This window comes from Telopea speciosissima, chromosome 5 (assembly GCF_018873765.1).
Source record: "Telopea speciosissima isolate NSW1024214 ecotype Mountain lineage chromosome 5, Tspe_v1, whole genome shotgun sequence".
Taxonomy (NCBI): domain Eukaryota; kingdom Viridiplantae; phylum Streptophyta; class Magnoliopsida; order Proteales; family Proteaceae; genus Telopea; species Telopea speciosissima.
The window spans coordinates 68,202,534-68,346,712 of record NC_057920.1 but is presented as its reverse complement, the minus strand read 5'-3'; the positions used below and the strand labels follow the sequence as shown (position 1 = coordinate 68,346,712).

Here is a 144,179-nt window from a genome sequence, read left to right as displayed (position 1 = left end):
CCGATAATCCAAGAAGGTTGGCTATTAAACCGGACAGACCGGGGTGCCAAACACCTTCTCCTGATTGTACCCTTACATGTACCTGTTCTATGGTTTGACCAAGTACAGACTCACCAATTATTTTAGTTTTAAGAACAATAGTCTCCAAGGATATAAACACATACGATAGACCATCTCACCAACAATGGTTACTATTACACAAGACGTTGCAACTCGTTGTCACCAATGTAGTGAGGTGAGAAGTTGCAAGTTAGAACCTTCCCCTGATTACCTCTTGTCTAATTAAAAGCTTGTGCATCTGGTCTTGCTACGGGGGAGGTGCTGCATCATTGTAATGTTCCAGAGGATCAGGGATGTGCTCGTTGTGGTGAATTGAAGACAATTTCACACATCTTGCTGGACTGATTTTGTCAAAGCTGTTTGGTTCGGTAGTTGTATGGGTTATCATAGTTCGTTATCTAATAATGGTGATATCACTTCTTTTCTTCTGGAGAGGAAAGCTTTCTATTATGTTGGTAAGGAGCATGGGCGATACATGTCTTCGTTAGCCTCTTTCATTCTTTGGCATTTATGGCTAGCAAGATGTGATCTTATCTTTGGGCATCGAAGGAAATCGCCTGATGAGGTTATACTTGGTGCAACTAAGGCTTTTGAGGAGTTTCAAGGTTCAATCATACCGGCTTCTGTTTCTATTTCTGTTGCTGTTAACGTTTCTTATTTTGGGAATCGTTTAGATGTATTGGCCGGTATGTTAGTTAATCAAATTCTGGTTAATTGTGATGCAAGTCTTCTTGTAGCAGACAACAAGGGAGGGCTTGGATTTGTATTTCGATCTTCAACAGGAGTTCCACTACTTGCTGTCTCCATACTTACTGTTTTCAATAGTATAATAATTGTGAGACCTTGGCTATCCGTTTGGCTATGGTGGAAGCGGTTAACAGTGGATACAATGATTTGTTGGTTGCATCTGATCATAAAGATATCATCAATCATCTACAATAGGGTGGAGGTTCCATTGCACGTACTGGAGGTTAAGCCAATCTTGGATGATATTATTCATTTGTCATCCAATTTTTCTTTTAGTAATTTTACATATGTTCCAAAGGGAGAAAAATAGCTTTGCTGACTCCCTGGGAAGAAGGGCTCTGTCGATTACGTGTATGACAGAATGGTCTATTTCCGCTCCATGGATTGGGGAGTTTGTTTCTTCTGCATCTATGTGTACTACACGATGATTAAATAAAGTTGTTGTTTTTACCAAAAAATCCTCATTTAAAAATAATGTTATATTAAAAAGGCCAAAAAAAAAAAAAAAAAAAAAAAGGTGTTCCAATTCACTATGTTTTTTCCCCCACCAACCATAGTTACAGATTTACCCTACACAAAAGTATACGAGCCATGCACATTGAGGCATGGACGGTGTGACTTATCTTCAACAGCTCTCATATTTCCCAACTCTCAAACTGTGCTCTCATCTTCAACAGGTCTCATGTAGCCAAACTCTCAAAACATGTTGTGTAACTCATATAGATTAGGATCCACTTAGTTGGATCAGACTAGACTTCTCTCTCATACATACATTGTAATCTAGGAATGCAAGTTTGGCCCTGACGGCCCGAACCCACCCTGAGCCCGAACAGGGCCTGGGTTGAAATACCTTGACCCTGAGGATGGGTTAGGGTCAGGAATTTCTGACCCTGAGTCAGGATCGGGCTGGGTCAGGGTTGAGGCCTTAGCTGAGCCCGGCCCGACCCAACCCAACCCAACCCAACCTTGTCTTCTATTTCTTGTTTTTATTCTTGTTCTTTCTTCTTTCTTCTTCTTCCCAGCCGGGCAAGCCTATGCATCTTCCTTTCCCAGCCTAACCAGCCCATTCATCTCCATTTCCCAGCTTGGCCAGCCCATACATCTCCATTCCCCCATGGCTAGGGCCAATTAGGGTCAGCCTGGCCCGGCCTGAGGGCAGGTCGGGGTTGGATTTTTCTTGCCCTGTGTCAGGCCCAGCTGAGGGGACTCAGGGTTGGGCTGGGGTTTTAATAGGCCCGGCCCAACCCATCCCTGTTGCAGCTCTGTTTTCTATCCACTCATGGTTTCTAGCCTCGTGACTTTGGGAAATTAAGAAAAAACTCTTTGTTTTTTTATTTACTTTTTTTATAATTTGCGATTGGTTCTAGTCAGCTCTCTTGTCATGGCGCATAAGCTGATATGAGGGCAAATGGTGATTCCATCTCCGACGGGGAGTTGGCAGATCTCGATCCTTGGATCGACAACAAGGGTCTTGTTGAGCTCCATCACGAAATCTCTGTAATACAAATACCTTACACTTACGGAAAAGAGCATCTGACAGAGCTACCACCAATCCGTCCCAGCGGATATTCTCATAACCAATCACACCTCTGACATTAACCGAATCTATCAACCTCTTGTGATAGTTCAGATAGTTGTCCTTGTCTACATCCACAAAGATGAAATCGAATGTCCCATTCCAGCCTTTTGAATACTCAGGCAAACCCAATTCAAAATTCTCCCGGTTGACGTCCATGGTCATCAGAGTTTTTTTTTTCAAAAAGGGATAAATCTCTTTTTGAGAGTCATCCTTTTATAAAATTAATGTTTGGTTTTGAATTTTCTTTGTAATTTCCATTGTTGGGGAGAGCAAGAGATGGGGTGGACGGGGGTTAGGTAGCATGGGGGTGGCGACAAGGGGAGGACGGGGCGGGATTGCAGGGAGTTGAGACGATGGTGATCACGGCAACCAGGGTGAGACTACGGGAGCAGGGTTGATCAGAGGGGTAAATTTGGAAATATAATCATTTTGGAATAAAATTAACTTAAAGAGGCACCCCAAACATCCCTTTTCAAAAAACGGGTATCCTAAGCATCTTTTTCACAAACTTAAGGCACCTCAGATGTAATTTACCAAAAACAATATGATAAAAATGTTTCCATGTTCAAGCTGTAAAATACACAAGAATATATACACCCCATCGTACAACAGAGATCTTCTCTACTAGGTTCACCCGTAGAAGGAAGAACCGGCCCCCATTAATCACACCACCTAACCAAACCATGGATATAGCTCATGGATTAATTTGGGACTCTTTTCTACCTTTAATGACATATATAATAGACGGTCAATTTCACAGCAACCACAATACTGAAACTTGCTCTAGAATGAACTACAATATGATGGTCAACATGCAAGGGAATCTGCAATAATATAAATAAGAAATTGCTTCTACATTTGACCAGAAAGAAGAAAGACACGGATGGAGCACCTAGAAATGATGATCTCCATATCTGCAACCCATGGAATTAGTCAGTACGCAGAGCAACTACCTTAGCAACCACCAAAAAACAGGCATGCTTTTCAAGACCCAAAACGGATCACAATGCATGATATATCATCTTTACTCTTCCTTGCCAATGCCTCCATGGTCAAACGCTTAGCTGCTGCTTGAGGATCTCTCACAGATTTTACCAAATCAACAGCCTCTTGGTTCTTCATGACCTGGACAAAGATCCAAAATTTAGCAAATTTCATTTCATGTGTCAAAGTTTTCAAGGACCCTCTGGGAATGGTATTCTTATAATCTTGTCTCACCAAGATAAGTGTAGCGGAACAATGGAACAAAAACTGGATGAATGGGGGAGGGGGGAGGGGGGAGGGGGGGGGGAACTATGAGAAGAATCTCACAATGCCTTGAGAACCATGCTGTTGCTTGACAGTCCATCTGTCTGGTTGATTTGTATGGTAAAAAGGTAATGGAAGATGAACAACTTATTAATTTATTAGCACGACAATGAAAATGTGGTTGCAGTCTACATACGTACAAGGATCAGGTATGGGTATGCGTCAAGAAGTCAGGTTCCACCTGAACTTCAAAACTTAAGGACATGGTGACATGTGTCGGAAAATGGGTATGGGTCAGGTGACTTGGCTGAATGTGTCCCCCCCCCCCTTCCCCTTCATCCAAACAAAAAAAAAAAGAAAAAGAAGAGGGCAATATGTTGAAGGGGGCTAATGTAACATAAGAATTGGGGCTAATCTTTCTTCTTCACAGCCATGCCATGTGCACACGGGTAGTCCAGGGTACAGTAACACAGGTTGAGTCCATCGGTCAGGGCCTTAGGTCCGAATTACTTTGGGGTACAGAGTAAAAAGAGGTCATGGTTCATCCCTCATCTTAGATTGGAGTACTGTTGTTCCTGATATATATATATATATATATATATATATATATATATGTATGAATACTGAATACTAATGGCACATACAGCCAGATGGTATGGTGCAAATCATAAAGTTGGTATGAATGTTGCAACCTTATAGTCAGTTGTCCAACTGGTTCTTGGGGTCTGGCAGCCACAGCCCAGTCCAATGGTCTGCAATGATGCCGTCAAGGATATGCACCTCAGTAGAAACATAACAATTTCAATCCCCTATAACAGTGTTCTCTCAAAATCCATTCACAATATTAGTAGCCATAGTTGTCAAGGCGGCAAGGCAACCCAAGGCGGTGGAGAGGTGCCTAAGCGCTTAGGCGACCAAGGCGCCCTCAAGTGTTATTTTTTTATTTCCCCCCTTTTCTAAAATTGTTTAGTGTGCTACAATATATACCTTATATCATCAAAAATCAACATTAAGCCTCCTCAAGTCATCACAAATCAACACTAAGTCACCTCAAATCATGAAAAATCAACATTAAGCCAGATCAAGTCATCAAAAATATGATCTTATCTGTAAGTAATTAAATTGCTCTCGATTTAGCGAGATGTTCTTGTTCTCTAAGAAGTTTGACGAGTCAAATGATTTCAGTTTTAAATGAGACTTTTTGTATTAGTTAGAGCACAAAACCAGCTTTCCAACAAATCCAAAAGTGCTTAAGTCTGATTTATAATGAAGAAGTTATGGTCCGGTCAAACCTTATTTGATCTGAGGGAATGCTTTCAAAATAGCTCTAAATAAAAATATTTTTTTCTATATTGAAACAAATAAATATTTTACCACACTTTTGGTCTTTAGCAATGTTTTACCATATTAAGATTTATAGAATTTTTAAATTTGAAAAAAACCCCAACATTTGAAATTTTCACCTAGCGCCGAAAATCCATGTTTTTGTTCTTGAACTGGGGGGGGGGGGGGGTTGACTTTTTATCATTTTGGAATTTGATTTTTTAAATATTTTTATTGGATTCAAATAGGGGGTATTTGCGTATTTATGAATAATATCTTAAGTAAATGAAATTACAAATATAAAACCATTTACTTAAATGATATTTGGCATAAATAAGGGTCAATACCGGAACCCAGTACCAATAAAAACTAGTGCAAGGAGCCCTACAATAAGGCGGCTGTCGCCTAGGCCCCAACAAAACCGCTTCGACGCCTTGACAACTAAGTGAGTAGCTAGAAATTTCATTGATAGCCTGAAATTTGTTGAAGTAAATCGAGCTCATAGGGAGAAGAGGATATCTCGATTAGAATATTCCATTTTTCTAGTTGAGATTCCCCTCCTTATGAGTCTCTCCTATTTAAGTTTATGTTTTTCGTAGAGTTTCCTAGTCCTAATTGGAGGCTCTAGTTCTAGTTCTAATTTCTTTTCTGTTTTCCTATTGTAATTTGGAATTCCCTCAATTTAATCTGTTAACTATAAATATAAACAAGGTGAGGGAGACTGTCAAGTTCGCCAGTTCTCTTCTCCATCTTCTTCTTCTCCACTTTCTCGGTTCTGGTTTTCTATTAGTGTGCTTCGTTACATGGTATCAGAGCACAACCTTTAATTGGTTGTTCCTCTGCGATTCTGGTTTTAAGGTTTTTTATTTAAATCTTTCTTAAAGGGGTGCAACACCCTATGCTGCATATTACTACAATTTAAACCCTAGATGAAGTGTTCAATTGAAAACTAGGGTTCTCTTACATACCTGGATGCAATATCTGTTGGAGACTTTCCTTCTCAAGCTGCGGTACTCTTTGAAGAGTACCTGCAACTTCTTCTTGAAGAATACACTATCTCTGCGATTACTTCTTGAAGATTTTTGATATTTTAGATCCAGTCAGTGGATTATTGTTGAAGATTGAAAGTTGATCTCCAACGAATCTCTGTTCTTAGTCCTACAGTAACCTCGTCAAAGTTTTTCTTCTCCAATCGATCCAATTTTTCAAGTGAGTTTTTGGATTCTATTTTCCTTCTCCCAGAATAACACTCAGCAGTCTAATTCTTGCTGTTTTGGGTTGGTAAACTCTTGGGATTAATATTCCACACTGCCGGTAGTGTTTTTTCTGCTAATTTGGGTTCATAAACCCTAATCCGATACTGCCAAGAGTGCCACTGCTGTTCTGGTTATTACTACTGCCTTGTTTAGGGTATTTTTAAGCCCTAAAATACTGCTGTTCTGGTTATTGGCTCTGCCGATAGCACTGCTACTGATTTAGGTTATCACAATCTAACTTTGCTATTGCTGCTGCTGCTTTTGGGCTATTTCAATTCTAATCTGGTTCTATCTAAGAGCCGATTAATATATTGTTGTTGCTGTTACCCTAATCTGGTTTGATGCCTGATCCCAAACTACCAATGGACAATGTCCAAGTTCAGATAACTACTATTAAACTCTCCGGAGTATCAAATTATTTATTGTGGGCCTAGACAATCCAAGCTTACATACATGCCAAGGGCAAACTAAAATACATTACAGATGATCCTCTTAATCGTGATCCTAAGGAACCTACCACAATCATAGCTCATGATGAGTGGATGCGTGAAAATTCTATTATCAAGATATGGTTATGGAACAATGTTGAACCTCCTATTGCCTCCAATGTGATGTTTCACACACTTGCTAAGGATGTCTGGAATGACTTGCACGAAAACTTCTTCTCTCAAGAAAGGAATATCTCCCGTATGTATGATTTCTATGAGAAACTTTTTACTTTCTAACAGGGAGATAAAACTTTGAATGAATATTTTGCCAGTTATAAGGGCATAGTTGAAGAATTCCAGATACATCAGCCTCTGACTACCATTCAGCAATACACCTCTTTCAGCCCAAACCCCTTTAAATTCTTTGACATGTGGACCTCCCACCCTCTTTATCTCCCTACCATTCTTCAAGCTTGGAACTCCCCCGTCCATTGCCATTCCCTCCCTCTCATCGCCTTTGCTCGTAAGCTTAGACTCATCAAATCTGGGCTCAAATCCTGGAACTCTGCCACCTTTGGCAATCTCCCTTCCAGAGTCTCTTCTTGCCGTTCTGATCTGGCCTCGGTGCAACCCCGGCTCCAGCAGGATCCGCTCAACCCTTTGCTAGCTGAGGATGAAAGAAAGCTCACCGATGAGCTCTCCTCCTTCTCCTCGCTTGAAGAAAGCTTCCTTCGCCAGAAAACTCGCATCAAATGGCTTGAGCTTGGCGACTCCAACACGGCTTTCTTCCATTGTTCTTTGAAAGCCAGATTGAACTCCAACTCCATCACCCTGCTCATCGCTCGGGATGGCTCCCCTCTTTCCTCCGTCCATGACATTAAGGCTAAGGCGGCCTCTTTCTTCATCTCCCCCCCCCCCGCTCTCCCATACCTCCTGGCCTCATCAACAAATTTGTCCCCTCCTCCCTGACTAGCTCTCTTCTTGCCATCCCCTCTGATGATGAGATTACCAAGGCTATCTTGTCCAACAAGACCAACAAGGCCCCTGGCCCTGATGGATTCAGCATGGGGTTCTTCCTTAGCTGTTCGGATCACATCAAGGCCGATCTCATCAAAACCATCCGCAGCTTTTTCTTTAATCCAAGCCAGCTTGCCCAGGTCAATCAGACTTTCCTCTGCCTCATCCCTAAAAAAGATGGAGCTACCTCTCTTCCTGATTTTAGACCTATCTCCCTCTGCAACCTCCTCTATAATTCATTGCCAAAATTCTTGCTAACAGAATCCAGCTTGTCATTCACTCCTTGGTCAGCCCCAATCAATCTACCTTCATCGCTGGCAGGAGCATTGTGGATAACATTATCCTTTGCTCTGAAATTGTTCGTGGCTTTGACCGAAAAGCTCACTCTCCTGCTGCCCTAATGAAGATTGATCTCCACAAAGCTTTTGACTCCCTTAGATGGGACTTCATCTGCAATGTGCTCTCTCAGATGGGCTTTCCCCCTCCTTTCATTCGCTGGATTTTTGCCTGCATTTCCACCCCCTCCTCGGTTATTGTCAACGGCTCCCCCACCGGTTTCTTCCATTCCAAAACTGGAATTCGTCAAGGGTGCTCTCTCTCCCCCTTCCTCTTCTCCCTGGCTTTGGAAGTCCTTTCTAGAAGCATCCAAGCCAAAACAGACCTTCATCTTATCTCCCCCCTCCCCAAGTGCAAACAGCTCAACCTCACCCACCTAGCCTTTGTGGACGATCTTATGATCTTTTCCAAAGCCTCCCCCTCCTCCATCTCTTCCATCATGTCCTCCCTTCACCTCTTCGAGAGTCTTTTTGGACTCCACATTAACCTCCTTAAATCCAAACTCTTCCTCTCTAGAGTCTCGGATTTTGAGAAAGACTCCCTTCTCCGTCTCACTGGTTTCTCTCTGGGCTCCCTCCCAGTGAAATACCTTGGCCTCCCTCTCATCCCTGCCAGGCTCTCCAGCCACCACTGCACCCCCATGCTTGACATGATCCGCAAGCGTCTCCAACTCTGGAAGGGTAGGCTTCTCTCCTACGCGGGCAGGCTTGAATGCATTAGATCCGTGCTCCAATCCTCTTACATTTATTGGTGCGGCATCTTTGTCATTCCTAAAGCCACCACCAAAGCTATGGAGTCCCTTTTTGCTGCTTTCCTCTGGAAAGGGAAGGAGTCCTCTAGATTCCTCCACCCGATCAGCTGGAAATCCATCTGCCTTCCCAAATTCGAGGGAGGTCTTGGCATTCGCGACTCCAACACTGCGGGAATTCTGACGCTTATTTGGAAAATTCCACTAAGCATGACTCCATTTGGGTTCAATGGGTCTACTGTCACCTCCTTAAAAATGACTCCATCTAGACTGTCTCCATCCCAAAAGATTCCTCCTGGATCTGGCGCAAAATTCTCCACCTTCGGCCTCTGGCTCTCTCAGCCATTTCCTCCACCATCAGTGATGGTTCTTCCACCTCCTTATGGCTCGATCCCTGGCACCCCTTTGGAGTCCTTTGGACCTAGAGAAATCTACTCTTTTAGGATACCAAAATCCGCCCCTCTTTCTTCCATCATCTCTCACGGCAATTGGTCCCTCCCCTCCCCCTTACCCCTCCCTCTCCCTAATCTAGGCCTCCCTCCCCCCCCCTTCCCCCTTCCCCCTTCCCCCCTGGTCTTGCGGATAAGGTCTGTTGGCTTCCCTCCAACAATGGCATCTTTAGCTTTACATCAGCCTGAAACCTAGTTAGGCACCATGCCCCTTCTGTCCTTTGGCACAAGCTTGTCTGGTTCAAAGGCCACATCCCCCGTCACAACTTCCTTGCCTGGAGAACCCTGAGCCTTTGCCTCCCAACTCAAGCCTTCCTATCCCACCGAAGAATTCCTGCCCCCCCCCTCTTGCATTTTCTGTTGGAATGGCTTTGAGGACATTGACCACCTTTTTTTCGCCTGCCCTTTCACTTCCCACCATCTGGGAAAAAGCCTTATCGTTCATTTGGCCTCGCAGTAGGAGGATTCTTCCATTCGCCCGAGAGTAGCTTTGGATGGTCATGACTTTCACAGGCGGCACCACCTGCGACACCATCGGCAAGCTTGTGTTCGGCGCTACCCTCTACCACATTTGGATGGAGAGGAACCTTAGGAGATGGACTTCCAACTCTTGTTCTTTTGACCTGATTTGGAAAGCCATCTCTTGGGAGGTTTCCTCTAAGCTCAGTCTTCTACCCCTCAAGGCCTTTTTGGACTCCCCAAGGAACAGGCATATTGTTGTTTCCTGGGGCCTAGATAACGCTCTGCTGCGCCCCTTTCTTTCCCCCTTGTATTTTCCCCTCCCCCCGCTTTTCCCTTTCGCCCACCTCGGGCTTTGGTAATATATTTTTTTATTCACCAAAAAAAAAAAAAAAAAAAAAACAAAGAATTGAGTTCCATGTTGCAAAATTCCTAGCTGGATTACATCCTGACTACCAATTTGTGAAGAGTTAGTTGCTCACAGGGGAGAAGGTTCCTTCTCTCAATGAAGTTATTTCTCGTATTAATCGTCTGGCTAATCCATCCAAACCTGACAATACATCCAAGGACAACTCAGCATTTGTTGCAAATCATGGACAAGGACGTAGTTGTGGCCAATTTAAAGGTCGTGGCACTGGTGGACGAGGTATAGGTCATCAAATCATTGACAAATCTTCCCTCCAATTCTCTTACTGTGGAAAACCAAATCATATAGTAGATACTTATTGGGCCAAACATGGTGAAATAGCTTTCCAGACAATCCCTTGGTGAAAATGTCAGCAAACTGATCAGTAGACTTCACAAAGGGAACACAAATCACCCCCTCTTCTAATTTTTCCTTGATGAAATGCCTATCCACTTCAACATGCTTAGTACGATCATGCTGTACCGGATTGTGTGCAATGCTGATTGCAGCCTTGTTGTCACAGTACAACATCATAGGAAGGTGAATAGGAACACCAAGGTCTTGTAGCAAGCCTTTCAGCCAAAGTAACTCATAAATGCCTTAGGCCATAGCACGAAATTCTGCTTCAGCACTAGAATGAGCCACCACATTCTGCTTCTTGCTACGCCAAGTGACAAGATTGCCACCAACAAAAGAACAATACCCAGAGATAGACTTGCGATCTGTAGAACCAGCCCAATCAGCATCAGTATACGCCTCTATCCATAGGTGACCATGAGGAGACAGGAGAATCCCTTTTCCAAGAGCTGACTTCAAGTAGTGAAGAATGTGAAGAACAACTTCCATATGAGAAGAGTAGGGATCATGCATAAACTGACTCACAGTACTCACAACAACAACAATGTCAAGACATGTGTGTGAGAGATAAATCAGCTTCCCCACTAGTCTTTGGTACCGGCCTTTATCAATAGGTTCACCCTCCTTTTCATTGAGACAAACATTAGCATTCATATGAATATCTGAAGGGTGACATCCTAACAAACCGGTTTCAGCCATTAAATCCAGGACATACTTCCTTTGAGAGAGAAAGATGCCTTTAGAAGATCTGGCAACCTCAATCCCAAGAAAGTACCGTAGCTTTCTTAGATCTTTAATCTCAAACTCCTGCCCCAGAAAGGTCTTCAAATGGCTAATCTCATCACCATCATTCCCAGTAACAACAATGCCATCAACGTAGACTATAAGAACAGTGAGTTTTCCACCAACCCTCTTTATAAAGAGAGTGTGATCAGCATTACTCTGCTTATAGCCTACAGAAACCATGGCCTTGTGAAATCTGCCAAACTACGCTCGAGGCAATTGCTTCAGCCCATAAAGTGCATGCTTCAATTTACACACTTTACCTTTATTACTATCACAAGAAAACCCTAGTGAAATATCCATATACACCTTCTCAGCAAGTTCTCCATTGAGGAAGGCATTCTTCACATCTAGCTGTTGTAGATCCCATCCAAGATTAACTGCACAAGATAGCAAAACTCGAACGGTATTCAGCTTTGCAACAGGAGCAAAGGTCTCCTGATAATCAATGCCATATGTTTGAGTAAAGCCCTTTGCGACCAGGCATGCCTTATATCGATCCACAGTCCCATTAACCTTCTGTTTGACCACGAACACCCATTTACATCCCACTGGTTTTTTCCCTTGAGGTAGAGCTACAAGATCCCAAGTATTGTTTTTTCTCAGTATTCTCATTTCTTCAAACATTACTGCGTTCCACTTTCCATCTGCATAACCTTCCTGCCAATTTTTAGGAATGGAAACAGAAGAAAGAGAGGACGCAAATGCACGAAAGGATGGAGAAAGAGAACTATAAGAAACAAAACGAGAAATGGGATGTTGAGTGCAAGTCCTAGTACCTTTGCGATGAGCAATAGGTAGGTCGAAGGAAGAAGTCTTACCAAGAGAAGGAGGATCTGGATCTTAAGTTTGCAATTGGATAGGTATTGGTGCCACAGTGGATTGAAGTTGCCCTGTTTTGGAACATCTTTTTTTTTAGGTGAGAATGTTGGAGTTGTCAATTCTCTTCTGAAATTCACTAATGGTTCTCTGGACTGGAGTCAGCTCCCCCTAAATAGGAACATCACCACCATTATTTTCCATGATCTCCCCCTATAAAGGATTCTCTTGAGATGAAGGGACAACAGCCAAAGGAGGCTGGGCAGCATCTAAAAAAGGAGGAAACTCAAGGGGAGGAACCATATCTTCACTAGAACTCTCCCCCTAAAGGCGTGGTGAAGAATAATATGGAAGGTTTTTATGAAAACTGACATACATACTGACCAAAGTACGACGGGAAGGAGGATGGTAACACTTATAACCTTTCTGGGTTGGATAATAACCCAAAAAAATACACCGTAACCCACGGGGTTCAAGTTTGCCAGGAGATTTAGTATCCTGAGCATAGCACACACAGCCAAACACCTTGGGAGAAACCACTAAGGAGGAATTCCCAAGTAAAATCTCAGCCGGACTACAAGAGTCAAGAACTCGAGAAGGCAACCGATTAATGAGATAGGTTGCAGTGAGAATAGCATCCCCCCAATATTGGGATGGAACATTACGAGCAAACATCAATGCTCTGGCCACTTCTAATAAGTGGTGGTTCTTCCTTTCAGCTACACCGTTTTGGGGTGGGGTATCTACAGAACTAGTTTGGTGAATAAGCACATGATCAGCAAAATATTTTTGAAAAAGATTTTCTGTATACTCGGTCCCATTATCACTTCTCAAAATTTTGAGAGTAGCCTAGAACAGAGTTTGGACCATTTTATGAAAATGCTGAAAACACGAAAAATACCTGATTTTTTTTGTGCATAAGATAAACCCATGTGTTTCTAGAATGACAGTCAATAAAGGAAACAACCCAACGATTACCAAAAAGAGAAGTCTGACCACTAGGCCCCCAAACATCAGAATGCACCAAATGGAAAAGTGAAGAACTCCTTTTATTTGAAATAGGATAAGTTGAACGTGTCTGTTTGGCCAGAACACACACCTCACAAAAAAAGTCATCTTTATTACATTCTTTGACCAAAGTAGAAAATAAACGTGCTAAAATTCCTAATGGAGGGTGACCTAATCTAGAGTGCCATTGGTAAAGTTCAAAAGAGAACATAGAGTTCTAGTGTACGGAGAAGGTAATGGTGGTGGAGTAAGATGACCATCATCAAGCAATACAATCCACCGTGCACTTTACCCAATCCAATCATCCTCCTAGAGACCAGATCCTGAAAAACACAATGGGAAGGAAAAAAGTTACTTTGCAGTTAAGATCACGGGTAATACTACTAATGGAAAGGAGGTTAGTAGTAAAATTAGGAATGTGCAAAACAGAAGACCAAGTAAGAGAGGAAGTGCAGTTGATGATTCCTTTTCTAGAGATGGAGGAAAGGGAACCATCAGCTACCTTGACTTTGTCTTTCCCAAATGTGGGCGAATAACGATGGAAAAAGCTAGAGGAATCAGTCATGTGATCTGTAGCTCCAGAATCTATGATCCAAGGATGGGAAGCTACGGAAGTACAATGACCACCAAATGAGATACCAGACCGGACAAAGTTTGAACCTGAAGGAGCAGAGGAATTGGCAGGAGCTGATGTAGTAGAAGCAGCAGCAACAAAAGACTGTAGCACACGTAGGAATGCCAGTAGATCATCCTGGGATAGACCACTGTCAGTAGTAGGGGCTGTGGTAAGCCTTGTTCTTTGTTTTTTTCTTGGCAACCCGTTTGGCCTCAAAATCAGCTGGTTTCCCGTGAAGCTCCCAGCATTTCTCTTTGGTGTGGTGAGGCTTGTGACAGTGCTCACAAGTAACAGTCTCTGTAGAATCACCAAGAGAAACATGTCCAACAGGTGCAGGAGTAGCCTGGGCAGCAGTCTAGAGGGCTGATTTGTCAGTGACAGGAGGGTGGAGCATAGCAGCCCGACGGTTCTCTTCAGAGGAGACTAAAGCTTAGGACTGTTCAAGTATGGGAAAAGGGGAATGACCTAACACTTGAACACGAATCTAGTCATACTCCGTATTCAAACCAGCCAAAAAATCATAAACTCGGGTCTTGTCCAGATTCTACTTATGCAGTAATATTGGCAGTTGTAGTGGGGCGGAAATCAGAAAAATGATCCAATTGTTGCTAGAGACTGCGCAAGGTAGCATAATACTTAGAGACAAACAAATCCCCTTGAGTAGTATGATCGGCCTTCTTCCGGAGTTTATACACTTGTGCATCATTACCAAGCTGTCCATAAGTTACCTTGCAAGCAGACCAGATTTGATGGGTTGTATCAAGAAGGAAACCACTTGCAAGGTCTGATTGCATGGAGCTAATCAAATAAGACATGAGGATACCATTATTGGAGATCCATCTGGTCAGAAGAGGACTAGGAGCAATTGGCATAGTAGTAGTACCATCAATATGCCCAATAAGTCCACGGCCAGCAATGGCAAAGTATGCCGAGCGAGACCAAATCAGATAATTACTCCCATCCAGTTTGATAGGATTAGGGAGAAGGTCACGGTTGTCATTCCTACCAAACCCATCAGCAGCAGAAGTGCCAGTAAAGACTTCAGAGTCACTCATAATGCAGCAAAGAAACCCAGTAAGCACTTCAAGAGAAGAGCCAAAAATTGGTGGAGAGACTTGTTTAATGGTGATAATAACTATCCCCAAAAATCAGCAGCAGCACAGAAGCCAAACCCCTAGATCGATTTTATCAGGGTTTTGAAAAAAACCCTGTTTTTGGTGAGATCGATATAGGGGGGAATAGTGCCAAAACCTTGATGGATGGAGCTGCAATTGAGATCGAGTGTGCCTGTAGGAGTGGAGAGTCACCCTTCCAAAAACCAGCTTCAACAGAGAGCAACAACACAAGGATCAATATTTTTCAAGTTTTCGAAAAAACCAGAATTTAGAAAAAAAAATCGATCAAGGAGAATGGATAGAAGCTTGCGCAATAATCTTCTGTAGTTCTTGCACTTCAAAAGTGAATCGAGTCCTTGTTTTGTAGAGAGGATCAATCCAAAAAAAAAAACTTGAAGGCTACAAATATCGCAGACAAGGAGCAATCCTCTATCGAGCAGAATTTTTTTTATATCATGAATGAGGTAATGGAGGGCAGCATCTGGATCTTTAGATCACCTCATCAGTGCTGCCCTTGTGGGAGAATGAAGAACAAAAAAAGAGAGAGGGAAGAAGAAATCGAGAATGAAAGATAAAGGAGAAATCGAGAATGAAAGAGAAGTGAGGGCCCTAGTTTGAAACCTGCTCTGATACCATGTTAGCAGATCTGAAATAGAGAATGTTGCTTGTATGATCAATATGACCAAACAAGCATTATATTTACAATAAAAGAGATTACAGCCTAATGTCTAAAAATACCCCTAGCTTAGCCGACTTAACTAGGAGGTACATAAACATAAAATTACAACTGTAGAAAGACCAAAATACCCCCACGATATTCTGGTGTACATTATTCAACACTATCATCAACATTTGTCTACCCTTTTCTTTTTCTTTTTCTTTTTCTTTTTCTCCCTTCTTCCCTATCAGAGCAGCCAATAAGTGGTTTATAGGCCTTGTCCTTGTAACTTATTTTCCTTTCCATCTCTGTCAAACCAAACTGTTATTCACTTTAGTTTAAACACCATCCTTCCTAACCCATGCAAGAAGAATAGCTACTTTCAGAAATTTTAAAGTACAGACAGCATGTTGGAATTATGGGTGACAATTTACTAGGCTGTGCCTTGGCCTACTAAGCTTTTGTCAAGAGTACACAGCTTGTATATATTTGCTGCAAGATTCTCCTATGTAAGATGCATTTAGCTTAGTTGCTTCTTGATATGCACATTAAGATGTTTAGTGTTCAAATCCAACCATAAAAAAAAAAAAATTAAATTTTTTTAAGAGATGTAGCTTGTAAATAATAAAATAAATTATACGTTCTTAAATTAGCAATTTAATACCATATGTATATCATAACATTCCTCATTAATATAGGTGTTTGTATACAAGTAATTTCATATGTATATAGCAAACATATTATACATTATATACAATGAATATTGTGCAAGGCCAAGAGCGTTCAAGACAAGGTCCCGTGGTGTATGCTCTTTGCTGATGACATCGTTTTGGTGGATGAGACAAAGGCAGGGATTACCGCTAAGTTAGAGCTATGGAGATCAACCTTGGAAACAAGAGGCTGTAAGATTAGTAGAACAAAGACAGAGTACATGAAGTGTAATTTTAGTCATTCTATGATAGATACTGACATAGCGCGAACTGGAGGGAAAGAGAGATACCGCAAAGTTACTATTTTCGATATATGGGGTCGATCATAAATAAAGAAGGTGACTTAGAGGATGAGGTCTCACAGAGAATTAATGTGGGAGGGATGAAGTGGAAAGGCACGTCCAGAGTACTGTGTGACCGACGTATCTTTGTGTAGCAAAGATGAGGATGTTGAGATGGATGTGCGGAAAAACTAGGAAAGCTAAAGTAAGGAATGAGCATATTAGAAGTGATTTGGGAGTTGCCCCAGTTAATGACAAGCTCCGAGAGAGTAGTTTGAGGTGGAATGGTCATGTTCAACAGAGGCCTAGGGACGCCTCAATAAGGAGGAGTGATATGATACTGATTGAAGGAACTAAAAGAGCAAGGGGCAGGCCTAAAATGAGTATAGGGGAGGTTGTGAGGAAGGACATGCATAGTCTAGGCCTTGTACCAAGTATGACCTCGGATAGTGTCTATTGGAGGGCAAGGATCCATGTAGCGGACCCCATTTATCTCAGATTCTCCTGACTTGCTGGGCTGTGCCTCTTTCCTCCTACTTTCGTCTTTCATCTTTCATCTTTCATCTTTCCTCTTTCTTTCATTTATCATTTTCCATTTTTTCATTTCTCATCTTATTTTCCATCTCTCTTTTCTCCATCTCTTCTTTATCTTTTTATGTAGACCTCAATTTGCCCTACTTTGTTTTATTTGGATCCATGTAGCCGACCCCATTAAGTTCGGATAAGGCTGAGATTGTTGTTGTTGCTGTTGAATATTATGCCAGGCCAAAAGCTTAAAATGTGATGCCCAAGCTCCGGGTTAACTTCATTGGTCTTGGACTCGGGGAACAGGCTGGCCTAAGCTAAAATCCACCCGGCCCAGACACACCCACACAAGCTAGTGCCCACCATATTTCGAGAACTCACGAGATATCAGCGAGATCTCAACGAGTTTCTCGATTTTTTGAGAAACCGAGATGAGATGGAATACAATACAAAATCATACAAGATCTCAGCGAGATCTCGGATCTCGGGTTGAGATCTCGAGTTGACCCATGGAAATAACCCATCTACAATGTATTTACTTACCTAACTCAACAGAACTCGACATATCTCGGCGAGATCTCGGATCTCGGGTTGACCCATGGAAATGACCCATCTACAATGTATTTACTTACCTAACTCGACAGAACTCTTATATGCTTGCTGTGGAGCACTATATGCAACATTATAGCAACACTATGTCATGGGAAGACTATGTGACACTAGCGGGGACTGAATACTTGATTCAAAGTCATTTTATGTGATGATAGTTGTAACACTGTTAAACAGTTTGATGTATTACTTTAACATTTCTTTTTTAAGCAGTTTAGTTATTAATTGAATGTTTTGCTTTCTTTCTATTACTAAATTATGTGTAGAGTAGGTATTTTAGTACGTCATAGCCTACCAACCTATGGTTCGAATTGAAACTCATATTTGGACTTTGTTTTTGCAAAATCTGATAGTGTCATTGTGTTTAAATGACCTAAAATGGGCTGAATACCAAGTTTCAGACCCAAACTAGGTCTAAAACCCACTGAGATGAGGCTTCGAGTCTGGAAAAAAAAATGCACCAACTCGGCAAGATCTCGACTCGACTCGGTTTTTCCAAGGGCCGAGTTGATACCGAGACCCGAGTTTTAGTACCTTGGTGCCCCCATTTGGTACCCCTATGTCAACTTCATGTGTTAGATGCATTCTCTAACACCATAAAATAGACAAAGCTTCATTTGTTATTAATCTCTGTATCATTTTTCTTTTTTGGGTATACTTTCATCTCTGTATTTCAACTATTAAAATATACCCAACCAACCAACCAACAAACTCAGCCTTATCCCAACTTAATGGGTTCGGCTAACTATTAAAATATATCATTCATAAAAAAATTATATGAGTTAGCCTTGTCTTGTTGTATACTTGTATAGAAGCATGAACACAATTACTTTAGAAATACATCATAAGAGAAGGAGCTGTCATTTGGTGACATGGTTAAAAACTTGGGCTGTCAACGAGAACTTCAATCCAAATCTGAGGGCAGGCACTTGGTGCAGAAATGCTGAAGGTGAGGACCAACTATAATCAATCCTCTTGGGATCTCGTGAAACCAGGCTTCAACCAGGTTAAGACCCAATAGTTAGGATAACTATATTCAACTATGCATTCTCTAACACCATAAAATAGCGATGGCTATGTTTGATTTAGATTTATCTAGGTCTTTTCTAATCTAGGTAGTCCCAATTTTAATATCTATTTTCTTTTCCTTTTATTATTATTATACACATTTTTTTTTCAATTTGAACAGTTTTCTAAGATTTATCAAACAATCTACACAAAGACTGGTTGACTGATTTTATAAAACCAAATTTTGTTCATGAAAGTAGACGAAGCTTGGGTTCAGAGACAAAGGATACAAATTACAACTAACTACTTAGGAAGGTGAATTCTCTGTTTGACCATCAGCCTGTCGGTAGACCTTCCTAGCATATTTCCCCCCCCCCCGCTAGATCATAATAAATAAATTGAATGAAAAAGAAAGTTACAGAATTAACATCCAGGCATACCCGCACGGATATGCCAAGGAGAAAATATAACTCTCAATTGGAGCATCTAATCAGGTGGGACTGAATCTTGAATGAGTTTTGGATTTACACTAAAAATTTTGATTCATGTTTTTTCCCCCAAACAAATAAATGAGCCTAGAAAGGGACCAGCATTACACTTTCCCTTGGCAAGTGGACCAAAATTTACAATGACAGTCTTCAGCTAGGCCAGATGTATTTTGCATTGAAATGATAGTAAGAGACCATAATCCAAACATTTCTGTGTTTTTTACTCGTAAGGGAAAATCAGGAAAGAAAAATAGAAGCAGCATAAAATGAAGAAATATGACTAGAAGGGCAAGGAAAGAAAAAGAAAGGAGCCACAATAAGAAACAATCAAAGTTGATGTTGGTATTGTCAATCAGATAGGGGAAAAGAACAAACCTTCCATAAGCCATCACTTGCCAATATAACGAACTCTATAGTTGAAACAATAGGTACATGTCTTATGTCAGGCTCTGAGCTCAAATGGGCCTTAAGGCTTTGATCCCCAAATGCCCGTGCAACTGCAAGTTGGCCATTCACCCTGGGCACATCTCCTGAAATAAATATTGACATTTAAAATATTAATAGAACTTATAGCCTTTCAACATGAGAAGCTAATACATAGTCAATGAGATTCTCTAAAATGATTGGTCATTTGTAAAAGTTTAAAAGTCAAATAAAATAAGTGTACCAGGAAGAATAGTCACAAAACCACCCTGCTTCTCAATCCTTCTTCGTTCACTGTGTGGTTCATGATCCACAGTGAGCTGATTTGCAGAGCCCCTTTCACACAAGACAGATCTGGAGTCCCCAATGTTTGCCACCCAAAAATCTTTACCATCAATAACAATTGCAGTAACTGCTGTCGAGCCACCAGGACCCAACCGTGTTGAGTTTTCCAGAATGAATTTATCAGTTGAGCAGTAAGCATTCTTTATTGCTTTCTCAGGGTCTTTCCAAAAATTTGGCTGCATTATAAATAGGGAAAGAGTGTGAATAACTGCGATCTTGCACAGTGTCTGTAGGACTGAAGGTGAGGAAAAAAACATAAAATAAAAGGCTAAACCATGTCTATGAGATCAATAAAGTAAATGAAGGCCTGTCAGGCTTCAGTCTACTCTCAAGGGGTAGCTTGCTATATTGGCAATCCAAAAGAACCCTATTACAACGTAGAGAACTAAATAGAAAATAGAGAATACTGAAGAGGAGAGATGAGAGAGATAGAAAGAGAAACAAAAATAATGGAAAAGAAGTAACCCGGCGATAGAATCAGTGTAACTTCTATCGCTGGAGTTGAGTTTATTTATAATCCAATAATATAAACATACATAGAGTAGGAAAGGGAAAAGAATAAATCAACTAGGACTCCAAACACTAATCCTAGTAATGCTAAACTACTATTTAGGAAACAAAACTCTGCTAAGCTAGGAAACATATTCTTGGTGGGACATTCCCCCAAGTCGAGAATCCTCAACACTTTAACACTCCCCCTCAAGCTGAAGTATACATATCAAAGGCTCCAGGTTCCATCTTGGACCAACAGGAACAGATATTAAAGGCAGCACCAGTCTTGAATAGCAGTTGTAGACGGCAGTGAACACGGAGAGAGAAAGAGAGACAAACATCATTTAGGTAGCAATATCAACTCAAGCACACAAATCATCTGCAACATTAGTAGATAATAACCATCATGTCGAACAAATCCAATCAACAAGCAGCAAAATAGGCAGTAGTGAACACAGAACACAGTGCACTATATCATAGCAGCAACAATAATATCAAAGGCACTTCTCAAAGAAGGCAGGTAGCATAGTACTAAAACTCGCAAGATCTCGATTTTTCCCAGGGTCGAGACGAGATGGAATACGAAACGAGAAAGTGCAATATCTCGACCCAAACTCCTTTATATGAGTGCCAAATCTCAAGATCTCAGTGGGAAATCTTGATATATAGACACCTATCTATGCAAACCTTGGGATACAAACACTTAATTATGCCATAAACCAGGACAGACACTTATTTATGCCTAATATCATTTAAGTAAATGATTTTGCATTTGTATTTCATTTACTTAAGATGTTATTCATAAATAAGAAAATACCCCCAAGTTAAATCTGATTTATATTGAAGGAGTTATGTACCAGTCAAACTTAATTTGGTGTGTGCGAATGCTGTCAAAATCGCTCTGAATGAAAATATATTTTTGGACATCAAAACAAATGAATATTTTACAACACTTTTGGTTTTTAACAATGTTTTACCATATTAAGATTTATGGAATTTTTAGATTTGAGAAAAACCCCAACATTAGAAAGTTGAAAATTGCACCTACCACCGAAAATTCAATTTTTGTTCTTGAACTGGGGGTTGACTTTTTTTTCCTTTTGGAATTTTATTTTTTAACTATTTTTATTGGATTCAAGTAGGAGGGTTATTTGCTTATTTATGAATAATATCTTAACTAAATGAAATACAAATACAAAAACATTTACTTCAATGGTATTGGGCATAAATAAGTGTTTGTTCTGTGTCTGTCCTGGCTTCCCACTAAGTGAAACTCCTATTTGGACTTTGTTTTTGCAAAATCTGATGGTACCATTGTGTTTAAATGGCTTAAAATAGGCTGAGTACTAAGTTTTAGATCCAAACTAGGTCTAAAACCCACCGAAACCAGGTTTTAAGTTGAAAAAATAAATGCACCAACTCGACCGAGATCTCAAGATATCTCGAGTCAACTCGGTTTTTCCCAGGTTCGAAACCTGGTCGAGTTCCGAGTCTATGGCAGGTAGTAAGTAGTAATCTTTTCAACGAAAGATAAAAATGCAGCATCCAACAGCTACATCATAAGTTGCAAGTAGTAGGTAGTAATCTTCCCAAAGAAAAATAGAAGTGCAGCATCAAACAACTATACCAATGGCAACAGGTAGTAGGTAGTGATCTACTCAAACAAGGCAAATATTGAGCCTCAAACAAAGGTTTTTATCAAAATTCGATGAACGATGAAAAAGAATGCAGGTGGGAGGGTCGGTCTAGGGAGGAGTCAGGAAAGAAGATTGGTTGGCAGTAGGGACTTGGTTCGTTCTTTGGTTATTCTCAACCATATTTTGGCCATCTTACATGGAGCTGAATTTTGTTTTTTTCGGTGTTTTCGTTGGAACACGCGGGCGTACTCCTTACTTCTGGGGACATTGATCCAAAGCTCGAGTACGGTCCATCCGCTGTTTTTCTTCTCTACCATGAAGAATCAATTGATTAATGTAGGCATCACTTTTTCCTTTGTCCTTCCCACCAATTTTTGCCCTATCACTAGTGGTTACTCCCGATCTGAAGCACCCCTTTTCCATTTGTTAAGAGTTGTCGATTAGAGTTTACAGGTTTCTGGGGATATTTTAGTCTTATTTGTGTTTCTAGTTTATTCGATTGTCTTAGGGGTATTTTGGGGAGTTCATATGTAATTTTTTTGCTGCTGATATTATAAATAAGATTGCCCTCCCCACGATTTGATCTTAACCAAATCGTAAGAGAGGTTACCCTCTCAATCGATCTTTCTTCTCTTCTCTTACTCTACTTTCTTCTCCTTCTTTCTTCATTGCTGCTGATCAGACTTAGGGTTCTATGTCGTTACAATGTATCAGAGCACGAAATCTGATCAACAGTTCTCTCCTTTTGTTGCTGGTTTGAAGGCTTCTCCTTCCTCTTGCGCTCTTGTCGTGGCCACAGCAACCAGATGTTGTACCTCCTTGTCTGAACCCTAGTCGTACCAGAATGAAGGACTAGGGTTCCCTGATATGCTGAAGATTATTTGTGCTGGTGCCTGATGCAGAATGAATTTCTGTTGATTGAAGTGATGCCTGCCTCCATCTGAGAAATCGATTTCTCTATATCCTGTTTAAATTGATTTTCTTTTTCTCCTGGGATTTCTTTCTTCCACATTGGTTGCTGGTTTGGGGGTTCATTCCTCATTATTTGATGATTGTCTACACCAGAAATTGATCACAAATTGGGCTGTTCAGCCTTATTCCTCAAGATTATCGATTTTATCCTGATGGGACAAAGGACCAGGCATAGCGAGAATGAGCCAGTGAGGTCGCGCAGCTGGCCAAGCGTCGCATGCTCCCCCTGTTCGTAGAAAGGACCAAGTTGTGAATAACGTACTGAGCTGGGCGCCAGGTCGCACCCTTGCCCGCATCACTAGGGCGCAACAAGCTCGCATATAAACGACAACAGTCTGGCCATAGCCAGGCATATGAGGAACGACCTCTATAACTTACATAAACAACACCAAGTTAGCACGGACCATCATGGTCTGAGATTCTCGCCCACGTCACGCCTAATCAGGCGCGTGGGAAGTAACGGATAAACACTATCCCACGATTCACTCCGCAACGGTCTCACTCCACTCCGAGATTCTAGCTTACCTATTTGGGCACGACTCTACCTCTCAACCACCTTAAGTAAGGGAGGTAACGCTAAACTGATCTATCTGAATTCTCTTTGGATTGACTGCTGCTCAGAGATCTAACTTAAGCATCGGAGTGAGATCACCGGCACGCTCAATCCTCCCTACTGATTCTTCTCTTGCAGGCAGAGCTCGCTCCAGCAGGATTTCTGACGCAACAGTTTGGCGCTGTCTGTGGGAACGACATTCTCAAAGCCTCAAAACCTCTACCAAACAACCAATCCGAGATCATGGCCGGAGAACAAAACGTCGTTCGACCCAACACTCAAGTTCCACCAGTCATGGAGAACCCGGTGACACGCCGGGTGACGAAGAATACTCGCGGTGGGGGACAGACAGGAAAGCAAACCCTGCGGCGAACTAATATGGGACCCTCCGGAACCCAGCTCCCGGCGGCAGGCCTACCACGCAAGATCAGGGCCAGTCTAGCCGCAGCACCAGGGCACTGCCACCTCCACCGCCATTGCCTCAGGGATTCACCCCTACGGTGGTAGATCCTAATGCGCCTGCCAATGTGGGCCAGATCCAAGACCTATGGCAACAGGTACTTCACCAGAACGAGTTCCTTAGGGACGTGGTTAGAGAATTGCAGGCATTAAGAGCGGCCAACCTAGCGGCTGCTGCTATCGCAGGCCTTCTACACAAACCCTACCCCCAGCCCCTATGCTGGTACTCCCAAGGAACACGCTGGAGAACCCGAGGCCCGCAATAGATGGCACGCGAGCAACAGGGAGCAGGGTTGGGTCCTCGCACCCATCCAGAAGAGAACTGCCCCCTCTAGGGATCATTCGCACCAGGAACCTGCCTACTAGGAGTAGACCCTCACGAGGGGGGGAGCAGTTGGTGTCCACCGGCCGGAGGACTTATGGCAGGACTGAGAGAAGTCGCTCCAAAGCCTCAGACACACGCACTGAGCAGGTTGACCAGCAAAGGTCACCCAGGCATGATCTCGGAGACGAGTTGAACGGGCGTCGCGCCCGGGCTGACGCCGTCCCCAACCAGATCGCAGAAAGCGAGCTTGACCGTAAGCTCCGCGAGATGAATACCAAGATTGAGGCCCTAGAAAAGGGCAGTGTCCCTGAGGAGAGTTTCAGACCCGGCCAGCATCCCTTCACGGCTGAGATCATGAGGGCTGAGCTCCCTAAGGGCTTCAAGCCTCCTACCTTTGAAGCCTACGATGGGAAAGGCGACCCCAACGACCACATCAGCTATTTCAACGCCATGATGACGGTATATGGCGGGTCTAATGTGATGTCGTGCCGCTCATTCCCCACCTCTTTAAAGGAGCCGGCAGCACTATGGTTCGCAAAGTTGAAGCCCAACTCGATCGGAAGCTTCACCGAGTTGGCCAAGGCGTTCGTGAGCCGTTTCCAGAGCAGTGTGAAGCAAAAGAAAACTGCTGCCAACCTGCTGGCTGTCAAGCAACAACCTGATGAGTCCATCAGGGACTACATCACGCGCTTCAATGGGGGAGGCCCTAGAGATAAAGGACCTGGATGATGCCATGTCCTTCAACGCCCTGCACAACGGCGTCACCAACCACGATTTGGTGAAGTCGCTCGCCCTGGGCCCAATCACCACCATGCCGCAGCTGCTAGATCGCTGCTACCAGTACGCTAACATGTTTGACATCATAAAGGCACGAAAGGCGGTGGATACAAAGGCTCCAGAGAAAAAGAGAGCGAGCGAGAAGGATGAGAAGAAAGACACCAAGAGGGCGAGGTCAGACCGAGACCAGAGCCCAGACTACACCCCGCTTAACACCACCAGGACCATGATCCTAATGGAGGTTTATGATCGGGGCTTGCTGCAATGGCCCAGGCCGACGTTCTCTAGGCCAGAGGACAGAAACAAGAATAAGTACTGCAAGTTCCACAAGGATGTTGGACACGACACCAAGGATTGCAGACAACTAAAGAGAGAGATCGAGGACGTGATACAGAAAGGCCATCTGAGGCGTTATGTCAAGGAAGATGGGAAAGATAACTCCAGGGGTCGCGAAGCCGCGAGGAGCGACCCCAGAAGAGAAGACAGAGCCCGAAGAGGAGATGATGGAGGTCGCCGTGATGGGCGGCGCGACGATCGCAGGGAAGTCAGGAGGAACGACAATGAAGCAAACACCTCCACAGCACCTGCCATTCTCACCATCCTGGCAGGTCCAGGGCAAGAATCGTCACTCAAGGCCAAGGCAAAGGCGCGTTTGTGGCAGTAGCTGAGGTGCCCGAAAAGAAGGCGCGAACTAAGCCCGTGATCACGTTCTCTGATGAGGACATGGAAGGGCTAAGCTGGCCACACGACGATGCTGTCGTGGTTCAGGTAGTGATAGCCAATCGATCTGTTCACAGGATCCTGGTGGACACAAGGGCGTCAGTGGACATGCTGTCCTATGATGCCTATCTACAGTTCGGGTTCGAGCCAGGCACATTGAAGCCTAAGTCTGCACCCTTATATGGGTTCTCAGGTGCACCAGCCCTGATCGAGGGGCTAGTAGAGCTCCTAATGACTGTGGGACTGCCCCTTGTCAAAAGACCGTCAAGGTGAATTTTATGGTGGTACGGGTCGCGACAGCCTACAATGTCATTCTGGGCAGACCTAGCTTGAATGAGCTGGGGGCAGTAGTCTCCACCAAGCATTTGAAGGTTATGTTCGCCACTCCTAATGGCATAGGGGAGTATCAGACAGAGCAGAAAAAAGCCCGAGAGTGCCATGCCGCTTTCCCGAAGCAGATCAAGGGCAATTGTAGGGGAACTGCCTACACTGTAGAGGTCGTGGATAACCGCGAAGGCGACGAACATTACCAGCGGGGCGAGCATGTAGAAGAGCTCGTTGAGGTCCCACTGGATGAGCAGGATCCCACAAGAATTGTGAAGATCGGGTCCTAGTTGAAGCCAAAGGAAGCCGAGGAGCTCACCTCATTCCTCCAGAAGAATAAGGACGTGTTTGCCTGGTCAGTGGCCAACATGCCAAGCATACCACGTCACGTTGCAGAACACGCCGTGCACGTGGACCCAACGAGAAAGCCAGTGCAGCAAAAAAGGAGGACGTTCGCTCCAGAAAGGCAGGTCGCCATGAAGGAAGAAATAGAGAAATTAAAGGCATCCGGTTTCATCAGGGAAGAGCAGTTCCCAACATGGCTCGCTAACGTGGTGATGGTCCCCAAGCCAAATGGAAAATGGAGGATGTGTGTAGACTACACCGACCTCAATAAAGCGTGCCCCAAGGACGAGTACCCATTGCCAAGAATTGACCTCCTGATAGACGCCACAGCTGGGCATGAGAGGCTAAGCTTCATGGACGCATATTTAGGGTATAATCAGATCCTGATGAAAGAAGGGGATGAGTTATACACAACATTCCGCTCGGACCAAGAAAACTTTTGTTATTAGGACATGCCCTTTGGCCTGAGAAATGCTGGAGTGACTTATCAGAAGATGGTGAACAAGCTGTTCAAAGCTCAGATTGGCAGAAACATGGAGGTGTACGTGGACGATATGCTGGTGAAAAGCATACGGGCTGAGGACCATTTGGCTGATCTGGACGAGGCATTCTAGGTGCTGCGAGCTCATCAGATGAAATTAAATCCAGCTAAGTGCACCTTTAGGGTCAGCTCAGGTAAGTTCCTGGGCTACATGGTGTCCCAGAGAGGGATCGAGGCTAACCCAGCCAAGATCAAGGCAATCTAAGATATGAGCCCGCTAAGGACCTTTTGCGAGGTGCAGAGGCTGAACGGGAGAATTGCAGAGTTAGCACGATTCGTGTCGCGATCTGGAGACAAGTGTCTACCGTTCTTCAAAACTTTGAAGAACTTGAGACACATTAAAGGCTTCATGTGGACGAAGGAATGTCAAAGGGCCTTCGAGGACCTAAAGGCGTACTTGACCAACCCGCCGCTGCTGGCGCGATCAGTTCCCGAAAAGGAGCTGCTACTGTACCTAGCCACCTCACCAGTAGCAGTGAGCACAACCCTGGTGAGAGAAGAGAACAGGGTGCAGAAGCCGGTGTACTACGTAAGCCACGTACTACTAGATGCCGAAACCCGCTACCCCCAGATAGAGAAGCTCGCGTTCGCTCTGGTGAAAGCAGCCCGCAAGTTGAGGCCGTACTTCCAGGCCTACCCCATAGCAGTTATTACTGATCAACCGCTAAAGAAAGTGCTCCACAAGCCCGATGTATCTGGAAGACTAACCGCATGGGCAGTAGAGCTGAGCGACTACCAAATCTAGTACAGACCTAGGACGGCCATAAAAGGCCAGGCTCTGGCTGATTTTGTGGTTGAGTATACGCAGAGTAACAGCATGCAGAACCAGGACGACCCGATGGAGATAGAGGTCAGTTCAGAGCCATCCTGGACCATGTTCGTAGACGGGTCAAGCAATGCTGAAGTTCGGGGAACAGGCTTCATCCTAACGAGCCCAGAAGGCTTCAAGATTCAGTTCGCCCTGCGCTTCAACTTTCCAGCGTCCAATAACGAAGCAGAGTACGAGGCGCTAATAGCAGGCCTGAGAACGGCCAAAGCCATTCAGGTCAAAAGGTTGGCAGTACGGGCTGATTCACAGCTGGTCGTGAATCAAGTCAACGGGCACCATGAAGCAAAAGACGACAGAATGGCAGCCTACTTGGAGGCAGCCTAGAGGTTAGTGGGCTCGTTCTACGGGTTCGAGATGAGCAGGGTGCCCCGAAACGAGAACGCAGATGCGCTCTCGCGCCTGTCAACAGAGGCGCTGGCTCAGCTCGACGGTTCAGTATACAACGAGTAGCTATCTACGCCCTCTCACCAAGTCCTAAAGGTCGCGCCGATCGAGGTCGAGCCCAGTTGGATGGACCCGATTGTCGCATACCTAAGGGACGACATTCTGCCCGAAGACAATATCAAGGCACGTAAGGTTCGAGGTTGTGCAACTCGATACACGCTGGTGGAGGGCGAATTATACAAGAGGTCGGTATAAGGCCCGTTGTTAAAGTGTCTGACCCCTACACATGCCCTAAACGCCCTGACCGAAGTTCACCAAGGCATATGTAGCAGCCACATGGGGGGCGCCACCTAGCTTATAAAGTGCTAAGAGCAGGGTTCTACCGGCCAAACATGCAGAAGGAAGCTATCCAGTACTTAAGGAAGTGCGAGCAGTGTCAGAAGTTCGCATCCATACCACGACAACCTGCCACAGAGCTAGCGTCCATACTCAGCCCTATCCCATTTGCGATGTGGGGAATGGACATCCTTGGTAACTTCACCCCGGCTTCAGGGGGAAGGAAGTACCTAGTGGTCGCAGTGGATTACTTCACCAAATGGGTAGAAGCAGAACCAGTAGCAAAGATCACGCGACCACAAATGCAGAAGTTCTTCAGGGACAGGGTTATCTAAAGGTTTGGGCTACCAAAAATATTGGTGACAGACAACGGGCTACAATTCAACAACCCACAGTTCAGGGCTTTCTGGGCACAATATGATATAGAGCTCAAAACGACCTCGGTAGCTTATCCACAAGCAAACGGCCAAGCGAAAGTCACCAATCGCACCTTGCTGGCAGGGATATAAAGAAGTTTAACCGAGGCGAAAGCAAAGTGGGTAAATGAGCTCCCCACCGTTTTATGGTCGTACCGAACCACAGTTCGAACGCCCACGGGAGAGAGCCCGTTTCGGCTAGCCTATGGGACTGAAGCTCTAGCATCAGTCGAGGAGGTAGTAGGCTCAATCAGGAGCCTCAATTTCAACGAAAGGAAGTACCAGGACGGGCTGAGGGCCAACCTGGACTTCCTTGATGAAGTCAGAGAGGACGCGTTGATGAGAAACGTGGCCTATCAACAGAGAAAGGCCCGCTACTACAATTCTAAGGTCAAGGAGAGGACATTCAGAGCTGGAGACTTATTACGGAAAGTGAGCGCCTCTCAACCACAGCACCAAGGAAAGTTGGACGCGAACTGGGAAGGACCCTACGTGGTCTCCAAGCAGATAAGGCCAGGCACATACCGCTTGAAGACCCCGGGGGGCAACAAGATACCACAGCCTTGGAACTCCGAGAATTTGAAAAAATTTTACCAGTAAGGTGGTTGTAAAAGCTGTTTACAATTAATAAAGTTCGCGTTGGCAAGTTTATGATTGTGCAAAAATAGACCGTCCCTGAGGGATGGCATGAAAGACCAATCCATGGGACTGGCACGAAAGACAGGCCTCTAAGGTCGGCACGAAAGACCAACCTTCGGGATGGCATGAAAGACCAGTCCACGAAAGACCAACCTCTAAGATCGGCACGAAAGACCGGCCTCTAAGGTCGGCATGAAAGACCAACCTCCGAGTTGGCATGAAAGCTCAGCCCAGTCCATAGGACTGGCACGAACGCCCAACGCAAAGTGCTGGCACAAAAGACCGACCCTTGAGGTCGGCATAAGAAACACTCCGTTAGCAATCCGAGAGGTCCAGAAAATAAAGGGCGAAAAGCCTCGCATGAACTCAAGTGAAAGAGAGATTCTTTTATTAATATTTCAAAGCATAAAGTACAAGTACATGGGGAGATTACGATATCCAAGAACAGTTACAAAGATCGATTCATGATCCAGGTTCCTACAGTATGGGTTCCCCTTCACTGTAGGAGAAAACGTGACAAACTAAAGCCCACCAACAACACAAGTTCGAGGTAGGCCGTCTAAGTGCTCCCGAGCAGAAGAAGGCTGATGAAGCACAACCACTAGGGGTCGCGAAGTGTGAAACAGGAGTAGCAATAACAACATCGGATAGACCGATACTGAGCTCGGCATTCATGATGCAATACCACCTGTTCCAGAACGACCCCGAGAATCAAGAGCAGACTGCTTTGCCAAATGGGCTTCAGCCTCAGAGCACTAAAGCACCAAAATAGCCCTGTTTCTACTCCTCTGCCTCCGCAAGGACCGAAGAGTTTGAAGAGCACAAGCGTATCATTGGTTTGGGTTCTCCAGCACACTGATGGTTCCACATCATCACCATCCGAATCCTTTAACAGTTGCATCGGGAGGAAGCAGCCTCCTCAAGATTCTCCACCTCTCTGATGTAACGTTCCTACTCCTAAGAGTTGGCAACGGGACGCTACACACAGAGGAACCCTCACAACCAGTCACCCAAAAGACACTGTGTCAATTGAGGATTGAAGCTGTAAGGGTCAAAGTCGATTGAAGCCGAAAGAAACACCAACAAGAAGAACAAGCCTCCTGGAACTTGCAGCCTCTGTATCTGAAAAAGCGCCGGCATCGTGAGCACTGGAGAAGGTATAAACCTCCAAGAGAAAAGCAGAGCAACGACGAAGATAAGGAACCCATAGATCTGTGAGAAGCAAAGGTACATAGAACAAAGGGCATAACCCTCATTTAAAGAACCGAGCGATGGCTCGAGATCAAGAAAGCCTCCCAATGGACAACCACCCACGTTAAGGGGGAGTTACATCCAAGACCACGTGCCCTAACTTTATTAGCCCCATATGTCCCCGTGAACCGAAAAGGGCGCAGTTACAAGGACGACGATTCGGCTTCCGTGCCAACGCCATTACGCCCAGGGCCACGTACTCGTATCTCATTGGCTCTTCGCCTCTCCAAGAAACCTAAATAGTGTCGTTACCGAAGCAGCAATTCAACTTTAACGCCAGTTCCATTAATGGCAAGGGCATCGCATGTCGGCCAAAAGAAAAACAATAAATGCCTGCGTGGGGAATCCACAAGAAATCTCTGGGAAAGACCCAAAGTCATGATGACGCTTACGTCACATGGAAAAGCAAACGTCACAAACAACAGACGCGGGAGGCCAACTTCCAAAGTTGGCAGGAAAGCCCAGTCCACATGGTTGGCCTGAAAGCACGACCTCAAAGGTCGGCTCGAGAGTCCAATCTCGAGAACAGGCGATCTAAACAAAGTGAGGGACAAAGAAGAAAGAACGTGCTCCGATACTTAAGAAAAATATCTTTCATTGATGACGGGCTGAGTATTTACACAGTACACAAAAAAAAAAAAGAGAAGAAAGATAGCACAGCAAAAAGAAAATAAATCTACAGGGGAAGGGACTCACCCCGTGCTGAGATCAGCCCGTGCCTAACCAACAGAGCCTCATTTGTCAGCTCGCGCACGTCGAAGGCCGCGCCCTGCGCAACGAGTTCTAGAGACCGCTGGTCATATGAGCTCAACATGGGGACCTTGTTCACGTGCTTCAGCCGCACCCACTCCGACTTCGCTTTGAAGGGGTTGCCCTTGATGCGCGCGAAGAAGAAACGGTCTTTCCACTTTTTTGCGGACTGGGGCATATGGCTTATGAACTCTTTGGGCTTCTGTGGCTCCTTCGTACCACGCAGAGCCACATAGAACCACTCATCGGTGGTCTACTTCAGGTGGTAAAAATAAACAAAAAGCACCCACGAGGCCTTACGGCAGAGCTGGGCGAAGAATAGGAAAAAACCAAAAAGTTGCTTCCAGGAATTCGCTACCAACTGACTGGAGGCAATGGTGTAGTGACGCAACGTGTCCAAAATGAACCGGTGGACAGGAAAGCGGGGGCCGCACTGGAACGCGACCTCGTACAAGCACACGGTGCTAGGCTATGGAGTGTTCCCTCTCTCGGCTCTGGAGGGTAACTATGTCTCCACCTCTTGGGGGAACCCATACTGGGCCCTAAGAGCAACTAACGAGCGCTCATTAATGGTGCTCTCGAAAGCAGCCACGCTGGTGGGTCTAACCTAAACTCCCACCTCCTCATCATGAGCGCTGCCGCCTTCGACAGTGCGCTCCTCTAAGCCCTTAGTCGAGGCTTGCGCTCCTCCACTAGATTAGGCAGAAGAGGCCTGGGCCAAGCGGCCAGCTTGAACAACAAACTTCTTGGACCCAAAGTGTACAGATCACTCCTCTTGGGTCCTCTCAGAACTCACTTCGAGGTCAGAACCCCCACTCATTCCAGCAACCTCGCCTGAGACCCTATCGGACTCGGCCTTGGAAGAAGAAGATGGCATGGAGGCAGAAACTTACTGGCAGTGAAGTAGCAGGAGTTGTGTGACAAAAAACACGGCCCGAGCAGAATACGCAGCACGAGCTCGCAGGGAAGAGTTTGAGTGAAGAAACTTGAAAGTAGCCGGAGAGAATGGTGGTCACCGGAGCAAAATACAGTGGCAGGAAGCAGCAACAAGAGGAAGCAGAGAGCAAGAAACTCAAACTCGCAGAGTATCAATAAAAAGTTACAATGGGGACGAAGCCCCAATTTATAGAAGAAGAGGAAGCGCCCTCGAATCCAATGGCCAGGAGGCAAGTCCATCGTAGGGCCGAGAATAGCCGACGTTGGACCTGCTCGAGATGTAATAAAGGCGTAAGTCACGTGGCCAAACCGTAGCGGGTAGCTTAGCGCGATAGGGATCGACCGACGGTAGGCTTAGCCCAGGCCTGATAATGCCTACGGCCATGCGTCCGTTCGAATGTGGAACGTCAAGCTTCGCCAAGCCAGAACGACGAGGGCTCGGATCGAGGTGTCTTAATGGCCTAGGCCACGTGTTAACCGATGGCTGGAACGTCATGTCACACCCAGCCATCAATATGTCAGGCTTACGCGTGCAAGATCAGATGCCAAAGAATTTGAATCGATTTAACTCCCCACAACGCCAACGTCGAGGGGAGTGGGGGGCTCGTGATGGGACAAAGGACCAGGCATAGCGAGAATGAGCCAGTGAGGTCGCAAGTCTAGGACGAGGTCGCGCAGCTGGCCAAGCGCGAACTGGCATGCTCCCCCTGTTCGTAGAAAGGACCAAGTTGTGAATAACGTACTGAGCTAGGCGCCAGGTCGCACCCTAGCCCGCTCCACTAGGGCACAACACGCTCGCCTATAAACGACAACAGTCTGGCCATAGCCAGGCAAATGAGGAACGACCTCTATAACTTACATAAACAACACCAAGTTAGCACGGACCATCATGGTCCAAGATTCTCGCCCACGTCATGCCTAATCAGGAGCGTGGGAAGTAACGGATAAACACTATCCCACGATTTACTCCGCAACGGTCTCACTCCACTCCGAGATTCTAGCTTACCTATTTGGGCACGACTCTACCCCTCAACCACCTTAAGTAAGGGAGGTAATGCTAAACTGATCTATCTGAATTCTCTTTGGATTGACTGTTGCTCAGAGATCTAACTTAAGCATCGGAGTGAGATCACCGGCACGCCCGGTCCTCTCTACTAATTCTTGTCTTGCAGGCAGAGCTCGCTCCAACAGGATTTCTGACACAACATATCCTAATCTGGGTTTGGGCTGAAATCGATTTTGCCTGGTCTTCCTTATTTGTTGGTTGTCTCTGTTACTCTACTTCTCCAAGGCATTTGACATTATTTATTTTGATTTCATGGTTGACTCTAAGCCTCCTACGGACAACTTTAATGTTCAGATTACTTCCATCAAGTTGAATGGTGCCTCCAACTACCTTCTTTGGTCTCAAGCCTTTGAAGTTTATGTTACTGCTCGCCGGAAGATGTCTTATCTTACTATGACACCACCAGATCCTACTGATGACAAATATGAAGATTGGAAGGCTGAAAATGCAACCCTTCTTTGTTGGCTTTGGAATAGTATGGAACCCTCTATAGCCTCTAATGTTATGTTTCATAAAATTGCCAAGGGCGTTTGGGAAGAACTCAAGCAGAGCTACTCTCAAGATACCAATCTATCACGGATTTATGATTTATATGAGAAATTTTTCTCTTTCAAGCAAGAAGGAAAGTCTCTTGGCGAATATTACAGTTCATTGAAGGGTACGTGGGAGGAACTCAATGTATACCAGCCCATCTCTACTGATGCTTCTGTGATTAAATCCCAACGTTCTGAGTTCTTGGTTGCTAAGTTCCTCTCTGGATTGGATTCTAATCTTCAACCCGTCAAAAGCCAATTATTGGTTGGTGAGAAGATCCCGTCGATGAATGAAGCAAATTATCGAATCCAGAGAGTTGTTTCCCCTTCAGTGGTGAAATCTGATCCAGCTCCTGCCTCAAAGGATAATTCAGCCCTCTTTACTTCTACTGGAGGGCGTGGTCGTGGTGGTGGTACCTCTTCTCGAGGTCGTGGTTCTGGAGCTGGTCGTGGTCGTGGTCGTGGGGCTGGTTCTGGTGGTCGTGGTGCTGGTTGAAACCCTGCTGGTTCATCCTTTGGTGATGGTGGCTCTCGATGGTGCTCCCATTGTGGTCGTCCTAACCACACTATTGACAAATGTTGGCTGAAACATGGCAAACCACAATGGGCACAAGAGCAATTTGCAAACACTGCAATCTCTGATGGAGCGGCTGATTTTGTGCATCCTCCTGACACTATTCATGGGTCTTCCACTAATGGTGGTGGTCCTTCTGATGATCTGGTTTCTCAACTGTTACAACGAGTTCAGCAACTTGAGGCATCCTCTCTTCTACATCTACAGCTATTCTTGCTCACTCAGGTGCTACTGCATGTTTCGCCTCCCCATCCTCTCCGTGGGTCATTGACTCCAGTGCCTTTGCTCACATGACTGGTAAGCCCAATTTATTTTCATCTTTTACACAGTCTACTACCCCATCTCGGATTTCTATTGCCGATGGATCTTTTATCCCTCTTACTGGTCATGCGGATATCCCCTTATCTTCTGATCTTTCTTTGTCTAATGTCCTTCATGTACCCAAGCTGCCTCTTAACCTTTTATCTGCTAGTCAATTAACTAAGTCTTTAAATTGTTCTATAACCTTTCATCCTTCTCATTGTGTCTTTCAGGATCTTGCAACAAAGACGACGATTGGTGGCGGGCATGAGAAGGGTGACTTCTATTATTTTGATTTGGCATCCACTTCCACAGCAGTGGTTGCTACTTCTTCTAGCGTATCTCCTTTACATTGGCACTATCGGCTAGGACATCCTTCCTTATCCAAGCTGCACCATCTGGTTCCTAGCTGCAAATCTGTCCCCCGCATTGAGTGTGAAGCTTGTGAGCTTGGCAAGCATAATCGTATTGTTTTTCCTTCAAGTCCAGAGTCTAGGAAAACTTCTTTGTTTCAGTTAGTTCATTCAGATATTTGGGGTCCATGTAGGGTAAAGAGTCGGTTAGGTTTTTATTATTTTGTTAGCTTTATTTATGATCATTCTCGTATGACATGGCTGTACCTCTTGAAGGATTGATCTGAATTTGTTTCTACTTTCAAACAGTTTTATAATGAAATTCGTATTCAATTTGATGTTCATTTAAAAATTCTGTGTACGGACAATACCCTAGAGATAATTCAACGTGAGGTATCCTCCTTTTGTTCTGACAATGGCATCCTTCACCAAACTAGTTACTCTTGCACACCATAACAAAATGGTGTGGCAGAGCGCAAAAACCGCCATTTGTTAGACATTACTCGGTCCTTGATGTTTCATATGAATGTCCCTAAACTTTATTGGGCTGATGCAGTGTTGACTGCTTGTTTCTTGATTAACCGTATGCCTTCCTCTGTTCTTAATAATAAAATTCCATTTAATGTTGTTTTTCCTGATCGGGCTGTTTTCCCTCTCCCCCCCCCCCCCTCGTGTTTTTGGATGCTAATGTTTTGTTCATGTGCTTCAACCTGGTCTTGATAAATTGTCTTTTAGAGCTATCAAGTGTTTGTTTCTTGGTTATTCTCGTACCCAGAAGGGTTATAAGTGTTTTGATCCCGTCTCTCGCCAATAGTTTGTTTGCGCTAATGTCACCTTCTTCGAAAACACTCCTTATTTTGCTAGTCCTCCCATTGTTGATATTAGTGATGTTGGTCGTGTTATTGCTGAGACTGTCCCTCCTCCCATTCTGTTAGTTGCACATCCTGGTTCAAAGCAGATGCAAGTCTACCTGCATCGTACCCCACAGCAGAATCCGTCACTGCCACCTCAACCTATTGTGGCTGCCCCTCCACCGCCACCAGCTGACTCCTTGCCTACAGATCCCACTTTAGATGTTGATGATCTACCTATTGCAAAGAGGAAAGGTATTCGCACTTGCACTCAACATCCTCTTTACCCGTTGGCCAATTATGTTTCTGTTTCTCATCTCCCACCCCATTATCATGCTTTTGCTGCTGCATTATACTCTACTTTTATTTCCACCTCTTATATGCTTGCATTATCCCACCCTAGGTGGAAACATGCTATGGATGTGGAGATGGATGCCTTGATCTCTCGTTAGACTTGGTCATTAGTTGATCTGCCGCCTGGTAAAGATCTTGTTAAGTGTCGTTGGGTGTACACGGTTAAGTACAATCCAGATGGCACTGTGGAGCGGCTCAAGGCCCGTTTGGTTGCCAAGGGGTTTACACAGACCTATGGGGTCGACTATTTCGAGACCTTTTCTCCTGTTGCGAGATTGAATTTTGTCCGTATTTTGCTTTCTTTGGCGGTCAATCTTGATTGGCCTCTCTTTCAGATGGATGTGAAGAACGCCTTCTTATATGGTGATCTACAGGAGGAAGTATACATGGAGCAACCTCTTGGTTATGTTGCTCAGGGGGAGGATAGTATCCGGCTTTGTCGTCTTCATAAGGCAATTTATGGAGTGAAACAGTCTCCCCGTGCCTGGTTTGACAAATTCAGCAGTGTTGTGGCTGGTTGTGGGTTCTCTCAGTGCTATTCTGATCACTCTATCTTTGTTAGACGTCAGGGGTCTAACGTGGTCATCTTAGCAGTCTATGTCGATGACATTATTGTTATTGGTAATGACACTTCTGGGATTGCACAGGTGAAAACGTATTTGCATGATAGCTTCCAGATCAAGGATTTGGGTAGCCTCAGGTACTTTCTTGGTGTTGAGGTAGTTCGCAATTCTCGAGGTCTTAGCCTGCCAAGTATGTTCTTGATTTACTTGATGAGACAGGAATATTGGGTTGCAAACCTATTGATACTCCTATGGATCCCCATGTCAAGTTTGGTGCTTCAGATGATAAGGACTTTAGTGACCCACATCAGTATTGACGCCAGGTCGGTAAACTTATCTATCTTATAGTTACTCATCCCGATATCTCCTTTGTTGTGGATGTTGTTAGTCAATTCATGAAGACACCTACACAAGTACATTCGGATGCTGCTTGTTGCATTTTACGCTACCTCAAGGGTGCTCCAGGTAAGGGGCTGGTTTATTATCGCCATGGTCATACCCGCATTGTTGGATTCTCTGATGCTGATTGGGCAAGTTCTGATGGCGATAGAAGATCGATTACTGGCTTTTTTTTTTTTTTTTTTTTTTGGGTGAATAAGAAATTCATTACCAAAGAGAAAAAATTATAGGGCCTCCGAAGAGTAGCAACAAAACAAAAAATAGAGGCCGAAGCATCAGCTATGAGAAACAAGAGAGACAGAGGAGAGACCCCAGGAGACAACAATGAGTCCGTTCCTTGGGGTGTTAGTACAAGAAGAGGGAGGAGCAGACGATAATTTCGCCTTAATTTCAAACGAAATGGAATCCAAAATCTGCTGATAAGACCTAGAGTTGGAGGTCCATTTCCTAATATTGCACTCCATCCAAATATGGTTGAGAGTTGCACAAAAAGCAAGCTTTCCAACTGTATCATAAATAGAGGAGCCGGCGAAGGTCATATCAATCCAAATCCATTCCCGAGAGAAAGGGAGAATTCTTCTAAGAGCTGGCCAGCATTTGCATAGGATGCCTTTCCAAATAGCTACCGCAGGAGGGCATTCAAAGAAGAGATGGCCAGTGTCTTCCACATTGTTCCGACAGAGACAGCAAGATGGGGTCACAGCAATCTGGCGATGACGAAGGAATGCTTGGAAGGCAATTAGTGAAGATCCTCCAAGCCGTGAAGCAGTGCCTAGGAATGTGATGCTTGAACCAAAGAAGCTTTCTCCAAAGGACCTTTGAGACGGATAAGCTCCCAAGCAAATTTTGAGAAGGAGCTTGAATTGCCAGTTTTCCAAGTAACACAGTCGCCTCTTCTCAAAAGACTTCTTAGGATAGAAGGAAGATCATTCCAAATGAGGTTAAGCTCTGGAGAGGAGGTAACAAGAGGGGTCCAGCCATTCGGATCTAATATGTCCGCCACCAAGGAGAGCCTGTGGAGACCTAAAGCATAAATGGTTCGGAGAATAATTGAGTGGAGGAGAATCCCCTTTGGTTGCCAGTGGTCCAACCAAAGGAAGAGAGACCATCCCCAATATGAGAATGGCATGAAGCACCAGGTGACGGGATCCTAAGATCTTGCGCCAAACCCAAGAAGAATCAACTGAAGCTGAAGCCGTCCAGATGGAATCCTGACGTAGAAGGCCCGAGTAAATCCAATCTACCCAGATGCTTTTCTTTTTTTAGAAACAATCTTCCAGATTAGCTTAATGATACCAGCCGAGTTCACTTCTCTGATTCTTCTAATGCCCAAGCCACCTTCCTTCTTAGGCAAGCACACAGCAACCCAGCTTAAAGGATGCAGAAATCTTGAAGAATCATTACCCTTCCAAAGAAAGGAAGCCAATAGAGATTCCAAAGAGATCGACTACTGGTTATTATACCTTTTTTGGAGGTAATTTGGTTACTTGGAAGAGCAAGAAACAAACCACTGTTGTTCGTTCCAGTACTGAGGCTAAGTACAGAGCTATGGCTCATACCGCTGCAAAATTGATGGGGGTTCGTTCTTTTGCTCGTGAACTTGGTTATTCCAATGATCAGCCCATGGAGATGTACTGTGATAATCAAGCTGCCATTTATATTGCCAACAGCCTTGTTTTCCATGAACGGACCAAGCACATTGAGGTTGGCTGTCATTTTGTTCGAGATGCAGTTTAGAAGAAGCTAATTACTACCAAGGTTCAAGATCTCGCGATATATTGGTATCTCGGGCTGGCTGAGATATCCGAAATGTACCGAAATATGGTATTTTTTCTGCCATATTTCGGCAGTACATTTCGGTGAGTTTTTCGCCATATTAAGGCCTGATACTTCATGTATACCCTTATTTAAGCTAAATAAACACATTTAAACCTTCAAATTACAAAAAAGTGAACTCAAAATGGTGTTTTGGGTTTGCCCCCTTGATTGACAGTATACGATCGGACCCTGATGTAAAAATAGTTAAATACACATTGTATAATAAGTACTCAAAGACATAATAACAAATTGAAACAAAGTAATGAATCAAAATTAAAGTCAAATGTGCATTAAAAATACCTAATAATAATTGCTATGCCTTCCTGGATCCACCCACTTATGCTCCGCTGGAGTCGACGTCCATTGTCCTCTGTCTGAAGGACATACGTGGACAACGGTATAGTTTTGGAGAAGAAACGAGTGTAGTCATCCACAATTACCATGTAAATGGAGTCATCAACATATTGAAGGTAACCTATCCTAGGATATTGGTGACCAATCTGTGACTGTGAAGAACCATGACTACCCACTAATCCAGTATGATGTGATGTCGGTGCTGGGCCTGCTGGCAGCATGTATGGCTGGTGAGTTAGGTAGCTAGTGTATGAAAAGATGTCGTCTACAAAAGATGATCGAGTAGGACCAGTACGTCCCTGGGGCTGGTACTGGGACTGGGAGTCATAGTCCCCAACGAACTGCACATATCCATATCCACCTTGAGGTTGTGATGTAGTATAATCCGATGACGATGGAGTAATATGTGCGTCAAAAGATGGGGCATGCCAATGCCCACTCGATCCTCCCTCCCTATCACCCATACTCAATCCGCCAACAGAGCTAGATAACTCATCAATATCCATATAATCAACAGCCTGTGTCTACCGACCCCTACGCTCCCTGGTGTATGATAAGGGGGTACGTGAGGGTGCAGGTGTGGCCTCATGTGCACCGTGGTCCGTATCTTGTGTGGCATGATCAAATTGTGTTTCTCCGGTGAATTGGACTGGCTCTACAGGCGCCGTCTGCTGGTCTACCACATAACGCTCTTGCATTCCATCTATTGAGATGTGTTACCCGATATTATAAGGGTATTTTTGGTTTTTTATTTATGCTTTATTTATGTACTTTTGAACAAGGGTAGGATTGTAATTTGGGCTGTGACACTGTTCACGTGAACAGTATCGTGAATAGTATCGTGAACAATGTTTCCCTTTGTAATCTCTTTTATTATTATTATTATAAATAGAGAGCTTACTTGATCTCATTGATCATTCAAGCCATTCACGAAATTCCTGTTTTGTTAACGTGGCATCAGAGCCAAATACACTCTTATCTAGGTTTTCAAAACCCACCTCCCTCCCTTCGATTTTTTTCTCCTTCCCTTCTTCTTTCTTCCTTTCTTTTGGTTCTTCTTCTCCCATTAGGGCAGCACTACTGAAGTAATCGTAATGATCTAGCTGCTGCCCCAATATACCTCCTTTGTTATGCCTCTTTTTTGGATCGAGTGGAGCTGAAGCACTGCCTGCGATTTGAAGATTTCTATTTTTTTTGGAGATCAGGCCTCTACATCTGTTTCAGCTGCATCTTCTATTGTGGGATCTTTATGTGATATTGTTCTCAGTCCCTATTCACTTCATCAAATTGGTTGAAGACCCCAGCCCCTTATCGATCTCTCTTCTCAGGGTTTTTTTCAAAACCCTGACATTAATCGATCTTGGGGTTGGGCTGCTGGTTCCTGCTGCATCTGATTGGCACCCTTGCTGCCTTCATTCGACATCATTCCCAGCCTACATATCTGAGATTTTTCACTCCAATACAGTCCTTTTCTATTGGGGGTCGATTCCAGAATTTTTTTGGAAATTTTTTGGCTGTTTGCTGCTTCATTGAAGATTGGTTACCTGCTGCAATGACTGGTTCAGATTCTTCTTCGGCCTCTTCTGGCATTGATGGCCAGCCCTGGACTGATTTTCTTTCCCTTGCTACTCCAATCAAACTTGATGGCTCTAACTACCTGAAGTGGTCTCGGTCTACCTATTTTACAGTAGCTGGTCGTGGCCTCACTGGCCATCTTCTTGGGACAACAACTAAACCAGTGAAGAGGGTTCTCAGCTCAACAAGTGGTTATCGAATGATGCGATGGTGATTTCCTACTTGATCCATTCTATGCAAGAGGATATCTCAGACAATTTTCTTCTACTGGACACTGCCCATACTATCTGGAATGGTGCCAAAGAGACTTATGGTCGTACGGGGAATGATGCACAGGTCTATGAGATTAGAAAGAAGGCTAATGCCACTACCCAACAGGAGCTCTCTGTCTCCAAATACTATGCTGCCCTCAAGAACATGTGGCAGCAATTGGATCATTACTCCGACTATCGCCCTCTCATCAGCATCGATCTGGCTGCCTATTGCAAACACGTTGACAAAATACGTGTATGATTTTTTGGCTGACTAAATATGGAGTTTGATCCTATTCGGGTGCAAGTACTTGGGCAGTCCCCTTTTCCATCCCTAGAGCAGACCTTTGCAAGTTGCTTCCAGTACTCCTTCTCTTACCACTACTGATGGTGGTACTGCTGTCCCTAAAGGTCCTGTCAAGTGTGAACACTGCAACAGGCTCTATCATACTAAGGCTCAATGCTGGAAGCTCCAAGGGAAGCCTGCTGATTTTGAGGAAAAGAAAGCCCGTGGGAAGTTTAAGCCCAAGGCTCATATGGCTGATTCTCCTACTACTGCTGCTGCTGCCCCTTCATCTGATATTGGGCTTACTCAGGATGAGCTTCTAGCTTTCCGTCGCATGCTACAGGCCTCTTCCGCTGCCTCCACTACGGCATCTACACCAGCCCCCTCCTGGTTCTAATTTTGCCTCGGTACTCCACGAGAGTCTGTGTGCATCACTGTATCCATCCTTGGATTATAGATTCCGGTGCCACGACCACATGACTAGCTCCTCCCATGTATTTCATCTTTATTCTCCATCTTCCGCAAAGACAGTGTTTGAGTAGCTAATGGTTCCCTTTCTCCTATTAATGGGAAGGGTTCCATATGTCGCTCACCTACCCTTTCATTAAAATCTGTTTTGCATGTTCCGTCCTTTTCTACCAACCTTCTCTCTATTAGTAGTCTAACTAGAGATCTGAACTAAACCGACTTTTTCCCTTCTCATTGTGTCATACAGATCCGGAGACGGGCGCACGATTGGGGGTGGTAAGATGCGAGGTGGTCTCTACTTACTTGACCGGTCAGCCTTCTACTTTGCATTCGGCTTCCTCTCTGACTCATCATTTACATCCACCTCGTCCCCTGACCTTCATCTCTGGCACTGCCGACTTGGTCATCCATCCCTTAGTACTTTGTCTCTTTTGTTTCCGAGCTTGATTAAGCATTGTAATAGGAATGAGTTTTTATGTGAGGCTTGTGTTTTGGCCAAATAGACTCGTTCTAGTTATTCTTCATTAAATAAAAGAAGTGAGTTTCCTTTTGCTTTGGTTCATTCTGATCTGTGGGGCCCTGCCCGTTGTACTTCCCTTTCTGGTCATCGATGGTTTGTCTCGTTTATTGATTGTTATACTCGTGTCACTTGGGTGTACATGATGAACCATAAAAGTGAGGTCTTCCACTGTTTTCAGTTATTTCATCGTATGGTTTAGACCCAATTCAATGCCACCTTGCGCATTTTACGCAGTGATAATGGCAGAGAGTACATGGAGGGTCAGTTCCAACTTTATTTGGCTGCACATGGTATTGTCCATCAGACCAACTGTGTTGACACACCTGCCCAGAATGGGTTTGCTGAAAGGAAAAATAGACATCTCCTTGAGGTAGCCCGGGCCATTATGTTTGCACGGCAGGTTCCTTCTCACCACTGGGGTGATGCCATTCTTACCGCTGCTTCTCTCATCAACCGTGTGCCTACCCGTGTCCTTGATGGTCGTTCCCTTGTTGATCTCCTCCAGGGTTCCTCCTCCTTTGTGGTTCCCCCCAAAGTTTTTGGTTGTGTTTGCTATGTCCGCAATCATCATCCTCATGGGAAATTTGATCCACGGAGCATTCGGTGTATTTTTCTGGGCTATTTTGCGACCCAGAAAGGATACAAGTGTTACCATCCACCTTCTCGTCGTACTTTTGTCTCCATGGATATTGTCTTCCATAAGTCCTTGTCATATTATTCCCAGACACTTCTTCAGGGGGAGCAGGATCAGGGTTTTGAAGATGTGTCTGCTATTCTTCCGGCTTCTATTTAGGGGGAGCCCTCTGTAACTTCAGCTCCTATAGTGGCTCCTATTCAGGGGGAGCGTAGACCAGTCAGTCCAATCCCTGTTGATAAGGTATATACCAGGGAGCGCACAGGACAAGTTGAGACTACCACCAGCACCATACCACCTCCACAATCATCTGCACTTGATCCAGATCCAGACCCTACTACATCATCTGGTAAGGATCCTTCCCTTGACTTACATATCGTTGTTCGTAAAGGCGTTAGGTCATGCACCCAACACCCCATCTCCAATGTTGTTTCCTATGATGCTTTATCTCCTTCCTATCGTGCATTTGTTTCTTCTCTTTCCTCTGTTTCTATTCCTCAGAAATGGCAGGAGGCGATTGCAGATCCAAAGTAGAAAACAGCCATGATGGAAGAAATGATGGCCTTACTTAAAAATGAGACATGGGAGCTAGTTGTTCTTCCTTTGGGTAAGAAACCAGTCGGGTGCAAATGGGTATTTGTTGTCAAGCAGAAGCCAGATGGAACAGTGGATAGATATAAAGCCAGGCTTGTGGCCAGAGGCTTCACTCAAACTTATGGGATCGACTACCAAAAGACATTTTCCCCTGTTGCGAAGTTGAACACTGTCCGGGTCTTACTGTCTTGTGCTATCAACTTTGGCTGGGACCTACAACAGTTGGATGTAAAAAATGCATTTCTTCATGAGGAGTTGGAAGAGGAGGTTTATATGGATGTTCCTCCGGGTTTTTCCTCTGACAAGACCCATGGGAAAGTTTGTAGGCTCAAAAGGGCACTCTATGGTTTGAAGCAATCTCCACAGGCATGGTTTGGTAGGTTTCATAAAGCCATGGTCTCCTGTGGATACAAACAGAGTCATGCTGATCACACTCTGTTCATCAAGCGAAAGGGAGAAAAGGTCACTCTTCTCATAGTTTATGTTGATGACATAGTTGTGACTGTTCATCAAGCGAAAGGAAATTTCTCACCTGAAGGCTTTCTTGGGACGGGAATTTGACATAAAAGATCTAGGACAGCTAAGATATTTTCTTGGGATTGAAGTTGCCCGTTCTCCAAAAGGCATCTTTCTCTCCCAGAGAAAGTATGTTCTAGATTTACTATCAGAGACTAGTTTGCTTGGTTGTCATCCTTGTGACACTCCCTTAGAAGCTACTACCCGTCTACAAGAGAAGGATGGTGAACCTGTTGGTAAGGGCAGATATTAACGATTGGTGGGCAAGCTGATTTATCTCTCCCACACCAGACCAGATATTGCCATTGTTGTGAGTTTTGTGAGCCAGTTCATGCATGATCCTTATTCTACTCACATGGCTGATGTTCTTTGCATTCTCCATTACTTGAAGTTAGCTCCAGGAAAGGGGATCCTTTTGTCTCCTCATGACCATCTTCGCATTGAGGCTTACACATATGCTGACTGGGGTGGTAACCCTGACAGGAAATCTACCTTCGGCTATTGTACTTTTGTTGGAGGAAATCTAGTCACATGGCGGAGTAAAAACCAAAATGTTGAGGCAAGATCTAGTGCTGAAGCTGAATTCCGTGCTATGGCCCAGGGCATATGTGAGTTACTGTGGCTTCAGAGTTTACTCCTTGATATCTGTGGTTCTGTTCATCTTCCAATGACATTGTACTATGACAACAAAGCAGCAATTAGCATTGCCCACAATCCAGTGCAATATGACCGTACCAAATATGTGGAGATTGACAGACACTTCATTAAGGAGAAGTTAGAGAGTGGGCAGATTTGTATTCCTTTTGTGAAGTCTAGAGATCAACTGACTGATGTCTTCACCAAAGGGTTGAGTGGGAAGTTGTTTAATCCTAGTCAAGTCAAGTTGGGCATGTGTGATATCTATGGCCCAACTTGAGGGGGAGTGTTGAGATGTGTTACCCGATATTATAAGGGTATTTTTGGTTTTTTATTTATGCTTTATTTATGTACTTTTGAACAAGGGTAGGATTGTAATTTGGGCTGTGACACTGTTCACGTGAACAGTATCGTGAACAGTGTCATGAATAGTATCGTGAACAATGTTTCCCTTTGTAATCTCTTTTATTATTATTATTATAAATAGAGACCTTGACTGATCTCATTGATCATTCAAGCCATTCACGAAATTCCTGTTTTGTTAACACCATCAAATGCTTCACCACCACCACCATCATCATCATCACTGCCATCATCATTACCATCACCATCACTTCCATCAGTTCCAGTCTAAGTCTGATTCCTACCAGTACCACCGGAGGACCTGGACCAATCATCATCCTCATCAGCATTGCCACCTGTGGGCTGGAATGGTATGGGTGATGCTTCCCGTGCGTATATCTAACCCTCGTCAGCCATATAGTCATCCACATCAGCACCCATCTCAAAAGCTATCAAGGGGTCTGGCCTACCTCCCTCCTAATCCAACACCGGCTCACCTTTATCCCTCACCTAATCCACAATAGGGTCCTCATCATCTGAGTCAACCTCAAAGATGTCGGCAAGGTCAATAGTGCCCCTTTGTCCCTCATGTCCCATGCATATGTGTTGTAGTTTCAGCCTCAAGTTGTAGTACACACACACCATGTCAGATAGACGTTCGGAACCCAATCTGTTGCGCCTCTTGGAGTGGATGAGCAAAAACATACTCCAGTTCCTCTCACAATCAGATCCGGAACATGTTTGGGAAAGAACCTTGATTGCTATTCTCCTTAAATTCTCAGCCGATTCCCCATACAACACTCACCATTCAGCTACATTACAAGTTTCCAACAAAAAAATACGTGCCAAAATTTTCACAACTTACAACTTTCAATACATATGTAATTTAAAAGAATAAGATATTGAATTGAGTACCAACATCACCACGTGCTCTGCCTTGTAATGCAGCATCAGTTCCAAAACTCCCCAATGCATCCCTAAAAATCTTTATCTATACCCATGTGGAAAATTAGTAACGACTCATTAACTAATTACTACTTACTTATTATATTCTAAATGAATTATAAGACTCACCTCATTGTTGCATATAAATTGTAGTCTACCATCTGGCTCCAACTTTTTTACTACTTGTTTCACAGCATCAATGAGTTGAATATCCAACCCAAGCCTATTATTATATTGATACTTGGGGTTAAAGTAGTATGCTGAAAATTGACATATAGAAATGAGATATTGTAATTAGTAATATTACTAAGAAACTAAGATATGAATTAGTTACATAAACAAAATTACTCACCAGCCTTATGCAGTGGATGCATAAGTAGATTCTCCCAACAAACATTGATAATGTCCAAGAAGTGCTTACTACTACCAAGAGCCACATTGTAGACATTATCCTTCATCAAGTCCATTGCAGCATATAGGACTGGTATGGTGGGGCCCTTGAGAGCGAAGTCTGCTATATGTAGAACTTTAACAACTGGCTCCAAAACTTTCACCACTTTGACTAGCTTTGTCCAAAATTCCTCAGGGGACATGGTTATCTGTGCTTCCCTCCCACCTGTGGTATTGGAACCCTTCCATCCAAACCACTCCTGAGAATCAAACATTGATCTCAACCCGGCCTTCTTTGTCTCAAAGCTTTTTAGGGCAATATAGTTTGTAGTGAATCAAGTGATGCTCGGCCTCGCCAAGTCACCCCCCACATTTTTCCCTCAATAGATTTAGTGCAAAGGAGTGGTTGTATACAAAGTTGGTGACTTGTCTTGTACTTTCCACCACAGTCTTCACCAACTTTAACTTCCCCTTATCCTTCAGCATTAAATCAATGCAATGGGCCGCACAAGAAATCCAGAAGAACCGGTACTTACTGTTATTCATCATCTTCTCACCGACCTTCTTAAAGTTGCTTCCGTTATCCGTTACAATCTGGACAACGTTCTCTATTCCTACATCTTTTTCAACCACTTCCTTCAACAATCTATAAATATATTTTGCATCCTTTATCTCTTTGGATGCATCCACAGATTTGAGGAAAACTGTCCTCCCATCACAATATACCATAAAATTGATGATGGACTTTCTTGTAGGCCCAGTCCAACCATCTACCATTATAGTCACCCCATATGTCTCCCACATACTCCTCATCTCCCCAATGTACTCATCAATCTCAGACTTCTGTTGAGGTAAATAAACACTCATTACCTCATATGGGGTGGGCCCCTTGAACCCTGGGCCAGCCTCTGCAATTGTATCAATCATGGTATCATAATGGGGGCCTTGTGCGGTGTTTGCTAGGATGGTATGGTATAGCATCCACTTAGCTATTGACTCTTTCACTAACCCCTTCATATTCTTCCATACTCTTTTGATTTTTGGTTGAGTGCTTCCCTTCTTCCTATGTAGTTTAGGATCTGATATTAATGGTGGTACTGGTATCGATAGAGGTGTTAGAGCTACCTTCATACTTTGTGATCTTTTAAAAGGATTCAACAACCCCCCAACTCTAGAACCTCCAGATGTGTCTGCTCCTCCACTACCCCCTACTCTCTGTCTCTGCTAATCTTCTTGAAAACTAACTATACTCCTTGAAACAGACCGTTAAAAGTCCCAAGCCTCTTGTGGTGTCTGTATATCAGCAGGCACATAGATGGGGTCATTACTGTCATCATCATCAATCATCACCATCATCATCATGGTATTGTCCTCCTCCTCCCATTAAACTCCTCACTGCCTCCTTTAGTAGTTCCCTTACCCTCAACTTTTAGGCCTTCCTCTTATTCTTTCCCCACAAACTGTCACCAACTTCCCTAGCTACTTAAGTAGGGACCATATGGTAACCTACAACATCTTTAGATCCTCCAGTCAGATGTTGTTTAAGTCTACTGGACCCACCTCCCAAAAACTGCATGTGATAATAGTTACATTGGGATTTTCTCTTATCCCCATCAATTGGAGTGCCATGTAACCATGCAATGTCAACCCTAGGCTGCCTGGCTGGCCTCTGCTCTCTCTGCTCCCTCTGTTGACTACTTTCCCCTACCTTCTGCTTTCCTTTCGCACGTTGTCTTTCTCGATCCACCATAATAATACTTGTTTACTACAATGTAAGTAAAACAAATGATTAAAAACTTAATGTAGAAGTACTTCAATTGAGACTTTGAGAGTAGTAAAACAATTGTATAGCTATTTAATATTTTTCCCCTAACTCTTATATTTTTCTCATAATTAAAAACAATTTTTTATAAATAATTTTCATATAAATATTGACCTAACACAACAAAACCGAAATGATTAAACATAATATATACCTAATGCACTTCAAAAACATGTAGAAATTACTTTTATATTTTTTCATGATTTTTCAAACCAAAACCTAATATTTTTCCTTATTTATTTCCTTTTTTAATTTTTAAATATTTTTCTTAATTTCCAAAAATAAAAATAATTATTTATGGGCAGAAAAATATTTTTGACACCGTGAAGCCGTAGGTCGGCCATTGGTGTCGAACATATATTTAATTGATCCCCATCCAATTTATATTACGCCTAATTTATAACTATTTTTGTTGTAGGAAAATCAATTTTTTAAATCAGAAAATTAAAAAAATAAAATACATATGGAAACAAAATTTCGACACCATGAGGTTGTAGATCGGCCTCCGGTGTCTAACATATATTAATATCATCACCATCTAACAACTCTTGAACATAGTAATTTCAAAAAAATTAGTTTTAAAGAAAAAGGGTTTACCTTAAATAGTGAAAAATCCTTGGAGGATGTGCTTGGATGAGGCTCCAACGTGTTTTCGGCGACAATCCGTCGAAAATGAGGATGAACAATTCTTGGATGATGCTTGGAAGAGTGGAAGAAGAGGAAAAAATGAAGGATTTAGAGCTCTATGTAGGTCTCAGTCAAAATATCGACTGAGACTTACGAAATTCTGATTTTAAACCCATAGTCACATGAGCATTTAAGTTAAAATGGAATATTTCGACGATACTTAGTGATATCACGAAATATTGCCGATATCTCACGAAATATCGTTGAAATATTGTATTTTTTCATTTCGACCAGCCATATTGTCTCGGTAGGCTCGAGATTTCCGAAATATGCTGATATATCGGCGATATTTCGTGAAATCTTGAACCATGATTACTACTCCTTTTGTTCATTCACAGTTTCAGCTTGGAGATATGTTTACAAAGGCTTCATTTCGACCTCAGTTCTTGGGTTGTTATTCCAAGCTGGATCTCGGTGATGTCTACGCTCTAGCTTGAGGGGGAGTGTTAAGAGTTGTCGATTAGAGTTTACAGGTTTCAAGGGATATTTTAGTCTTATTTGTGTTTCTAGTTTATTCTATTGCCTTAGGGGTATTTTAGGGAGTTCATATGTAATTCTTTTGCTGCTGATATTATAACTAACATTGCCCTCCCCATGATTTGATCTTAACCAAATCGTAAGGGAGGTTACCCTCTCAATCGATCTCTCTTTCTTCTCTTCTCTTTCTCTACTTTCTTCTTCTTCTTTCTTCATTGCTGCTGATCAGACTTAGGGTTCTATTTCATTACACCAATCATAGAGAGATCCAACTAAAAAGGCCATCATGGACCAAGATCCAAACGGATCAATGACACTGATCTCAATCCTAGGATGGTCATCCAGAAAGTTTGGAAATGGGCTTTAATATCCTTAGTCAGATAGAAGCAAGCACAACAAGCTAAACTTGCTAGTTTATTGAAAATTCTCTAAACAAGCGAAACAAGTAAAGGTCGCTTGCGATCTAGCAATAGGTGAGGTAGGGCTAGCCAAAACATTTCTCAATATTTTGAGAGTTCTTCTTCATCATGTGAAGAGGGAAGCGACTCATTTAGCTGACCGTCATGCTAACTTGGGTGTTAGGCCGAAATGAGAGCGCCGCAATGCTTTTGAAAGTCCTAATTTCTCAATCCTTCACTGAAAGCTTCTTTTCTTCTAAGTCTCAATCAGTGCAGGCCCCTAGTCAGTATGAAGGCTTTTCTGCCTCTCGGCTTCTTCAAACTCTTTCTGTAACTTTGCCCCTTTAAGCTTATTGGCAATATCACAGGCATGCCCTGCATACTTCTGTAGCTCAGCCTGCTGAGCCGTCTTTTCTATTAACTCATTATATATCTTTAGTGATCCACCATGCTGTTTCCAAATCAAATGTTGTAGGTTGAGGGGCACTCATCTGACTCATATGAACTGACGCCTCGGCTGCACTATAATTGCATCGCTTTCATCTTTGACATGGGCCTATTCATTTATTGTATGAAGATATGGGATAGATATAGATCAATCTATAATTATTTTCTAAAAGAATTTACATTTAAATTCTTGTATATGTACATGTAAATAGCTCTCCAATTCTATTCATAAGCTGATAAGACCTGTGGCAGATACAGTAGAGCGCATTAAGTAGACAGCAAAAAGGAAATTGCCTGCTATGAGACAGACAAGCCGCTCCTTCACTACTGCAGAGCGGCTTTGCTCAATCAATACTACACCATTTCACCCAATTGGTACATCCATTATAAACCTGAAACCATTACTAACGAAAAAAGAAAGTGTTAGTTGGGACCAGAAATTGCAGTGGAGCAGGATCCGAAGCGGTGGCTGGCTACAAGAATGGAATATTCCAAAGCATTCACTTCTGAAAGAATTTGAACTAATTGTGCCACTGGATGAAGGGGGATAGGTTCCTCTGGTCCAAAGAGTAAAAGGTCAGAGGTGAAACCTCCGATAACAGAGCCACCACAATGGCAGTGAAAACTACTAGTTGATAACTTTTCCTATCCTACGGCTTTTGCGGACTCGTGCATGCTGGCAAAGAATGTGTTATTCTCCTCCTCGTACAGTCATATTACATAGATGGTCCTTCATGGCACCATTCCTGGTTATCAGGGATTCTTCATAAAGGTAGGGGAATTTCATACAGCGGTTCATTCTCAAAAGATTATTGTTTGGCACTTACACCGATATTTCGAATATTAGCAAAAACTTGAATCCTCCCTTTTATCTAGGTCCACTGGAACTACTACTCCGATATGTGGATATGAAGCATTTCATTCTTCTTCCGTTCCAATGATAAATAAACAATATAGGTTACTGTGGACCAGATAGGCAGTATAGGTTACTAGGGACCAGACAGCATCAGGTTGTTGTAAACCAGATAAACAATATAGGTTATTGTGGACCACAAAGGCAGTATAAGTTACTGCGGACCAAACAACATCAGGTTGTTGTAAACCAAATAAATATGAATAGTTGTTGAATACCATCTTCACAGATTAAATTGTTGTTGAAAACACGAACAAATAAATAATAGTAATCTTTAGATAAAAATAGTCTTGAGTTGATGACTTGAGCAAATAAGAGAATAACAATCTTCAATAGCAGATAAGAGAATAATAATCTTCAATCTACCCCTCACTTGTATCATTACACGTGGACAAATAATGAGCACCAATAATCAGCATCTCAAAAGATGAGCACCACAAAAAAATCCAATCAAGAACAGCTGCAACAAGATCCCAATAAAATAATCTCCAATTCACCCCTATACAATAGAAATAATTTTCATGCAAGTAAGATCCAATAAATTAATTTCCAATCTCCCCTCACAATAGCAAATAATTGTCATGCAAGTGCCAATCTTCAGAAAGTGGAAATCCGAAACTGATGTAATTGAGGGCCCACCAAAGTAATAATATGGTAAATATATAAGTCCAATGGCATTTCTGTAATTACATCATGCAATCCCCAAGTAATGCAGACGCCGGATCAAAATACCCAATTGGGTTCGGTGTGGACCCACCCAAGTACTTGAGTAGGTCAATGTACAGTGATAGTGGCAGTTCTGTTAATAGATCAAATTCACAAGGGGAAGTGACAGAATTGTAATTACTTGGTTTGTGAAGAAGAGGGGTCACAAAGGGAGTTACCATTTATTGACAAGGGTCAGACTTCGAAGGGTTTATAAACTATGGACAAAAGAATAGGGGCAATCTTGGAAACAAGAGTAAAAAGAACACAAAAAAATTAAAATCACTCACGATTTGGAGGTTGTCTTCCACCTCCAGCCCGATAACAGCAGCGGCAAACCAGACCTAGTATTTAATCAATCGAACTCAGCCAAACAGTCTTGGATGGGTTCGAAACTTCACAGGTACGTTACTATTTCACTCATCTTTGATATCCATCACTCACTCAAGGGATTCAACCACTATCACACACCCGAAGTCTCAGGCCAAACCGATGAAACACCAAGGAGTCGAACTCAAGTTTTAGGGGGCTGGGCTACCACCTAGAAACAGAGCACAATGGACAGTATTTGGGGTTGAAACCGAAAGGAAGAGGAAATGAACAGAAACTCCAATCGCAGTACCAACAAGCAGTCTTCCACTTCAAGAAAAACAACACACAGGAGGTACCATAACCCCAATCGTAGGAATTCTCCAAAACTCCAATATATGATCAGAGTACGATCTCCTGGGCAGCAACCATTAATCTTCAGAGAATAAAAATAGAAAAAAAAAATAAAGGCAGAGAGAACAACAGAAATCCTTGTTTTTATTCTCCATTAACAAGAGGTTTTGACAGAGTTCAGTAGTAGAAGAAAGTAATCAACATCTATAGGAGATTTTTCCTTTTTTTTTCTTTTTCTTCTTCATTGCTCTGATACCATGTAAAAATGTAGAGAACTAAATAGAAAATAGAGAAGACTGAAGAGAAGAGAGACGAGAGAGAGAGAGAGAGAGAGTAGAGAGACAAAATAACGGAGAAGAACCCAGCGATAGTATCAGTGTAACTTCTACTTGAGTTTATTTATAATCCAATAACACTTAACTACATTTAGGAAACAAAACTCTCCTAAACTAGGAAACATATTCTCGGTGGGACACTCCCCGAAGCCGAGAATCCTCAAAACTTTAACAAACCCAAAAGAAGTGATAAAGAAAAATGTGCCAAGTAACTTTTAGGGAAAGTTTTTGCCACAATAGTTAATATACATTGAGTTTCAAGTTTCTAAGCCTTGGAACAAAATGGCAATTGTCACAAAGAGGACAGCCAATTCAATTACAAAAGTCCCAGTTAGATATTTTCTACACGTTCCCCTAACAAATTCCACTTCTTGAACACCATGATATAGCAATATCTGTTCGGTTTGGTGGCTTTTATCTAGACCGGTTAATGTGTTGGTTCAATGGTCTAGATGGAGTTAATGGAAAAAAAAGAGAATGAGTGAAGTCTTCAACAAGGATGGGTCTTCCAAGTAAGTGGAAGAAGTGGAGTCTTCCAAGTGTTGGAGGTTTCCAAGGAGGTGGAGTCTTCCAAGTAGGTAAAATCTTCAAGTGGAGGAGTTGAGTCTTCAACAATGTTGAAACTTCCAAGAGAGTGGACGTGGGTTGTTGGTTGAAGCATAGTACTAAAACTCGCGAAATTTCGGTCGAGATATCGAATATTTCGAGTATCTCGACCTGTCCGAAACGAAATGCAAGTCCGATATGAAAAAATGCAATATTTCGAATATTTCGGAAATTTCGGTCATCTCGTTTCGGAAATTTCGTAAATCTCGATAATTTCGGTCTCCTCGTTTCGAAAATTTTGGAGGAGAGAGAGTGAGTGGGCTTTCTCTAAGGAGAGAGAGTCAAATCTTGTTGAACAAGCATTAAGGAGAGAGAATTAGTGGGTTCTCTCTAAGGAGAGACAAAACCACTAAGTTGTGATGAGCCTTAGAAAGAGAAGAATATTTTCTAACCCCAACAGGTGGTATCAGAACCAATGGTTGGCGATCGAGTTTGGGTTGATGGAGTGGGTCGATGGTGAGAAAGCACGGTGTTATTAAGAGTAATGGAGGAGATTTCTTGAAAAAAGATGGACGAGTAACCTTACACTGCCAAGGGAAGGTTGTATGTTGTAGGATAGGAAGGTGCGGTTGGCACTCCTACAACATGGTTTGAGAAAGAGGATGCCTCCTCATAGTAAAGACGGTGGTCGAGGAACTAGAGGGGAATGTATGATGAAGGTTTGGACATTCGAGCCTCGAGGTACAAACGCTAGAGATGTGTCAGGTGAAGAATGGGGCTGAAATGGTGAGGGTTCTCCATTCGAGGTACTAGCACTAAAGATGTGCAGGGTGAAGAATGGGCTGGGACAATGAGGGTTCTCCATTCGAGGGACTAGCACTAGAGATGTGCAGGGTGAAGAATGAGACTGGAATGATGGGTGTTCAACCATTCGAGGGACTAGCACTAGAGATGTGCATGGTAAAGAATGTGGCTGAATATGGTTTTTTTTTTTTTTTTTTTAACAAGTCTTCAAGGTGGCTGCGATACAAGCCAAGGTGGAGATTGTTGGGTTTGGTGGCTTTTACCTAGACCGGTCGATGGGTTGGTTCAATGGTCTAGATGGAGCTAATGGAGAGGATGGGTCTTCCCAGTAAGTGGAAGAGGTGAAGTTTTCCAAGTGTTGGAGATTTCCAAGGAGGTGGAGTCTTCCAAGGAGGTGAAGTCTTCAAGTGGAGGAGTTGAATCTTCAACAATGTTGGAACTTCCACGAAAGTGGAAGTGGGTTGTTGGTTTAAGACATTAAGCATTGAGAGGAGAGAGTAAGTGGGCTTTCTTTAAGGAGAGAGAAAGTCAAATCTTGTTGAACAAGCATTGAGAGAGAGAGTTAGTTGGTTCTCTCTAAGGAGAGAGAAAACCACTAAGTTGTGATGAGCCTTATAAAAGAGAAAGGTGTCTTCCAAAGTGATGCTAGTGTTGATTCAAGAGTTGATCCAAGTATTGAGCAAAGATGTAAGGATCCAAGTGAGAGTCCAAGAGGTACAATGTTGGTGCAACATGTATACAAGGACTAAGCAAGGAGCCAAGGTGAAGGTATGTAAAGTGAATGGGAGATGAGAGAAGGGTATCCATAGAGGCTTGGGTTTGGGTATCAAATCGCACTCCGTGGATGTAGGCGGTTTTGCCGAACTAGGTAAATCCCTTGCCTCTTATTTGTGTATGTGATTGTTTTCTTTTGTATTTTTAGTTGATCTTGCACATACCGTTTTTGTGTGTTTCTCACATTGCAAAGAGAAAATTGGAAAGGTTGTTTTTCCAACCCCAACAATATCTTCAATTGAGAGCATCCACAAGCTAGAAGCAACTGAAATAACTACACTAACAAGGAAAGTCCTATGTTCCTTTCTAAAACAAATTGTGTTTCTTGCGCAGATGTAATCATGGACGACATTACAGTTGAAACTGCAGAAGGTAGAATATCTAGGAGTTTATCTCCTATTATGGTATCGTTTCTAGTTAATTTGGCCTTTTTCTTCTTTAATTTAATAACCTGGGAACATGAATACAAAGGGGGAAAAATCAAAGCATTAAGAAGTGATGTAAAAAAAAAAAACAGAAAGCAGTGAAGATTGAAGGATGGATATACGTTACCTCCTCAAGTATATTCTTGAAAAGGGTATCTTTCAGATAACTTGGCACACGGTCTCCAAGGTGTCCATCAAAGATGGCGAACAATCCAAGCTCGTGATTCTTTATATTCCTGTACTCCGCAACATGGTAATCCTCCATGTCGTGACCTGATTTCCCTTCCACCAGGTGGAATCCATGTGAGACTCTGTGACTCGAGGACTTGCTCCGCCCTTTCCCGGTGTCTGATGATGAGGAATTAAGACAAGCAGCATTCTTCGAGGATATCCGGTAAGTATGGAAACATGAAAAATCATCAGGAACATCCCAATTGAAATCAATCCAACTGCAAGAGAGGAAATTCCTACACACCCAAGCAATTTTTCATTTCTTTCTAACAAAAATTCGCACAGAAAAATAAGATATTTCAATACTATATTATTATACTTTTGAAAGGAAGATTATCACTTATAGTAACATCAGAGAAAATCATGCACAATTCACTAATTGAGGGATCTCAGAAAAATACTCCAGAACAAATTTGTAGTTTATAAAGTGAGCACCTTGCTATGCATAGCAGAAATAGGGAAAGCGAAGTTAAAAACGATGATAATAGACAGAGGGGGAAAAAAAAAAGGAAAAGAAAGAAGGAGATGTGGGGTTTGTAGTTTAAAGGAGAAAGGTCGGGAATTAACATGTACCTTGATCATATTAAGGAACTCGTTTGTCCTTCTAGTGTTAGTGGAAGCGTAGGAAACGAACTGTTTCTCCATATCCCAAACATAAGCCTCAGTACTACTTCTTCTTCTTCTTCTTCTTCTTCTTATTAAATGTATTTTAATCAATCGATCAATAAGTAAATAAACATAGAAACAGATTCATAGAAAGAGAAGGAACAAAGGATTTCCTGAATTGATTAAAGGATATTCCGTACCAATTAAAATATAATAATAAATCAGAAAAAGAGGATTGTTAAATCTATAGAGTCACAACTTATAGAAGGTATGATAATCGATGCTATTGCTATGAAAAAGAAAAGAACTGTATTCAAATGAAAGAGTAAAAGATCAGAGAGAGAGAGAGAGAGGACGTTGGACGGAAGAAAAAAGGAAGTGTCAGAGCGTTCAATTTCAAGCGTCTGGATGAACCTGGCTGGAAGGAAAGACGGAAATAAAAGGAGAGAGTGAGCGCAGACTTGAAGTAGGGCCGTAGGCCGGTGATCAAATCAACCAAAACTTGATAATAAAATCTGAAAAGAGTTCTGAAGTCTGAGGAATCGTCATATCTGAGGCAGATATCACACGATGAATGGAGATTGGATTTCCGTGTGGTCCCCCCAACCCTCCTCTCTCTCTCTCTCTCTCTCTCTCTCTCTCTCTCTCTCTCGTCCTGTTGGCTGAGATATATCTCTCCCTTTCTCGTCACCCGTTTTCCTTTCTTTTCCCTCCCTCGTTTCTTTGTTTGACCCTTCCTCTAGTTACTATTTTCTTCGCCCGACTTCCTTCGTCAAAACTAGGAAAGTTTTTAAATGATCTTTTTCCACGCGGCAGAAAAGGAGAATATGATGCCGGTCGAAGATGGTTAAAATCGGAATCCGACCGAAAGCTGCCTAATGCTGTTAGTGAGCGGTGCATTTCATGCGCATTCTCATCGGGAGTTTTCGAGTTCAAGTCTCCTGGTTGGTACATTTTCTATATGAAAAAGTAAAATATATATAAAAACTCTCAATTCCTAAAAAATAAAAAATGAAATCTAGAGTTGACTGATTCCGATCCGATTCGGCCTTAAAAAAACTAAAAATTCAGCAATTCGAAGATCAAAACCCTAGAATCGGCACCAACATTTTAGCGTTCGATGCCATCATATCCTCTACCCTGTCTTCAGTATTTGTGTTCTTATATCGGCATGCCATGACCGCATGACTGAGTTCCCACCTTATTTTTTCAAAGGAGTTGGGATTTCACCTCTAATGACATAGTCCTGTTTGTCCGTACCGAAAACATAAAAAATATAGTCTTGTTTGTCCACTATTTTTATTTTTTTTAGAACAACCTTTTGGCATTAATCACGCTCTCATCTCTTCATTATCAAAAGAGGAAAAGACTATCATGCGGCTCTGCCTTACGATTTTAGACCGATTACTCTCTTTGTACAGTGATCTATAAAATCAGGAGTCAGATCCTCTACTGCCGTGAAGAGATTTGTCATTGTCTTGCTCAGGTCGGTGAGAGTGACACGTGGCCATATCCCCATCCAACAAATAAGTTTCAAATTAATTCAAAAGTGAGAATAATCTAGTTTGTTCTATATCATATCCAAGCCGACTGGCCACAATAAACCAAAACTGACCGATCGGCTTGGGTTTTAAACCAAAAAATAACCTAGTTTCCCTTGAACCCCGATCGATGGAACTGTGAAAGAAACACCGTCTTCTTCCTCTCTTGTTCTTCTTCATCTCCTCACCTCTGCAACTTCTCCTCACCATGAAATACTTACATTTTGGACCTAGTTTTCTACTAGAAAAATATTATTCTTTATTTGGCTTTAGTTTCACCCAGTTTATTTTTGAGTATGCTGGTAGGTTGGTGTGAGGATAATGACATGGTGGGAGATCACCACGTGTCTTCCATCTCATTCCTCTTTGAGGAGAAGAGAGAGGTGAATTGAATGTTAAAATCGCCACCTAGGGGAGGGTCTAGGACCTATAATGTAAAGTTGACTCTCTTATGATGCCTTTTGGGGATAGATCAGTCCATTGATCCGAGTACAGGTCAAGTTACGGTCCGAAAAAGGTATTAGGCACTCCAGTCCGCCCGATCAAGCCGGTCTTCTTATTACTTGGTTAGGAAATAGAAAACATGTATTACTAAAAGAAACGAGAAACCTATCAATGATAAGACCACAATATGTCAATATATAGAATTACAGAACATCAACATCATGACAATATCATGGGTAGATGACAAATAGAACACAACAAGACTATGGAAACAAAGAAAAATATGCAACCTAAACATAGAAATTAAACAACCCTAGATTACAATGTGCTCATGAGTGGAAAGTAGAAAAGAAATCCTAAAATATACATGAAAAAGATGTGCATCGAGACATGAAAATATGATAAACAAAGCTACATGTATGCAATGGTAAAAAAATCTATAACATGGAATGGAAATGAGAAATCATCTATCATAAAAGTGAACATAACATATCAACCATTGTGAGACCAATATGCATGAAAACTACCATGAAAAACTTACCTAAGGCATCCAAGAAAAATATGAAAATCTATGCAAAGCATAGGTTGTATCATACATAAAAAATAAGAAGAAAATAAAATAGGATGAAATCGATCTCCTAAGTACAACATAGGAGCAAAGTAATAGATGTGTGCAATCTCTAACGGTAAGAACTGCTCGAAAGAAATCCAGGCAAGTCCTGGGATGCCAGGGAGCTTCTCGCTCACTTCGAAGGCCCTCAAAGCTTCATCAGCGGGTCCTTTCTTCAAAGTTTGAGAAGCCTAGCCTCTCGGTGGAGAAGAAATATCTTGCTCAAGTAAGTAACCCCCCTCCCCCACCTGCGATTATCTCTCCATCTCCACGTAGCACTACCCCTATCACTCTCCAAACCCACGGCTCTACTACCCCGACCACCTCTAGCGTTGTAGGTCAGTAAGATCCCACCCACACCTCTGATAATCTCTATCCCTAGCTCTCTCATCTCTAATTTTTCTCTACCCCCAATATAGCACCCCAATCCCATCCCTACACCTAACTAACTATATCCCCTACAAATCTCCCACCCACAATAAACTCTATCCCCATCTCTCTCACATCCAATCTCTATCTGTCTCACCAGACACCCCTAATTTCCACTCTCTCCCACCCCAAATTTTCTCTACCTTCAATCTTTGATTCCCATTGATCTAAACCCACGATTACCACTCCAATTTCCACCTTCTCACCCCAGATTTACTCTACCTATTTCACTCCTCCCAGATTCCTTCCTCAGCTACCTTCTCACCCGGATTTATTTATTCATTTTTTTTTCACAACCACCCCACACTTTGAAGATCTTTCTATGTCCCCTCAACTATCTCACCACAACCCGACAACCAGGTACACCCCTGTTGTCCCCCTATCACCCACATAACCTTTGATTTCTCCCCAATCCCGATTCTCTCTCACAACCACTCGCTTCAACCTATCCCAGACAACTCCCCCTAAACCTATGACTCCCCACCCTCAATTATCCCACAGCATAGCACCACTCCCCCCACCACACCCCATTCCTCTCACCCCCAACTTCCCACATACTTGACCCTAGGCTGCACCCAAGTCCTGTTGTCCCCAAGCTCCACTTCAATACTTCATTGCTCTAAGAATTTTGGGACCTTTCCAATGAAGAGCTGCTTGGATACTATTTGGGTTTCATGCTCTATTGTGGTAATAACCAACTAATTAGCTGCTATTGTGGTAATAAGCATCTATTTTTTTTCATTTGTTTTGTTTGGATTTCGATTAGTTTCTACTGTGGTAAATAAACATCTATTTGGCTTTATATTGTGTGAGGTGAAATTGTATTGCTGTGGTTGTTGCCCATAATTAGTTCGATTCTATAGTTGTGCTTGTTTACGCTACTATTACTACTATTTCCTGTTGTGGTGCACCTAAAGTACGCCACTTGTGTTTTGTGCAACTGCTACTATGTACATTTTGCCATTGTGTGCCTGTTAATCTCATTTTGTTTTGCTTAATCACCTTGCACCACCATATTGATAGCATTCTCTTGTCATTTGGTTTGGGAGGTTCCGAGATTTTTTATTCTAGTGTCTGAACCACTTTTTATGCTTTCCAACATTATTTGTTTAGTTCTAGGCACTATTGTAACATCTCGATATCTTGCTTTGTGTGAATATGCATTAAATACCCTTTATATATTCTTACCTTTATTGGTGCGTCAAGTAGGCAACATACACTATATTATACCAAGCCAATCCCCCTTTTGCATGGATCCTATTATTTGTTTTAATTATTTATATATTTTTTTATTATCCCTTACATTTCCGTATATCATGTCCTTTAATACTAATCTTGTTTGTAAGCGTATGATTAGATTTACATCCTGAAACATCGGATCCTTGACGGGTAAGAGTTTGGAGTTGATAGATGTTATGCGGAGAAAAAGGATTAATGGTGCATGTATTTAAGAAACAAGATGGAAGGGTCACAAAGCCAAGGCGTTAGATGACTTCAAATTATGTTACTTGGGAGACGAAAGCAAGAGAGGTGGAGTGGGCATAGTTATAGACAAAGACCTTAAGAATGAAGTAGTGGACGTTAAAAGATTTGGAGATAGGATCAAATCTACCAAGTTGGTGCTAGACAACGAGGTTATCAACATAGTTAGCACGTACACACCACATGCGGATTAGATGAGAGTGTTAAGTTACAATTCTAGGAGCATATGGATGGTTTAGTGCAAGGTTTTGGTCAGGGAGATAAATTATTATTAGAGCTGACCTTAACGGACATGTGGGCAGAGATCGTAGAGACTATGAAGAGGTTCACAGAGGATATGGAGCTGGGGAGAGGAATGAAGAGGGGATATCACTGTTAGACTTTGTGATAGCGTTTGAACTATGCATTGCAAATACATTTTTTAAAAAGAGAGGATGAACATTTAATTACCTACAAGAGTGGGCAACATGCAAGTCAAATAGATTTCTTTCTAATCAGAAGGTCTGACAAACTATTATGTAAAGATTGTAAGGTTATACCTGGAGAGAGCTTGACCATCCAACATAGACTGGTGGTCTTGGATATGTATCTTGGTACAGGGCAACGTAAGAAGGCGAAATAGGTTTGTCCTAAGATAAGATGGGGTCAACTACAAGGAGCACTCCTAGAATCATTTACCGCTAAAATGGCCCTACAAGGAAGGTCCATTTCACTTTCACAAGATTGTATAGCATCAGTTGGGGACAATCCTGAAGGGTCTCCAGCTCTTTAAGAAAAACTTCAATTTATCTTTGCACATTACCATACATGTCTTTATTCCAAGCCAAGAAGACTGATTTACAGTTAGAAGATTTAATGTGCAGCATATCACTACTCCGACCAGGGATAGGAACAGACCAAGCTTTAGATGCAACCATTTTGCATTCGGGGTGGGAAAACCACATGGATTCAAATAGAAAAGGGCATTTTCTAGAAGAGCGACCTCCCTCAGTATCAACTAGAATTGGGAAATGGTCAGATCCGACCATTGAGCGAGCCATAGTTATGGCAGCAAATGCTCTCCGCCGCTCTTGATTTGTTTTATCTGAATGCTCGTCGCTCCTCTTCACAGATTGTTCCAAATGTATGCAGGACCATGACTGGCATTGCCCATAAGCTGACAAACATCTAACATCTCTCTAAAGTGTTGAGCATCTCTGGCCCCCTTTGAGTTAACCCCCTCCTTTTTCATGTCATGCCAATAACGAGTTGAAATCGCTAAGACAAACCCAATTCTCCATACAAGGGCTCCCCACCAAAGAGATCAAATTATCTAAAATCTGTTGACTACAAGATTTAACAAGGTCTCACATGGATGTCGCTTCATGTTGTATTATATTGATTTCATTCATTTGCAGATGGTATTATAAAAAATCACTTATTGGGGACGAATGCGAAACCACGACGAAGAACCCAAGCAAACAATCACACACAACATAAGGAATTTACCGTGGTTTGACAAGATTACCTACATCCACCCGACAAAACCAAAGATTTTTCACTATTTCCTAAAAACCTCTCTAGACCACTCTCCACCTCACAAAGTGCTCCCCTTTGCCTATAACTAGAGTTTTCCACACAAAAAAAATATATAGAGAGACCTAAAATTCTAATCCCCACAAAATTACAACTTTATCCATGTACATGTAATTGACCCAAAACCCATTCCAATTACAAATACAAACCAATTACAATTATGTGGACCCACTGAATACAAGGCCCAAACCCAACAATCTCTACATTGGCTTGGATTCTAAAAGCCACCTTGAAGAAGATCAGTGTTGTTGTCGACTTTGTAAACTCTACCATTGTCTCTGCCTTTTTCCCACGCCCAAATCGGCATGAGCCACACCCCTGCCCAGTGTGTCTTTACCTGTCTGCCATACCCAAACTGCTATGGCCCACATCCCACTCGGGGTGTCCCGTACAGCTCACCGCGTCTCATGATGTAGCATGGCTCCACCTCTCTTACTGCTGCAGCCCGCTTTGAGAGATCACTTCCACTCACCATATCCGAAACGAAAGACACTCGTTTCTTTCCAAACTTGCACTTATTCATCACCTGAACCACCTACAGTCTTTGTCCTCCACCTATACCTCTTGCCTGAGTTCCAACAGGAGCTCCACCTATTTCAACACTCCCTACAAGCCTGTACATATTCCCAATCATCCATCCCTACATCACAACTATGGCCCCTCTAGAAACTTTGAGAACTCCTCCTTCAAATGTGCATCTAAAACCTCTAGAATCCAGTGTTCTCAGTGAAATCAGATTCTTCATTAGATCCGGTACATGCCTCACTCTAGTCAAAGTTCGCACAACCCCATCAAACATGCTAATCTGTACAGTCCTAATCCCAACAACCTTGCTTTCCACATTATTTGTCATTTTGACAGTACCACTCTCACATGCATGATATGTAAGCAAACTGATCATTGACTAAACACATATGAAATGGAACAACAAGAATCTAAATTCCAATATGAAGTATACATACCTGATGAAATAGTGAGACATCTCCACCATCACTCCAAAACCCTTTCAAGATACCAGCAGTGGATGATTTACCTTCCTTCTCCTCCTCCTTCTCTTTTCTATCCTCCTTATGCCTTGGACAATTCTTCTCTGTATGACCTTTCCCCTTGCAATATAACAAATTATCTTGTGATCTTTCGACTTTGAGCGACCCTTGTATTTGTCGAACTCCTCTAGTCTTTCACTTGATCTGTCTCTACCCTGACCACCACCTACAATCAAAGCATTACCCTCCTCTGATGCCCCATCACCACTATTTTTCCATCGTTTCTCATTCATCAGCAAAGCAATAATAACCTCGTCAAGTTTGAGAGTATCCTTACCAAATAGTAGTTTAGTTACAATGTGATCAAATGAAGGAGGTAGTGATGCCAACAAGAGAAGTGCATTATCCTCCTCTTCGATCTTCACATCAAGAGCAGACAATGCCGTTAATATCCTATTGAACTCATCCAAGTGCACCTCAAACTTCGCTCCCTCTGACAACCAAAGACTATATAATTGTTCCCTAAAAAACAACCAATTTGTCAACAACATGGACTTGGACCTGCTATCTAGGTTTGCCCAGACTTCCTCTGGATCCGCCAACCCGATAACCTCACAAAGAGTATTATCCGTAAGATACAATTGGATAGTACTATTTGTTAAATCCCTCAACTCTTGCTACTCATCGCTCCTCATCTTGTCTTACTTTTCTGATTTCTTCTTGAGAGCCTTGACTACTCCTCTTTATTTGTGACTAGGGTTTTCCACAGAGATAATTATGTGGACCCACAAAATACAAGACGCATCCAAACCCAAAAATATCTCCATTTGAAATAGCACTATTCATTTGCTTTCAATATATAATTCGTCCTAGAACAGCCTACAAGAAGGGGTCATCTCACAAGAAGTTGGAGAAGTTTTTCGAAGTACATCTTACATTATCAATCTAGTTGTCCTTAATGTGCTTTAAGTAAATGTTCTCCTGTTTCTTTATTTCAATCAGATTTTAGCACCTTTAGGTGACCACCCTATGCTACATAATGACTATTCCAAGTGAAGCTGAACCAAAAAGGTACAATGTAATAACTTTTGGGCTCAATTGGTTAATCGTTTATTTCACATAATTGTTTATACTGCACAAAGTTATACAAGGTGAATCATTTTACCTTAACATACTGAAAGAAATCATATACAGAACCTTTAGATGAATAGATGACACATTTACATCTCTATTCACTGAAAGAAATCATATACAGAACTTGGATGAATAGAGAACTGTCTTGTGGAAATGAAAAACAACCAGGGTAAAACATTTTGTTTAAAAGAGATCAGGTGTTTTTCTCTAGAACTGATAAAGCTGGTGTCAGATAGTTATTTGCCTTGTCTGGTAAATGCGCCACCTGCACCAACAATAAGAATTAGTCTTTGATGAACATAATACTGTCTAAACATGAGGAGGCACTGATATTACTCCTTACAAGTTCATAAAGCTCCTTCCCTTGCTCTGCCACATATTCATAGCATACCTGGCAAGTGGCAACAGTCATAATTACCTTACTCCACTGAACTAAATGATTAATTAAACATGAAAGAGCAAATAATTAGGTAGATAAGCCACATCGAAGCTCTTGTTCCTTGCAGTTGAATCATGCAATGCTTTCACACAGATATCAGCCACATCTGCACAGCTTATGCCCTGCGGTGAAGGATAGGAACACAATGTCATGGTCATGCCAGTAATTAAGTAATTGATAGGAAATCTTTATTTCGTACCTGAGAAATCCTGTTCCCTTGGTCAAAGATAAGCGCACGTTGTCCACCTGGTTCTTCCTGGAAATAACAAGTACTTCAGATTTGGTGTTGTATGAGGAAAAAATAAACCCACAGGCAAGCGTGCACACAAAACACATATTAGGAACTTAATTACTCCAACCCTTTTTGGCTGACAATGGATATTCACCTGATATATATTTCAGCAGATTTTATTTCTGTAACAACCCAACCACACACACACACCCCACAAAAAAATTCCTGTTCCTTTAGACCCTTCGTACATTATGCTCACAAACTTTTCTTTTTCCTTGATAAGCCACAGTCACAAACATGTTAAAAAATAAAATTCTCCCTAGCTTGTGCTCTAGCATCCTTTCCTCGTGACCTACCTCAGTGACCAACTCTCCAAAAACATAAGCAACTGATATGATATCAAAGCAGCAACGTAAAGATGTTCTGCTTTGGTTCATCACCGGAATAAGGAAACCACCAGAAGCAGTAGCAGCTTAGTGGGGTGTTCTCTTCCTCCAGTCACACTACATTCTCTTATAGCAAATCAATCCCACTAGAAAGAAGGGGAAAATACTGACCAGAATAAATTCATCATGATAGATTTTATTTCAAATAATACTCTTAGCGTAGGAGAGAGGTTGCAAGGGAAAGATATGATATCAAAGCAGCAACGTAAAGATATTCTGCTTTGGTTCATCATGGGAATAACGAAACCACCAGAACCAGTAGCAGCTTGGTGGGGGTGTTCTCTTCCTCCAGTCACACTACATACTCTTATAGCAAATTAATCCACTTGAAATAAGGGAAAAATACTGACCAGAATAAATTCATCATTCATCATATTAGGTTTTATTTCAAATAATACTCTTAAGGCATAGGAGAGAAGTTGCAAGAGAAAGATGAACAAAAATCTAGCTGTTAAATAAGGAAAACCAACAGGATACTGCAACTGTTTCAGCAGATATTCTGCACCACCATAGAATCTAATTTCTCACAACTTCTAAGAATTAGCTGAGAGACCCAAAAGCTGGACAGTTAACTATTTTTTGTAGTTCTCCAAGTCTTTATTCCAAATTTTAATCTATGAAAACAGGCTAACCAGCCAATGTTCATGAATCAGTTTCTGATTTCAAAGAGAAACTTTCTATAGGAGATGAATAAAAACACGAGAGGCCTAATTTACAGCTCCGAATACTTATTCATAACCTCAAAGTTAATCAACACATGGTTAACCAAGTTTGCTGGTTTCAAAGAGACTTTTATAGGAGAAGATTGAAAACATGAGAAGCCTATTGTGGAGTTCCAAACACTTGTTCACAATTTCCATGTTAACCAACTGAAGGTTGGAGGAGCTTGGAGGAGATACCTTTAGAGGACCAGGGCGAACAATTGTGTAACCAAGGCCTGACCTTCTTAGTGAATCCTCTCCAGCCTGTAAAAAGCTCAATGACACAACCTTATTCAGACATAACCAGAAACTGAAACATAATCAAAGTAATGGAGTTGAGGAAAATACAACCTTTTTAGCTTTAATAACCTGCTCTCTCCTACTAGACTCAATTCCTAATCCTGTACATGATACCAGTATAAAGTCTGTTTCTTGTCCAGTCTGCAAACGTCAAATTCATATGATGATGAGAAGAAAATGCAGAAAAATTAGGATATAACTGTCAAAGCAACTGAGAGATGCATAGATGAACATGGCAATATAAACAACTATGTATCCAACAATGAGCATGAAACCATAACTTGAACAACAAAGGATTATAGTAATAAGAAGATGACAATCTAGCCAAGAGAATGTGTACCAATTTGTCAGGAAAATGATTACCAAGGACTTTAGTTAGTTCTTACATTGAGGAATATAAAACAAGTCGCGGGGGGGGGGGGGGGAAGCAACATGGTGCAAGAACATCTTTAATTTTGCTTATTAAGACTGTTAGAGTGTGATGAGCACATTTATGTGTGAAATCTTAGGGCATAAAGCATACATTTTACCACATTGGACAGAGTTACTTCGGAGCTTTCTTATGCTTTTCAGGTTTTAGGTGAATTCTTGTGAAAATGGAGCAAAAGATGCTAAGAATAGCCGGAAGCGCCCATGAGTCGAGAAAATCAAGTTTGGATTGAGCATTCAAAGAATCACGCCAATCAATCAAATTTGAATGTGATTACAGTGGGCCCCTTAACATAATTTTGAGGTGTTAATAGTATGGATGCGTAGCCCGTCGAGTCAGCTTCGCAACGGTTCAAACAGCACTTGATTCCGAGTTGAAATGAAGAAGTTACGGCCGTTTCCGTGGACAAGGGTTTATTTGTAATTATTGACAGTCAGCCGGAGACAAAATAAAGCGAAAGTTCGGATTCCAGGGGCCTTAGCACAATTATCAGAAGTTATCTTTCTGTCAGCTGAAAGATTCTATTTGGAAGGCTCTGGAGCAATCCAACTTCAACTTGAGATATCTTGGGCTCCCGAACTCCAAATTGGATGAAATTTGGGTCTATTTTGGGTGATTTTTCGTAAGGAATATAACAGTGAGGCCCGTATAAGCATCCCATGCTCCACGTTTTTTGAAGGACAGATTTGACATTTCATTAATTGTGAGTGGAATCCTAGTCATCACCCTTGCTCTCTCTCTCCTCCAACTTTTCAAGGGCACTTTTGGAATTCTACTTGGGATAGATTTCTTTTGAAAGATATTCTCTCATCTATGGAAGGTTGAAAGGTCAAAGATGCCTTGATCTCATTACTTGGAGAAGACACCTACAAAGAAAAGGAAGCACAAGTTAGAATTAGAAAGTTACTTTTTAATAAATAGAAGGTTTATGTATCTAGGATTCTTTTCTCTCCCTCTTTCTATTTTTTTTCTTTTTTCTTGGGATTCAAGGCAATGTAAAGGAGGAAGGAGAAGAGAATATTCTCTTTTCTTAGGGAATATTTCTCCTACCACTTCCCTCTTCTCTCTTCTCCCTTCCCCCTATAAATACCCCTTGCCCTTTGGGTTGTAAGAAGTTAGTTTTTAGTTCAGTTTATAGTTAGTTTCTAGTTCAATTTTAATTCCGTTTTTAGTGTAATTTTTAGTTCAATTAATTAGTGAAATTTCTTCTCTTCTTTTCCTTCTAAATTGTGATTTTTGGCTTTCTAGTTTTTAGTTTTGATTTCATAAGATTAGTTCTTTCAAGTTCTTAGTTTTGATTTCATAAGTCTAGTTTAATGGTTGTAGTAGTTTTAGTTTAAAGCTTCCTAGTCTAAGTTCCTATGTTGATGACAAGACGTGGAGATTTAGAAGAGGAAGCCATGGTAAGTTTATTCAAGTATTCAAGTACATCAAGGTATCTCATTCTCTAAACCCTTAATCTCATTCTCCCTCTCCTTTATCTCTCTCTATCTTCTTCTTCTCCCTCTATTTCTTTTATTTTTTTATTTGGTCGTGGTTTGTGGATGCACTTTTATTCTCTTATTTCTTTTTATGTGGTTATTATGTGTGGCTGCATTTTTATTCCTTTCAATTCGCTTTAGTTTGATAGGTTAGATGCTCATGTGTTAGGACGCCAATTTAATCCCTTAATTTTGTTAGATGCTTATGAGTTAGGATGCATTAATTTTCATTAGTTTAATTAGTTTAATTTAACACTTTCATTTGGTTCACTTTGCATTACTTTTAAGTTAGTTAAATAGAGTGGCGTATATCTCCTCGTGTTCGACCCATAGCTACGATTGACCCATATGCTTGCGGTATTATTTTAACTCAAACAGAGTGTATATGTATATCGATTGGAGGTTTATGGATTGTCATAGAACCCTATACCATGGGGTGGTATTCGTTTCTAGCTATGTTTGATTAGTTTCCTATTGTAACTAGGTGTAGTTTCCTAGTGTGATTAGAATTATCTAGGATTAGCAAAGTAAGAGTTTAATTCCTTTTATGATTGTAATCAGCAGTTGGTGGCTGGAGAAAGTTTATTCTGTTCCTATCGCACAGCTCCTTCTACCCTCTTGGTCTCCCTTCTTCTCTGGTTCTGATATTAGGTGGTTTCATTTCAGGTTTAATGACTTTAATCACATGGTATCAGAGCCTCATCAATAAACTTCTTCAACACAATTCTGGTTTTGAAAGTCTGATATTTTATGGCATTGATACTCAAGGTTACGTAGAATCGAATCAGTTTTGGAGTTTTTCTGAGTTGCTAGTTATTGGTAATTGAAATCCCTCTTCTCAACTTGCGGTACACTGTTTTAGAACACATTTTGAATTCTGAAATATACATTCTGTTCTCAGTTTGCATCTGAGATTTTCGGATTCTATTCTCTAGCTGTTGAGGGACTTTTGATCATCATTTGGTGGTTGTTGGGCACCACCTTGTGCTGATATTATACTTTACCCATATTGTTTCGCTGGTTCAGCATATTCTTGATTTTTTGTGCATGATGGCTGATTCCAAGTCCATCACTGACCACATCAATGTGTAAATTACTACCATTAAATTACTTGTTATGGGTCCAGGCTGTAAAGGTACAGATTAATGCTAAAGGAAAGTTATAATATCTCCAGTCTGATCATCCCTCGGCTGATTCTGCTATCAAAGCCTATGAGGAATGGATGTGGAAGAATGATACTGTGCTTATTTGGTTATGGAACATCATGGAACCTGCTATCGCTGCTAATGTCATGTTCCATACCACTGCGAAAGGAGTTTGGAATGATCTGAAGCAAACCTTTTTCCAGGAGAAGAATTATATCTCGCATTTATGACTTAAATGATAAAATTTTCAATTTCAAGCAATGGGAGAATGGGACATGTCTCTCAATGAGTACTTCAATATGTTTATAGGTATGATAGAAGAGCTCAATATTCAACAACCTCTCACCACTAATCTCGAACAATTGAAGCTTCAGCACGAAGAATTTCATGTTGCGGATGGCTTAAGTTCTGACTACCAGTCTGTTAAAAGCCAATTAATGGCTGGAGAAAAGGTACCTTCACCCAATGAAGCCTTTGCACGTTTTCAGCTGATGAGCACATTTATGTGTGAAATCTTAAGACATAAAGCAAGCATTTTACATACTTAGATTGGAGCTACCTTCGGTATTTTCTGTCATTTTCAGGTTTTATGTCCATTTGTGAGCTTAAAGGCTGTTCTGGACTATCAGGCGTCATATCTTCAAATTTACACGTAAGGTGGTCCAGTTTCTTTGATGGTTGTGAAGAGGGCTGAATTCTGAGCAAGATAGACATGATGCATTAAAAGTACGCATTAGTTTTGACATCAATACACGCGATTATTTTTTTTGGGCTAGAAAAGAATAATGGGCCATAAATGAGCTGGAATGCAAGCCCGGGCCAGTTTGCAATTTCCTAAGGGTATATTTGGCATCAAAAAAGACAATCATGCTCAAGGGTTGAGATTCTCTCATACAAAAAAACCCTTTCTGCGTTTTTCACTTTTAGAGGAGAGAGAAAATCACCATGGGACCCACTTACATGTTTTCAAGGGAGAGAAGGATTTTGGAATTTTAGAGATTTATCTTTCCTATTTTGTCTCCACCTCACCACAATATATGGACCGAATTTTGCTTAAAGAGAGGAGATTTATCTTTTCTAATTTATCTACTACACACCTACTTGGATGGATCTTTATTCGAGGATGTGGAATTCCGTGAATACTGGCCTGATCAATGTGATCACAACCCAGCCTTTATTTATAATACTGAAATCATATGACCAAAATATAACTAAGCAATGTGGGACTAAAACCCACATACAAGAATACTCCCATGAACAGATTTACCCTTAGACCCATATTACAACACTCCCCCTCAAGTTGGTGCATACATATCAAACATGCCCAACTTGCTAACAGTAGGAAGGAACAATTTTGTACTTATTCCTTTGGTAAGGATATCAGCCAACTGTTCACTAGACTGAATAAATGGAATACAAATAATTCCTTGTTCCTTGAGCCAAAGGAGCTCACAAATACCCTGTGCCATAGCTCGGAATTCAGCTTCAGCACTAGATCGAGCCACAACATCTTGTTTTTTGCTTCTCCAAGTAGTTAGATTACCTCCAACAAATGTGCAATATCCAGATGTGGACTTCCTATCATCAAGACTACCAGCCCAATCTGCATCAGTGTACGCCTCTATCCGGAGATGGCCGTGTGGAGAGAACAATACTCCTTTCCCCAGAGCTGACTTAAGGTAATGGAGAATTCTATATACTGCTTCCAAGTGAGAAGAGTGAGGGTCATACATGTATTGGCTGACAAGGCTTACAACAAAGGTGATGTCTGGCCAGGTATGTGAGAGGTAAATCAATCGACCCACTAACCTCTGATAGCTTCCTTTGTCCACTGGCTCACCTTCCTTACTCTTCAAATGTGTATTGAGCTCCAGAGGGGTACCTGTTGGTTTACACCCAAGCATCCTTGTTTCTTTCAATAAATCCAAGGTATATTTCCTTTGAGAGAGAGATATGCCCTTAGCTGAATAGGCAACCTCAATCCCTAGGAAGTACCTCAATTTGCCCAAATCCTTGACTTCAAACTCCATGCCCAAATAAGCTTTCAGCTTCTGAATCTCATGTGCATCACTGCCTGTAATTACTATGTCATCAACATAGACAATCAAAAGGGTCACTTGCTGTCCCACTCTCTTAACAAATAATGTGTGGTCTGCATTACTTTGCTTATACCCATATGCGATCATAGCCTTGTGGAATCGGCCAAACCAAGCCCTTGGGGACTGCTTCAGACCATACAAGGCCTTCTTTAACTCGCACACTTTCCCTTGAGTCTCTAAAGAGGTAAAACCCGGGGGTACCTCCATGTAGACATCTTCTTCCAAGTCTCCATGTAGGAAGGCATTCTTCACATCGAGTTGTTGAAGTTCCCATCCTTGATTTACAGCACAAGAAATGATGACCCGTACAGTATTCATCTTCGCTACAGGAGCAAAAGTCTCTTGATAATCGATTCCTTGGGTTTGAGTGAACCCTTTGGCGACTAATCTCACCTTGTATCTCTCCACAGAACCATCATCCTTGTGCTTCACAACGAAGACCCATTTACAACCAACAGGCCTCTTCCCATGTGAAGAACTTACCAAATCCCAGGTCTGATTTTTCGCAAGGGCAAGCATTTTTTCATTCATTGCCTCCTTCCATTTTGGTTCGGCTATTGCTTCCTGCCAAGTGTTAGGTATAGAGACAGAAGACAAAGAGGATATGAAAGCATGAAAGGCAGGAGTTAGAGAGTTGTAGGACACAAAGTTTGAGATAGGATGCTAGGTGCAACTTCTTTTTTGTTTGCGAACAGCAATGGGTAAATCAAGACTAGGATCAAGAGGGGGCTTACCCGAAGTATGACTAGGAGCAAGATTTGGAGTAGGAACAGATGCCGATTGCGTAGGTGGTGCAGCAGTGGTGGTTTCTTTCTCTTTGTACCGAGGACCATTTGTAGGAAAATCAGTTCCCCGAGTGTATTTCTGTTTCACAAATCTCTCCCCCTACACCTGTTGTTCAATCTGTCCCACTTCTTGTTCTTGACTTATAACTCCATCCTCTAGTTCAATAGAAACATTTTCAATGGTTGGTATCTCAACATCTAAAGGAGCAATCAGCGGGACCTCTTCATTACTTTGAGTCTCCCCTTGCAGAGGTACCGGCGGTGCAAAGTAAGCCTCCGACTCCCGAAAGACAACATCCATAGTAACCAACACCTTTCTGGTAGGAGGATGATAGCACTTAAAGCCCTTCTGAGTCGGTGACTAACCAAGAAAAATGCACCGTAATCCTCTGGGATCAAGTTTACCATGGACGTGGTGATTTCGTGCAAACACAACACAGCCAAACACTTTTGGGGGAACCACAAAGGTGGATTTGCCAACCAACATCTCCAATGGACAGCGGCCACCCAAGACACGCGACGGAAGTCGATTGATAAGGTAAGTAGCTGTAAGCACGGCATCACCCCAGAAACGAGGAGGGACAGACATGGTGAACATAAGGGAACAAGCTACCTCCAGTAGATGTCTATTCTTGCGTTCAGCCACTCCATTTTGAGCGGGAGTGTCAACACAAGAAGTCTGGTGTATGATCCCATGGCCGTCCAAATAGGAACGGAAAGCACCATCCATGTATTCTTTACCATTATCTGAGCGAAGAATCTTCACCTTGGCATCGAACTGGGTCTGGACCACTTTGTGGAATAACATAAAACAATTGAACACATCACTCTTGCTATGCATCAAATATACCAAAGTCGTCTGGCTAAAACAATCGATAAATGTGACAAACCATCGAAACCCAGAGGTAGAAACACAACTGGCAGGGTCCCAAACATCAGAATGAATTAAACCAAAAGGAATCAAACTTCTGTTGTCTGAAATAAGAAAAATACTCCGAGTTTGCTTTGCCAAAGTGCAATCATCACAAGAAAAGTTGTGTTTATTACATTGTTTTACCAGACTAGGAAACAAAGTATATGAAACCCCAATCGGGGGATGGCCCAAACGACGATGCCAATTATTTAACTCAAGCAATGCAGAATCAAAACTAGAAGATGCCGGCCGTGATGCCAATGCTGTCCGGGAACTTTCAAGCACGTACAGACCACCAACCACCTTACCACATGCAATCGTACTGTCCGTTTCCAAATCCTAAAATAAATAATGAGTTGGAAAAAATATTACTTTGCAGTTCAAATCCTTAGTCAAGCTACTAATGGACAGCAAGTTAGTAGTAAACTTAGGAACATATAAAACAGAGGATAGAGCGAGAGAGGAGGAGCACTGAACAGATCCCTTCCCAGAAATAGAAGAAAGAGACCCATCAGCAACCCGAACCTTTGGCTGGCCTGAAAGAGGAGTATATGTGGAAAAAACAGAGGAAGAACCTGTCATATGGTCGGTTGCTCCTGAGTCAATAACCCAAGAGTCAGGCATGACCGAGGTGGGAATACCTTTGGAAGAAGGTGCATTGGAAGGAGCAGGTAGAGACAAAGCTGAAGCCGCCATGGAAGGAGATACAGATGCCGAAGAAGATGTGTCCAAGCGATTCATCATATCCCGCAGATTGTGCAACTCAGCCATCACAGAGGAAAGAGACTGTTCAGATGGATCTTCAGTGGCAACTTGATTAGCACGAGAGGAACTAGGCCGATTGGAACCCCCTGCCACGCCCACGAGTATCCGCAGGACTACCATGAAGCTTCCAACATCGGTCCTTAGTGTGCCAGTCCTTCCCACAATGATCGCATTTAATAGGCGGGCGATCACTAGATGGCCGATCAGTAAGAGGACGAGAGGAATTTCCACAGGAAGATTGAGAACCACAAATAAGGGCTGACCGTTCCTGAGTGACAGGATGAACCATGGCAGTACGCCACGTGTCCTCAGCCGAAAGTATGGCATAGGCCTGCTCCAAAGAGGGAAGAGGATCCCGATTTAAAATATTGGACCTGATATGATCAAATTCAATGTTGAGGCCGGCCAAAAAATCAAACAGCCGTAGACCATCCTCCCACTTCCTGAAGCCGTAGACCATCCTCTAACTTCCTGAAGGTCGTCACGTCAACATCTGTGGTAGCCTTAAATGTGCCCAAAAAATCCAATTCCTGCCATAGTGTGCTCATGGTATTGTAATATTGGGACAGAGACAACTCCAGCTGCTTGGTAGTATGGAGCTTCTGACGGAGTTCATAGCATTGGGCTGCATTCCCAACCTGAGAGTATGTGTCATGAGCCGTCTTCCAAATTTTTGCAGCGGTATCAAGGAGCAGATAACGACCAGCAATGGTCTAGTCCATGGAATTAACCAAATAGGACATCACCAAAAAATTGAAATTCATCCATCGATCCTGAGCCGATCCAGCCTCTGTAGGCCTGACCTTAGTGCTCGTGATATAACCAGAGAGCCCACGGGAACCAATAGCAAATAAACAGGAATGAGACCAAAGAAGATAATTGCTGCCATTCAACTTTATGGGATTCACCGGAAAGGAAACAAAGTCCCGCTGGTTGGAATCGTCAGAACCAGTCGAAGCAGTCGTGATCTCAGACTCGTCAGGCATGGTGGCTGGAGAAAAATAGGCAGAGGCAAATCCCCAAAAAAAATCAGAACATGTATAGGGGAAAAAACGAACCCCTGGTGGGAGTTAACTCACCACCAAGGGATGGAAAAAAAATCGAACAAGGTAGAAGCCCTCTCGAAGTGTGTAGAGGTGGCGGAACAGGAGGGAGGGACCTGCAGAGGTGGCGGGAGAAAGGGAGAGGGCCAGCGGTGGTCGGCGGCGCTGGCAAAGGCGGTGGAGGGTTGGCAGTGGCTGATGGTGGGTGGTGGTGGCTAGTGGAAGTGTGGAGGGGCTAGCGGTGGGTGGTTTTAGGGCAGAATGGCAGAAAAAAAAAAAAGGAGAGAAAAAAATGAAAAAATATTACTTCCCATATCCCCGGAATATTTTTGGCTTTGATGCCATGTGGAAACCGCTTCCTCTAAAAGGCCAACCTTGTAGGAAAGGGAAGAAAAAATATGTATATCATACCGGAGCTCTAACACGGCGGACTATCCAAAGGGGGACACGGGTGGATAAATAATTTTTTAACACCTGCCCACTTCCAGGGGGACTCGATACCGTGACCCCTGCCTACTCTGATACCATGTGGAATTCCGTGAATACTGGCTTAATCAATGTGATCACAGCCCAGCCTCTATTTATAATACTGAAATCATATGACAAAAATATAACTAAGCAATGTAGGCCTAAAACCCACATACAAGAATACTCCCATGGACAGATTTACCCTTGGAGATTGGGTTTCCTATTTTATCTCAATTCTTCCATATCTCATGGACAAGAAATCGTGCAACACAAGGGAAAGAAGAAGCAATCAAATCACCTCTCTCATCCAACGTGTTCTATCAAGGGGAGTCCCTAATTTTTGTCGCAAGATCTCACCATCTCACAACCCAAAACCATGGTGGAGAAAAAATATTGGGATTGGATTGCATGGAGGAAAAGAAGGAAAGAAAATAGGTGGGAGGATTCTCTTTGCTCTTTACAACCCCACCTACCCAACCTTTTTTTTTTGGAAGAGAGATCTTCTATGTTTTATTGGGTGTAAAAAAAAAAAAAAAGGAAAAAAATAAAATAATATGGGAATCAAAGAAGGGAAGGAAAATCGTGGAGGGGTGTGGTGTATATTTTTTTTTTGGTGTAAAAAATTGTATAAGAGTGGAGAAAAATCGTAGAGCTTGGGAGGTAGTTTTATTTTTTTCTCCTTTGGGGAATTGTCTTCTTCATTGAGTTCTCAAGTTGTATTCTTCAATTAATGCAATTTCAATTCAGTTTTTTTATTTTTTACAAGCCTTCTAGAGTAATTTTTATTTTCAAGCTTTCTAGCTCTAGGATTTCCAATTCTTGTGAGAGGGATTAGGGGTTCTAGAGAAAGAGAGTGGGCGCTCTTCCATTCAAGCAACGCAAGCTTCATCAACAACACTTCAAGTTCAAGTTTCTTTCAAGTTCAATCAACACAATAATCATCAACATCAATTGCAAGTTTGGTAGAAGGGAGTAGTCGATCCTATTTTCATTTTTCTTTCCATTCTCATTCTCTTTATTTCAAGTTCTTATGTTGGGATTTTATTTTTGATTATTCTCATTCTCATGTCTTACTATGTTCTTATGTTAGATTTTTATTTTGATTTTCAGGTTGGTAGATCTAGACGTGAATTCAACTTTGGTAGAGAAAGCTTTATCGAATTTGACTTAAGCAATTTCTAGTTTAGTAATTTCTTTACTCTTAGACAAGGTTTAAAGTATCGGTATCGGGTATCGTATCGGTCGGGTGATTTTAAGAGACATATCGTATTGTATTGTATCATATCGTTTCGGAGATACGTATCAAATAATACAAATACGTATAGAAATGGTCAAGATACAGATGAAAATACACTTTTGGAACAAAAAACAGTATAAATAAGCATTATATAACAAGTGTCATGCATAAACACTAAAGTGGTGAATAATGTATAACCAAACAAGTGCATTAAATTAAAATTGTTATAAAAGACGAGGTTTCTTACATGTTGTAATCGTCTATAGCCATGAAGAGTATTGGATGATGCAAAGGAAGATGTTGTAGCACTCCTTGATTCGTTTTTTAATTTAAAAGTGTGAAAAACCAAGATTAAATGCAAGATTTTAGACTCTTGGACTCTTGGTTGAGAGTTTTCCTTCATTTTTTCGTTAGATTAGGAGTTGTATCAAGTCTGTGAGTGAAAATGATTTTTTTTATGGAATGTATCGATGGTATTAGTATGTATCGTTTCGTATTAGCATGTATCATTTCGTATCGGTAATCGGTAATGTATCAGTACGTATCGAGCCGTATCGGCCGATACGTATTGATATGTATTAAACCACCCACAGAACCCTTTACTGGACATATCGATGGTATTGATACGTATTGATCGTATCGGATCGTATCGTATCGGTCGATACATTTCAATACAATTCGAGACAGTTCATTTTAAAACAAAAAAAGACGTATCGGCATGTATCGTATCGTATGGTATCGGTCGATACTTTAAACCATGCTCTTAGATCTAGGTTAGACCGTTGGAATCGATAGATGCATGTGTTAGGACCGTTAGTTTCGTCTAATTAATCATTGCAATTGGTTCACTCTCGCGTTACTTCAAGTAAGTAAGATAGAGTGGCTTCTCTCCCTGAGATCGACCCGTTAGCTACATTGACCCGTACGCTTGCGGTTATTTTATTTCACGAACAAGTTTTTGGCGCCGTTGCCGGGTAGATAATTGTCCACTTTGTTTTTTTTTTTTTTTTTTTAAAGTATCGGAGTGTTGTATTTTCCTTTTCCTCTTCTTTTAAAAAAAAAATAATAAACCCTCATCTTGTTCTTATTCTGTTTTAAAGATTGAATGCCCAATCCAAAAATTCTTCCTATGCCCAAACCCAGCCAATCTTGGTAGTGCCTTACAGGATTTCATCACCTGTGACGCTGCTCCTTGGTTCGTTTGGGTAGTTTGCATTGGCATCGGATCTATTGTTTGGAGGTGTTCAACTGTCTTAACATGAAGTGAACAGTGTGAGATCTGTTTTCTTTTGTTTTCAAAAAAAATAAAAAATATATATAGGATGTAGAGTAGGAGACCTCAATTCGAGTCAGGTGAAGGTGCGGCACTTTGAAACAGAACGTCGATTGAGCACAACACTATTGTCTCGTTCGAACGGCAGAGTGGGGAAAAGCTCAAGGGCCAAAGACATTCCAGGGCTGCGATTCTTTCATAGAACCAACTTTACTAGCAGAATGGTCCTATCAGTTTTACTGCCAATTTGTTTTCAGTGGCTAACCAAGGTTCTAAGAAGCGTGGTTGGACTCGTGATTCATCATCAGGTAGATTTGTTAGAATACCACCTTCACCTCCACCAACTTTGACCATGGGAGATCCACCTAGGACTCGTAAGGATAGGTTCTACCCTGCCAAGGCTACACAGCTTTCCTGCATCAGTCTACCTACTGCTACAGGAAATAATTATGAACTCAAGTCAAACTTCATTAATATGCTGCCCCATTTTCCATGGGATGGCCAATGAAGATGCCTACCTCTTCCTTAGGGAATTTGAGGAGGTGTATGTTCTAATTAAAGTACAAAATTTGTCTGATGATGCAGTTAGACTTCGGTTCATAACCTTTGCTCTGAAAGACCAAGCCAAGAAGTGGCTCTATGGTCTGCCGACTAATTCCATTGCCACATGGGATCAGTTTACAATTGTCTTCTTGAAGAAGTTTTTCCCTCTTCACAAAACTAATAAACTCAAGAGTGACATTCTTCAATTTAGGCAGAAACCACATGAGTCCTCTAGATTTATGGAAAGGTTCAAGGATTTCCTGTTAGAATGCCCTCATCATGGTATTGACTTGTGGCAACTTTGCCAAATCATTTATGAGGGCATTGACTTTCAGACCAAGCAGCTACTAGAATCTATATGTCCCACCGGATTTCCATCTTTTGCGGATGAGAATGAGGCTTGGACGTTTTTTACCAAGACTAGGGAATGGGAGTCCACCCAAGAGGCTGAAAGGACCACTAAAGGTTACCTCATTGAGGGTGTACCAGCCAAGGAAGCCAAATTAGATAGTCTCATCAAAAGGTTGGAAGCCATAGTTCCTAAAGAGCCTGTCCCAGTTAACCAAGTCAACCAGGTCTCTATGTGCAGCTGGTGCCATACACCTAGTCATCTCGTGGAGGAATGCCCCAACACCTTTGTGGGTAATTCCAACACTGAAAATGTAAGTGCTCTTTATCAGAACAATCCATATAGCAACACTTACAATCCAGGTTGGAGAAATCACCCTAATTTCTCCTAGAACCAAGGGAATCAAGCAGGCCCATCCAACGTCCACCATCAAGGCTAGCTTGGTCCCCAAAGGCCTAACTTTGCACTGCCAAACCTAAGTTTGGCTCTCCTTCCTCGTCCTAATCTAAGACCGCAAATGAATTTTGCTAGGCCACCTCTCCTTGCACCTTATCAGCAAACCCCTGGGTTTACCAATATTAGAGAGGCGGCAAGAATAAGTGAGCTGGAGAAAAGCATGGCCCTTCTTATGACAAACCATAATAATGTGGAGAAGCAACTCACCCAGCTTGTCACAATCTTGCATGAGAGGGAAAAAGGAAAATTGTCAAGCCAACCTGAGCCGAATCCTAGACATCAAACTCACACTCAGCAAGGAGCCCTTGTTCCTCAGCTAAATGCTGTACAGAGTCAACAACCAGGGCCCTCCAACCAATGTAATGCTATTTATTCCTTACGGAGTGGCCGTGATTACCAACGGGATTTTTACTCGAAATCTTCATCGTCAGGCAATCCCATTGGACACCCTTCTGTTGAGGCAAAATCTAAGCCTCCAGTTCCAGGTTCATCTGAGGAACCTAAAGAAATTCAGGATGATTTGGTTGATGAAACCAAAAATGATTCTTCTAAGAAAGTCAAAGAAACCACCCCTGAAATAATGTATACTCCACCTGCCCCATTTGCAAATAGATTGATTAGCAAGAAGTCTCCTTTTATGGAGAAATACTAGATGTCTTTAAACAGGTTCAGGTGAACATCCCTTTGTTAGATGTTATAGCCCAGGTCCCCGCTTATGCAAAAGTCCTCAAAGACTTATGTACCCAGAAGCGGACCATCAATGTGCCCAAAAAGGCATTCTTGGCTGCTCATATTAGTTCTCTCATCAAATAGCCAGTAGCAGCCAAGCATAAGGACCCTGGGAGCCCCACCATATCTTGCACTATAGGCAGCACCATTATTGATCATGCCTTATTGGACCTTGGTGCAAGTGTGAACCTACTGCCTTTTCATGTCTACCAACAATTGAGATTGGGAGAGCTGAAACCCACTAAAATCACTCTTCAGCTTGCAAATCGATCAGTAAAAACTCCTAAGGGGATGGTTGAGGATGTCCTACTCAAGGTTGGGGAATTTGAATTCCCTGTGGATTTCATTGTCTTAGATACCCAACCTGTTGCAAACATCAAGGACCAAATCCTTATCATTTTGGGTAGACCATTCCTTGCTACCAGTAATGCTTTAATCAATTGTAGGAATGTACTCATGAAATTGTCTTTTGGCAACACATCTATGGACTTTAATGTGTTTAGGTTGGGCAAGCAGCCCAATATAGATGAGGAGGTGCATATGCTTCAAGGATTCCCTGATGACTTTGAGACTTCTTTGAGATTGATTTTCATTCGGGATTTCAGGAGTATATGGAGGAGTTAAAAGGTGTTGATGATACCGTCTTTTATGAGGTCTGGAGCATCCAACCACCTGTTCAGCCCCTTGGACCCCTATCCACCTCCATTCCTAAACCCTCCATTATTGAGCCCTCTTCGTTAGAGTTGAAAGCATTGCCCTCCAACCTAAAATATGCCTTCCTAGGACAAGATCAAACTCTCCTTGTCATTATTGCCTCTGATCTGACTTCAAGTCAAGAAGAAAAGTTGATCAAGCTTTTGCAAGAACATAAGGAAGCCATAGGTTGGTCCATGTCTAATATCAAAGGAATTAGCCCTACCATAGTTCAGCATTACATCCATCTTATGAAGGGTTCCAAACCGTCTAGGGAACCCTTAAGGAGGGCCAATCCTGTCATGAAAGAGGCAATAAAGAAAGAGGTCCTTGTCAGGTCTCAAGATTAATCATCATAAATCCCTGCTGTTTTTGGCGGGAATTAATGATCAGCTTAAGCTCCTTTTGCAAGAGAAAACTGGGTTTCCCCTAGGCCAGCTTCCTGTCAAGTATTTGGGCCTCCCCCTAATTCCAGCTAGGCTCTTGGCTCATCATTGCACTCCCATCCTTGAGCTTCTTCGGAACAAGCTCCAGCTTTGGAAAGGAAAGCTTCTATCCTTTGCCGGCCGCCTCGAACTGATCAGATCAGTCATGCAAGCTTCTTACATCTATTGGTCCGGTATTTTTGTTCTCCCCCAATCCATCACCAAAGCCATTGAAGCTCTGATGAGTGGCTATCTCTGGAAAGGTATTGAATCTTCTAGATTCCTCCGCCCTCTCAGTTGGTCCTCTGTTTGTCTGCCTAAGAAAGAAGGGGATCTTGGGCTTAAAAGAATTAAAGAGGTCAACAAGGCTGGAATTCTTAAGCTCATCTGGAAGCTTGCAGCCAAGCACAACAATATTTGGGTGGATTGGATCTATTCTGGATTCCTTCAAAGTGATTCTATCTGGACTGTCAGCTGCTCTCTGGATGCCTCTTAGGTTTGGAAAAACATTCTCAAATGGAGAAGCTTTTAGCCCTTGAAGTTATCACTACTAAGATTCTCCACCACAAGATTATGGCTTGATAATTGGCATCCCTTGGGCATCCTCCTTCCCTTAGTGAGCTCCAAGAACATTTACAGGGCTGGTCTCCATAGACTTTCAACAGTTGCAGACATCATCTCCTCTAGGTCTTGGGCCCACTCTCCTTCCCCTCATCTTGATTTTATTTGGAACTCTCTCCCTCCTCTGACTGGGAGTAATCCAAATACGGGGGACCTTGTTTGTTGGACTCCTTCTGCCTCAGGTATCTTCAGCACCAAATCGGCTTGGAATCACTTAAGATCTAGAGGCCCTTCTGTTGATTGGTTCAAGGTTGCTTGGTTCAAAGGCCATATTCCAAGACATAGCTTTTGTGTTTGGCGCACGCTTTCAAACTGTCTTCCGACTCGGGCTTTCCTCATCCGCAGACATCTTAACGTCTCTCCCGCCTGCTGCCTTTGCTAGAATGGCTCCGAATCGGTTGATCATTTATTCTTTGACTGCCCCTTCTCTGCTTCTATTTGGTCAGGGATCCTCATCAAATGCTGGCCTAGGAGAAGGAAGGTTTTGGCCCTTCAGAGTGAGCGGAAGTGGATCATTAAAGCTTTTGGAGCCAATTCGATTTGCGATAGAATTGGTTTGTTGGCTTTTGGGGCTACTATCTTGCACATCTCGATGGAGCATAATATTAGGAGATGGACTTCCAACTCTAGGTCTTTTAGGCAGATTTGGGACTCCATCTCTTTCGATGTGACCGCCAAATCCTTGTATTCTCCTTCTTCCTCTTGTGTTAATTCCCCAAGGAACAGGTTCATTGTTGCTTCCTGGGGTCTCCCTTCTTCTCTTCTCTCCCCTTTCCCCTAGGGGGTCGGTTAGCCCTATGTATTGTAGGTTTTTCTCTTCTCCCCCCCTTATTCTTCCTGAATTCTAGGGGCTCTTTGTTTTCTTTCTCTTTGGTAATGAATATTTATTCACCCAAAAAAAAAAAAAAAAAAAGGTCCTAAAGTGCTTGGACCATGGGATCATCTATCCCATTTCTGATAGCCAGTGGGTGAGTCAAGTTTAGGTAGTTCCAAAGAAATTTGGTGTCACTATAGTTGCTAATGCTGACAATGAGTTGATTCCAACCCGTGTCCAAACAGGATGGAGAGTATGCATTGACTACAAAAAGTTAAATGCGGCAACGTGGAAGGACCACTTCCCTTTGCTTTTTATTGACCAGATGCTGGAGAGGCTAGCAGGTCATGAATACTATTGCTTTCTTGATGGTTATTCCGGCTACAATCAAATTCCAATTGCCTTAATGTTGGAATATGGGTATTATTGTAACATGGGTCGACCCATAATATATGGTCGACCCATGGGGTAGTTTCTATTCTAGTTGTTTTTCCCTATTTGAGTTAGTTGGGGTATTATTGTAATTGTTATTATTCTGGAATTTTCTCCAGCCTATTATAAATAAATCGTGGAGGGCTATCACATTGATAAGCCATTCCAATTGTTTCTTCATGGTATCAGAGCCAAAACCGATACCTAAGAAATAAATCCTTAAATCCAAAAATCGATCTCCCTCCTTGAGTTTGATTTGTTCCTTCTCCCATCTCTCTCCTTCAAGATCGATCCATCTTTAGATCGATTAACCTAGTTTTCCTAAAACCCTAAACCCAACTCTACAGCCGAGACTCTCTTCTTCTCAAGTCTCTACTTTCCCATGGGGGCGGTACTTTGAGGTGATCAAATAATGATCTAGTACCTGCCCTAGACTTTACCTCCTTTTTTCTTCCATATTTTTTATGATCTCCATACAGATTGAGATCAGTTTTTGAAGATGGAAGATCTGCAGAATTTTTTTTGGACACGATATTCATCAGCCATGATAATTCTGCAATTTTTTTCAGTTATTCTTGGTTATTGAAGTTCTCAGCACTCCAGGATTCTTATTAGTTTTCATCTTATTTTTCCCATCAGTTTTCTGCACTCTAAGATCGAAACCACAACAGATCTGGTCTTCTCCAACAGAGCCGAGAATTATTTTTTGCAGGAATTCATATCTGAATATTTTTGGACACATCATCTCTGTACTTTGGATTCTTATTCCATTAATTGGTGATCGATAGCCTCATCAGTATGCCTGATTCAGAAGTGTCTACTGACTCCATTGTCCCATCTGTTCCACAAGGAAATCATCATGATTATCCCTCTTTTCCTGCCAGCCCAGTGAAGCTCGATGGAACAAATTGTTTACTCTGGTCTACATCCGTTTTTCTCTCCATTGATTCAAGGGGCTATAAGGGCTATATATATGGGACTACTGTTAAGCCAAGTGATGCTGGTTCATTACAAGATAAGTGGAGTTCAAATAACTCCCTGGTTATGTCCTTTCTTCTCAGTGCTATGACTCCATCAATTGCCCGTGGCTATGTACTGCTTGATACAGCCGCCAAAATTTGGAAGGCTGCTAAAGATACCTATTCCCAGGTAGGGAATGATGCACAAGTTTATGATATTCAAAGAAAAATCCATGCAACCAAACAGGGTGAACTTACTTTGTCATAGTACTACCCTGAACTCCGTAGTCTATGGCAAGAGCTTGATTACTATGATAACTTTCAACTTGATTATCCTTCCAATATTATAAAATTTCAGCAAAGGGAGGATAAATTCAGAATTTATGCTTTTTTTACTAGACTTAATGTGGAATATGATCAGCTTTGGTCTCAAGTTTTGAATCGTTCCCCTTTTCCCAATTTGGAGCAAGCCTACTCTATGATACAGTTGGAGGATACTCGTCGTTCCACTATGTTACCACCTGCACAGCCCGAGAGATCAGCTTTAACAACTTCTGGGGGTGGCTCTTCTAATACTGGTACACGTTCCTCGTCTGAGAAGGAACCTCTTAAATGTACCCATTGTGGAAAAGAACGACATACTGTGGATTTTTGCTGGAAATTGCATGGTCGGCCATCTGATTCATCTGATGGTCGTGGTGGTGGTCGCGGTCGAGGCCGTGGTTGTGGTCGTGGTAATCGTGGTGGTGCACAAGCCAACCTTACTAAAGCTACTGAAACAGCTCCTAATACGCCTCTTTCTGCAGAGGAACTTGCTGTATTTCGTCGTATGATGACCAACTTTGGGTCTCTCACATCTCCATCTGCATCTGCCTCTACCTCGACTGTGGTTCCCTCTTCTGAATCCAACCTTGTTTTCTCCCAACCAGGTATTTCTTTTACTGATCAGTGTGCTTCGGCATTATCTCATCCTTAGATAATCGATTCCGGAGCCACTGATCACATGACTGGTACATCAAATTTATTTTTTCGTTATTCTCCTTCTTCATGCAAAGATAAAATCAAAATAGTCGATGGTTCTCTTTCCTCTGTATCAGGGAAGGGCGCCGTCCATTGTTCTCCTTCTTTATCCTTGTCCTCTGTCTTGCATGTCCCTAAGTTAACTTCTAATTTGCTTTCTATCAGTAGTTGAACATCTGATCTCAATTGTAAAGCTATTTTTTATCCTTCCCATTGTGTCTTTCAGGATTTGGGGACAGGGAGAACGATTGGAGCTGGTAAAATGCGTGATGGACTTTATTTGCTTGACGATGATCTTATCAATGGTACTGCTACTACCAAGTCTGGACAGGCTCTTACTGCTACTTCCGCTAACCATCATCTATCTGAATTACATCGTCGATTGGGACATCCCCCTTTAGGAACACTAGCTAAAATTTTTCCTGGTTTATTTCAACATTGTAATCCTCAAACTTTATTATGTGAGGCCTGTGTTTTTGCAAAACAAACTCGTTTCATTTATTCTAGTTCAAATAAAAGATGTTCCAAACCTTTTTCTATGATTCATTCTGATGTTTGGGGTCCATCACGCACCTCCTGTATTTCTGGTTTTAAGTGGTTTGTCACATTTATTGATTGTCACACACGCACCACTTGGATTTATTTAATGCGGCACAAAAGTTAAGTGTTTTCTTGTTTTAAGGTTTTTTATAGCATGGTTAAAACTCAGTTTCAAGCCACCATTCAAACTCTTCGGAGTGACAATGGTCGTGAGTATTTAGACGGGGCATTTCAATTATTTCTAACTACTCAAGGTATTATTCATCAAACTAGTTGCGTTGACACTCCACCCCAAAATGGAGTGGCTGAATGCAAAAATAGACATCTTCTTGATGTCGCTCGCTCTTTATGTTTGAAATGCATGTTCCTTCTCATTTTTGGGGCGAGGCTGTTTTAACAGCAACTTATCTTATTAATAGAATGCCCTCTCGGATCCTTGACTATAAATCTCCTTTTGATCTTTTAAAGGGGTCTTCTTCTTACATTATTCCTCCAAAGATTTTCGGGTGTGTTTGTTTTGTTCGTAACCACTATGCCCATGGTAGACTTGATCCTCGCGGTCTCCGCTGTGTTTTCATTGGTTATTCTCCCACCCAAAAAGGGTATAATTGTTACCATCCTTCATCTCGTCGTGTTTTTGTTTCCATGGATGTTTTTCATGAGGCTGTAGCTTTCTTTCCCTCTTCGGCACCTCTTCATGGGGAGTCTACACCTACTCTAAAAGATGTGCTGATCCCTATTCCTCCTTCCATCCATGAGCCCATTGATGATTATCATGTATCTTTAGAAGATGATGCTGTCCAGGGGGAGCAGCAGTAGGTTCAGCCAGAGAAAGACTTTAAGCAACAGTATTATCGAAAGAAAAAGGGGCAAAGACAGCCCACCACTGCAGTATTACCGAACCAAGAGTTGTCCTCTGAACCAAGACCGAATGAGACTTCCTCTGGTAATATCTCTGATCCTTTACATTCCTATAGTTTGGATCCCTCTCCTATTATTTCTGATCCATCACTTGATCTACCCATTGCCCTTAGGAAGGGAAAAAGATCTTGTACGCAATATCCAATTTCTCAGGTTGTTTCGTATGAATCTTTGTCCCCCTCATTTCATTCTTTTGTTTCCTCTTTATCTTCTGTTTCCATACCACAGACTTGGCAGGAGGCATTTGTAGATGTTAGGTGGAAAGAAGCCATGGTCGAAGAAATGCAAGCTCTTAAGAAGAATGGTACATGGGATCTTGTTACTCTACCACCACAAAAGAAGACTGTGGGCTGCAAGTGGGTCTTTGTAATTAAACAAAAGGCTGATGGAACTGTTGACCGCTTTAAGCAAGGCTGGTTGCTCGCGGATTTACACAAACATATGGGATAGATTATTTGGAGACTTTTGCGCCTGTTGCTAAAATGAACACTATCAGGGTTATTCTATCTTGTGCTGTGAACCTAGGATGGAGTCTACAACAGCTTGATGTTAAAAATGCCTTCCTCCATGGTGAATTAGAGGAGGAAGTATATATGGATGTTCCTCCTGGATTCTCCTCTGCTGCAACTCAAGGCAATGTTTGTAAACTTAAGCGGGCTATGTATGGTCTGAAACAGTCACCACGTGCATGGTTTGGTCGCTTTCAGAAGGCCATGGTGACATTTGGTTATAAACAAAGCAACGCAGATCACACCTTGTTCATCAAGAAGACAGGGAGCATTATTACTCTTCTCATCGTATATGTTGATGATATAGTTGTAACTGGAAATAACCCTGCTGAAATTTCCAAGTTGAAGACTAATTTGACCAAGGAATTTGAGATCAAAGATCTAGGTATACTTCGCTATTTTCTTGGGATTGAAGTAGCCCATTCTTCTCAGGGGCTATTCTTATCTCAACGCAAGTATACTCTAGATCTTCTTTCAGAAACTGGCATGCTAGGCTGTTCTCCTGTGGATACTCCCATAGAGGCCAATGCTTGTTTTCGAGACACTGATGGTGAACCAGTGGACAAGGGGAGATATCAACGGTTAGTCGGGCGTCTAATTTATTTATCTTACACTAGGCCTGACATCGCCTATGCTGTGAGCCTTATTAGTCAAATTATGCATGATCCTCGGTCTAACCATCTGGAAGCCGTATTCAGAATTTTGAGATACTTGAAGTCTACTCCTGGTAAAGGAGTTTTATTCTCTTATCATGATCATCTCCAGATTGAGGCCAACACTGACTCAGACTGGGCTGGTTCTCATGATCGAAAATCCACCATGGGTTACTGTACATTTGTGGGTGGAAATTGTGTTACATGGCATAGCAAGAAGCAAACTATGGTTGCCCATTCCAGTGCAGAGGCTGAATTTAGAGCTATGGCTCTTGGCATTTGTGAGCTGTTGTGGCTTAAAACCTTGTTACAAGAGTTGAGTATTCCTATTACTCTACCTATGCGACTTTACTGCGACAGTAAATCAGCAATAAGTATTGCCCATAATCCAGTGCAGCATGATAGGATGAAACATAATTAAATTGAATGTCATTTTATCAAGGAGAATCTGGATAATGGGACTGTTTATGTTCCTTATGTTCAATCTGGCGAACAGTTGGCTGATGTGTTCTCCAAAGGATTAAGTGGAAAGGTGTTTCAACCTCTAGTGTGCAAGTTGGGCATGACTGATATCTATGCACCAACTTGAGGGGGAGTGTTGGAATATGGGTATTATTGTAACATGGGTCAACCCATGATATATGGTCGACCCAAGGGGTAGTTTCTATTCTAGTTGTTTTTCCCTATTTGAGTTAGTTGGGGTATTGTTGTAATTGTTATTATTCTAGAATTTTCTCCAGCCTATTATAAATAAATCGTGGAGGGCTATCACACTGATAAGCCATTCCAATTGTTTCTTCAAGGACCAACACAAGACTACATTCACATGCCCCTATGGGACCTTTGCTTACCGGCATATGCCCTTTGGGCTCTGCGACGCCCCTGCTACCTTCCAGCGATGCATGATGAGTATATTCTCTGATATGGTAGAGCACTTTCTGGAAGTGTTTATGGATGATTTTTCCATTCATGGCTCTACCTTTGCTGATTGTTTGCACCACCTTTCATTGGTACTCCAAAAGTGCAAAGAGAAGAACTTAGTCTTAAATTGGGAGAAATGCCATTTTATGGTAAAATAAGGTATAGTGCTTGGACATGTAATATCCAAAGACGGGATCCGGGTTGATAAAGCCAAAGTAGATCTCATTGCTAATTTACCACCACCTAAGAGTGTGAAGGATATTAGATCTTTTCTGGGTCATGCTGGTTTTTATAGAAGATTCATCAAGGATTTTAGTGAGATAGCTAGACCTCTAACTACCTTGTTAGCAAAGGACCATCCATTTGATTTTTCTCCTGAGTGTCATAAGAGCTTTGAAAGGTTGAAGAAGGACATGACCACAGCCCCCATCATTCAAGCTCCTGTTTGGTCTGAGCCATTTGAGTCAATGTGTGATGCATCGGACTTTGCTATTGATGCGGTCCTAGGTCAGAGACTCAATAAATTACCCACTGTGATGTACTATGCTAGTAGAACTCTGAACGATGCCCAGCTTAACTACACTACCACTGAGAAGGAATTCGCTGATGTGGTATTCGCTTTAGAGAAATTTCGTTCCTACTTAATTGGCTCTCATTTCATTGTCTATACCGACCATTCTGCCATTAAGTACCTTCTGGGTAAGAAGGATGCTAAAGCCCGACTCATCCGTTGGGTTTTGCTTCTTCAAGAGTTTGACCTAGAGATACGGGATTAAAAAGGGACGGAAAATTTGGTTGCAAACCACCTGTCCCGTTTGCCCAATGCAAAACAGGATGACTGCCCCATTACAGAGAACTTCCCGGATGAGCAATTGATAACTGTTTCTAATGAACCATGCTATGCTGACATTGTGAACTACCTTGTGACGGGTATGACACCTGATCATTAGTCCACCCAAGAAAAATACCGGCTCCATTCACAGGTCAAAACTTTCTTTTGGGATGACCCGTACTTATTCAAGACAAGTCCTGATTAGATCATCAAGAGATGTGTCCCCGAGCATGAGCAGATTTCTATTCTATCGTTTTGTCATGATCATGCTTGTGGGGGTCATTTTGGTCCCAAGAAAACTACTGCCAAAGTCCTTCAGTCTGGTTTTTACTAGCCTACCCTTTTTAGGGATGCTTCCCTTTATTGCAAAGCTTGTAAAGCTTGCCAATCTTTAGGCCGAGTAACTAAGAGGAACATGATGCCCCTAAACCCGATTCTTGTGGTTGAAATCTTTGATGTTTGGGTATAGATTTTATGGGTCCCTTCCCGAATTCTTTTGGGAATCTCTATATTCTGTTGGCCGTTGATTATGTTTCAAAATGGATAGAGGCCATTGCCTGTAAGACTAATGACCACAAGGTGGTTGTTAAGTTTCTGAAAGAAAACATTTTTTTCCGCTTTGGTACACCTCGGGCTATTATCAGTGATAGGGGTACACACTTTTGTAACCGTCCTTTTAAATCTTTAATGAAAAAGTACGGTATCACGCATAAGTTAGCTACCCTTTACCATCCTCAAACGAGTGGCCAAGTGGAGGTCTCTAACAGGCAGATAAAACAAATTTTGGAGAAGACTGTTAACCCATCTCGTAAGGACTGGTCTACCTGGTTGGTTGATGCCTTACGGGCACACAAAACAGCTTATAAGACCGACCTTGCTCAGTCTCCCTACCATCTGGTCTACGGGAAAGCTTGTCACCTTCTAGTAGAACTTGAGCATAATGTTATAGTGTATGTACTAGGGGTACTTGTACATGTCTATGTCATATGTCACTAGAATTGTATTATTAACTTTTATTTCTGTTTCTCCTTTACCTCCCTAAGGAGGTCCTTGTAATTTCCTAAGAATGGTTTAATGAAGTAAATGGATGTTAGGAGAAGCTACTCCTAACATTCCACAATTCTCTCCAACTATCTTCTTCTTCCTCTCTTCTTCTCTCTTCTTCTTCTTCTCCTTCATGCTGTAAACCCTTTCTTCATTACTAGGATCAATCATCTATAAATCTTAACTTCGTATCAGAGCTTCAAGGTCCTCCGGTTTGAGAGTCGGCTAGGGTCAGCCTTGTTTCTTTTACCTCTCTTTGGAACCCTTCTTCCCTTTAGGGTTCCATTAGGGGCTGTACAATGTGAAGCAATACATCCCTTTAGAGTTCCATTCTTTGATTCAATATAGAATGGAGGGACTGCAGATACTGATGAAGAAGAGTTGAAGCTCCAACAGCTGCACCATTGTTACCGCCAGCTTCTGCATTTTTTTTCGTTTCTCCCTCATCTCTCAACCTTTTGGGATGAGGTTTGGTGCACTTGGATCGTCTAGGGGTGTCCTTTCAACCCCTCCAACAGTCGGTTGAAGAGAGAAGCAGCTCAAGGAGTGCTGCTCCAAAGATTGCTGCCCAGGTTTTTCCGCCAGTTGTTTTCTCTTCTCTGTTCGATTCTGCCTGTTGGCAGCTTGGTTTGCTTTGGGGCTGAGACTTTTTGAGTTGCTTTGAGGTCCTCTTTAAGGCTCCTAAGGTCTTGATTGGTACATGAAGCAGGTTTGAGAGCTTTACTCTCATCCACCATACTGCCAACAGGGTATTTTCTCTTCCTTTTTTTCTGTTGAAGACCTTGTTGAGGCTGTGCTATCTTGTGTGGTTCTTAACTACTGTGAGTGGCAGATTTCATTAGTGTTATGACCTTGGATGATATGTGCTACTGTTGTTTGGTTTGTGGAAGCATTTAGTTTGTGTTTTTTCATCAAGTGTATGCTCTTAGCTTGCCTGTTGCTTGCTGTTCTCCTTATTGTGGTTGGATTGAGGTGTATCCCAATTTATACAAGGCTTTATTTTGCATTCCCCAGAGTTGTTTGGCAGTATGTCTACGGTGTCTGGGGCCGATTCTAAGGTCAGTGGACCAATTCCGGCCAATGGTGTCCCAACTATGGCTCCCTTTGATAATCCCGACACCCAAATATCTGTTGTGAAATTGGACAATACCAACTACTTGGATTGGTCCCATTCTGTGAAGTTGTCCCTACGTAGTAGGGGGAAGTTGGGATACATTACTAGGTCTATCAAGGCTCCTGCTACAACTGATGCAGGCTATGTCAAGTGGGAGACTGAGAACTCCACTGTCATGGCTTGGTTGATATTCTCCATGAAACCTGAGATAGGTAGGAAGTTTATGAGTAAGGAGACTGCGAAAGATATCTGGAATAGTGCCTCCAAGATTTATGATAGAGTTGGTGATGCAACAAAAGTATATCAAATCCTTCAAAAAATCATCCATATGAAACAGGGTGATAGGAGCATATCTGATTACTGCAACACTGTTATCAGCTTGTGGGAGGAGTATGATCACTATAACAATATCCACCGGTCCAATTCTGAGGATGAGGCAATGGTCTACAGGAACCGTGAAAAGGAAAGAGTCCTTATTTTGCTGGGTGGTCTTAACCCAAAATATGGGCCTCTTCGCTTGCAAATCATAGGGAGATCTCCCTTTCCATCTCTGGATGACATGTACAGCTACTTGCAGAGTAAGGAAACCAAAAGAACAACTATGGATATTACACCATCAACAGAGAGATCTGCTCTTGTTTCTAGTTCCCACAAAGACTGGAAAAGTGGGGGAAGAGGCCAAGGGCCAACTCGTGGAGATCACCGTGAGAGGTTCAAATGCATAGTTGTCAAGGCGGCGCCTTGGGGACGCCTAGGCGTCCAGGCGCCTTGGTCGACTTGGGCTCCTTAGTCGCCTAGGCGGGCGCCTTGGACGCCTTGTTCACCTAGTTGGTACCGCCTTAAACTTTGGCCCTCTCCACCGCCTTGGGTCGCCTAACCGCCGTGACAACTATGTTCAAATGTGATCACTGTGGCAAGCTTGGACACACCAAGGATAAGTGTTGGGATCTTCATGGGTAGCCCCCTAGTATGCGTGGTGGTTCCTCTAGTGCCTATGGAGGCAAGCGAGGGGGAGCTAGGGCTTACTCTGTTACATCTGGACCCCAGCCTGCTCCTGATTCCCTTTCACAGGATGACATTGCCGCCCTCCGCCGGTTGATGTCTCACCTTGGAGGGTCAGCTACTTCCGCCTCAGCTCTGCAGGTCTCGCCTGCTCCTTCTACTGCACCCACCTGGATTATTGACTCTGGAGCCTCTGATCACAAGACTGGTATGTCACAGTATTATGATTCCTACTCCATTTGCTCTGACCGGGACAAGGTAAGGGTTACTGATGGTTCCCTTTCTTCTGTCTCTGGTAAGGGTAATGTGCGAATTACTCCCTCTATTTCCCTTGAGTCTGTCCTTCATGTTCCTGATTTTGCTACTAACCTATTATCAGTGAGTCACCTAACCAAATCCTTAAATTGTTGTGTCACTTTCTTTCCTTCCTATTGTGTTTTTCAGGATTTGGAGACAAAGAGGGTTATTGGCAGTAGGACTGAAAAAGGAGGACTCTACCTTCTTGAACCACAATTACCTGCTCAATTTACTGCTGTAGCTTATGTTTGTGGTCGGAGTTACCATAGTACTTTGGAGTCTATAATGCTTTGGCATCAACGTTTGGGTCATCCCTCTTTTGTTGTTATGAGGAGACAGTTACCCCACTTGTTTACTTCTTTTCCTTCCTCTTATGTTTTTCAGTGTGAATCTTGTGTTTTTGCTAAAAATTATATATATAAGTTAGCCTAAAAAATATCTCAGCAATTGATAAAATAAGTGACCTCTACAGTTAGAACATTAAAAATAAAAAAGAAAACTTTTATCAGTTTTCAAAAATGTTGAAGATTAATAAAATATGATGTTAGAATATAAATACATATTAATTTGTATTTTATGCTATTTATAGCTAAAACTTTATTTGTAGACATTAGGATCCATGTCTCTGATATCTAGGCTCTTCTTTCTCTTACCCTTACCACTCTTTGTAAACCGGACAAACATTCCCATGACACTGGTTGCTCTACTAAGGCCAACAGGCTCTTTACTCTTACCTACAAATGGACGACAAGAGGAGCCAACACCAATATCTACAGGGCCCTGGCTTTGGGGTCGAGTTGATTGACTTCTAATCAATTGCTCAGCTCTCCATTGTTCCTCTCTTGCTTCATGTCTTGATTGTCTCATCGCCCATGCCAACTCTGGGTCCTCCTCTGCTTCCATATCCGATACTTCATAAGCTTCAAAATCTTCCATCAAATTTTCCACCAAAACATCCTCATCCTCATGTGCCTGCTTGGATTTTGTTTTTGAATCTCTAAGGTGTTTTTGCATTGCCATGCTTAACTCTACAGGGCACTTTGTACACTTGACATTTCCATATCCTCCTGCCATGTGCTCTTTTTGCCGATTTACCCCACCTCCAAGATGTTGAGTGTCACAGAAGTTGCACTGTGTATGCAATCTGTCGTTGTTTATCTTGGTACAATAAGACCACCCGATGTCTTGTTGTCGCGGCATCGTCCTAAACACCAAACAAAAGTAGATAACTATATAAGTATTAAACTATATTAAAATCCACACATTAATAATTTATACAAGTGCATGTCTATATGATGCATGTCATGCATTGCATCATTTGCATGTACTTACTACTTAGCAAAGTTTCCCTAAGCAAAATTTAAACATTTTTATATTTTCTACAATTAGTTTCACATTATTTAATATTTCAAATAATGAAAAAAATGACATAATAATCTAATATACTACATTAGCATACAAATAATATGAATCTAACTCTTCTCTTCGATTTCAGCCAATGATACATTTTATCAAACTATAGTGAAAGAGTAAAGATGAAAAAATCATGATTTTTTGCATTTTTTTTAAGTATTTTATAATTTCAGAAAATAGCAAAAAAATAAAAAAAAAATACAGATTTTAGGGTAAAAATATAATCTTCATGGAATGTGATAGATCTATACATAATGTAGTACATATATTATATACATTAGATATGTTTTAATTTTTAGAAGAAAATAAAAAAAAATTCTTTTTATGGAAGCAATTTTCGATTTTGGGTAAAAAATGCAAAGAAACATGGATTTTGAACTCAAATCTTTGTAAATGTATACAAAGAATGCAATACTAAGTTAGTTTAACATATTCCCTTTGAATCATAGCAAAAAAAGGACCAAAAATCAAAGATTTTAACAAAAAAATCAAGTTTTTTTCAAAAAACCTACCTTTCCCTTTAAGAACACCTTTTGATTTCGAATGTGGGTTGTTGGATGCAGCAAATGCTCAGATTTCAGCTCCTTTAGGATCGTTTTTTGCTAAGGAATCAAAGCTCTAAAAAAATCTGCTCAAAAAACCAAGTTTAAACATGGATTTTGAGGGTTTTCTCAAGGCTGGAACTGCCTTTTTTCTGTCAAGCTCCTGTGTCGTGTTTTCTGCTGCTAAGAATGAGTCTGGCATATGTTTTATTAAGTGGTCGAGACGAAGAAAATACGTATCGATACGCTAAAAACATTAAAATAATGGGTCAAAAGGACGTCTCGTCTGTATCGATACGTATCGACTGTATCGTATCGTATCGATATGTATCGGTCAATATATACCGATACAGTCGAGACATTTAGTTTTTTAAAAAAAACAGAGACGTATCGGCCTGTCTCGTCTCGACATCGACCGATACCGAGACGTATCAGCCGAAACGATACGAGACGGACCGATACTTAATTCCTTGCCAAAGATTAGTTGGGAAACTCTCCCAACTAATCTATCTCTCCTTGACTCGACCAAACATCTCTTAGGCAATTGGAGTGGTGAGTCAGTTCATGTATGCTCCCAGGAGTTGACATCTGGATGCGGTGTAACGCATCATTAGATACTTGAAATCCTGTCCAGGAAAAGGCCTTCTATTTGCCAGGCATGACCATTTGCAGATTGAAGGACACAGATGCTGATTGGGCTGGTTCAGTCTCTGACAGGAGATCTACTTCTGGGTACTGTACCTTTGTGGGTGGTAATCTAGTTACTTGGAGCAGCAAGAAACAACCAGTTATAGCTAGATCCAGCGCAGAGGCTAAGTTTAGGGCCAAGACTCACGGAGTGTGTGAGCTTATATGGCTAAAAAGACTTCTTCAAGACTTGAGTTTTGAAACTGAAGGGCCAATGAGACTTTATTGCGACAACAAAGCTGCTATAAGCATTGCCCATAATCCGGTTCAGCATGATCGAACCAAACATATTGAGGTTGATTGACACTTCATCAAAGAGAAGCTGGATTCTGGGTGCATTTGTACTCCCTTTGTGAAGACAGGTGATCAAGTAGCAGATATCTTCACCAAGGGTCTCATTCCTAGTCTATTTAGTAGCTTATTGTCCAAGCTGGGAATGTATGACATTTATTCTCCAGCTTGAGGGGGATTGTTAGAGTGTGTGTACTAGGGGTACTTTAGTACATGTCTATGTCATATGTCACTCGAGTTGTATTTTTAACTTTTATTTTTGTTTCTCTTTTACCTCCCTAGGGTGGTCCTTGTAATTTCCTAAGAATGGTTTAATGAAGTAAATGGATGTTAGAAGAAGCTACTCCTAACATTCCACGATTCTCTCCAACCATCTTCTTCTTCCTCTCTTCTTCTCTCTTCTTCTTCTTCTTCTCCTTCATGCTGTAAACCCTTCCTTCATTTTTAGGATCAATCATCTATAAATCTGAACTCATAAAGCATTTTGGGCCCTCAAAAAGCTCAATTTTGAGATGTCTGAAGCGAGTACCCATAGGAAACTCCAACTATCTGAGTTGGAGGAGCTTAGGAATGATGCATATGAGAGTGCAAAGATCTATAAGGAGAAGACTAAGGTCTTCCATGATAGGCACATTACTAGGAAGTCGTTCCAGGTGGACGATAAGGTCTTGTTGTACAATTCCAGGTTACATATTTTCACTGGTAAATTGAGATCTAGATGGGATGGGCCCTACATTGTTAAGTCTGCTTTTCCTCATGGGGCTGTTAAGATTTTAAATCCAAGTACAGGAGCTGTTTCTAAGGTAAATGGCCAGTGTTTAAAACCGTTTTTGGAGTTGCCTTCTGATAAAGTGGACGAGGTCATGGATCTCCATGAGCCTCTTTATCTCGATGATTGACACTATCAGGTACAATCCCTCCCTTTTCTTTGTCCTTTATTTTCTGCATGCATTGAGGACATTGCATGATTTTAGTGTGGGGGAGGGTGTGAGCTTAATTGGTCGATTTTGATTTTGGCTTGTGGTAGTATGTGTATGTTCTTTTTGTTCCTGTGATGCGAAGCGAGAGAGAGAGACTTAGGTACCCTAATCTGAAAAGAAATAGAAATCCTATTGAGAGGAAGGTAACTAGTATGTATCTTGAGGTGGGATTTGACTCAAACAATAAAAGCACCACCTTATCTGAATGGACGGACCTTCTGTTTTTTTTTTTTTGGTGGTTCCTTGAGGCTCTGGTTAGGAGCTGAGACCAAATTATGGCATGGCATGAAAGTGAAAAAGAAGAAAAAGAAAAAAAAAAATTAGGACAGTCAGAGTTGAATTCCTTGAAACTAGACAGGGCACTGATGCCTCAGGAAGCGGGGTGACTTAATCGAAATTCCTTGGAAGGAAACTTTCTGAAAAGAGCTCTAGCATCACTGTCTTTATGGATATAAGCAAAAAGCGAAGCTACCAAGTACTTAGGCGTCTGGTGTATGCTCCACCATGTCATTCAGGGAACTGAAGTGGAGTAGAAATGGGGTTCACTACTAAAAAAAAAAAAAAAGAGTTATTGCCTTATTGCTTTGATAAATGGTGTGGTAAAAAATGCTCCAAAGCCTAAGTCCTTGGTTCCCTTGATGTCACAAGTGGTCTTGCCTTAGGGTAAAGTGGTGTTTGGAAGATATGAGGAGAGTCCCTAATTATCAGCGCATTGTCACACCTTCCCGTCCAGATGCCTCTCCCAAAGATGGTTTTGCCTTTGTGGTTAGGCATGGTCGCAGCTCTAATTTCTCTGGAAGAGGGCATGGCTCATGGGGAGGCCGTGGTGTGGCGGTCGTATTACAGGTGGACAGCAGGGTGACCAACCCATTAGACAGTGTTTGTTTTGTGGCAAGTTAAATCACATTGTTAATACCTGGTGGGAAAAACATGGCAAACCCGATTGGAGCCCTTAATCAATTGGAATTTAGAAGATGAAGATGAGAAAGAAGGAAGGAAGAAGATGAGGGAAGAAGACAAAGAAAGAGAGAAAAGTGAGTTTGGTGGAATGTGTTGGAAGAGTATTCTCAAATCTCCCATATATTCATTCACTTAACTTAGGAAATATAAATTACATCCTTGCCCCCCATGTTAATATAAGATAGCTAAGAGAGGTAAAAGGTAAAAAATATAAGACACATTACATCAAATTACATCATAACGGGCATATGCCTAAAACACCCTTATTAATTCTAACACTCCCCCTCATGCTAGAGAATAAATGTCATACATTCCCAGCTTGCACAGAAGGGTACTGAACTGATGAGGAATAAGACCTTTGGTGAAGATGTCTGCTAATTGATCATCAGTTCTTAAAAAAGGAGTACATATGTGGCTGGAGTCAATCTTCTCTTTTATGAAGTGCCTGGCCACCTCAATATGTTTTGTTCTGTCATATTGCACAAGATTGTGGGCTATACTTATGACAGTCTTGTTATCACAATAAAGTCTCATAGGTGCTTCAATATTGAACCCCAATTCTTGAACTAGCCTCTTCAACCATAGAAGTTCACAAACTCCATGGGCCATAACCCTAAACTCAGCCCTTGCACTAGATCTGGCCACCACAACTTGCTTATTGCTCCTCCAAGGACCAAATTATCACCCACAAATGTACAATAACCTGATGTTCGTATGTTTGAAACTGAACCAGCCCAATCCGCATCCTTGAAGCCCTCAATTCTCAAATGGTTGTGTTTGGCATATAGGAGGCCTCTTCCTGAGCAAGACTTCAAGTACCTAAGGATCCAGTATACAACATCCAAGTGCCCACTGATGTAGATTACAAGTCCATATTTACCCGCAAGAACAAGCCCCAAAACCAGCCCAGCAAGGTTGTGGGATTCGACTGCTGTGAGAGGTAGCCTGGTCTGATGATGTGGTAAGTTTTTGTCGGTTTGATGGAGCATCACCTAAGGCAGCCTCATCCCAGAGTGAAGCATGAAGAAGTTAAAAGACCAAAACACTGTTCATGTGAACAGTGTCACAGCCCATATTTGCCTTGTGTGGGGATGCTTTTAAGAAGATCTTGTGAGCCCATCAAGTGGAGAAAGATTCTATCCTAATGCTGCCATAGTTTAGTTTCTATTTTCAGTTTTAGAAAGTATATTAAGTAGCTTCTAATTTCAGTTTGTTTCTATTTTTGTTTCCATGCTTGTTTAGAAGGCTGGATCTATAAAGCCTTGGTAGTTTCTATTTTCAGCTAGTTTCAATTTTTCATTAGTTGCTATTTTCCTGCCTTCTATTTTGGTTTTAGGAAGTTTCTATTTTCAACCTTCTATTTTGTAAGCTATTAATAGGCCCCCTATTGTAAGGAATGATGAGATTTTGGAGAATAGAATTTGTGGCCAAGCTTGCCATCAGTTATGGGAGAAATTCCATGTCTCAACAGTTGGGATAACTGTGGGTGAGAGACTCAGGCTAAGAGATCCATTCCCCTACCCCCCCCCCCCTTCTCTTCAATTGCAATTGATCCTTTGTGCTAGCAGTTTCTTTGTTGCTGCTTCTTCTGTACCCATCAGTTGAAGACCTCTGCTGCTCCTGCGAGTTGTCTCTCTGCTGCAACATCAGAGTGGGATATCTCCATATTCTTTCATCAAAACCTGCAGAGTTTTGGAGTATCACCTCACTCCATCACCCCCTCCATTCAATCCCCACTTCTACCCCATTCCATTGGCTAGAATCCTCCATATTCACAAACCTTCTATTTTCATTCCCCCTTCGTAACTTCACTTCTGTTCATCAACATTACACCGAACTTGCTGCAGATCACCTACTCTACAAGGCCTCTACTCGATCCTCATTGGAGCCCAAACAAAGTGTTGGTTTGTGAGATAACCCTTAACCTTCTATTTTGGTGTTGCTGCCATATCTTCCAATTCAATCATCAGAATCAAGTGAGACTTTCAGCAGTGCTGCTCCAAGCACCAATCGACCTGAGTTTGATCCCTTTCCAATGGCTGGTTTGGTTCTTATTTACCAAGTTACTAGTTCTGATTTTGTTTCTAATTTGATGTTCTGCTGCAACCTATCATTGATCAACTATAGAGTGGTACTTAATTGAACCCCTTCTACATTACCTACTCTTGGGCTCATGCATAGACTGACTCACCACCTGAACTGCCTAGGTGACATCTGGGCGAGTCAAAGAGAGTTAAATCAGTTCTTCTACGAGTCTCTAGTATTTCCCTGCATCAATCAGTGAAGGTCCACAATCTTCCCCTAATTTGTGATTCTAATCAATAGGAGAGTTTCCTTGCTTGCAACCCAAAATTTCTGTCTCTTTCAGTAAGTCTAGCACAAACTTCTTCTAGCATATGTTTATTCCCTTCTTAGATTTGGACACTTCAATTCCCAAGAACTATTTCAAAGGTCCGCGATCTTTAATTTCAAACTGCTGGGCTAAATAGGACTTCAATCTCATTATTTCAGCTTTGTCATTCCCAGTCACCACAATATCATCCACATAGACAATGAGGGTTGTAATAGTGTCTTTACCCCACCAGGTAATCAGTATGGTCAAATTGGCTCTGAGAATACTTATTTTTCAAAATGGTCTGTCTAAACCTCTTAAACCATGCCTTAAGAGATTGTTTGAGACCATAAAGTGCCATTTTTTAGGAGACACTTTCCCTTCAGTTGAAGGAAAGCTGAAGCCTGGTGGAGTTTGCATGTATAGATCCTCTTCTAAGTCACCGTGGAGGAAAGCATTCTTCACATCCAACTGAAACAGTGGCCAATCCTTATTGGCTGCCAGAGATAAGAAGACTCTTATCGAATTGTGTTTAGCCACAGGAGCAAATGCTTCTTGGTAGTCAATGCCATACACATGATTGTATCCTTTGGCCACCAACATTGCCTTATATCTCTCAACAGTATCATCTAACCTATACTTGACTGTATAAACCCATCGGCATCCAACTAGAACTTTCCCCCCAGGAAGGTCAACTAGTTTCCAAGTACAGTTCTTCTCAAGTGCCATCATTTCCTCAGACATTGCTTTCTTCCACTTTGGGTCAAACATAGCCTCTGTGACATTCTTGAGGATAGAAATGGAGGAAAGGAAAGCAGTGAAGGTAATACCCGTAGGAGAAATAGCAACATAGGAAACAAGCTGGGCTATGGGATTAGTGCAAGCTCTTTTTCCCATCCGAAAAACAATGGGAAGGTCCAAGTCAGAAGGAAGAGGAGTGTTACCTGACTACGGAGGGTGGATCTCAGGATGTGGATCCAAAGAGGAATCTTGGTAGGTCTTCTTTCCTTTTCTGTGGTACACAACTAAATCATTTTCATTACCAAAGCTAGCACCAGAACCGATACCTAAATCAACAACAGCCACCTCTTTGTGTTTCCCAATATCAAGCATAAATGGAGAACTAGGTAAGGGAGGAATAATAGGGGTGACATCAGTGACCTCTTCACCCCCTCTATTCTTCCCCTGAAGAGGAAGCTGACGGGATGCAAAGAAAGAGATAGATTCACAGAAGGTGACATTTTTGGAGAGAAACCGCCGGCAAGGAGGAGGGTGATAGCACTTATAACCTTTGGTAGAGGAGTACCCAAGGAAAATGCATTTAAGAGCTTTGAGGTCTAGTTTAGTCCGAGTAGTCTTGTTACGATTGATAACTCAGGTTGACACTGAGAGGGGGGGTGAATCAGGGTCACCAAAAACTTTCTTCCAATCTCCAACAGATACCGCACTGATGATGTTTTCTCAATTACAATTCAAGATTGGCCAGGGCAGTCCCATAATTACCAATCACACATAGACACGTCCACTACACACCACAACGTGGCTGGGTCTACCAGACAGTGTCCCTCCACTCTGTACAACACACACTTAAAATATATATTGAAAATAAGTGCGAGACAGAACACCAGATATACATTGTTCGGCTAGAGTGCCTACGTCCACGGAGGAATACCCATATAAGGTTTCGTATTCCCTCAATACACTACTAAAATTTTGATGGCTACTACCACCGAGGAACTCCCAATCCCTGCTTCAATTTGTGCAACTACACAAACAAGGGCAACTATCCCCAATTTCTGGGCAAACCCCCACTTGACAGAGTTACAATAATTAATTACAAATAATAGAACCAAATCCCCCCAATACAATGGCCCATATTGGCTTACAATCAAACTAGGTTTTTTTTCAACTAAACATGCAACTTAGAAATTCACAATGGGGATTTACAATCAAGGATTACCTCTTTCTGGGTAGTCCGGCAATCATGAAGCCTCTAATGCATAGAAATCATGTCTGTGTACACTCCACTGCTCAAACCATCTTCAATACGGAGTCATCGAATATAAAACAGTGATATCGTCGGCTTTCTGTGCTCAGACGATGCTGCAACTACTTCCAATGGCTTCCTCTCGAAAAATACCCAATTTCAAAAAAATTTCGTCCCATTTGGACTCCGGATAGTCAAGATACGGCCTTCCAAAAATGGATGCTCCAAAACTGGTAACCAGTGGCAAAATCGTAAATAACTAGATTCTTCGTGACAAAACCATGTGTAACGAGGACACGTGTCAGAGAATTTCATAAGGCCATCTACGTTAGAATAATAGGTGATGTCATGCTGATGTCACACTCCACTACCGAATCCCTTATTTCCTTTCTTTCTTCCGTCTTTTTGAAAAAGAATCTTGCATCAATCCTCGACGTCCAAGAGGGATCTAAGCACTTGAAGCTGATCCAATGCTCGTGGAGATTCTGGAACTTTATCAAATTAAAGGGGCACGTTTGTCTAAAGAATGGTCGTTAAATTTAAGCAAAAAAATTTGGCTAAGTATGAGAGAAAACGTCCTTCTCTAGATTCGCTCCATTTTTGCGCAACGACACGAAAAACTCCATAACTTCCTCGTCTGACATCAAAAAGAGGTGAAACAAATAGCGTTGTAACCATGATTCAACGAGCTACATTTCTTATGCAGAGTGTTTCGCCCAATTCTGCCATCATCACTTCCAAAAATATATTCAAAGTGTACCCCACTGAGCGATCCTATGAAATCACAGCTTTTGATGTACGAAACCTTCACCTGCTGCTTCGGGCCTTTGACAGACACTTCTTAGGGACCATATATACTGCCAATAGTCATCCTCCGTACTCGGATGCCGCTGTAACTCTGCCAAATGACCAAACCACCCTTGATACTGTGTAGAAGCTCGTTTGACCATTCCAGCTGTACCAAACCACCAATAGCTACTGCCACAATACCAATATGACTGAATACGTTTCCAACAATGACAACAACACTCCATACACTTCAGTGGACCAACAATCTCTCCCTTTGGAATTGTTGGCAACTTCCATCAACAGTTATAGCACTTCTCTCCCCCTTTAATGAGTACAAAGGGATACTCCCCCTGTCTGGCATCTCCCCCTATGCCCATACACACACTCCCTCTGCACCTGTACCACTTACTGTGCTTGTGGAGTGCAAATTCCAAGTTTTTCTCGTAACCTGTCAAATGTCTCCTCAGGGAGCGGTTTGGTGAATATGTCGGCTACCTGATCCTCAGTAGGAACAAACCCAAGTCTCACCTCATTGGTGCCGTCCTTCTCCTTCAAAAAATGATACCTGATGTCAATGTGTTTGGTCCTAGAATGTTGCACAGGGTTCTTTGAAATGTTGAAGTCGCTCATGTTGTCCCACATAATAGCAACTGGTTCATCACTTTCAATGCCGAAATCAACTATTTGCCTCTTCATCCATATAACCTGAGTGCAATTGCCTGCTGCCGCTATATATTCAGCTTCTGCTGTTGATAATGAAACACACTCTTGTTTCTTACTATGCCACGCCACCAAGCTTTTCCCTAAATAGAAAGCACTACCAGTAATGCTTTTCCTGTCATTAATACTGCCGGCCCAATCTGCATCTGAAAACGCAGTAAGTGTAAAGTGGTCTATCCTTGGGTACCATAATCCATATTCCATTGTACCTTTCAAGTACCTAAAAATCCGTTTTAGTGCCAACAAGTATGTCTCCTTGGGATTTGCCTGAAACCTGGCTACTAAACAAACCGATTGCAAGATATCTAGTCTTGATGCCGTCAAATACAGTAGACTGCCTATCATTGATTTGTATAAAGTCTGATCCACCAGAGGTGACTCATCCATCGAACTCAGCTTGCACCCTACAACCAGTGGGGTACCCATTGGTTTACAGTCCTCCATGTTGAATTTTTTTCAACATGTCCTTCACATATTTCACCTGTGAAATGAAAATGCCATTTTTCTTCTAGTTCACCTGCAAACCCAAAATGTAGGACAACTCTCCTAACATGGACATCTCAAATTCGTCTTCATCCTCTCTGCAAATTGCTTACACACCCCATCACTATGTCCACCAAAAATTATGTCATCGCCATAAACCACAACCACTAGTTAATGACTATGCTCTGTCATAACATATAGGTTGCTATCAACCACGCCTTTCCGCAGCCCCAACTGATGTAAGTAGGTGTCAACTCTGGAGTACCAGGCTCTTGCAGCTTGTTTCAAGCCATAGAGAGCCTTTTTCAATCTACAAACCATATTTGGATCCTCACCAATCTGAAAGCCATCTGGTTGCTTGATGTACACCTCTTCCTTAAGATTGCCATTTAAGAACGTTGACTTTAAGTCCATCTGATAAACCTTGAACCCCTTATACACTGCCAACGCCAAGAACATCCGTATGGATTCCAATCTTGCTACTGGTGCAAATGTCTCATTGAAGTCTATCCCCTCTACCTGAGCGTAGCCCTTGCACACAAGTCTGGCTTTGTTTCTAACCACATGGCCATCTTCATTCAACTTGTTTCTGAAGACCCACTTCGTACCGATGACGTTCTTATCTGCCGGTCCAGTTCTTCATTCATTCCTTGACCTAATTCTCATCTCTACTTGCCTCATCAACTGTCTTGGGCTTAACCTGTGACAACAAAGAAAACATCTACTTGGACTTCTTTATTTTCCTTGTTTGAATTCCAACACTTGGGTCACCAATGATTTGTTGGGGAGGATGGTTCTTCTGAATTAGGGTATCCTTAGGTCTACCATCTCTCTCTGTTATTATTTCAGTTTCAAGAATATCTGTATCTATATCATCATCATTCTTCTGAACTTCCACAACTTCATCATCCACAATTATATCATCATCAAACTCTTCAAAAGCTTGCTCTTCGGCTCTATAGGTTTAGAGTTGGGAAATTGTTCGTCAACTCTTACATCTAAACTCTCTACTACCTTCCCCAATCTTTTATTGAAGCATCTGTAGGCCTTGCTCTTTGAAGAATACCCCAAGAAAATTCCTTCGTCCGCTCTATCGTCGAACTTTCCAAGATTATCTTCCTTTCTCTTGATGAAGCATCTAGACACAAATACCCTAAGGTATTTCACTGTGGCTCTCCTTCCATACCATAGCTCGTATGGCGTCTTGGATTCATTTTGTCTAAGCAGGTACCTATTCTGGATGTGTACTGCAAAGAAATCTGCTTGTTTCCAAAATCTCCTAGTAACATTGTTTTCAGTCAACATTGCCCTTGCCATTTCCTGCACGGTCCTGTTCTTCCTTTCCACTACCCCATTTTGTTGAGTACAAGCTGCAGAAAGCTGAATCCTAGTCCCATGTTCATGACAGAAATTGGAAAATAAATTCCAAGTAAACTCCCTACCTTGGTCAGTTCTAAGGCACTTGATTGTCCTTCCTGTTTCATTTTCCACTCTATTCTTGAAAACCTTGAAACACTCTAAGGCCTCTGTTTTGTCCTTCAGAAACATGACACAACTCATCCTGGTACATTCATCTATGAATAGAATGAAGTACTTTTCACCTCCAGTTGCTTTAGTTCTCATGGGTCCACACAGATCCGTATGGATCAAGTCCAAAGGCTTACTTGTATGATGCTCCTTTGACTTATATGTGGCCCTAGTCTGCTTTCCTTTCTGACATGGTGCACAAACATGGTTTGTTGGAGACTTGATTTTGGGCAAATCTCTGACTGCCTTTTTCTTACTCAACTTAGCTAAATTCTTGAAGCTGATGTGTCCCAATCTCCCATGCCATAACCAGTTTTCATCTTTATGTCCCAACATGCATCTATCTTCATGTGCTTCTAAAAGGGTATATAGATTACCTGCAGTTCTTGTTCCTCGTGCCACAATCGTTCCATTTTTTATCTTCTTGATCACACAACCCTCCTTAGTGAATAATACTTCATTTCCACTATCACAAATCTGGCTCACACTGAGCAGGTTATGCTTCAGACCGCTAACATATAGGACATTGTTTGTCTTGACATTTCCTGTGTCCAAATTCATTGTGCCTACCTTCTATCTTTGCCCCATCATTGTTTCCAAACCTGACAGAACCACCCTCAACTGAATCCAGACTCAGAAACCTTCCCTTGTCACATGCCATGTGAGTCGAGCAACCACTGTCAAGAATCCACGGTGATGGTCTGCTATGTGCCTTGAAAGCTGTTTGAACAATCAATGATTCACAAGTCTGTTTATGTCTCTTCTCAACCCATACTGCCTTATCTAATACGGTAATAGGTTCTCTTGCCTTTTGTTTCTAATCTTGCTTGTGCAGATGATTATCATTATGTTTTCTTCTTGGCTGCCTCTGGGATGAAAGTATAGTCATGCAGTTTCTGGCAATGTATCCCATCCTGTGACATCTGTAACACTCCACTCTCTATTCTGCTAAGGGAGCAAACCTGTTCCTACTTGTGAACCCTATAGACTTGGACTGTCTTTTACTATCTGTTACTCTGTGTCCATAATTGTTGCACCCATAGCATTACCCTCTGAAGCTATATCTCTGCCAAGAGTCTCTTGCCTTCTGATAACTGACTGAAGTAAACCCATCTTTGTCAATTGTCTTCTTAGCAACCTTTTTAACCTTTGAGCCCCTCTGTTTCTCCTTAACAAATCTCACCGGGTTTCCTACAGTTCTTGTGCCTTTGGTTTTCACTGCTCCACAAGATCCTTCTTTCATATATCCTAAGCCAGTCTTCAAATGTAAAGGTCTCTGAAGGCTAAGGATCTCAACTAACACATTTTCATTTGACTTGCTAGATGATAAAATGTCCACTCCAGTTGGTTGAGACACAACTTCCTTACCCTTGGATTTCAAAATGTTAACTGGAGGAGATGATGTAATTTCTTCTTGTAAGTTCATCTTCAGTATCTCTTCCAATTCAATCTTCAATATCTTCAACTTCTCTTCAAGGACAGTGCACTCCTCTGCTTTGGATGATAGACTAATACTCAACTCATCAGTGATCTTGGTCATCTCTTCAACAGTAATGTTTAATTGGCTGACCTGCTCCTCCTTCTCCACAAGGAGACTCAGTAGGGTTTTTATCTTCTTTTTGGCACCCTAGAGATTAATTAAAGCAAAATACAACTCTGCTTGCAGGTCATGCTCAGCTTCCTGTTCTTCCTCTTCTACAGACTCTTCAGTAGTCTTGTGTTGCACCTTGTCTTCAAGTGTCATAAATAAAGTCTCAAATGACTCATCATCTGACACATCATCATCTTCTGATGACTCTTCTGAAGAAGACTTGCACTTCTTTGAGATGAGACTTTTCTTCTTGAAATTCCCTTTTCTAGGGATGAACTTCATTTTTTCTTTCTTGAACTTGCTCTCTTGGGTATCCTCATCATCAGAATCTATAACTTTGCCTTTCTTGGGACACTTTGAAGCGAAGTGTCCAATTCCACCACAGTAAAAACATTTGAAGGGAAGTTTTCCCTTGTATTTGCCTCCACCTCTCTTGAGTTTCCTTCCTAAGTAGGCTATTAACTCATCATTAGAATCCTCATCCTCACTATCTTCCTTGATTTTTAGTTTCTTCATGGCTTTAAATGCAGCTTCCTTCTCTGCTGGTTTAGACTTGACCATTCTCATTTCATAGGCCGTTAAAATTCCATGCAACTCATCCATGCTCAAGGTGTTTAAATTTTTTGACTATTCTATGGCAGACACCTTCGGGTTGTATAATTCAGGTAGAGATCTCAATATTTTCTTCACTACTACTGCATCCTTCAATTCTTCACCTAACCCTCTAATGGAGTTGATGATTTCGTTTACCCTGCTCATGAACTGTTCAACTGTCTCTGCCTCAGACATCTTCAACCCTTCAAACAAGTTCTTGTGGTGCTGCAGCTTTGCCTCACTAATTTTATCATCTCCCTCATGGACACTTTTAAGTTTATCCCAAATCTACTTTCACGTTGTGCAACCGACCACTCTAGCAAATTCGTTGTTCACAAGGGAGCCTAGAAGTGCATTTACTGCCTTAGCATCGTCTTTGCACTTCATCTCTGCTGTCTTTGTGATGCCTGTAGTAGGGGGCGTGTAACCGTTCTTCACTCATAGCCAGACTCCATAATAACCTAGAGACTTCAGATAAGCCTCCATTCTGATTTTCCAGAAGTTATAATTCGAACCATCAAAAATTGGAATTTTCCCACAGTCAACCAATCAAGATCAACAACGAAACTGTTCAGTTTCCTTCCTAGGGAACCTTGCTCTGATGCCAATTGATAAACTCAAGTTGACACTGAGAGGGGGGTGAATCAGGGTCACCAAAAACTTTCTTCCAGTCTCTAACAGATACCGCACAGGTGATGTTTTCTCAATTACAATTCAAGATAGGCCGGGGCAGTCCCGTAATTACCAATCACACAGACATGTCCACCACACTCCACAACATTGCTGGGTCTACCAGACATTGTCCCTCCACTCTGCACAACACACACTTCAAATATATGTTGACAATAAGTGCGAGACAGAACACCAGATATACGTGGTACGAAAGAGTGCCTATGTCCACGTACCCGTATAGGGTTTCGTATTCCCTCAATACACTACTACAGTTTTGATCGCTACTACCACCCAGGAACTCCCAATCCCTGCTTCAATTTGTGCAACCACACACACAAGGGCAACTACCCCAATTTCTATGCAAGTCCCCACTTGACATAGTTACAATAATTAATTACAAATAATAGAACCAAATCTCCCCTATACAATGGCCCATATTGGTTTACAATCAAACTAGGTTTTTTTCAACTAAACATGTAACCTAGAAACTCACAAGTCACAATGGGGATTTACAATCAAGGATTACCTCTTTCCGGGTAGTCCAGCAATCATAAAGCCTCTAATGCATAGAAATCGTGTCTGTGTACGCTCTACTGCTCAAACCATCTTCAATGCAGAGTCATCGAGCATAACACAGTGATATCATCGACTTTCTGTGCTCAGACGATGATACAACTACTTCCAATGGCTTCCTCTCGAAAAAATACCCAATTTCAAAAAAAAATTCGTCCCATTTGGACTTCAGATGACCAAGATACGGCCTTCCAAAGTTGGATGCTCCAAAACTGGTAACCAGTGGCAGAATCGTAAATAACTAGCTTCTTCGTGAAAAAACCATGTATAACGAGGACACGTGTCAGAGAATTTCACAAGGCCATCAACATTAGAATAATAGGTAATGCCATGTTGATGTCACACTCCACAACCGATCCCTTATTTCCTTTCTTTCTTCCTTCTTTTTGAAAAAGAATTTTGCATCAATCCGCGACATCCAAGAGGGATCTAAGCACTTGAAACTGATCCGACGCTCGTGGAGATTCTGGTACTTTATCAAATTAAAGGGACTCGTCTGACTACAGAATGGTCATTAAATTTAAGACTAATTTGGCTAAGTATGAGAGAACGTCCTTCTCTAGATTCGCTCCATTTTCGCGCAACGACATGAAAAACTCTATAACTTCCTCGTCTGACATCGAAAAGAGGTCAAACAAATTGCGTTGTAACAATGATTCAACGAGCTACATTTCTTATGAAGAGTGTTTTGCCCAGTTCTAACATTTTCACTTCCAAAAATATCTTCAAAGTGGACTGCGTGATCCTATGAAATCACAGCTTTTGATGTACGAAACCTTCACCTGCTGCTTCGGGCCTTTGACAAACACTTCTTAGGAACCACATATACTGCTAATAGTCATCCTCTATGCTTAGATGCCGCTGTAACTCTGCCAAATGACCAAACTGCCTTTGATACTGTGTAGAAGCTCATTTGACCATTCCAGCTCTACCAAACCACCAATAGCTACTGCCACAATACCAATATGACTGAATACGTTTCCAACAATGACAACAATACTCCACACACTTCAGTGGACCAACAAAGATGGACATAACAAACACAGCCAAATACTTTGGGGGGAAGAGAGAAGGCAAAAGTCTGTGGAGACAAGACCTCCAAAGGGGATTTGGAACCAAAGAGCTTAGTGGGCATGCGATTAATCAGAAAGAGCTTAGTGGGCATCCGACCAAAAGGTCTTAGGGATATGCATGCCAAATAGTAGACTCCTAATAACTTCCAACAAGTACCGATTTTTCTGCTCAACTACCCGATTTTTTTGGGGCGTATCGACACAAACTAACTAATGGATAATGCCATTATCAGTAAAAAAGTTTTGGCGTCTACCATACATGTATTCTCCCCCTTTATCAGAACGAACAATTCAAGTATCAAACTGAGTACAAATCAGTTGTTAGAAGTTTTTGAAGGCATCATTTACATCACTCTTATTTTTCATCAAAAAGTTCAAGTGGACGGAGAATAGTCTTCAACAAAGGAAATAAAATAACGATAACAAAATAAAGAAGTAATGGGAGAGGGTCCCCAAACATCAAAGTGCACAATATGAAAGGAACGGTGGATTTATTACCATGATATGAATAAAAAGAACAATGTTTAGCCAACATAAATGGTTCACATTGAAAAACATGAAGGAAGAAAAATAAGAAAAAACAAATGTGGCAATTGTTTTTTCATAACAAAAGAGGGGTGGCCTAAACATTGATGCCAGAGCATCACAGAATCCAGAGTACTACTATCACTCCGCCCACACACATACGATTGGGTCATGGCGAAAAAAAGTGTGTGGTTCAAGAAGGTAAAGGCCATTCTCCTCACGTCCACTGCCAATAATCTTCTTCGTCACCAAATCCTGAAACAAACAATGAGAGAGAAAAAAAGTGACACTACAGTTCAAGGATTTGGTAATGCAGCTAACAGAGAGAAGGTTAGTGGCAAAATTAAGAACATGAAGGATAGAGTCAAGAGAAATAGAAGGGGTATCATGTACAATGTCCTTACCAAAAAAGGAGAAAGGGAGCCATCGACGACCCTAACCTTATCCCAACCAGAGCAAACAGAGTAATAATCATAACATTGAGACATACCAATTGTTAGTCCACTAGAGTGTGTGGAATGTTGTTGTCATTGTTGGCAACGTATTTGGTCATAGTGGTGTTGTGGCAGTAGCTATTGGTGGTTTGGTAGAGTTGGAATGGTCAAACAGGCTTCTACACAATGTCAAGGGCAGTTTGGTCATTTGGTATGGTTACAGTGGCATCCGAGCATGGAATATGACCATTGACAGTATATATGGTCCCTAAGAAGTGTTTGGCAAAGGCCCGAAGCTGCAGGTGAAGGTTCCATACATCAAAAGCTGCAATTATATAGGATCGCGCAGTGGGGTCCACTTTGAAGCTATTTTTGGAAGTGATAATGGCAGAATTGGGCGAAACATTCTTCATAAGAAATATAGCTCATTTATACAACATAATGTGTTTCACCTCTTTTCGATGTCAGACGAGGGAGTTATGGAGTTTTCGTGTTATTGTGCGAAAATGGAGCGAATCTGGAGAAGCACGTTTTCTCTCATACTTGGCCAAATTTTTTGGCTTAAGTTTAATGACCATTCTGTAAACAGTCATTGTCCTTTAATAAGCCACTGTTCTAGAATCTCCTCAAGTGTCAGATCGGCATCTTGCATCAGATTTGGTTCATTAAAGAAAAAGAAGGAAGAAAGAAAGATAATAAATTATTGGGTAGTGTGAAATGACATCAGTATGACGTCACTCCCAATTCTAATGAAGGAAGACAATGTGAAAATCTCTAATGCATGTCCTCGTTACACGTGGTTTTGTCACGAAGAAGTTATTTACGATTCTTCCACTGGTTACCAGTTTTGGAGCATCCAACTTTGGAAGGTTGTATCTTGGCCATCCGGAGTCCAAATGGGACGAAATGTTTTTTGAAATTGGGTATTTTTTCAAGAGGAAGCCATTGGAAGTAGTTGCAGCGTCGTCTGAGCATAGAAAGTCAACGACATCATTACTTTATGCTCGATGACTCCGTATTGAAGATGGTTTGAGCAGTGGAGCGTACACAGACACGATTTCTATGCATCAAAGGCTTCAGGATTGTTGGGATTACTTTGTAAGAGGTAATCTAATTTTGTAAACCCTATTTTTTATGTTCTAGGTTGTTTGCTTTGTTGAAATCCTAGACTATGTAAAAACCCTAATGTTGGGTCATGTATTGGGGGGTTTTACATTCTTGTACTCTCAATTGATGGATTGTAACTCCATTCAAGTTGGGCTTGATTGGAGAAGGGGTTGTTGCCCTCGTTTCTGTTGTTGCACAAACCGAAGCAGGGATTGTAGTTCCTGGGCTATTGTTGCAGTCAAAATTTGAGTAACGTATTGAGCAATATACGAAACCCTAGGTAGGGTATTGCTCCATGCACGTAGGCAGTTTGGCTGAACCACGTAAATTTGGTATCTTGTCTGCTTTACTTTCCATTCCATATATTGGAGTGTGTTTGATCTAGAGAGTGGGATGCACTGTCTGGTAGACCTGGCCACACAATGGTTACGAGGTGGATCTGCATGTGTGTTGTGGGATTGGTAATTACGGGATTGCCATTTCCAATAGAGTTTGCTTGAAGTCTTCTCCATCGACGTCAACACTGCGTTGGAATTTAGGGATTATTTTTTAAAAACACTGATTCACCCCCCCCCCTTTTCAGTGTCAACCTGGGATTAACAAGTGGTATGAGACCCGCCAGGTTCCCTTAGAAGTAAGCTTAACAGCTTAGGGTTTTTGAATCGGGAGACTTTCAGATGGCTAGAAAGAACAAGAAAAAGTCTAGACCTTTGTTGAGTGATGATTTAGCTTCAGTTGGAGTTATTAGAACATCAGAGGAGCAGTCATGCAGTCAGTCAAATTCAGAGTTCATTGAACCTACATCCATGGTTTCTGATGAAATAGAGCGACAGATTATTGACTGTTCTACAAGTTTTAATGATAAAGAAGTTGAAGGAGTAGTTGATTTGGAGGCCAAATTGCTTAGTGCATTAGAAGACCTTAGGGGGTGAGAGGAGAAAGAATAAGAAGATCACCAAGCAACTTGAGGAACTTGATCAGAAAAATCTTGAGTTAGAAGCACAGTTGGATGATCATTAATCAGACAAACAGAAGTACAGTGAATTAGAAAAAGAAAACACAATTATGAGAGCACTTGTGTCAGAACTGAGGAAGACAAGCTCACCACCTGAAGTTGACTGAGATAACATGCAGCATAATGAAATCACCTAGAGTTTGAAAGATGAAGTCAAAGAACTCAAGTTTATAGTGAAAGCGCTAGAAGGTCAAATTATACAAAAGAATGAAAACTACAGTGAACTTGAAGAAGAGTGTGTAACATTGAGAGCACAGTTATCTGGTCAATGCACAATATCATGTGATCATCACGAACTTGAAGAGAAAATCATAGCACTACAAGCACAATTAGTACAATCACAAGATGAGATAAGTCTATTGCATGCACAGTACAGTGACTCTCAAACACAAGATGATAGCACTCCAGATGAGACACCCCATGCTTTTCTACCCAAGAAGCAAAGAAGAAAGGTCAGACAACCCCAGGCTTAGAGATATGATAGATTCAGATATAATAGGAAAGCCAACAGTGATGGATTTGGGAGAAAATTCACACCAAAGGCAGATATGGAAGGATCTTACAATTTTGTATAGACCCACAATCAAGTTTACTTCTCACTTTCCAAGTTCGTGTTATAGTTGTGGTGCTTATGGAAACACTATCCTAAATGTCCTTAGCAGTTTCTTTTCGCATAAACCTTATCCCAATCTCAAGCTTCATCGAGAAAATCAGCAAAGTCATAACCATGGAGTTCTCGGTCTCCCATTTCTGATATGTATGAGCATAGTTCGAAAACTCGATAGTTGCTCAAGGCAATATTCAAGTGTTGAAGATTGGTACTGAAGACAATTCAGCTGATATGTTGACAAAGCCTTTATGTGCTACCAAGTTCGAGCATTGCTTGAACTTGATTGGAGTTTGCCACATTTGAGTTGAGCCCTTTTTTGGAAGGGCTATTGGAGAGGATGAAGATTTCAGCTATGTGTTTGCATGTTAGAGGAGAATTCAAGCCAAGGTGGAGATTTGTTATGTATGTCTTCGCCCGTGGATGTAGTCATGTAGCACACCATACTGGTGTGTGAACCACGTTATATCTCTGTGTTCTTTTGCTTTGTTCTTGTTTCTTTTCGTGATTTTGTTGGTGTTTACTATAACAGTTAGATACTGGAGGCCGATCTACAACCTCACAGTGTCGAAATTTTTTTTCTATATATATATATATATTTTTATTTTCTGCTTCAAAATTTTGATTTTCTTACAACAAGCATGTAAAAAAATAGGGGTTATGTACATTGTATGGTGATTAATTAAATATCTTCTCCATCCATTCCTAGTTTTGAGTACGACTCCCACTCAAAGGGACGTAGTAGATCATCTTTTGTAGATGACATCTTTTCCTACCCAACCCACTAGTCGTACCTGTACATGCTCCCAGAGGCGTCATATCATAGTGGATTAGTGGGTAGTATTTCTTCACATTTTGGTGACCCATATCCCAAGATGGGTTACCTTCAGCATGTTGATGATGCAATTTACATGGCTACTGTGGATGACTACACTCGTTTCTTCTCCCATACTATGACGTGGCATTGATTTGTCCTACAGTCGGAGAATAATGCACGTCGGCTCCATCGGACTATGAGTGGGGTTGATCCTGTCGTCGGAGTAATTATTATTAGAATATTTGTAAACATTTGAGTCACTAGATGACTACTTGACTTGTATTGGACTATTGGGGATATTGTCATATTGATATCATCTTCTTAACTTGTTATTTACTTATTGTACTTAATATTATAACTTAAGTTATGACTTATGAGTCATTCACTTTATGTTTCCAACTTGCAAGTCAATTTAATTGTTTAAATTGCTTATTAATCATTAATTTATTATGTCCTCTAGTACTTAAAGTCTTAAACAATGTGTATGTGTAATTAACTAAGTTATACATTAGGATTCAACCGTACGTTGTCAATCAATGGTGCAAATCCAAAACACCACTTTGAGTGACTATTTTTGCAATTCGAACATTTAAATGTGTTTATATAGCCTAAAATAGGGTTTCCATGAAGTTTCAGGCCTTAACTTGGCCTAATACCCACCGAAATGACCTACCAAAACATAACAGAAAAATGCAAAATTTCGACCGCGGATATTTCGGTCAGCCCAAAACACCGAAACTCTAACAAAATGATACCGAACATCAATGTGCTTCGTCCTCTCATGATACATCTGATCTCTAGTCAAGTGAATAGCACTCTGGCTATCACAGTGGACAACAGTCACATCATGATCCATGCTGAGCTCTCCCAGCAAACCTCTAAGCCAAATAGCTTCTTTAACTGCCTCAGTCACTGCCACATACTCTGCTTCAGTAGTAGATAATGCAACTGTAGCCTGTAAAGTAGCTTTCCAACTAACTGCACATCCTCCAAGAGTAAATACATAACCTGTGAGTGATCTCCTCTTGTTAAGATCACCTGCATAATCTGAATCAACATAACCAGACAAGCTGTCACCATTCCTTCCAAACTCCAAGCAAACACCAGAAGTCCCCTTCAAATATCTAAGTAACCATTTCACTGCTTCCCAGTGAGTTTTACCTAGACATGACAGGTACCTACTCACCACACTGACTGCCTGTGAAATGTCAGGACTAGTACAAACCATAGCATACATAATGGAACCAACTGCACTAGAGTATCGGCCCAAGCCCTCTGCTACCATTACAGATCTCAGAAAAAATTCCATTCAGGCCGCCACCAAAAAATGTCGGAGCGGGTCATTCTCATGGTACTAAATCTCGTTTTGTTTCAATGTTTCGGTCTGACCGAAATTGTCGAAATATGGTATTTTTCTATGGGTGTAAAATGCCAAAAATGACCGAGGTTTCCGAAATTTTCGAAACGAGATGATCGAAATTACCGAGATTTTCGAAATTTCCGAGACGAGATGATTGAAATTTCCAAAATATTCGAAATATTGCATTTTTTCATATCGGACTTGCGTTTCGTTTCGGACAGGTCGAGATACTCGAAATATTCGATATCTTGACCGAAATTTCGCGAGTTTTAGTACTATGGTCATTGTTCGAAACGGGTCCAAGAATTCGAGACATACAGAACACTAACACATATTAATTTCATCACAAACAAATAAGTATTGATCATGCTTCTTTCACAAAAAAATATTTTTGGAGAAATTGGTTTTACCTGAAATAGTGGAAAAGCTTCACAAATGTGCTAATGGTGTGTTCTCCGGCATAGATGCGGCGAAGATTCGAAGGCCGGTGCAAGAATCGACAAGGAGAAGTGAAAGGATGAAAGGAGAAAAAGGAATCACGATATCTTGCAAGATTTTGATTTTGTCTCGACATATCGCGAGACAATCGAAATTTCGACTGAGTTTTTGAATTTTTTTTATTCGAGCTGCTGTTTCGTTTCAGTCAGGTCGAGATATTCGAAAAATTTGAGATCTCGGCCGAGATTTTGCGAGATTTAGTATTATGTATAAGAGAACTAACGGTTGGAGCTTGAATAGTGCTAGTAATATATCCCAGTTTTGCCCTACTCTAGAGGGTAAGCTTCACAGAATGAGCCCACTCTAAGTAGTTGGTATTATCCAACTTCGCAATGGAAATTTGGGTGTGGGGATTCTCATATCCCAGAGTGGATTGTGAGGCAACCGAAGCACCACCGGAGGCTTTTGTAGATCTACTAACCCCAGACATAGTGTAGGAAGGTACTCAACAATATGAAAACAATATCCAAATCAAATGGGGAGGTCACACTCAACCCAATTACATAATCCCTATGAAACCCACTATAAATTTGAACTTTGAAACTTGTGTGATTTCAGGTTCTGGTTCAGTGACCATGCTTGCCTCAATGCTGTGGGCTACATCGGTGGTGGATTTGGACCAACTCCTCAACTCACATATGGAAGATTCCGGGGAGCCAACACAGCTAGCCATTTTGGAATCCGAAGGAGCTGTCGGGTCCCTGCATCTGAGCTACATGTATCAAACGTGCTTAGACGAGCACATGCAGAAGCTCTCAATTTCTTAGGCCAGATTATAGGTAAGAATTTGTTTTTGTATGCATATATGTTATAATTGCTTAAATTATATGGTAGGGGCAGAATAGTAATTTCCCTTATAGGACCCACATCCCCAATGTAGATTCAAGCCTTCCGTGAATCACCTTGACAGGATTCCCGTTTATGTCACATGTCATTATTCCCATAACTTAAAACATAAGTATTTAGGAAGTTAATTCTATTTAATTAGTTTAAAGAATTATATTTTCAAAACTAATTCTACCTAGACCCTAACCAAACAGCCCTTAATATGGCTAAGTATATATACAAAACTTAGTTTTAGGATTCATTCTTACCTAAAGTTGAAACCAAAGAAGAGAAAGAGAAGGAAGGAGAAAGCGGCTAGGGCTTGGGGATCTTAGCATTTTGAGTTGGGTAAAGCTTGGAGAAGACTATCTTGGTTGTGTACTATCATCTCATCCACTCTACAACCAGGTAGGTCACACAATTCCATTCTGATTTCCCAAATTCATTCCCCTTCTTCTCTGTTCTTGCTGAATTCTTGACCCATCTCAGCTCAAACCTTAGGATTTAGGCAATTGGTTGTGTAATCCCCAAATTCAACATACATTTGGGTTACAATGACCCAAATTGCTATGTCTTTATTCCCTTGACCCAATTTTCATGTTTTTAGCCTATGCATGGTAAGATATAAGCAATTTCAGCCTAACCCCCTTTTCTGTTTTGCCAACCGGATGGAGTTGCAGGCAACCCTACGGTCGACCGGTTGGTCCCTACTATGAATCCAGTTCACCTTGTTGTGATGGTTTTGGACTTAATTGTTAGGGGTTTGACCTAGGCCTACTTTAAGGTCTGATTCATGGTATTTATTGCTTGTTTAGAGTTGTAATTCTACTGTTGGTGAGGTTATTGTGTAAATTGGGTTCTTCTTTTGGATTAGCTGTTCTTCAAATTAAGGTAAGGGGATTTTGACTTAATTTCTGTGAAATCCGCAATAAATTTAAACTTTTTGGAACTTGTGTGATTTCAGGTTCCAGCTCTGATTCTATGGTGGGGTCGATGCTATGCGCTGCATCGGTCGAGGATACAGACGAATCTCTCGACACTCCTATGGAGGATTCCAGGGATTCTTTCCAACTTGCCCTTCTGGAGTCTGAGGACCCCTGTGGAACCCCTCACCGAAGTTACCTATGTCACATCTGCTGCCTGGAGGCTATGCAGAACCTCTCCCTTAATTAAACTCCATGTAAGTACAATTTAAATGAATTTTATATTGTTATGTACAACCAATTAGAGTTATAGGGATATTTTGATCAAATTGCCTCTGTGGGACCCACGTCCCCAGTGGGGAATCCTATTACTAACATTTACCCGTATTCGGATTACCCCTGATGTCGTATGACATCATTCTATGGTTAGAATAGAATAATAAGTACAAAATTCTGGTTAAAATCAATTTTAGGAATTAGTTTTAAAAACTGATTTTTACTTTAATAAACCAAACAACCCTTAATAATTAAACCACTATATATACAATTCCCATTTCACTATTCCCATATCTAACCAAAGAGGGAATCGATCCAGCCTTAGGAAATAGAGAAAAGAAAGGAGATACAGAAGAAAAGAAGGGAGAAGGAGAACTTACCTTGGGAAATTCGATCCTGGCTTTGATTTGGAAGCTTGGAAACCTCCATTAGAGATCTTGGAGCAGAAATTCAAGGCTGCATCTTCTATCTCTGCTGCTGCACATATAGGTAGGCCTCAATCCTTGCTGCTCCCATCTACTTCTTCTCTAAATTCTCTCTAATTGCAGCCTAAGCTACTGGCTGCCATTAATGCTTGCAAACCAAGCTTGGCTGATCAAATTGGACCTAATTAATTACTGTTTGGAGCCAAACTATGGTTCATCCATGGCTGCAACCCATAGAGACCCCCAATTCCTAGCTGAATTAGTTAATTTAGAACCCTAATTTGATTAATTTGGGGTTAATTGTTCAAATCCCTAATTTAAATTAGACTTTGAAATTAAACCTTGGAATTAACAATAAATAAGTTGACCCACCTTAAAATTAGGTCAAATTATGAAATTCAGCTCATGCATGTGAAGATCCATGCAAGGAGAACAAAACCCCCAATTTTGGAGTTTGAATCGGATGCAAAACCAGGCCCTGAACCAGTCGACCGGTTCAGCCTGGGCCTGAATCCGATTCACCTATTTGATGCCCAATTTACCCTCCAATAGTTGGGTACTGTCCTAGACCTATTCCAAACCCTAATGCTTGCTATTTTTCTACTGTTCTAGGGTTGTCTCTGCTGTTTTTCTTCTGTTGTTGTCTGGTCTGCTGGGAATATTATTGCCTAGGCTAGCCTAACACTATAGGTAAGGGAATTTGACTTTAATTTCGGTGTGTTTATGACCTTAATTTGCTGTTGTTCTGAATGTCATGTCATGCATCATCAAAACTACTCAGATGCATATAGTTTCTTAACTCGTATTTATTGTACTAGAATCTGCATGTGAACTAGGCTGCATTGGCATCTCGCACTGCATTGATATTTATTGTTATTGTGAATTTATTGATGGTGAAGTACTGTACTTGTATAATTCAGCTATCCATACATGTGCCATCATGAATAGATTGCACTGGGCTAGGTTGTATATCATCACCCAGTACTACGTCCCTTACCAACAGGGGAAGAGGTGTTGGACAACCCATGGTACAGCCGAAGGGTATGCTGGGGTACCATTCACTGTTCCATGTTAGCGTGTGTACTCCGCTGTGGGAATAAACAGTAGGGTTAGTCTTTGGGGGTCTGCTAGGGGCTGCCTGGTGTCATGCCTGAACTGGCGGGTCCTCACCGTAGTAGAATGGTTTCGCTCGGGTGACCGACATCTGGTTATGTGTTTCCGGGACCGAAGTTAGCATCTACTACAGTAGTACTTATACCTCATTTGACTTAGATTCCATGTTAGGGGCATGCTAGATTAGGACATTCATCATGAATTATTGTGTTGTGTTTTGCATGCATTTCCTTATTGGGCTCAGTTGAGAGCTCACCCCTGTGGTATACCTTATTTTTCATATGAGACTACTCTCGGTGTTTCTGGTACTTCTGTGGGGAGTCCTTCTGCTCAGGATCCTCCTACTGCTCATGGAGTTAATACTCCTCTACTGGTGGAGCACGAAGCTTCGTGCTCATGTGACGACTGCGCCTTCTCCTGATCTTCCTGATTAAGCAGGCTATCTCTACCCTTTTTGTTATAACACTTTTGTAGTAAATACTGTATATAGTCTTTTGGTGGTTGAGTTACTTCTTTTGTAGTCTATCGATGTAACTCAAATGTACTTAAATGTTCACAGATATATATATTAAAGTTATCACTAGTTCTTCCTTTATTACTGTCTTATTGCTTTATTTAATTGCTTCCGCTGCATTTAAATTCTGATTATTATGAATGAAATTGCGAATAGAGTACTGCACTTGCGATCCTGGTGGGTTGATTGGATGTGAGACACATCCAGTCACACTTGACCCTTATAAACCGGGCGGGGTGTGACAATTTCAGTGTATTTATTGTTTTAATTTCTGTTTATTATTGGTTGCCATGTCATACATCATAATAGCATGATATTACATATAGTTTTATAGCTTTTCCTTCTTATGCATTAGATGTTGCATGATATTAGGGTGCATTCCATCTTGCATATGCATAGATTATCTTGATACTTGTTGGAAATTATTGGAATGTGTTGTTGCAAATTTTCTCTCTTATTATATATTACTGGAACATGTGCCATCATGATAGTATGCATTGGGTTAGGGATATCATGAACCCAATGCTACGGCCCTTACCAACAGGGGAGAGGTGTTGGATAACCCGTGGTAGGTTCGAAGGGATGATTCCGGGATGCCATTCACTGTCCCATATCCGAAGAGTACTACAGGAATTGGAACAAATAGTAGGGTTAACATTTGGGGGTTCGTTGGCGTCAGATGTGTAATACCTGAGCTGGCGGGTCCCCACCGTGGTAGAGTGGTATCGCTCAGGTGACCTACGTCTGGTTTGTGTTTCCGGGACCGAGGATATCATACCTACTACAGTAGCATTTATACCCCATGAGACTTAGTACTGATGTTAGGAGCATACTTAGTTTTAGGTCATTCATCATGGACTATTTGCATTTGCTTGTGTGTTTCCCTTGCCAGGCTCAGTGGAGCTCATCCCTGTGGATATCCTTATTTTTCAGATAACTTGGCTACTACTGTTGGTGTTTCTCTTGGAGCTACCTCTGGATTCTCCTTCTGGTGTTGCAGTTGAGGCTCTGATGTATGAGGTGCACGATGCTTCGTGCACATGTGATGATTGTGCCTTCTCTTGATCCTGGCCTGACAGTCTAGGCTATTTCTACCCTCCTCTTTTGTGTTTATACCCACTTTTGTATAGAGATGATATTATAGTTTGTAAACGTGTCTTGGGTTACTTTTGGAATTGTACAGTTGTAACTCAAGCTTCAGATAAATATATATATGAATGAATTATCACTTAGTTCTCTCTATTATTGATCTTATTCTTACTATTTAAACTCTTCCGCTGCATTTAATTACTGTACTTGTGATAATTGTTGTGAATGGAGTACTGCACTTGCGATCCTTGGGATTGGTTGGATGTTGGATGACATCCAGTCACACAAGGCCCTTATTAACCAGGCCGGAGTGTGACAGTCCCACTTCTAAAAAAATTCCAGCAAGGAAAAAAAGGCTCCAATATGAAGAAACTTCACTCAAACAAACCCTTCGAAGGGAAACAACATCTCATAACAACTCAAGAATCCATATAAGGCATTCCACAACCATTTCATAACTGGAAATCATCATACATTACATTCCAAATGCAAAAAGGAGGAAAAAATCGAAACAGGCTATATCTGGCAGTCCACACGATAATGAATTGTGTTCACACAGCTCTTGTCTTCAACAAGGGAGACCACATAGCCCACTTAGAGGACTCTTGGGTGATTCCTAGGGGCCATACCCTAGATCCAATAGCTTCCAAGAGAGAGATAAGGAGGAATAACTCCAAGAGGCTGGTGGTAACTTCAAGTTGCTGTTGGTGATGATTTGAGCTTCAAGGGAGCTCAAACTACTTCATGAGGTCTTCTTGTAGGCTTCAATCAAGTCCTACCTCATGCCTTTTCAATCGATTCACATAGTCAGCACTTCTTTGGAATCCTTTATGCCCTAGGATTCCAAAGAGAGGAAGAAGAGAACAAAAAAGTGGAATACGACTCTTAAACCATAAAGCTCTGATACCAAGTTGGAATTTAGGAGATGAAGATGAGAAGGAAGGAAGGAAGAAGATGAGAGAAGAAGAAGACAAAGAAACAGAGGATAGTGAGTTCGGTGGAATATGTTGGGAAAGTACTCTCGACTCTCCCATATATTCATTCACTTAACTTAGGAAATAGAAATTACATCCTTGCCCCCCCCCCCCCATGCTAATGTAAGATAGGTAAGGGAGGTAAAACGTAAAAAAGATAAAAGACACATTACATCAAATTACATCATAATGGGCATATGCCTAAAATACCCTTATTAATTCTAGCACAATCAGCCTATACTGCTGCTTTTGACAATAATTCTGAGAAGATGTCTTCTAAAGACACTCATAGTGCATCCTCATCTGACGCTCCATCATCTAGTATAGGACCTTGTGATGATCCTAGTCAAATTCTTAAGTTCCTTCAGAATCTTCAGCCCTCCACTAGTGTTTCCTCTTCCACAGCCACTCTGGCTCATACAGTCACAACTTCCTTGCTTGCTACTACTTATCCATTCCCTGGATAATTGATTTAGGGGCCTCCACCCATATGACTAGTAAGTCTCACATTCTTCCTTAACCTCAAAAGATTGCTCATCCTCCTAAGGTAATTCTCGCCGATGGCTCCTCTACTAATGTGGTTGCTTATGGGTGTGTCTCTTTGCCCTTGTTAACTATTGTTCTTCGTGTACTTGATTTACCTTCAAATCTTATGTCCGTTGGTCAATTAACCAAAGCTTTAAATTTCTCAATCACCTTTTTTCCCTACCTATTGTGTTTTCCAGGATCTCCAAACAAAGAAGACGATTGGTGGAGGGCATGAGAAGGATGGACTCTACTACTGTGACGACTCCACTACTACGGCTGCTTCTGCTACCTCTCTTGCAACTTCTCCACTTCATTGGCATTACCAGTTGAGACATCTTTCCCTTTTCAAGCTTCAATAGATGGTTCCCAGTTGCAAAAAATATCTCGTATCGAGTGTGAAGCATGTGAGCTTAAAAAACATCACCATACTTCATTTCTTCTTGTGATGCCCCTCGTAGTCCTTTGTTTTCCTTGGTTCACTCTGATATCTGGGATCCTTGTCGTGTCAAGAGTCAATTAGGTTTTGTTTATTTTGTGACATTTGTTGCCAAGTCATATGACTCGGCTATATATGCTGAAGGATCGTACTGAATTTTTATCCATCTTTAAGCAGTTTCACTCTGAAATTAAGACTCAGTTTGGTTTATTTATTAAAAAAAAGAATTCGTTCCAATAATGCTTTAGAATATACTCAATGTGAAATATCTGAATTTTGCTCTGCACATGACATGATACATCAAACTAGTTGTTCTTATCTAGGAACTATCCAGGGTTTAAAGTCTGCAAGCTCCAGTCATTTGACTCTAGATTTTTACTGTGAGAAGCACTCCTCTTGTTCTATCAAAAAAAAAAAAAAAAAGAGAAGCTCTCCTCTTGGGAGATTAAGGAATCGAGGTCCTTTGCAACAGATCTCTCTTCCTCCACCATGGGAGCATTATAAACATGAATTGAAGCCTCAGCTGGATGTCAGATAACTTTGCCCTTCAGTCAGAAGCCAAGGAGGAAAGGTTCCCAAGACTTGAGGAGTTCCAAATTCCAATTAAGGGCAATTTTCATGTTCCGGAGCTTTCTGGCAAAGGAAATGAGGGAGGTAGAGTGAGCGTGAACTGGCTGCATGTCAGATCTCTCTTCCTCCACCATGGGAGCATTATAAACATAAATTCAAGCTTCAGCTGGATGTCAGATAACTTTGCCCTTCAGTCAGAGACCGAGGAGGAAAGGTTCCCAAAACTTGAGGAGTTCCAAGCTACAAGGGCAATTTTCACGTTCCGGAGCTTTCTGGCAAAGGAAACGAGGGGGGTAGAGTGAGCGTGAACTGGCTTGGCCCAGGCCTCTCTGAAAATACTGAGGAAGTCATCATCAGAGGACCACATGTCCAAGAATTTAAATGACTTCAGACCAAATGAGATGTAGGAATTGATATGAGCAATGATGGGGTTGAGATCAGAGATGCCAAGAGCATCAAAGATAGCATGCGAAGAGGGGAAGGAGGAGAGCCAAGCTTCATTAACCAATGCCCTGTCAGGCTTGTAAGCATATCTGGAAACACCACTTCTTCTGTTATGCAAGGTGAATTTCAATGAAGTCCAACTCAAGTCATCCATGCCTATGTCATCCAGACACTCATTGAAGGCATCCACATATGTATCAAGGTGATCACCTCCCTGTTTTTCATGGCCAAAGCAGACAACATTAAAGTCACCCGCTAGAGCCCAAGGAGGAGATCCCACCTGCAAGGCAATGAAATGCAACTCTGCCCAAAGAGAGGCTCTCTCGGAAGGAGAATTAGAAGCATAAATAACTGTGAACATGAAGCTAAGAGCTCCCATTGGTGTGTAAGCACTTCACATGGAGGAGCTGGAGGAAGAAGACAGCACCGAAATATGAATTTTGGAGCGATCCCATAGGCACCACATGCGACTGTTGGAGTGTTGCAGATAATTGGAGGTGAAGGACCAGACAGAGTATCATGGAAGCAATTCAAAAAGCATTTGCCTCTTTAACTCTGGTTTCAATGAGGAAACAGAAGACACATCATATTGGTCTTTCATGCGGGAGCGAACTTTTGCTTCCTTGGACGAGTTAAGCCCTCAAGTATTCCAGATGACTACTTGGTTCATGTGGAAGAGTAAGAAGTGTGCATCAAGAGCCCCTCAATGGTGAGGCTAGAAGGGGCCTCATGGGATGCTGCATGATCGGAGCAACTCCGGCGGTATTCTCTGATTGGGGAAGAATGGTTGGAACAAGGGGAAATTGAGAGAAAAGGGCTACACTAGATGGGGGTTTGGAGAGGGAACCTGGGGAGGCGGAGGAAGCTGGAGTGGGAGAAGGGGAGAGGCCGGAGGATGCTAATGGGGGAGAAGGGGAGGAGAGGGAGCCCAAGAAGGGAGAGCAATCATCGTATAGGACAAAATGGGAAAGATAGCGGGTGAGGAAGACGGGTTAGGAGGGTTGAGGGTAGTAGTATCCAGTCGATATGGTGTAGCAAACCAGCCCTTTTGAGCTTGGGCTTGGTAGCTGATCGAATGAGGCATGGGGACGGCTCATGGTGCCAGCCAACACCACGTCGGCGGCTTCCCCTCCTACCCCTATTGGAGAGCGCATGGCATTCGAGTAACTGACAGAAGGCATTATAGGAGGAGGGGTAAATGGAGGTGATGGAGCTTCTTGGAGCTGGAGCAGAGGCGTCGCAAGGTGGGAGGGTCTCGACAGTGGCAGCAGTGCAAGAAGCATTAGGAAGGTGTTCAAAGACCTTGCAAGTCTGACAATGTAGAGGTATCTACTCATAGCACACATCTTGCTTAAAGAAGTGAGCCTCATCATCAACCACAGTGATGGAGGCTGGCAGAGCAATCATCGACAGAGACTTCCATGCTTATACGAGCAAAGGCAAGTCTATCCATGATCTTGGTTCTCTGGTCTGAGAATAGAGGCTTCCTAAGGAATGAACCTAATATTCTCAACTCATCCTCACACCAATGTGTAGTGGAAGGCCAAGAAAGGTAATCTATAGAGGAATGGAGTTGAGGTCTACTCGGTTAAGTTGCAAAAATCTGTCCCATTGCCGGAGAACAATGGGTTTTCGGCTTTTGTGCCAGGGCCTTCACTCAAGAGTGCAAACCTTGTCTTCTTCCTCGAAGATCTTGAATACGAAGAAGCCATTGTCCAAAAGGTATGTCATCCAAAATCCCACGAACCTTCTATTATTTTTTGAAAATTAGAGTTTGACAATATTGAAAGGGGGTCAGTTGCCAATGAAGTGACCGACCAAAGAGTTCTGCTATTTTCTTGCTTCAATGTCCAGTAGACTTGATGGACAAGCACCACTTCAGAGTCCCCAACTATGGAGGGGGAAACAAAGCACAGGGGGAGACCCTCTCCCAAAGGCAAGTTCGCCTAGCCAAAGAGGGAGATCCATGGCACACCTCCCCTATGGAGAAGAGGGGACGGTTGGACAAGGGAGAGAGGTTGGGAAAGAAGAGGAGAGGATTGGGCAAGGGTGAGAGGCTGGGGGAGAAGAGATTGGGAGACCCTAGTAGTAGCGTCGCCACCCTATAGCGACTAGCCATGGTGGCAAGCAAGACACTCAAGGCGGGGGAACCAGGGATTTTTCATCTGACTAAACACATGAAAAGTGCGAACCCTATATGTAACTTTTCATCTGACTAAACACATGAAGTAATTGTGTATATCATGATGAACAGTGTTTTGACCAATAATAATGGCCTCTTGATTATCATTGCGCATTACCCTCCAAAAATCATAAATCTTTCTTTCTGGGGTCTCTGAGCATGACAAAGCCACCCTTCTCCATTTGACTGGTTTTGCCTCAGGCCTCTTCCCGTGAAATACCTTGGCCTCCCCCTTATTCTTGCCGGGCTGATTGGTCATTTCTGCACCCCTATGTTAGATCTTATCCATACGAGGTTCCAACTTTGGAAGGGCAAATTTCTTTCCTATGCGGGTAGGATTGTTCTAATCAAATCCGTCCTCCAATCCTCTTACATCTATTGGTGCAGTATCTATGGGCTTAAAAAATCCACAATCAAAGGTATGGAATCTCTCTTCTGTGTTTTCCTTTGGAAAGGCCAAGAGTCCTCCAAATTCCTCTACCCGATTAGCTAGGTAGCAATCTGCCGCCCCAAATCTGAAGGAGGCCTTGGCATCCGTCGAATCCACGATTAAAATCTTGTAGGCCTTCTCAAGCTAATCTGGAAAATATCCTCTAAGCAGGACTCAATTTAAGTTAATTGGACATACTCGTATCTCCTCAAAAATGATTCTATTTGGACTGTTCCCCAGCCTATGGACCCCTCCTGAATCTGGCACAAAATCCTTCTCCTCCGTCCCTTAGCCCTTAGTGTCACTTCCTCTGTGATCGTAACTGGTACCTCCACCTCCCTCTGGCTTGATCTTTGGCACCCCACTAGAATCCTTTACCACATCTTAGGTGCCCGAGGGCTCTACTCTACTGGCATCACCAAATCTCCCCTCTCATCTATACTCTCCCAGGGCTCCTGGTCCCCCCTTTTCCCTTTCCCCCCGGTCTCACTCAGGTCTGGGCCTCTCTCCCCCCCGCCCCATCCCTCTGATTCGGACAAAGTAACCTAGCTCCCCTCCCACAATGGTATTTTTAGCTCCCGCTCTGCTTGGGATTTTGTTAGACCTCATGGCTTATCTGTCCCCTGGTACAATCTTGTTTGGTTCAAAGGCCACATTCCTAGATACTCATTCAATGTCTAGAGAACTCTTAACCTTTGCCTCCCCACCCAATCTTTCCTCATTCTTCGCCACATCTCTGTCTCCCCCTCCTGTATCCTTTGCTGGAACGGTATTGAGGACGTCGATCACCTTGTGTATTCTTGCCCCCTAGCCTCCTTTATCTGGAAAAAAGCTTTGCAGTCCATTTGGCCCCGGAATAGACGCCTCCTACCCTTCGCTCGAGAGTGACTTTGGCTTGATAGGTCCTTTTCTGGTAGCTCTATTAATGATACTATTGGCAAGCTTGTTTTCGGGGCTGTTATCTCTCATATCTGGATGGAGCAGAATCTTCGTAGATGGAGTTCTAACTCCAAGTCCATTGACCTGATTTGGAAAGCCATCTTCTTCGATGTCAGCTCTACAACAAGAATTGGTCGCTCACGCTTCCATGGTGGTTTTAGGAAAGCTAGGCATGTGCAACATATATAATCCAGCTAGGAGGGAAGTAGTGAAAATATACTTTGTACCTAATATTGTTCATGTAGTATACGATTGTGTTGTAATATGGGATATAAGGGTAGAATTATCCTAAGTGTTTTATGTTATGTTGCCTTAGGGGCATTTCTGTCCTTGTACTCTTAAAGCTTTTATTATAAATAGACATGTGATTGTGTCTCATTGATACAAGTCACAATTCCCAAAGTTATCATGGTATCAGAGCGGGAATCGACCTAGGGTTTCCCACCGCCGCCGCCATCTCTCTTTCTCTCCTCCTTTCTCCTTTCTTTTTTCCCTAACACCACCGCCACCTACCGCCGTCGCAACCACCTACCGCCATCGTCACCTCTCTCTTGCGACCCTCTCTCTCTCTCAGTTTCTCTTCTAGCACCACCGAGAGGCAAGGAGTCGCGTCTCCTTTGTTCCGCCACCCCTTGGTGGTGTTGTTTTCATCACCGAGGGCCTTTTTTTCCCAGTTTGTTTGATTCCAGCCTCTATTCATGATCTAAACAGGCTCCGATCTGTTTTTTGCAAACCCTTTTTTCTCAGATCTATTTATGATCTGATTTCTTTCCTATTTTTCTGATCTGTGGTTGAACCTTTTTTTTCCACCCTTTGCTACGATGGGAGACTCTACTTCCTCTGCCACATCTACTTTGGAGATGCCAGTCCGTGGTCCTCACTATGGTTTTCCAACTTTCCCTGATTGTGCCGTTCGACTAGATGGCACCAACTATTTGATGTGGTCCAGATCCTGTTATCTCAACATCGATTCTCATGGCTTTATGGGCTATCTCACTGGTGCAAAAGAGAAGCCTCTCACTGCAGGTCCTGAACAAGACAAATGGAGTTCTTCCAACTCCCTTGTGATGTCTTATTTGCTATCCAGCATGATGCCACAACTTGCTTGAGGTTATTTGTTGCTAGACACTGCTGCAAAAATTTGGAAGGCCGCCCAGGAAACTTACTCTCAGGTTGTGAATGATGCCCAGGTCTATGAATTGAGGAAGAAACTTCATGAGACCAAGCAGAAAGACCTCAGCCTGTCCCATTATTATTCTAAATTGCAAAGCCTGTGGCAAGAGTTAGATTTCTATGACACTTTTCAGGCTTCTACACCCGAAGATGTGATCAAGTTCAAAAAAAGGGAAGATAAATTCAGGGTGTATGATTTTCTTGTTGGGCTGAATGTAGAGTACGAACAAATTTCGTGCCCAGGTTCTTAGTCGGGAGCCCTTTCCCACTTTGGAGCAGGCGTATTCACTAATCCAACTGGAGGATAGTCGACGCAATGCCATGATGCCTCCTTCCCAGGAGAGATCGGCTCTTGTATCTGGTTCCCCTACACCACCTAAAGGTAACTCTTCTCAGCCCCGTGATCGTTCTGAAAAAGAAACTATTAAATGTGATTATTGTGGAAAGGAGAGGCATACCAAGGATTTATTTTTTTTGAAGCTTCATGGGCACCCTACCACTCCTGGTGCTAAGGGTCATGGTCGTGGGAGGCCAGCTGCTCACATTACTGAAACCGTGGTTCCTGAACCACCTACTGTTACTGCTCCTACTCCTATTGGGCCCCTGCCAATGCTCCAGAGGAATTGACTAAGCTGCTGCGCCATTTAGTTACAAAGTTGGATTCCACTGCCAGTTCTGCTTCTGCTTCTACCTCTGCTTTGGCCTCTTTTGACACACCAAGTATTTCTTTTGCTGGTTTATGTCACTCTACCATTTCTGATTGTTGGATCCTTGATTCTAGTGCTTCCGACCATATGATTGGTAAGGCCAATCTTTTTTCTACATATTCTCCATGTTTTGGCAAGTGGTAAGGATAAAGTTTGTATTGCTGATGGTTCTCTTTCTTTCATCTCTGGGAAGGGAACCATCACCTGTTCTCCTGCCCTGTCTTTACATTCTGTTTTACATGTTCCCAATTTTGCTACAAATCTTCTCTCCATCAGTTGCTTAACATCTGATCTTAATTGCAAAGTAACCTTTTTTCCCTCCCATTGTCTGTTTCAGGATCTGGTAACGGGAGAAACGATTGGATCCGGTAAAGCTGATGGAGGAGTTTATACTCTAGATGTTGCTTCCTCTTCACTTTGACATGCTCATCCCACCATTGCTGAGTCATATGATTCTCCCGAGTTATTGCTTTGGCATCGCCGTTTAGGCCACCCACCTATGGGGACTTTAGTTAAAACTTTTCCACATTTATTTTCTGGTTGTAAACTGAAGGATATTTTTTGTGATGCTTGTGTTTTAGCCAAGCAAACTCGTTCTTCCTATTCTCCTTTAAATTCTAGAAGTACTTCACCTTTTATGCTAATTCATTCCGATGTGTGGGGTCCTGCCCGTTGTTCTTCTATTTTTGGGTATAAATGGTTTGTTTCTTTTATTGATTGCTATACCCATTGCACTTGGATTTATTTGATGCATCACAAAAATGAGGTTTTTTCTTGTTTTAAAAACTTCCATTCTTTTGTTCAAACTCAATATGATGCTCACATAAAAACTCTCCGTAGTGATAATGGGAGAGATTATTTGGATGGAGCATTCCAGGCATATCTTGCATCCCATGGTATTTTACATCAAACCAGTTGTGTCGACACACCGGCACAGAATGGAGTGGCTGAATGTAAAAATCGCCACCTCCTGGAAGTTGCCCGTGCCCTTCTCTTTGAAATGAATGTCCCTTCTCATTTTTGGGGTGAAACCGTTATGACTACTACATATTTGATTAACCGCATGCCTGCCTGGGTCCTTGACATTAACTCTCCTATTCAGGTTCTCCAAGGCTCCACCACCTTTATCATTCCACCCAAAGTTTTTGGCTGTGTGTGTTATGTTCGAAACCACCACCATCCCAATAAATTATAACCCCAGGGCTTCAAATGTATTTTTATGGGATATTCTCCTACCCAAAAGGGCTACCGATGCTACCATCCCCCTTCTTGTAAGATGTTTGTGACCATGGATGTTGAAGCTGTCCCTTTTTATGATGTGGCATCTCGTCAAGAGGGTACCATCCCGGTAAGGCAAACGTTGTGGCGGACGCTCTTAGTCGAAAGTCTCAAGCTTTATCCATCGCGTCCTTGACTGTCAGTAAGGAATTTGTTGAGGAGACTAGAAGGATGGATCTAGAGTTACTGGTAGAGAGTGTTACCCTATCTCTAGCAGCCCTATCGGTACAGTCAACCTTGGTGGAAAGGATTCAATCTGCCCAGGCCTCCGATGAACACTTCCAAGAGATCATTGAAGCTATTCAGGGTGATACACAGCGAGATCTGGATGTCACACTGACTGAGGGTGGTGTCCTCATGTTCAGGGATCGGTTATGTGTTCTCAAGGATGATCAGCTGAGGAAGGAAGTATTGTCAGAAGCCCACGATTCTCCTTATTCGATCCACCCCAGTGCCGATATGCATGATATGCCTATACCATCTCTTCCTATTTCTTTGGTTCAGGGGGAGTCTTCCATCCCACAGGAAACTCAACCTACTGTTATTCCACCACCTGTTATTCAAACCTACACCCGCCAACGTTCTTGTTGTGGGTTGCAACCTGACACTACTTCAGCTGCTCCAGATCCAATGGCTACTCCTGCGCCAGATCCATCACCTCCAGGTAATATTTTTTATCCATCTCCGCTTCCATTAATTTCAGATCCTTCTTTGGACTTACCCGCTGCACATCACAAAGGGGTTAGAACTTGTACACAACACCCTATTTCTCAGGTTGTGTCGTATGAGTCTCTTTCCCCTGTTTATCGTGTATTTGTGACTTCCTTGTCCTTTGTTTCTATTCCTAAGAACTGGTAGGAGGCTCATCAAGATCCTAAATGGAAGGCAGCTATGGTAGAGGAAATGCATGCTCTTGCAAAAAATGATACTTGGGATTTAGTACCACTTCCTCCCCAGAAAAAACAGTCAGTTGCAAGTGAGTGTTTACTGTCAAACAGAACTCTGATGGCACAGTAGAGAGATACAAAGCTAGATTGGTTGCTAAGGGGTTTACCCAAACATATGGCCTGGACGATCAAGAAACCTTTGCCCCAGTTGCCAGAATGAACACCATCCGAGTAATTTTATCTTGTGCTGCTAATCTAGGATGGGAACTGCAACAGTTGGACGCGAAGAATTCATTTCTCCACGAGGAATTAGAAGAAGTTTATCTAGATGTTCCTCCTAGATTTGCTACTAGGGAAACTGATGGGAAGGTATGCAAGCTCAAACGTGCTTTATATGGCTTAAAGCAGTCTCCGGGAGCTTGGCCTGGTAGATTTCATAGTGCTATGATGAAGTTTAGATATACCCAGAGCAATGCTAATCATACACTCTTCATCAAGAAGTCAGGAACCTAGATTACCATCCTCATTTGGTATGTGGATGTTATAGTTGTCACAGGCAACGATTTGGAGGAAATTGAGAGCTTGAAACGACTCCTTGGGAAGGAATTCGAGATAAAAGATTTGGGGCCCTTGCGATATTTTTTGGGCATTGAGGTTGCCCGTTCTACCAATGGGATATTTCTCTCTCAACGGAAATACACCCTGGATCTACTATTAGAAACTGGAATGCTAGGGTGTAAGCAAGCCGAAACCCCTCTTGAAGCTAATGTTCGTCTCTCCAGTCAAACAGGTGACCCAGTAGACAAAGGGAGATATCAGAGACTAGTTGGGAAGCTAATCTACCTTTCCCATACTAGGCCAGGATGCTATCCTACATATCCTTATGTATTTGAAGATGTGGCTACAGGGACTCTTGACTGATTTGGCAGTTCCTACTTCACTACCCATGATGTTGTATTGTGACAATAAGTCTGCTATTAGTATTGCCCATAACCCAATCCAACATAACCGCACCAAGCATGTGGAGATAGATTGTCACTTCATCAAAGAGAAGCTCGAGCAAGGACTGATCTGTATTCCCTTTGTCAAGTCTGGCGTACAGTTGGCTGACATATTTACTAAAGGGCTGAGTAGTAAAAATTTTTGTCCTCTTGTATGCAAGTTGGGCATGTGTGATGTCCATGCTCCAACTTGAGGGGGAGTGTTGTAATATGGAATATAAGGGTAGAATTGTCCTAGGTGTTTTATGTTATGTTGCCCTAGGGGCATTTCTGTCCTTGTACTCTTAAAGCTTTTATTATAAATAGACATGTGATTGTGTCTCATTGACAAGTCACAATTCCCAAATTTATCAGATTGTTTTATGTTTTTCATTTTCCTTATGTAATTACATAGTTCAAAGTATAGCAAATGGTAGAAATAATAGACTGGTGAAACACATAGATTGGAGGTTTCATTCGTTCCTTTAGAAACTTGTGCCTTCTTTGTTTCATTTGTTCTCTCTTTTCTTTTCTTTCACCTCTGATCTGACAGTCAGTTATTTCAGCCGGCAACATGGCAATCTGTCAAATGTGCAACTCATTGATCCATACATCATTTTTTGTTGAGCGTGGTAGATGAAAGTGGAAATGAAATGTCCCATTGAAAGAACCAGTGTTTACCATAGAACACAGCAGGAAACAGAGAACAGCACTTACAGGCAAGGCTTTTATGTATTCCAGTATCAATTTGAAGCTTCTCAGGTCCTGCTTCATTTCTGCAGGCCCTTCAACAGGCCTCTGCAGACAGGAAATTAAAAAAAAATAAATGAATCCAAGAAAATGGCCAAAATGCGGAATGGTGGAACAGGATTCATTTCCAGAGGAGATAAGGGTTTGTTAAGTTAAAACTGAGTGGAGTCTAGGAAGAGACAACTGTCCTTAAAAAAAAGTGGTGAATACACATTATTTTCTAATAACTTTCTTAAATTGTCTATGCAATTTCATTCATTTATGGGGATTAATTTTATTCCCTTCAATACAAATTTGCCAATCCAACTCAGTCCTATGCGATGAGTTATTTTCATATCAATCAGATTTGTGACAAACCTGCCTTCTTGGTTCAAAACGCATGGTTAATGTATGTACAAGAAATGGATCCAGAGGCGGGTCATCAGGTTTCACAGGGCGGAAAGACGAGAATGGCACTCTGACCTGCCCAATGCAGACAATAGAGAAACTGGATAGTTAGATCCATGGGCATTCCTTTCTGTGGTGTGATTATGCTCAATCACTGGTATTATTTTGTGAGGAAAGGAGACCCCTTACCCTACAGAAGCCTACTTTTGAGCTCATTCTTGCAAAATACATTTTGCTTTGAGTTGTATCCGCAGATGGACCAGCTTCAAGAATTAAAACAAATGACCTTCCATTTCCCCCAACAGAAAGAAGTAAACCATCATACCTATCACATGAGGTAGACAAATATTAATGATGTAAAACATGAAAAGATTTTCAAGTTGCATCTAAGAATGGAAAAAGCTACCAGCTGCCAGAAACAATGAACAGAGTCAAGAGACCATAGCTCGTGCAAGTTGCTAATACCTATCAAGGGTGCAACCTAAAGGAAGTGAAAGCTTTTTTGACAGTTCCACATATCCTCCTCTGGTGAAGACATACCCTGCAGTACAAGAAAAAATTGCAGATACCCTACACTTTGATACTCAGTATCAATCATTTTGGCATTTCCCCCATTATCACAGGATGTGCGTTTTATTTCTTATCCAATTGAAACAGTCATACATACCACCACCTTACCTGAGAAAACAGCATTCCCTGATTCTGTGAACTCAAATTTAGCATCCATGCCTCCATCATACTTGGTAGCAATGACATCCTCAAAATAAGTTCCCTGGTGAACTTCCCACCCCTCTAGAGACTCAGCGGATTTGAACTTAGCCAGCAAGAGCTTGGTCTTGCTACTTTTCCCGGCTCGTAGCTGTGCTAGTTTATTGTTGTAATCCTGCAATAGAACTTGACGTAATTGACTGAGATCAACCCTAGTAATCACCCCGACAACACACATGGCTCTGTAAAGTTGCCTATTCAATATTATTTATGAAGAATTGTTAATCCTAGACTTTCTAGCTTTGGGAAGGACAAACTTGTGAGTACTCAAGCAAACCTGAAATGCTTTGGTGACGTTGTATACTCCTTGATGATCAACTCTGTTGAGATCGCCGGTGATAGTGGAACGAGCAGTGGCACAATAGATTATCTTGTTGCAGCCTTCCACAGCGGCCTTGAGGGTTGAGCGCACCCCCACATCCCCAATCACAATGTCCACTGACCTTGGAAGCATGTCTATAACTTCCCGTCCGGCTTTCCTTACAAGAGCCTGAATCAATAGCTTGAGTAGTTACGACTAGTACCAGCAGAACCGACTCCACTGAGCTCTCGCTATGTTGGGTATGCTTTTCCAGGGAAAATCCTTTTAATTCCTAAAGTTTCAAATATTTTTATTTTTTCCAAATCCATCATGACGCACCTCGCCCAACATTCTCAGAACAACTACTTGTAAATCCATTTTTAAAAATAAAAAGTGGCTACTCTGTCTTTGTTAAATACTTCGTAAAAGGATTAGTAAACCTCTGAGCATGAGTGGAAAAATAAAAAAGGCGAACAGCAACTACGGAAAAAATTGAAACGATACAGTGAACAAAAAGAGAGAATGAGAAAGGTCATCACTCATCATCACCTTGACATTGTATCCTCTGAGCATGAGTTTTCGGACGACAATCCGACCAATTCTGCTGGTGGCTCCAACCACAAGGACGGTGGTATTCTGAGCACCTGGGATAGTGAACTCGCACATGGGACCCTCGCGGATAAGGACGGTGTCAAGGCTCTCATCAATGCGGGTCCTTGAGATCTGACCCAGCCCGGAAAACTTACGCCACACTTCATCGAAGATCTGACGCGATCGGCGCCCCAGCCCTACCGGATTGACATCATCAAGTGTGATGGAAACGCCTTCCTCCTCCTTCTTCTTTCTCTTCTGCTGCTGCTCCTCCTCCTCCTTGTCCTCTGCCCTAGGTAATAGAACCCAGGGAGTCCGTTTGTCTCTGTGGGCACACCAGCGAGTGTTGCGCTTCCTCTGCCTCACACTCGGAGGATGAGAGTTGGGTTGGTTGGGAAGAGGAAGGCCGAGGAATTCCGAGGACCTGGAAATGGAAATGGAAATGGCAGGCCTACAACTCCACTTCTGGGCCTCGCTGTGGTTGCAGCGTTTACCGAATAAGGCTGAAGGAGAAGATGGAGCGGAAGTTGCAGCAGTCATCTTTCTACCTACCCCAGTTACGCTTATTAATGAGTAGACATCAGATTATCAAAGAGAAAAATGATCATTCGAGTTGGCTGGAACGGAGGAAGAGTCTTGAGAAGAAGAGTGCAGAGCGTAGGTAGACGAGCAATGAGACAACGACGATCAAGAAGAGAGGCAGGGGGACTTACCAAAACAAGCGGAAGAGTTTGTATCGCCAACAGCCCACCACAGAAACGGCATCGGAAATAACCGGTATGAAATGGCGGGTGAAGAAATGTGCCACGGGTCAACCTCAATATCCGCTCTCTTTACCACACGTGGCGCACAATGGAACTCTACTTCATCCTGAGATTGTTATCTTCAGGACTAGGGGGACCCACTCCAAATGAGTCTGCCAAAATGGGGCTTTTGGGCTTTTGAGCTTTTTCAGGGTTTGAGGGAGGGAATTGGATAAGGCGATTGAAGGATTCTTATTTTTTTTTTAGCAAATTACATGCACCCCTGATGTTTGAAATAATAACAAAACACCCTCTCATGTTTAACATTTTATGTATCAATCCCTGATGGCTTACGGTGTTAGTGAACTGTTAGTTTTTAAAATAAAAAGACCATTTTACCCTTTTATATTAGTCACTTATTTTTAAGAGCATTTTACCCTTTAATACCCTTCTTCTCTAAACGTGAAAATTCCCTTCAAGTTAGGGTTTTTTTACACCGAAAAGGTCTCTGAAGGTGTAGAAGCTGCTGCCCATCTCCGACGAACTTCCCCTGGCACCGTCATCCTCTGGTGAACCTCCCCTAGCCCAGGCACCCTCCAACGAAGGTAAGATTTACTATTTTGATCAGTCCCCCATCTCTCTCTCTCTCTCTCTCTCTCTCTCTCTCTGTTCCTGTTGTTGATTCAATTGTAGAATGGCATCGTTGGACTGTAGAATTCACAAATGAACTCATTATTTGGGGATTTTTATGCCATTGTTTGATTGTAAATAGAAATCCCCTCCCCCTTTTCCCCCTTGCATTCAATTGTAGAATGACATTACATATAAGCCATGAGACTAATCCATTCTCTCAAAACACAGATGCCTTATCCCATTCAGGTGACTTTTACCACATCCCAAATACCTTGAGCTCAATAAATTTGATTCATTCTCTCTTACGCTTGGCTATAATTTGCAAGTTTTCTATTTTGGAGCAATTCTAATATATATAGGAGAGTAGCTGAAGAATGTCAAATATTTATACCTATGTTTTAAAACGGGTCCTATGTATCACAATTGCCAAGTACATGGATGGGGACATCCTAAATTCCTGGAATTCCATCTGCATCCCTAAAACCATAGAAGGGTTGTGTCCAATCTAGTGAAAACCAAAACAAGCCACTGCCCTTAAAGTTAGGTTGGAGGATATCAACCCAACTACCCAAATTCAAAACTTTCTTACAGCTACATGCATGTCGAACATCCTCTTGGTTTGGAAAGAGATTCTGTAAAACCAGAATTAATTGAAATCCATGACATGTAGAAGGATTGGCAGTGGTACTAGTCTACTAAATGTATGGAAGGACAGATGGATGGCCAACTGTATGGATTATTTCAAACTCAAACAGCCCTTAAAACCACTGTCATTGCATGGGCTCAAAACTAGTATGGATTATTTCAAACGCAAACACCTATTGGAACTCAACTAATCTTTCATCGTTTGTTTTGCAGAATAAAATGTCAACATCGAATGTGAATGAAAGCAACCAAGGTTCATGTTTGTATTTGAACATACATTGTAGATGTCATGAAAGGGCATTAGTGAGAATATCAGAGTCTACTCAAAATAATAACAAGTTATACAACTGCTGCCCAGATACACCTAATGGATGTGGATTCTTCAAATGATGTGACCCAATATATGCACCAACAGTATTGCCCACAACCGGAGATCGCCCCCATGAGGTTGTAGGTAAAAGACTTCAAGAAGATCGACAGAGTTGGGAAGAGATGCGTGGTGTGAAGGAAAGATTGAAGGAGTGGGAGAATTCTTTTGGAATACTGAAGATTGTAGTAACAGCTTTGGTTGTGTTGGTATGTGTGTTGTTTGTTAATAAATGAGGAAATCAAGGTTGTAATGTTGTTTGTTTAAAAATGACAAGTACAAGTTGTAAGGTTTCTCTTTAGAATTTGAATGGGAACAATGCCTAGTACTATTGACATGGTTGAAATTCCTTTAGCTTTGCGTATATTTACCATCAATGTTCAAACAGACAGCATTTCGGTATGTAGATGATAGTACAAACCTATATGTAAGCCAAAATTACCATCAAGATCTAACGGACAACATTTACTCATATATAGGATAATATTATGGACTTATAGATCCACACTATAAATACCATCATCATAACCAAATCTAAATAAAAGTTAGAGACATCCACACAAATATAACTTGTTCAAATTTAAGACCCACACCAATCACCATCATTAAAACCCATTTAGAAATGGATTTACAAGACTGTTACATGCCAAACCCATCAAATTGTTTTTCAATCCCATCAAATTAAATTCCAAACAAACACTAAACTCCTAATCAACTAAAACCCTTCCCATGTCTGCAACCATCTCTTTCTATGCACCCATTTGCCGAGCTGACGTCCTTTTTGCATTCCTGCATGCTTGTTTGCGAGCCAATTTGAATATGGTCTTATCCTGTATAGTCTCGTGTCATAGCTACAGATGCCTGTGATCTGATAATTCTCTGAGAGTTGTAGGTATCATCTTGGCTCTCATTCCCTTTCTTTCTCTACAATTGAAAAACAAACTCAAATAGATTTATTTATGCAATTCAATAAAAAAATTCAAGAAATTAAATATCTACAAAAGCAAATCATATAGATTATATACCTTCACACCAGCTCCCTTACTAGTAGAAGCTCCAGTGTCCTTCACTGGAGCCAGCTGGCATTTCCTCTTTTGTTGTGGCATGCTTGCTTGCACTTGCTACATCTCACTTGTGTTGATCTCCCCTTGTACACCTCATCACCTTCCTTGTTCCTGCTTTTGTGAGGTCTTCCTGGTCTCTATTTAAGAACTGGAGGTTGTACCAGTCTAGTAGGATCATTTTATTTCAATTCAGACAGGTCAGGAAGTGCATGGATCATCCCCCTATAAGCATACCATTTGATTTCAATTCAGACAGGTCAGGAAGTGCATGGATCATCCCCCCCATAAGCATCCATAAAAGTCTTCACACTATAGAATGAATCACAATATGCTTCAAGTTTTTCACTCATGAATGTGATAGCTACTGCTGCATGTTTACATGGCAGCCCAGTGCAATTCCATACTCTACAGTTACATGTCCGATCTATTAAATTTACCACCACCCGACCTTGAAACATATCAGTTACCTCAAAAACATGTGGACTACATGGAGAAACAATACATTCTCTTGCCTTTTGCTGCACTATGTCTAACTTTCTCTTCATATTTATTGTCACTATACCTTCAGTGTCATAGCCACAGCTGCCCTTCACATACATGTTATACATTGTCTCCATCAGCTTTACTCTTAGCTGGTCAAGTAAGGTAACAATAGGCATATGCCTTAAATCTGCTATCCATTGATTGAAAGATTTTGACATGTTGTTTATGACATGGTCACTCTTTGCCCTCTCATCAAATGCATGCCTTGACCACGTGCATGGGGGATTGTTGCTCAACCACTAGTATGCTTCACTGTTAAGTTGCTTAATCCCATCCATATGACTTTCAAACTGGGTGGCAGTATATGCTCTTGAGGCTGATCAAAAAAGATTTTTAAGAACTAGACCAGGAAACCTTTGCCTGAAATTCTGATATAAATGCCTGTTGCAGCATCTATGATGAGCATTTGGGAAGATCATATTAATTGCATCTGACAGTCCCTGTAAAACATATTCAATTTTGAGCAAATTAGACACAACATTGTTAAAGCACTTGATTGCAAATAAAAAACATAAGTGACTGTTAAAGTATTACCTTCTGTTTGTCTGATATAAAAGTCAGAGACAAATCGAGAGCAGTATCTTCAAGTGCCTCATGCAAACATGCAAAGCAAAACAACCAACTGTCCTTGCATTCTACTTCTACTATGCCAAATGCAATAGAGAACAAGGCATTGTTCCCATCAACAGATATGGCTGACAGTAGAACACCACCATACTTTCCCTTTAGGTGACATCCATCAATACCAATGAAAGGTTTGCATCCCTTCCTAAATCCTTCTTTGGATGCTTGAAATAGAACAAACAATCTCTTAAACACTGGAGGTTGTGACACATCTTGCCTCTGATTATATCAAAGCCTAAACATACTACCAAGCATGGTCTTCAAGATCAAATCAGCATACTCAGGTAACAGTGCATATAACTTTTCAAAGCTTCCTTGGTTAATTTCTACAGCAATATTGTGTGTCCTGTACATCTTCATATAAGAGACTTTAATGTTAGACACACCCAATACTGCCCTCACCCCTTTCACATTCATTTCTGGATCAGTCTTCATCTGATTTGCAATTTTGCCTGCTATCCACTTGGATATTACACTTTTATGTTTTATCTGCCTAATGCAAGTATGCTGAGGATTGTGAGACTTTATCATAAAAGTCAGGTTAGCAACCCAATCTTTGATAATTTTGTCATCATCCAATTGTTCTCAAATGGGTCCCTTCAATGGTTTGAAATATCACAATGTGACAAAAGAATCAATTAAAAGGGATCCCTTAATTTCAATTAGAAATTCTTAGTAAATGAAACACGGGATGCATGGACCCTCCAAGTACATCCACTAGCTCTACATACAGTAGTTACTCTTTCTTTATCATTTTTCACGAACAACCTCTCAAAACCCTCCTGAATCACAAAGTTCTGGAGGACATCCCTGAAGTGATGCACATCATTATAAATGCTTCCTTTTTTCAAAGTTATTCTTCTAGAGTCAACAGAAACAACATCTTCAAATTCATCCTCAAATATATTATCATTGCTTTTCTCACTTTTTCCATCACCCTTTCTTTCCAACTCATCTACATCACATTCAGTGCTATCCTTTTCACTTTCATCATCATCACTTTGCTGTCTCCATTCATCATTATTACTGGATGGATGAGAACTATGCAAAGAGTCCTCTGATTGTGCCACACTATTCCTAAATGCTCTGAAATCATGACACTTCCTTGGTATACTAATAGTTGGTAATAATTCATCACCAGTCTTCTTCAACCCACTACTAGTAGCCCTAGCTGTACTTGCAGATCTTCCACTCATAACAACAGCAACAGAATTAGCAGTAGCTTTACCTTTACTATTAGCATTTGCATTAGCAGTAGCAGTCCCAGTAGAACCACTACCACTGCTAGTAGCACTAGTTGATACCCGACACACACCACGTCCTCTTATTGCATTCTGCTTTACCCTTCTGTTCCCATCTCTAGTCTGACTTCTCCCAAGTTGTGTACCATCAATTGTTTCTCCAAATTCAACCGGCTGCTCAACCATTTCTTCTCTATAAATAATACCATTAGGATAATTGTTGACTGTATAGTTGTCAATTTTACGAGGATTATCTTCAAGATCATAAACTTCCAAATTGATGAATGACATCCCAGACAACCCAAACAACTGATACATAGTATAGTCATCTGTCACTTCTATATCCACTCCATCAGGCATTTTACATCTGACCTTGAAGCTTTCATTGTGGCCTACTAGTACATGCTTAATGACTATATTGTAGATATCAAAAACCAAATCCAAGTACCCATACTTGTCTGGGTCAACATATTTTCTGAACACATTCCCATTCCATTTATATTGAATAGGACACCTTACATTCATTGCTGGACAATTACACAAAAGTCATAATGATTAGACAAGAAATGATATAAGAGCATTAAAATATATACATGTAAGTAAAATTCAATGAAAACTGGGCCACAATGTGAGTTGCTTAGAACAGTAAAAATCAGAGTTATAATAAGATTGTCACAGACCTGAATGATCTCATAAAGTTTACCTTTTGTTAAAAATTGAAAGTAATAGAAGAATTCATCACTTGAATTTGAACAGGAACTGAATCATCTCATAATTGTATAAATATCTTTGGAATATTAATTACCACAACTCAGCTAGTGCATGTATCTAATCCTATTTCCTTTTGGACATTACAACAAATTGGAAAACCAAAAACCTGGATTTGATTACACGTAGCACAATGAAAGATTGACCAGGCTAAAGTTGTGGAATAAAGATTATGAAACACCCATATATCTAATACTCTATACATATATATAGATATGCCTTTGTGGAAGGAAAGGGTCATTGAAATCCCTGCTCCATCGAGTAGTCTTAAATTCCTAATTAAGCAACCTCAGCTCGAGTAGTCTCCAAAAGAGCAACAGTGCTTCGGCCTAATTCAAAAGCAGCTGTGGTGCTCTGGTCAGTCTTTGCTATTGAATTTTGAGGTTGAAAAAGTTTACATATTCACAACTGAAAAAAAAGTTGGGGCCCGCAACTCGTAAGATTTTGGATTTTTCAATCACTCTCAGCAACACCATGGAAAGTTTAACTAAAACAGGGAGCCTTCGATTGGATCTCAGATGTGAAAAAAATCCAGAACAGCAAATAGAAAATGATGTTATTGTACAAGCTATTAGAGCTTCTGCATTTGATGTTCAAAAAAAACCAAATAAAGTTTACAAGAAAATGGAGAGGATTCATGACAAATTAGTAATAGATTGAAGAGGGAAAAGTTACCTTCAAGTGCCAAATGTACTTGAATAGCACGGGAGAGAAGATGGATCGATCTGCCGGAGAGATCAGTGACGAAGGCAAGGTTTGGGCGGTTATGGCAGCAGCTTCATCTTCAATTTCCTCTCTTCAATATCAGCAACAGTAGCACCTGCGACCACTGTCGATGATCTCTAGCAGCAGCAACAACACCGGCGATAATATCTCGTAGGAGCAGCAGCGTCGGCGTTGGATGATTCTTCTCTTTGCAGTTTGGCGGAGAAGAAAGGGTTAGGGCTTACCCTTATTTTGGGGAAGATGGGTTAGTGCTTACCCTTTTGTCTCAAAAGGGTAAAACGGTC

The 144,179-nt window shown here is 41.9% G+C and overlaps 3 protein-coding genes and 1 non-coding gene across 9 annotated transcripts; all 4 read right to left on the bottom strand.

Annotated features, from left to right (window-relative positions):
• Positions 1-2,170: 2,170 nt before the first annotated feature.
• On the bottom strand, positions 2,171-2,542 carry LOC122663361 (caffeoyl-CoA O-methyltransferase-like). Its single transcript, XM_043859038.1, has one exon. The coding sequence runs from the start codon at positions 2,540-2,542 to the stop codon at positions 2,171-2,173; it is 372 nt and encodes a 123-aa protein (XP_043714973.1).
• A 503-nt stretch (positions 2,543-3,045) lies between these two features.
• On the bottom strand, positions 3,046-56,750 carry LOC122661085 (probable protein phosphatase 2C 44). 2 transcript variants are annotated; one of them, XM_043856404.1, is made up of 6 exons: positions 56,676-56,694; positions 56,610-56,642; positions 55,933-56,184; positions 19,701-19,977; positions 19,409-19,563; positions 3,046-3,511 (listed from the first exon to the last, which is right to left on the bottom strand). In XM_043856404.1, the coding sequence occupies exons 1-6, from the start codon at positions 56,679-56,681 to the stop codon at positions 3,371-3,373; spliced, it is 864 nt and encodes a 287-aa protein (XP_043712339.1). In that variant the 5' UTR covers positions 56,682-56,694; the 3' UTR covers positions 3,046-3,370. The 2 variants fall into 2 exon arrangements, with proteins under 2 accessions (XP_043712339.1, XP_043712337.1); XM_043856402.1 differs by having other exon boundaries at positions 56,610-56,750.
• An 8,130-nt stretch (positions 56,751-64,880) lies between these two features.
• Positions 64,881-137,185, bottom strand: LOC122661083 (protein HIGH CHLOROPHYLL FLUORESCENCE PHENOTYPE 173, chloroplastic). 5 transcript variants are annotated; one of them, XM_043856398.1, is made up of 13 exons: positions 136,500-137,185; positions 135,927-136,139; positions 135,560-135,764; positions 135,347-135,422; positions 135,071-135,206; positions 134,852-134,956; positions 134,462-134,542; positions 67,013-67,102; positions 66,860-66,925; positions 65,482-65,538; positions 65,327-65,404; positions 65,187-65,234; positions 64,881-65,108 (listed from the first exon to the last, which is right to left on the bottom strand). In XM_043856398.1, exons 1-13 carry the CDS (start codon positions 137,079-137,081, stop codon positions 65,037-65,039), a joined length of 1,809 nt encoding a protein of 602 aa, XP_043712333.1. In that variant the 5' UTR covers positions 137,082-137,185; the 3' UTR covers positions 64,881-65,036. The 5 variants fall into 5 exon arrangements, with proteins under 5 accessions (XP_043712333.1, XP_043712332.1, XP_043712334.1 ...); XM_043856397.1 differs by having other exon boundaries at positions 66,860-66,949; positions 67,031-67,102; XM_043856399.1 differs by having other exon boundaries at positions 67,031-67,102.
• On the bottom strand, positions 79,326-79,429 carry LOC122663500. The gene has a single exon (XR_006333165.1). It is a non-coding gene; the product is annotated as a small nucleolar RNA R71 (small nucleolar RNA).
• Positions 137,186-144,179: the final 6,994 nt, after the last annotated feature.

Bases quoted from the DNA above. Each gene is read 5' to 3' on its own strand.
- LOC122663361 (XM_043859038.1), bottom strand. From the start codon at position 2,542: ATGGACGTCAACCGGGAGAATTTTGAATTGGGTTTGCCTGAGTATTCA.
- LOC122661085 (XM_043856402.1), bottom strand. From the start codon at position 56,681: ATGGAGAAACAGTTCGTTTCCTACGCTTCCACTAACACTAGAAGGACA. The intron at 19,978-55,932 runs GTAACGTATATC...TTTATAATGCAG, and splicing joins TCAAGAATATACTTGAGGAG to CCAAATTTTTGGAAAGACCC. The intron at 19,564-19,700 runs GTACACTTATTT...TATTTATTTCAG, and splicing joins TTTTGTGACTATTCTTCCTG to GAGATGTGCCCAGGGTGAAT.
- LOC122661083 (XM_043856397.1), bottom strand. From the start codon at position 137,081: ATGACTGCTGCAACTTCCGCTCCATCTTCTCCTTCAGCCTTATTCGGT. The intron at 135,207-135,346 runs GTATTAGCAACT...CTCATGTGATAG, and splicing joins TTAGGTTGCACCCTTGATAG to GTATGATGGTTTACTTCTTT. The intron at 67,103-134,461 runs GTAAGTGCTGTT...TGACGTTTGCAG, and splicing joins AATACATAAAAGCCTTGCCT to ACTGGACAAGAAACAGACTT.